Below are 131,816 nucleotides of genomic sequence, written 5' to 3' on the forward strand. Positions count from 1 at the left end.
AAAAATCCTTCATAATTTCAAACTATTGCTGCATAATAAGGCTACGTGTGGGCTAAATGGTGACAGACACTTACTCATCTGTGACTTATCAACAAATACCTTCTTGTGAACTTGGGGAAAAATATTACGTATGTATTGGTTTTGAAAAAGCTTCGAATAAAGACCTGTTAGGTTAAAAGTAAACCTATTACTAAAAAAAGACCACAGAATGCAAAAAAAACAACACAGAAGCCAAAACCAAAATAAAACATTGAAAGACTTCAGAGGATGTTCTGGAGAGAGGAAGGTCCAACAGCCTGCTAGATAAATACTAAACAGAAACAAAAACAAAGCTGAGGGTTGAAACGTGTTGATCAGACAAACCAGCTGGAGCCTGATTGGTCGCCGTTTTTGGCTCCCAGTCTTCTGGACGACGGGACCATCGGAACCGACCTGTTTTGTTTTGGTCAGCCTTGTTTTTGTGTATCACCTTACGCCTGTTTGGGGATAAACACAGGCTCCTCCCCTGCTTGTTGACGTTTGTTTATAGAAGACACAGTCTGGATCCACGGCTGTTTGGTTTGGTTAGACGAGCTTTAATCATCTGGCTATGAGCTGAAGAATCTCAGATTTAAAAAAATGTACTTTCTAAACAAATAGGGCTTGGGCGTCATGACGTAATTACTTTGCGTGGCCGCTTCCTTTACCGCTGCTCAGACTACTGCCTATGACTACCGCGTACTGTACTCCCTCTCAGCCGTGTTTTAATTAGATTAATTTCACCTTAACTTGATTTCAACCATGGTAAACCGTTGCTGTATTGTGGGCTGTAACAGCGCAACACATGATCGCCATGGGAACAACATAGAAAATGGGTTAACTTTCCACCGCTTTCCTAACTGGAGGCGCAACCACGGAGACCAAGTGTCAGAGATAAAGAGTCGTCGGCTAGCTTGGATCGCGGCTGTAAGACGACCGAACATAACTTTCCACAGTATCCCGATGTCAATGAGAGTGTGTTCCCTGCATTTTGATTCTGGTAAGTTAAAGATGCACGGTTTTATTTTATAGCCTACATTGTTTCTTTCCTTCAAGGTTGGGATCTTTTACGGGAAAATAATAAAAACGGCAGCGGGAAAAGGCTCAAATACGTGAGAAACCCAGAGCGTTTGGGGAGGGTTGGCAGTTAACGTTACTAACTACACCTTTGAAACACATAGCAGCTAGTTAAAAGTACATTACATGTGTGAGTGGTTGTTAGCACTAGCGGTTAGCAGTTGCTAAACTAGCAGGTTCCAGAGCCCGTCTGAGCACAGCTTACCTTTGTACGGATTACTGTGTTCCCACTGTTTGCTGGCTTTATGATCTGCAGCTCCTGAACCCATCCATTCATGAACTGCATATGAGACTCCAAGGACGTGTAGCTTCGGAACTGTTTTGAAGTATAGGCACTCACTCATCGGTGCTCCACTCATTGTTTGGAACTTCATATGGATCCAAATTATTAATAATGCTGATTTTGTCAACATACCGGTCCCTGGCTTCTCTATTTAATGTGTCCCGGTAAATTCCAGATCCCTTTCGGTGTTACTTCTACGTCTCTTCTTTCAACAACAACGTTGTATCAGAGCTATGTTTACGTTCAATATGGCCGCCACGTCCCACAATGCAACGCGGATCCCAAGCCCTATATTAAAATTGCACCAGAATAAAAATATTGGGTGACATTTTTTATTTTTAAGTCTGGAAAAAATATTCTTCCTCTTTAAATCTACACCAGAACTTTTTTAGGGTTTTCATAGCAAAGGGAGAATATAAATATGCACATTACCTGTGAAGTGTTCTATATTACCTTTGGGCACCATTAAAGCTTCTCTGCTTCAGTTAAACACCCACAATCCTTTGCTGCATAGTAACCGCAAAAAACCCACTTAATCAATCACCTTCCTTCCAAAAACAATGAATAAGGTTTAACAAATCAGAACGACGACCATGTGGTTCAAAATGACCAGCAATGACCCACACTGGTATTAATGCTGGTATATATCGTCCATCCTTGCAAAAAAGTATTTAAATTAAAGGTTATAAAGCAAGAAAAACTCCAGGGAGACAGGGGAAAGGTTTTTGCAGTTGTCCTGTTCCTTCCTCACCTCAGTTAAGCTCCAAGTTGCTTTGTTTGTAAAAGAAAAAAAAAAAACAATGTGTGAAAGTTTGAGGCTGTGCTGTGACTAAAAAGAGAAAAACCTTTTTGCATATATAGCCCTGGCTGGTTCATCCACCCACTCTCACATATTCCTAATGAAACCAGTTGAATGTTAAATCAGATAAGGTTTCCTGACTGCGACCATGGCAACGAAAACAAACAACCCATCACCTAAATCTGATTCAGATCATCAGAAATTCGCAAATTGTGGAGGGCCAATGTAAAACTGTAAAATCCAATCAGATCTGTGCGCATTTTAAATCAAAGAAAAAGTCTAAAAACCACAGCATCAAAGTTCAATCATAATAAGAAACAAGCATGAACCCAACTTCTCCTCCTCTACTAGCATTAAAATAAGACTTGAATTTAAATTTGACACCCGTATGTTTCACAAGAGGAGAAATTTCCCTCTGTGGCTGAAAAAGATGAGGTATGTGTGATGCGGTTAGTGCTGGTGAGGGAGATGAGGACATCCAGTGTCTGATGCAGAGCAGGGACTTCACCTGAATCTCCAGCTCTGAGATCTGTTGCTGAAGCTCAGCCATGGCAGCGATGTTGTCAGCTTCCCTCAACCTCACAGCCATCACCTCTTCCTTACTCTGCAAAAAACATCAACACTGCTTGTTTTTTTTGCCCAATTTCACAGGTTGAACTTCACAGTTTAAACCACAACTGAGCTCTGTTGGCTAGCCCTCTGCAGAGGCAATGCTAACAGCTACAGGTTGTTTGTACCTTGCACTCAATCTCAGCCTGCCTCCGCTTGATCTCCTGCAGCTGCGTGTGCAGATCCTTATTTTGGGTGGTCAGCGTCGTCACGCGCTCCTGCAGACAGCGGCTCTCCTGTTCAGCCCGCCGCAGCTGGTTGCTGTGGATCTGATTCTGGAGGAGCAGACAGAAAATAAAGGCATGTTAAATAACGTTACAGATAATCGCTGCCCTCTAATGGTGACTGTATAAAATCACAACAAAAGGAGAAAAGATAAGATGCTGTGGAGTGAATTTTGTTCAATTATTATTATTGAAAATAACATGTTTTCCCGGGTAAATTTGCGTTTTATCAGATTTTCTTTTTTTTTTTTTTTTTTTTTTTTTTTTTTACAGATCTAATAATTCAAATCTCTCTCTTTCAGATGCGTTTTCCATTTTTTTCACATTGTGTTTCACAGCTCTCAGTCGCTTCACTTTACAGGGTTCCTACAGCATAAGGCAAGTTAAATTCAAGACTTTTTAAGACTTTTTAATGCCACTTGAAATAAAAATTTAAGACCAAATTCACAAGAAACACAAGAAAAATCTGCTTGCAACAACTTAACCCAAAGATTTATTTTAACATAAACCACTGCACTAATGTTTCAAATTTTGAAAAGCTTCCCATACAGGAAGAAAGCTAAAAACACACAAATGACAGATATATTTGAACAATTATTTAACTGAATTCACAAACTTTGTTTTAGCAGGGAACAAAACAAATCAGTTTTAAAGTCCCAACATATCCAGTGCTAAGTCTTTTTTGCAGCTATTTTTCTTTGTATCGTTTTCTTAGTATGTTTGATTTGGTGATAAGTGGAGGCGTTGCAGAGACAAGGGTGGAACTAAACTGAGAAATACCGGCTGTTTCTCTGTAACTCCATTTTGACGCTTTGTGTTTCGTGCTTCGCATGTGCGACTCCACTGCCTTAATTCCCATCGTTCTGAGCTTGAATGACTTCTTGCACTAAATCCACTGAGCCTCATGTATGTTCCCTGGTTTTAGCCATGGAGAAAACTCTTGGCTGGAGACAATTTTGGTTACATTTACACTTGCTCATATTTTCCAGACAAAAAGTTAATGGCGCATCTCCCAAATGTCCCGGCCGCAACAACACTTTTATTGGTTCCGCTATCGGGACGGAACCAATGATGGAGAGCCATTTTATTTATTTATTTTTTTTTTATAAAAAGAAAAAAAAAAATGTCAATTTTAACGTTTTATTTAGATTACAAAAATAAATCGTGATAATCCTATTTATGATGTTTTAAAAATTAAGGCCTTAATTTTATTTTGAAGAATTTAATGCATTTTAAGACTTTTTAAGGACCCGCGGGAACCCTGCTTTAAGCCAAATGCAAACAATCCACCTTGACCAATAAAATGCTATCGCCAACGTCCAGCAGACCAATAGAAATGTGACTTCACTCCTCCGTCCAGAGGAGAGCCCGCCCCCAGAGGTGAACAGAATGTGATCTGGAGTCTGAAAAGAACGCAATTGGTAAAACTTGATCCGAAAAATTTTAATAAAATAAAAAAATGCAGCTATAAAATCTAGAAAACAAAAGAAAAAACAGAAAGTTGGAAAGTATTATACCTGTAAAAAAAAAAAAAAAAACATTTGACAAAACATTTAAAAAGTCTGCAATGTGGGAAAAATAAAAACTGAGAAAACAATAAAATAACAATAATGGAAGATAAATCGGCCTCTAGGTTATTATTAAGACTAAATAAGAGTGAAAAAAGTGAAAAGCAAAGTAGAAAAAGATGAGATGATGAAAGATGTGATCTCATACCTGAGTCTCCATCTCTAGGAGCCTCTGTCGCGTCTCTCTGAGCTCAGCCTGGGCCTCGGCCTCTCGCAGCCTGACGCTCATCAGCTCGTCCTGCAGCTCGCTCAGCGTGTTCTTTTTTGGGGTGTCCTTCCAGCGTCCAGCGGTGCGAGCTAGGTGGCGCTGTGGAGACGGGTCCCAATCAGTCTTTTTTCACCACATCACAGAAATAGCAATGCTTCTCTGGACCTAGAACACTTCCACAGCTTTCGCTAAAATCATTTATAGAAATTTCTGCAGTTTTTTTTTAAGCTTTAGACATGAAGTCGATAATAACCAGAGACTGGAGGAATACCTGGATGGACGGACCGGAAAATAAATGAAAGAATTCACAGAAAGATGGACAGATTTCAACATATTTTATAACTGTGTAAATTTTATTGTCCAGAACCTGGAAAAAAAGAACATTCCAGCGTTTTCCAGATGAGTCAGAAGCGTTTTTAGAGATAATCTAAAGCCCATTCAGTCGAATAATACATGCACCAAGTGGCGGCCTAGTGATTAGGGCATAGGGCTTTGAATCCTGAGGCTGTGAGTTCGATCCCCCACTCCCACAGACTGCCACTCCCCGAGTCCCTGAGCAAGACCCTTAACCCCACACTGCAAAAACCATCTAAAAATGAGAAAAAATGTCTTAAATTAAGTGTATTTACAATTCTTTTAAGTAGGTAAATAAGATAATTTGCCAATGAAGTGAGTATTTTAGTCTTAAAATAAGATAATTCGATAATATTTACTTAAAATAAGACAGTGCAATTGTGTTTTCTTATTTTAAATGTAAATTGCCTGTAAACCTCCTCAATTCAAGAAAAATGCACTAATTGCAAGAAAAAATGACTTATTTAGATTTCAATTTTTTGCAGTGACACTGCTCCCCGGGCGCCGCACAGTTGCAACCCATTGCTCCCCAAGGGGAGGGGTTAAATGCAGAGAAGTAATTTCCCTCTGGGATTATTAGAGTATAAAAAAAATACAGAAACAAAATACAAAAAAAAATATCTTGTTAATTTAATGCTTATAGACGTCTGGACTAATCTGATCACTGCTATACTTTATATTGGTAATGTTATCTTATTCCAACTGCAATCTCCTTACACTGTTGTAAGCTGTATGCAACAAAATGTCGTTTTGTTGCATACAGAGAGACAATAAAGTTTGTCTAAGTCTAAGACTGTTGAACGTGTGAGTCTGCATGCAGCTGCTCACCTGCCAGTGCTCCTCCAGATTTCTGACTTGTTGTCTCAGTTCTTTCAGCCCGGTCAGAGCCTCCGCTTCCCTCAGCTTCACCCCAATCAGCTCGTCTTGGAGTCGCGCCACATTAGTGTCATCTGGTAGTGAGGAGTTCCTCTAGAAAAATGAAAAAAGGTTGAGCAGGAGAAGCCTGTTCTGTTTGCACGTGTAAAAAAAACATCTTACCTTCTCCATGTCCAGGATTTTATCTTGCATTTCTTTGAGCGCACACTGGGACTCCGCCTCTTTCAGCCGGGCCTGGACCAGCTCCTTCTCCAGCTGCAGAACGGACTCCTCGGAGAAGCGAGGCGGTCCCTTCTGGAACCCAAACAGGACGACGGTCAGAGCGAAGGGCAAAGCCTCGCTGAGCTTAATAAACCCTCTCAGTTCCAGTTTTCATGTCTCATCACTAATTCATGTCTATTTACTGTTAAACAAGACAGCAGATTATGTAAAGCAGTGTAATGACAGCACATTATGGTGTGGAATCCAGACATGAATATTTAACAACTCCAGAAACGAACAGAGAGGATTCTGGGAGCATGGAGGTGGGGGCTGCTTACAGATTCATGAACACAGACAGTAAAACGGTGCCTAACATGTGTAGACCTGTGTACCCATCTGGATTCATGCATACCCCAAACAGATGGCTGCCTGACACCCATGAGTGAGGTGATAAGACCCCGCCTTCCACCCCCCCCCCACATAGGGGCTTCAGCCTGAAATGCAAAAAGCTGAAATCCCTTCACTGACGACTGATTGTATCATTATAGACGTGCAATTTATGCATTGAAACCCCCAAAAAAGATCAGTTAGAAATCTGTTTAAAACACACACATCTGCAACCTACACCTAAAGCTTCGCCGCGGCGTCCCTCCAGCGAGGTCATCCGCCTTCCCCCCCTCCTTACCGCTTGTGGCTGCTGCTGCTTGATGGTTTTCTTGGCCTGCTCCAGCTGAGCAGCGGCCTCCTCGTACTGCTGTTTGACTGTGGCCAGCTCCCGCTTGACCAGGTAGTTTTCCTCTGCCTCTTGGGCTCGAGTCACTTGTCCCTTTTGGACATAAGCAACCGAGGAGCAGTTGGAATGAGCACGGCAGGAAGTGAAACGGAAAAGGGTGGGATGGGTGGGCAAATCAAAACAGAGGTTGGGGTGAGGTTTTCATGCTTGTTTTAACACTAGCAACTGTCATTCCTGTTAAGGTTTCGATTTCCGATTGTTTTATTCGGTCCAACATGCCTTAATGTGGAGTTTCATGCACTGAATGAACAATGTTATCAGTTGCGATGTGATTTAGCTCTTTATTCATCAACGTTCATTAGATTTTGATCGTTACCTGACAATAATTTAGCTTAAGAGGTAAGCATGCAGTGCAAAAATGGAGAGAGGGAAAGAAAAAGGACTTAAACGGTTAGAGAAAATAAGGAAATATACCTGAATCAATCTATCTGCCAAGGAAGCACTTTCCTACAAAACAGAAATATCAACAGAGACAGCAGAGAGAGAGACAAACCAAAGGACAGTTAAAGCACAAAAAAGAACAACTGATTGTTTCAAAGAAGAAATGCAATGTTCGTTTTCCCTCCAGAGACAATAGTTTAGGTCCTGAAAACGATGACGCTCAAACGTAAAGGTAGAAAAAGGAACATTGCATGCAGGCGTGGTGAAAAAAGGGAAACTAAGCTGGTGACAAAGTAAGATGAGTGACTCTGCACACAGAAGAAAGCTACAAACACTACAGTGAATAGTTAGAGCGGGTTTAACTGAGCAGAAGCGTCTCATCCAGGTTTTTTAATGGCTCCAGATGGCGACAGGTTAAATGTGAAAAAGGTTCCAGTCTGCAGGTCAAAGAGCAGCAGTTTGTGTCGACATGTTCAGAGCTCCGAGGTTCCTTGGGGAAGCAGCAGCCCAGCAGACACCCCGGTTATCCTCATGCACGGTGCAGCGTGTGCGCCCCCTCAGGAAACATGAGGAACAGCTACACCCAGCATGCAGTGCTCCAAGCAGCATTTCATGTCAAAAAGCAGCCCTCAGATTCAACTCCCTGCTTCACAAAGTAATATCTGAGGAGATCTCAGCATTCTCAACCTGAGGTTTAAAGACGGTTATCAGGAAATACGTCCATCTGAATGGATTTAAAGAACAAGAAATCCATCGGGTATCCATCAGTACTGCTAACAAAGGCTGGTTAGTGCAAGAAAAGGCTCGGTGTGTGAACGAACAAAGCCGGATGGATTATTGGTGAGAGAGGAGAGGTTTGTGTTTTTGCTGTGAGGAACTCACCTTCTCCAGTGTGTCTATCCTCTGCTTCAGGAGCCTGTTCTCCGTCCGCAATCTCTGCAAAACAAAGACAGAAACACAACCGATACGCTCATCAGCCACAACAAGAGGCTCCTGACAGGGAAATAAAAAAGTATTTTATTATAACTGGTGGAATGACTACTGGGGAAATTAATCAAACTAGAACTAGATTGTTAGATCTTTACTTTTTAGGTGGAGTTTATTTCCTTCCACTTCTCAATAAACCACCCAAAATACCCCCAAAAAAACACAACAGTCGTATGAATAAGCGATTGATACGGAAGAGGATTAGAGCCACTGGAAAAAAAAAAAAGTTAGCTGATTTTTAAATTTTATTTTAGTTTATTATGGGAAAAAAGTCAGAATTCTGACTTTTTTCTTAGAATTCTTACTTTATTCTCAGAATTCTGACTTTAATCTAAAAATTCGGACTTTTTTTTATTGTCAGAATTCAGTCAGAATTCTGACTTTTTTCTCAGAATTCTGACTTTTTTCTCAGAATTCTGACTTTATTCTCAGAATTCTGACTTTGATCTAAAAATTCTGACTTTTTTTATTGTCAGAATTCAGTCAGAATTCTGACTTTAATCTCAGATTTCTTACTTTAATCTCAAAATTCTGACTTTAATCTCAAAGTTATTGTCAGAATTCAGTCAGAATTCTGACTTTAATCTCAGAATTCTGACTTTATTCTCAGAATTCTGACTTTAATCTAAAAATTCTGACTTTTTTTTATTGTCAGAATTCAGTCAGAATTCTGACTTTAATCTAAAAATTCTGACTTTTTTTTATTGTCAGAATTCAGTCAGAATTCTGACTTTAATCTCAGATTTCTTACTTTAATCTCAAAATTCTGACTTTAATCTCAAAGTTATTGTCAGAATTCAGTCAGAATTCTGACTTTAATCTAAAAATTCTGACTTTTTTTATTGTCAGAATTCAGTCAGAATTCTGACTTTAATCTCAAAATTCTGACTTTTTTTATTGTCAGAATTCAGTCAGAATTCTGACTTTAATCTCAGATTTCTTACTTTATTCTCAAAATTCTGACTTTAATCTCAAAGTTCTGACTTTTTTTTATTGTCAGAATTCAGTCAGATTTCTTACTTTAATCTCAAAATTCTGACTTTAATCTCAAAGTTCTGACTTTTTTTATTGTCAGAATTCAGTCAGAATTCTGACTTTAATCTCAGATTTCTTACTTTAATCTCAAAATTCTGACTTTAACCTAAAAATTCTGACTTTTTTTTATTGTCAGAATTCAGTCAGATTTCTTACTTTAATCTCAGAATTCTGACTTTAATCTCAGAATTCTGACTTTTTTTTATTATCAGAATTCAGTCAGAATTCTGACTTTTTTCTCAGAATTCTGACTTTTTTCTCAGAATTCTGACTTTATTCTCAGAATTCTGACTTTAATCTAAAAATTCTGACTTTTTTTATTGTCAGAATTCAGTCAGAATTCTGACTTTAATCTCAGATTTCTTACTTTAATCTCAAAATTCTGACTTTAATCTCAAAGTTCTGACTTTTTTTTATTGTCAGAATTCAGTCAGATTTCTTACTTTAATCTCAAAATTCTGACTTTAATCTCAACGTTCTGACTTTTTTTATTGTCAGAATTCAGTCAGAATTCAGAATTTAATCTCAGAATTCTGACTTTTTTCTCAGAATTCTGACTTTATTCTCAGAATTCTGACTTTAATCTAAAAATTCTGACTTTTTTTATTGTCAGAATTCAGTCAGAATTCTGACTTTAATCTCAGATTTCTTACTTTAATCTCAAAATTCTGACTTTAATCTCAAAGTTCTGACTTTTTTTATTGTCAGAATTCAGTCAGAATTCTGACTTTAATCTCAAAATTCTGACTTTAATCTCAAAATTCTGACTTTTTTTTATTGTCAGAATTCAGTCAGAATTCTGACTTTAATCTCAGATTTCTTACTTTAATCTCAAAATTCTGACTTTAATCTCAAAGTTCTGACTTTTTTTTATTGTCAGAATTCAGTCAGAATTCTGACTTTAATCTCAGATTTCTTACTTTAATCTCAAAATTCTGACTTTAATCTCAAAGTTCTGACTTTTTTTATTGTCAGAATTCAGTTAGATTTCTTACTTTAATCTCAAAATTCTGACTTTTTTTATTGTCAGAATTCAGTCAGATTTCTTACTTTAATCTCAGAATTCTTACTTTAATCTCAAAATTCTGACTTTAATCTAAAAATTCTGACTTTTTTTTATTGTCAGAATTCAGTCAGAATTCTGACTTTTTTCTCAGAATTCTGACTTTTTTCTCAGAATTCTGACTTTATTCTCAGAATTCTGACTTTAATCTAAAAATTCTGACTTTTTTTATTGTCAGAATTCAGTCAGAATTCTGACTTTAATCTCAGATTTCTTACTTTAATCTCAAAATTCTGACTTTAATCTCAAAGTTATTGTCAGAATTCAGTCAGAATTCTGACTTTAATCTCAGAATTCTGACTTTATTCTCAGAATTCTGACTTTAATCTAAAAATTCTGACTTTTTTTTATTGTCAGAATTCAGTCAGAATTCTGACTTTAATCTCAAAATTCTGACTTTAATCTCAAAATTCTGACTTTTTTTTATTGTCAGAATTCAGTCAGAATTCTGACTTTAATCTCAGATTTCTTACTTTAATCTCAAAATTCTGACTTTAATCTCAAAGTTCTGACTTTTTTTTATTGTCAGAATTCAGTCAGATTTCTTACTTTAATCTCAAAATTCTGACTTTAATCTCAAAGTTCTGACTTTTTTTATTGTCAGAATTCAGTCAGAATTCTGACTTTAATCTCAGATTTCTTACTTTAATCTCAAAATTCTGACTTTAACCTAAAAATTCTGACTTTTTTTTATTGTCAGAATTCAGTCAGATTTCTTACTTTAATCTCAGAATTCTGACTTTAATCTAAAAATTCTTACTTTTTTTTATTGTCAGAATTCAGTCAGAATTCTTACTTTTTTCTCAGAATTCTGACTTTTTTCTCAGAATTCTGACTTTATTCTCAGAATTCTGACTTTAATCTAAAAATTCTGACTTTTTTTATTGTCAGAATTCAGTCAGAATTCTGACTTTAATCTCAGATTTCTTACTTTAATCTCAAAATTCTGACTTTAATCTCAAAGTTCTGACTTTTTTTATTGTCAGAATTCAGTCAGATTTCTTACTTTAATCTCAAAATTCTGACTTTAATCTCAAAGTTCTGACTTTTTTTATTGTCAGAATTCAGTCAGAATTCAGAATTTAATCTCAGAATTCTGACTTTTTTATTGTCAGAATTCAGTCAGAATTCTGAGAAAAAAGTCAGATTTTCGATTGTTTTATTGGGTCCAACATACCGTAATGTGGAGTTTCTGCACCGACTAAACATTATCAGTTTGACTGAACTGACTGTAGACCCTTAAAATGTAATTTGTTTGAAATCGGATAAAATAAACTGAAAATAGTATTTAAAAAGAAGAGAAATGATCAACTGTATTGGCATATTTTGTATTTGGATGCGACATTGTTTAAAGGTTCCTACTCACCTTAATCTCCACCTGTTCTTCCATCTCTTTCGTTTTGATTGTAGTGTAATCCTTCTCTAACCTGGAAAATTTGAGATAAAATATTTCATTATTCAAAGTTTAAACTGTAACACAGAGACGATACGGGTCTGAGCAATCCTTCCGTCTTTATTAACAGCCTTTTCTGGGCAAATCCATAAAGTGTCGCTGCTCTTAGCCTCTTTAACGTATATGTGACAATAAACAGATCTGTAACCAGAAACGATTCCATCTAATAATGTAATCTATTCAGAGTTAAAAGATGACAGAAATGCTCACTTCTTCATTTTCTTGACGTTGTATTTAACTTGATAGGCAGCCTGGATGACCTTATCTGGTCCGCTGTCCAACTGATGTGGGATGACCTTTTGGAAGTACTGAAACCCATGAGAAGAAACATGAGGCAGGATGACTTTTCAGCCTGATGCTGGGTCCGCCAGAGTTGATGTTGGGGGGGAGGGGGGTAAACTTAATGAAATGTGACCATACACACCTGTAACATTCCCTCCATGTCCAGCTGGATGAGTTCAGCCTGATTCATCTGAAGGATGGCCAGCCCCACGCGGAAAACAATCTCCAAACCCTGAAGACCAAAACAATGAACTACTCTCATATTTAGGATAAGGCAAGCTAAGTAGTGATTTAATCAAAAAATAAATCTTCAAATCATTGTGTATTTGGATTATAAAAACCAACTGTCATTTTTCTAGATTCTTTGTGTTTTTTAAGCAACAATGGTGCAATCATGCTTGATTTTTTCAACTTGAAGAATCTGCAGCAATGGTAATGACAATAATATATTGTTTTTTTTTTTATCTTTTCATATTGTAATCAGGGGCTTCCTAAAAACTCCTAACTGCACTTTGGGCACCTTGCTTTATAGGCACCACAGAAAGTGTGATGTACAGAGTTCTCCAGCAGGTGGCAGTATTGCACTACCTATTTATTTTACATTACCATTATTTAACATGTTTTTTCTTTATGAAGTTCTCTTGAAACTCTTCCAAAATTCCAGTTTTATTGTAAGACAACAATCTGATGCAAAAGAAAAGTTAAAGTTCTGTGAGGATTATTTTTTAGTTAAATTACAAATAAAAACCGACTAGCAGAAGCCATTGATTAACCGGCACCACCGAGTCCAAAACACTTCTTTTGGAAAGAGTTGAGCCACTTGTTTCGACTGACCTCACACATGAAGATATCAAAAATCCTTGTGGCTACAGGCAAAGGGAAGGAGGTGAGGAAGATGGTGAGGAACCAGGAGGAGGCGTACATGGAGGTATGGAAGCTCTGAGCCTGGAAATGAATGTGAAGCTCTGGAAGCTGCTCCTGTTGATTCACAAACGAAACATTTCCATCGTCACATCAATCCAAACAGCAGTTCTCTCTCTTACAGGGGTTTCCAGATGCTGGGTCTACCTGGATCATGCTTTCAAACTGGTACATGCAAAGTCCCAGTTCAGCCATACTGGGCTTGAAGAGCTCTCGCAATCTGTAGTCCTGCATGAGCTTCACAAACACACTGAAGGCCTCCTCCTCTGGCATCTAGAACAAACCAGACACGTAGCATCAACACAAGAGGAATCGTTGCTGATTGATGAGCTGTTAAATCGTTTCAATGAGGTTAATACCTGCATGAGCAGCAAACCGACAATGAATGCACTTCCTTGGCAGTAGCCCACCTCACGATCCACCAGAGAATAGGCCTGAGGGATAAAAAGAGACATCCTGGAGTTATCAAATACTCTCTGATTAGCTTCTTTCACCTAATTGATGTTGTTGTTTCAGGTTGGAGGAGGAGGTCTACCTTCATGACGTTGAAGAGCACCTCCTGGCCCAGGCTGTCCTTCTCCTTGAAGAACTCGTGTTCGGGATAAGTGCGAGCGATGTCCCTGCGAATGAGCTTCTCGCAGGGCGAGGTCATCTTAAGGAGCTCAGAGTACTGATCTTTGATGGGCAGGTTCTGGGCGTTACACAACAACTGCCAAACAATTGCTCGAAAGTGGTGGGGAATCCCTTTCCTGACGAGATCCTGCAAAGAATATTAAGAGATGAAAGGATCCATGTTTATCGCAGAGAAATCAGCTGCAAACCAAAGCAAATAAAGAAATAAGTTTTAGACTCGATCGGCAACTGGCCAAAGTAAGGCGGCAACTGGTTAAGCAGACAGAGACACTCTTCAGTGCAAAATGCGTTACTGTAGAAAGAGGATAAAAAGGCCAGTTTTAGCATCAGTGCTGTCTGCTCAAAATGTTTGGAAAATCCATGGTGACAGCTGTGTTAGTGGTGTTAAGGGCGGGTTATCCTCCCGCAGCAGTGTGTCGCAGTGAGCTTGTCGCATATATTTTTGATTTAAACCCAATATTGAAGCGCAACTATGTTATTCCACGCCACAACGCCAGAGCGACAACCAGCAACTAGCTGTGGGTCTAGATACGGCCGAGGCGGTGAGGAAGTGGGGGCAAGTTTGTGCAACAATGGAGGGACATGAGGGCCAAAAAGAGCAGGAATCCAGGTGGAAAAAGGGTCCCAGCGTTCTCGCGCACCTCGCTCTGCTAGCTGGTCCATCTACACGAGTCGTTTTCCACAATGGCGGTCATACAAACAAAACAAGCAGGTAAGTTACCAAACAGAAAATGCGCATAATGTAGAGCAGACATAGATTTGACCAATCAGAGGCCTCCTGTCTACGGGCACCTACAATTTTGGAGACGTGCAGCAGAGTCGCTGCGGAAGGGGCGGGACATATCTGTGTTTACTGCGATGCAGACAACCTGGTTTCTGAGTATAAATCAGCCTTTAGTCTTGCTAACCTTGCTATCTGCTAACATAGGCTGCTTAAAGGGATGTCTACTCAAAATTTCTTTGGAAGTATTAATGAAATCCTGTTATAAAGGAGGGGCAATAAAAAAACAAAACAAAAAAAGAAATGGATGTGGTACTGTTCTTTTGCGCATCACAATATAGATAGAATATGTGTTATCAAATCAGATTAAATTTGTAAAAGAAGGTCAAAGTTAGAGATGAAAATATCTATACATCTCCACAGAATCACTATTTAATTTTCACCAGAAATGCAGTTTTAGTAAAAATACTAACATTCTCCATAGAAACCTTTCCCTGAATCAAACCATCTGTGCTGAATAATGCTTCTGAACAAAGAGAGATAAATCAACGTCTAAACAAACAAAAAGAAAACTCCCTGTGGGTGAATCTGTGACCCAAACACCTGCAGTGGACTCTTTGAACCCCCAAAAAGGTCTCGTTTTCCCGCAGCACTGTTTATTATTCCGACTGTAGTGAAGGAGGACCCAGCTCATTTTGGCTGAGGCGTGCATTTTTAAAAACCTTCCTGAGAGGAAACCCATGACTCATGTACGGAAGAGGATTGGGGCCACTGAAAAAAAAAAAAAAAGTTAACTGATTTTAAAATTTTATTTCAGTTTAACATGGGAAAAAAGTCAGAATTCTGACTTTTTCTCAGAATTCTGACTTTAATCTCAGAATTCTGACTTTAATCTCAGAATTCTGGCTTTAATCTCAGAATTCTGACTTTAAAGTCAGAATTCTGAGGAAAAACGTCAGAATTCTGAGGAAAAACGTCAGAATTCTGAGGAAAAACGTCAGAATTCTGAGGAAAAAAGTCAGAATTCTGAGATTAAAGTCAGAATTCTGACTTTTTTCTCCATACTAAACTGAAATAAAATTTAGAAAATCAGTTAACTTTTTTTTTTTCCCACTGGCCCTAATCCTCCTCCGTACTCATGCAAAACTACTGTTAGTTTAGCTTCATTTAAAATACGTTTAAAGTGCGATTAGATTTACATTTAGGAGCCAGATTTTGAGTGAAGTAACAAAGAAGGAATGGAGAGAAGGATACTGGCGTCACTAATTACACCGTTAAGCCAACAGTTTGATTATACCATCTCAGTTTGTGTCTGTATCCCATAATAACAGTCTCCACTGACAAATATAATTCAATGAAGCACTCTAGCCTCTTGTTTACATATATTACTGCTGATATAAGTTCATTTAGCAATTTCCTGTGCGAACAGGGAACACTGGACTTTCCTGCTGAGATGACAGCATATGATGGTGTGGGAGTGTGTGTGATTCTGGTGAGCCCAGGCTGCATCTGGAGCAGAGGTCTGTCCACCCATGCAGGCTTTCAGCAGGGGGGGGGGGATCCCTCTCCCCTCAGCAGAGGCTTGGAGAAGACAATCTGTGCTTTGTTCAGAGAAAGAACAGGGCTGCGTCTCATATCAGCTGTTTTAACAAAAGCTGCTTTCTTCCATTTCTTCACCCTCAGTGTAACGTGCAACACTCAAAGTGACTCGTAACGTGATCAATATCTTAACACTTGGCCAGTATGAGAGGATGATAAGAAATAAAAACTGCATGACATAAAGAGAAAAATAAAAACAAGGTAATCATCATATATCATCAATAAATATATTCCTTGTGTTTGATAAAGACTAAAAGAAAATAACCTCTAAATACTTTTTCTTGTACTATTGTAAAACAGAGTCTAACCAGGTGATTTTAACATGACTTTAAGAAATAAACTGGATTTTTTTTTTATGTCAAGTCAGAATTGAATCCTGCAGATTCTCTCCTTCTCTCTGTGAACCTGTTTCTGTTCATGACAATTTTTATCTCTTAGAGGAAGGAACCAACCTGAGGAAGTAAACCTCCGTTTATGTAAATCTGCCTTTTGACAGAATTAGACTCTATATTTGTTGCCTTTGTAGTGTTTTAAGGCACAAGCATCTTACTAGTCGAGAAATGACAATATCTTAACTTCTTTAATTAGAGCAAAATTAAGAATAAGGGGAAAAATATCAATTTAGGTAAAAACAGACGAGATAAAGCTTTATTAATATAGGTTATAAATCAATAAAGGTATGTACTTCCTATACGTAATTTGTAATCTTAAAACCTTTTTTTTATTAAGTCATTAATAATGGATTATGACATGCAGGAAAAAAAACATTTCAAAATAAAAATGGATCTGATCAAACACATTTTAATGAAGTAAAAGAAGTATCTGGTCCATGAAAATGTCTTATGATGAATCTGTGTAAAATATCTGCTTATCTGGTAAAAATGTGCGATGTTTTATTCTGTTATCGAGCTGCAGGGAAGGTCACTTCCTACTTTTCCACTGGTTTGTAATGTTCATCTGTCTTATTATCGGTCTAAAGTGCCTTTATAACTAAGGGAAGGAGCAATGGAAGGGGCTCATGGGTTTGTTTTGTTAGCTTGGTGAGCAGTCAGCTGATTAGCAGGTCCCTGCATTCGATGTGTGACACAGCAGAACAAAGTGGGAGCTAATCTCTACAGAACGCCGCCATTGGGATGTTTGTGTTCATTTAGTCCAGGCGTCCAGTCTGTCCTTGAGGGCTGCTGTCCTGCAGGTTTTAAAGGTTTCTCTGCTTTAAACACAGCTGATTCTGAGGACGGCAGTTCAGCAAAAGCCTGATAATCAACTATCAATGTAATTCAGCTGTGCTCGAGCAGGAAAACCTCTAAAACCATCAGGACAGCGGCCCTCGAGGACCAACTTTGGGGATGCCTGATTTAGCACATATTTAAGCTGGTGGCAACAACTTGTATTGTCCAGGAGGTTTTCTATTTTATTAATGCAGATACCGAAGCTTAAATGACATTTTAAGTGTTCCTTTCATGCGGTAGCATTAGCGTATAGCATTAGCACAGCCAACATGGGGCATTGTTTGCCATTTTTTCTTCCCCCGCCCATCAAGTCTATCTGTATCGTAGGGGAAGGTACTTCTAATAAAAAAAAAAGAATAATGAATTTATAACTCTTGTGTTTTTGCCTGGTGGCTTTCCTGGACATCCTCACCATGTTTGGGTTTATAACGTCCAGCAGCGGGTCGTTGTTTTGGTCAGGTGTTCAGCTGTAAGGAGAAGGAGGAGCTAATACAACAAATGTGTACAACTGCAGAAAATTCTAATGGGAAAGATTATATAAGTTAGGATAGGTAAGTATTTCCAGAACAACATTTTTAAGAATTTATTATATCAAACCTAGACCATTATGATGATCCTATATTATCTTAACTTTTAAAGATATAGAGGACAATGTTTTATTTCCGGGTGGAATCTTTATCAGTGATCCTCTAATTGTCAATCATTCTGGTGATATGTTTACGTCCTACATGCTCGTCACATTAGCTATCGTTTTCTACACATACGCACTTTCAGACGTATATCTGTGGTGAGCTACGGTTTCAGACAGTCATTGAAGCTCACATTTCTCACCGCGGTTCTCTGAAAATGGCCGAGGGTCGTAGGAGAAAAAGTGTCTACGAAGTGTAAGAAGAAAGCTCAGAAAGCTTTGCACAGAGAGCTCTCCTCGCAAAGCATTATGGGATTTTCTGTCACAGCAGCCCGCTGTTAGCGACAGTAGCAGCTAATACCAAAGATGGCGCAGGCAGCGTGCAGTGGAGGAGGAGTTTGGGCCTTTCAGATAGGAAGCGATTTGCGCTGCGCTGGCCGCGGGGTTCAGCGCATTTGCGCTGCGCTGCACCGGCTGGGTTGCCGGGTCTAGTCATTTGTTTGTTGTTCCAGCTTTTGGTCAGCAGCAAATATGTATCTGACCCATGCTAAGAAGCAAGCGCTAGCACTAGCCCTGCTAGTTCGAAGAAAAAGAGCAGCAAGAAAGAAGAGGCTGTGGGTGCACTAAACACTCAGGTCCAGAGAGCAGCTTGGGGAGTTCCCGCTTGTGAAAGAAATTGCAAACTTGTGTCATATAGTTCGGGGAATTCAGACACACACAGTATAAGCTTTTCCTCCATTTTGCATCCTGGTCTTTCCAGCCGATGGTTTCTATTGGCCACGCGTGCATTCGTCACAGCGCGCCGCTGTCAAAGTTCAACATAGTTCAACTTTGACCTGGCCTATGCGCAAGCTTGCGAAGCGGTGCGCTGCGCTGTGCTTGCGCTTTGCTCGACGCAGCGATAAACCGCCCTGGCGCGGCGCAAGCCATTGAAAAGAATGGGTTTCACAGCGCAGCAGTGCGGTCGTCGCAGCCTGTCTGAAAGGCCCATTAAGTGACCAACAGGAAGCAATGGTGAGCTTGTATGACCTATGAGAAAAACAACTTTGAAACAGAGCGTGCACGAGGAGAAATGGGTTGTGCATTCTCTCGCACGCGGAAAATCCTCCACAATATTAATATAATAATTATCCATTAGTGTTACTTGACTAGCCAGCCATCAGTTGGGGGATCTAAACACATACAGCTCTTTTTTTTTTTAGAGCTGTGTGTCTTTTAAAGTTTCTCTTCCCTAAAGCCAGCTGATCAGCAGTGTGCAGTAACAGTTGGGTAAACAGCACTAATGTGTTATTCTATGCTCTATAAACAGCAGTCCCCAAACATTTCAGCCTGGAGTCCAAAAATAATAATGCAAAAGCCTGGCGACCCTCTGGAAAATAATTACATTAATTATATAACTTAGCTTTTAAAGGATTTTTAAAAACACATTTTTCGAAATTTAATTATTTTAATGCATCATTTGAAATGTTTTTCATTTAAACCACTGAAAATAATGAATTATTTTCAGTGGAAAATAATGTTAATAATGAATTATTTTCAGTGGATTTGTGATTATTTAAATTAACATTTACTAATTTAATTATACACATTACAATTTAATAGTATATTGAATTATGTATTAGAAAAAAATGTTTCATCTACCGGTACTTACTTCATGGTACATTTATCAATTTCACAGGAAATTTGCATGAATGTATTTTATGATATCTTTTGGTCCCTCCATATAGGGGCCCCTCAGGGATCATATAACAATGATAGTGAAAACCTTCTTGTGATCTCCACTTTGGGAACCCCTGCTCTACGGGACAAGAAACATCTGCTAACCCGGGCACTTTCTCTGGCATCTTATTAAAACTAATATTTTTCTGTGACTACATAAAAACCTTGAACCAGCCTAATCGCCTCAACAGCAGCAGCTTTCATGTCAACTAGAAAAAGGTACTGAGAACAAAACCACATCTTGGATTTTGCTGACAAGTACAGAATAACCAACGTTTCTTCCGTCACAAAACAACCGCCAGATTTCTCTGTAAGCCAGGCGGGAAGAAAGCTGCCATTCTGTGAGGGAATCACAATGGAAAAACGATCTAGAAATAAGTAAAAATGTCTTAAATTATGTGCATTTACCGCTAATTTCAGTCGGTAAATGAGATAGTTTGAGAGTATTTTTACTCTTAGAATAAGATAATCAGATAATATGCACTTGAAATAAGACAATGTAATAGTGTTTTCTTATTTTAAGTGAAAATTGTCTTGTTCCATTGGCAAAATGTCTCTTTTACCTCCTCAAACCAACAACAAATGCACTTATTTTAAGAAAAAAATGACTATTATCTGACTAATTATCTAGTTTTCGTTTTTTCCAGTGCAGCGATTCTGAATAATATCCCTGCTTTGTTTTTACTAATTTGTTGACGGCCACTCCTACTGAATTGCATAATAACAAGGCTGATGCTAACAGAGTATTTATGTTACTTCCCTTTTAACACTTAGTAACAAAAAAACAACCAACGTGTACTCTTGCAGAGGAGTCTGACTCCATCTTTATCCTAGAGAAGTTCACACATGAACTTAACATCTCTTAAAATGTGTTTTATATGCAATAAAAACGAACAAAAGGAACAAAACAGACTTTAAATGAACCAAAACTATGCTACTGAGCTGCAACATTAAATATTGTAAAACCAGTGCTCCTGCTCTGTCAAGTCAATGCCGTGTTGTTCACCTTCAGACTGAAGAGAACTGAAGGGTTGAGCAGTAAAAATCAGAGCACTACAGACCGTCACAAGGAACAGGATTATCACAGGGCTGCAGAGGGTCACTTTAAAAAACAAGCACGCTAAATTTAGCAGCAAAATGTCAGAGGCTGAAATAACAAGCTCAGGGGCGACACGGCAGGGTCGTCCAGGACAAAGATAGCCTGACTAACTATCTCTGACTGTAGAGAACACGGCAACACTCCCAGCTTTTGTGGTGTTTGGCACAGAGAGTGACGTTACTGTCAGCAAAAATGAATGCGCAAAACCAGAGGGACCACACAGCTTAGGGGTGGTGGAGTTTACAGCAACAACGCATCAGGAGTTGATTTTCCTTCCGTCTTTGGCAAAGAAAATAAACTCTTCCCCCGATATGTTGCAAATAGAAAAATATTTTACAAACACTGTTTAAATCAGTATATGAGTTTGAGATTTAAGTAACAACAACACAAAAAAGTGCAGAACTATGAGGTAGAATGAAAAAAATTATTATTTCAAAAAATTGGAGAAAAAATTCAAAACATGTTCATGTTCAAAACATGATCCCTTTACTTGGATTTATCACTTAATTGGATTAATCACTTACTTGGATTTTCACTTTACTTGGATTTTTTATTTTACTTGGATTTATCACTTAATTGGATTAATCACTTAATTGGATTTATCACCTACTTGGATTTATCACCTACTTGGATTTATCACTTACTTGGATTTATCACTTACTTGGATTTATCACTTACTTGGATTTTCACTTTACTTGGATTTTTTATTTTACTTGGATTTATCACTTAATTGGATTAATCACTTAATTGGATTTATCACCTACTTGGATTTATCACTTACTTGGATTTATCACTTACTTGGATTTATCACTTACTTGGATTTTCACTTTACTTGGATTTAGTTTTACATATGCATATATATAGATACATATATATACAGAAGAGCTATATGTGTATATATTTTATCTCTTTTTTATTTTTATCTTTATTATCTTGTGTAGTTGGATGTGTATGTATATATATATATATATGTATATATATATATATATATATATATATATATATATATATATATATATATATATATATATATATATATATATAGAAGGCAGTAGTGATAGATGTGGCAATCCCAAGCGACAGCAACATCAAGAAGAAAGAACACGAGAAGCTTGAGAAATACCAAGGACTGAAGGAGGAGCTAGAAAGATGTGGAAAGTAAGAGCAGCAGTGGTGCCAGTGGTAATTGGAGCACTGGGGGCTGTGACCCCCAAACTGGGAGAGTGGCTACAGCAGATTCCAGGTAAAACATCAGAGGTCTCTGTCCAGAAGAGCGCAGTCCTAGGAACAGCTAAGATACTGCGCAGAACCCTCAAACTCCCAGGCCTCTGGTAGAGGACCCGAGCTTGAGGATGACACATACCACCCCACGAGGGGTGAGAAAACAGTTTTGTAACTGGAGTGTGTAACAAAAGTAATTTCCCTCTGGGATTATCAAAGTATTTCTGATTCTAAATGTTGCTGACACCCCTAAACAAAGACTACATTTCACTCTATATATAAATATGGAGTCTGGCAATTATTTTAATTCCCAAATACATTTCTTTTATTGGCTTGAATTAATTATTTTTAATTTTTAATTATTAATTATTATTAGTTTTTATCATTTGTTTAACAGGATGTTTCTTTTAAATGGGTATAGTATATTTTTAAAAGCATAATTAAAGTCATATTTGGATAAATAAAAATACATTGAACTATCTACAATACTATATTTACTTATTTCATGGGACATTCACATTTATGCATCTCATTCATGTTTGCCTTCCATATAATTCAGGGATCATATAATAAGGATTGTGACCTTTGGGAATCAATGCAGTTGGAATAGAAACATCTTTATTGTCGCAAAAGTGGGAAATCAGGTAAAAATATATAAACAGAAGAAACAAGATTTACACAGATTAATTAATCTAAAAAGTGAAGCCCTGAAGCAGAAGAGAAATAACTTATCAAAAAATTAAATAAAGTAAAATGCAGTTATCAATAGATAAGTATTCAGTAAATTCAGTAGTTTAACAGAAGAAAGATGGAAGCCTTTTTGTCTTGTGTTTCCCTTTGGTCATTTTGTCTCACCGTGAGTTTTCTCTCAGTCAAAAGTATTCATGTTTGTCCAAAAGTGGAACGTACAATAACTGATTATAAAATTAAAATAATTTTACTTAATCTTTTAATTTGAGCATTTAATTCTTAGGCATTTTATTATTTCCATCTCAAATAAAAAAACAACAAAAATGTGTTGCCGGAAGTTAGTAAGGACTCAAAATAAATACAAAATCAAATCATATTATAAACCTGTATTTATAAAACTGGCGCTCCTCTGAATAGCTCCCTTATAATCACATTTAAACTTGATGAATTGGGGAAAAATGCAGAAGAAAAATTATAGTCAGAAAGACTTAATTAGTTCCACTTTGTTTTCATCAAGACACCTGAGCTACTTTGATGAGCTTCAACAGATGTTCTCTACATCCAGTCTGTGTGTCACAGCTGAAGGTGAACTCAAACATAGAAGAAAAACTTACTTTTTGACTGATAAAAGCTTATTTAATTTTTCAATAGATGGCAGAACCGACCCCAGCCCCATTTTATTTTATTACCTGCAAAATAAAATATATTTCATTTACCCCTTGCAATGCAGTTGACGACTACAAGCAATACGAGTACCCCCCGTCTGGAATCACTGCAATAACTGAAGGCAAACAATACGTCTTATGATGAAAACACCCAATGTGTTTAATTTAAACTGTAATGGATATCTAAGCTAACACTCAATTAGGAGAGCATTGATCAGAGGAGCAGCCATGGTAACTCTGGAGGAGCTGCAGAGATCCGCGGCTCTATGTCTTAACTTTAATAGAAGAATGATGAGAAGAAAGCCTTTGTAGAAGAAGACAGATCTGCTCTGTGTTAACACTAAAATGCACAATGTCCCTGCTGTTAGTTTCACAGCAAAGCTTTTATTTAGCTGTAGTTTAACTAGCAACTGTTTCCAACTAGAACTAGTTTCTTGGCTAAAGCAATAGTAACCTAAATGCAGTTTTATACCTTTGTCAGAGTGTTTTTCTGTGTTCCTGTGCCACTAAGCAGCAGCTGCTAAGTCACTTCTCCACGAAAGAGCAGACTGACACGGAGCCAGACAGGAATTTACACGCACAATGACCTGAGCCGTTTAGTATGTCTGCTTTCTACTGACAGCACAACCTGCGGAGCAGCAGGGGAACTCGCTCTCAGCCTCTGAGACAGAGAAGTTATACGCAGCAGAATATAAGGCCTGTGTGCGATGGTCCTCACACACACTGACGGTTTATACCTGCTCCATCTGCTGCACTATAACAGATCCACTCCGATTAGAGATAGAGGGATGTCATTTCAGAAAAGGCTGCTGAAGCTGGAGCTGTTGCTGGCTGAGAATGTCATCAAAGCAGTTTGGAGATTGGATTAAAGTCCAGAAATGTTTTTTAAAAGATTTAAACAAAAAATAATAAATTCAGACATATCCACGTTAGTCTGGATACAGGTCGTCTCCTGTGTCATTCAGACTTTATCTCTTTATGAGAGGGGAAAGAAATTTGAGGAAAAAGTTAAATAATTATGAAAAGATAATTAAAGAAAGAAGCCCTTTATGATAAAAAATAATTATATAAACATCTATAAAAAAAAAAAAATATATCAGCTACAAAACTATGGAGCGAAATTTGTTCTATTATTGTTTCAAGCAAAGAAAATGCTTTGTGAATCGAAACTTAGAGAAACAAAATGCAATCGCGAAATGAAAACTTTGAAAAAAAATTCTTAATTAAAGGGTTTTGAGGGTAACTTTGCCATTTTCTCAGATGTTTCAAATATATTTTTTTATATTTAATTTTTTCAAAATTCTTGATTTTTTTTTTTTTGCAGTTTCCATATTTTGAAAATTTTGATGAAATTGAAATTACTGTTTTTCAAACTTAGTTTTAAATATTGTTACTTTTCTAATCACATTTTCCACATCCTATTCTCTTCTTTTCCAGCCAAATACAAACGTTAACTCTTGACAAATAATAATGTTGTTGCTAACGCCCTGCAGACCAATAGAAATGCTTCTTCACTCCTTACTCCAGAGAAAGTCCCGCCCCCAGAACAGAGGAGAAGAATGTGATCTGGAAACGCAGTTTAAAAAGAATCAAAATCTGTAAAACTATCTGAAAAAGAGAAAAGATTAAATTTGAAAAACATAATAGAAAAAAAAATAGATGTGAAGGCATAAAATCTTTAAAAGTAATTTGAAAAATAAAAAAATGAAATAGAAAAAAAATATATATGAGTAAAGAGCAAAGTTGGTCTCAACCTGATTTTTTTTTTTATTTTTTTTTAATACTTGTTTATGCCTGGATTGGATTTTTTTATTTTGATTTAGAAAATGTGTTTCTTTGCAACAATAATGGAACAAAATTAAATCTATAGGCTGAGTTTTATATCTTGTCAGAATCAGCAGAATAAAATCTGTATTGACTGCACTCTAGATCATCTTCAAAACTAAAGATCATTGATTCACCACCAAAGACAGCATTGCTTTGGGAAGAAAAAGGCTCCATAGTTTCAGCCTCCATGTGTACAACTATGATAGAGATATTAAGACTTGCAGATATATTGGTTCTACAAAGAATACAAATCTGCACCACACTTTTCATACTTTGTGTTTTGTAATAAATCCCTGATAAAAAGCAAATTAAGTGTTGTAGAAATGTAAAACAGGTTGTGAACACCTCAGTAAGCCGGTGTTCTGTCAGGCCAGCATACCCATAGTCAATACGCATGCGCAATACGTGAGATTTGTGTTTATCCCTTTAGTTTTGTATGAAAAATAGACTTTAAACTACCTCAACGGCCGTGTTTTCCTTTAATCATGTACAAAAAAAAAAAAAAACTACAAAAATTAAGCAATTAAATTGTTTTTTGTACATGACTAAAAAGATACACGCCCATTGAGTTAGTTTAAAGTGTATTTTTCGTACAAAACTGAAGGGATAAACGTCTGACCGGCTAGCTCATCTGACAGAACACCGGCAATGCTGTGGGCATTCAGGAAGCTGTTAAGCATCACCAGAACTCCCGGACACCTCATAGATCGTGACAGGAACCCGCCTCACCTTAAGCTGCTTCTCCTTCTTCTTCCGCACCTCCTCCCACTCATTGACGATTCGGCCCCACAGGATCCAGGTGTCCTCCTCCAGATGGGAGAGGTTGGAGGAGGCCGAGGAGCTGGACACCAGCGAGGAGCCGCTGTTTCTCCTCGATCCATTCATGGAGCGCAGAGACTTGCTGTCCGTCTCCAGAAGCCTAATATCAGTGCAGGAGGAGAACGATGTTAGTAATTCATAGGCTGTTGACACATGAACTTAAATAAGGCTATTTAAAAGGGGTAAAACGATTTTAGTTTTCTGACTGATCACCTTTCTTTATAAAGCCTGACCTTCCAATGCTGATTTCCTTTAACCAACACCGTCAGCCATTAAAGACTCTGAATACACCTTTAAAGGAATAGTACACCTAAAACATGATTAGCCTTCATTTTCTACTCACCCCCATGCTGAACAACACTCTGGAGTACTTTTTTGATATCTCAAATGCATCTGGAGATCTGGGAGGCTTCTTGCTGTCTGCTGACATTCAAATAATGGAGGTCTATGGGGCCCGAGGCAGAAAGGTCCATAAAAGTCCACAAAAAACGTGTCAATATTCCTCCATACTGCTCGTCCAATGTATTCCAAGTGTCCTGAGTGGGTAGCGTCCATAATTTACTCGAAACGAAGTCATTTCGAATGTTTTTAGAGCATAAACAGTAGTGTATAGTATTTCCTAAAAGCGCGTTCACGAGTCTACGGAAACCGCGGCAGACCAAACCAGATGAAAGTGTGCATGCAGCATCTGCTCTGCCGATAGTGCAAGCGTAGAAGAAGAAATGTGCTGTTTACCTGTGCAAAGAAAGAAACAGCGAAAGAAAAATGTCTGAGGACTTCAGTGTTGAGGAAGAGCATGAGTTCTTTGCCGAGCTGAATGCGCACTTTCATCTGGTTTGGTCTGCCGCGGTTTCCGTAGCGTCGTGAACTCGCAGGCGCGCACTTTCAGGAAATCCTATAAACTACTGTTTATGCTCTAAAAACATTCTAAATGACTTTGTTTCGAGTAAATTATGGACGCTACCCACTCAGGACACTTGGAATACATTGGACGAGCAGTATTGACACGTTTTTTGTGGACTTTTATGGACCTTTCTGCCTCGGGCCCCATATACCTCCATTATTTGAATGTCAGCAGACAGCAAGAAGCCTCCCAGCTCTCCAGATGCATTTGAGATATCAAAAAAGTACTCCAGAGTGTTGTTCAGCATGGGGGTGAGTAGAAAATGAAGGCTAATCATGTTTTGGGTGTACTATTCCTTTAAATTTTCCAATCTTATCCAACTGAAAAAAATGTATCATAAAAACATTTCCTCTTTTAACCCCTTAGCTGTCACCCCAAAAACACCAAAGAAAGCAAATTAAACTTTTTAAAGCTAACATTTTAAACTTTTAACCAGATTGCTTAACTTTTTTCTAGTATTTTAGGTTTTAGTTACCGAGGGTCAAACTATAATGCTACGTTCAGACCGGACGCAGCAAAAGCAGCAAAATCGGGTCTGCTGCTTCATTTTTGCTGCTTGTACCAGTTAGTTCTGACGCGCGGCTAAAGCAGCTTTGCTGCTCTGGCTGCGCAGTGAAAAAGTGAGTCTGACGCGCGTTGGGCGGAGCTACTCTATCCTTTCTCTGCCTTGCAGCTATATTTGCTGTGAACAGTGGGAATAAAGTAGTTTTAATGTTTTTAAGTGGGAAAATCCACCTGAAAACGTAATCAGTGCAGTCAGTTCATCCAGATTACCATCCTGCCTTCTAATATTATTTCTGTCGGAGCCGCTCAGACCTCCACATACCGGCGGTGCGCTGTCAGTAGGAATCCCATTCAACAGCAGCCTATGGCCGGTCGCCTCCTCGCGGTTCGCCGCGGCGGCTGGAAGGTGGTTTTCATGTACGTAATTCAAACTGCAGGCACCAGGATAATAAAGGCGAACACGCTCTGTCGGCAGATTTCAGCATTTTAAGTTAATTTAGGCGTTAATAAACTGTTTCAGAGGAGTGATCACAGCGCTCTGATCATCAGCGATGTGTCTGTCTCCCTGCCAGCTCCCAGATCAGCGTCTCTGATTGGTTGATGCAGCGCGTTGAGCAGCAAAAGTTCAATTTTCGATCTCGAGCAGCGGCGCGTTGTGCGCGTCAGATGCTTGAACGCTCCCGATGTGCTGCTTCAGCTGCTCACACACGCTGCGCCTGCTGCTCAAAACGCGCTGCAGGACCTTTTGCTGTGCCTTGACGCACGTCTACCATTGACTTTGCATGTAAACTCGCTGCTTCTGCTGCGTCCGGTGTGAATTCAGCATAATGCTTTGATGTTGAAATAAAAGGGTTAACATTGGATCTCCACTCCACTAAAACAGACATTGTAGGGATTAGAGATGCACCGATGCTTCAACTGCAAGATATTTGTTTGGTCAATATTAGCATTTTTCTCTAGTATGCTGAGCAAGCATGTGTCATCCAGTTCATTCATGCTTTCAGCAGCCACTCCTTGTGTAAATTAGACTATTTAAAGACAACTAAGAAAATACAAATAGCCTCATTTGTATCTTCAGAAAATTACTGGTTGACAGCCTTACTTTTTTTTTCTTTTTTAATAATTGTAGGAATTATTAAGTGACTGATGCAGGAAAAGCATGTGGAGAAGAGGAGACCCAACTAAAGGCTGATTTATACTTTGAAACCAGGTCTTCAGTGTGAGTGTCTCGCAATGAATGCAAGTTCCCGATTGTCCGTCTTGCGTTGTGGCGTGGAATAACATAGCTCAGAACACGCTTCAATATTGGGCATAAATCAAAAATATCTGCAACAAGCTCACTGTGACACCCGCCCTTAAGCCTGATCCTCTAATCCAGAGGTGACCGATTAGTGGACCAGGGGCCGCATCTGGACCCATGTAATGGCTAATCCAGACCCAACCTGATTTCCAACATTTATAAAATTACAGCATGTTGTCCGACGACAGTGTCTAATTTCACTTGCGCTGCTTCTCCTGTTAATATGGTAAAGCCATCCAGAGCATCCGCAGGGTTCCTACAGCATAAGGCAAGTTAAATTCAAGATTTTTAAGACTTTTTAATGCAACTTGAAATAAAAATTTCATACTAAATTCACAAGAATCACAAGAAAACCCTGCCTGCGACAACTTTACCCAAAGGTTTATTTTAACATAAACCACTGCACTAATGTTTCGAATTTTGAAAAGCTTCCCATACAGGAAGAAAGCTAAAAACACACAAATGACAGATATATTTTAACAATTATTTAACTGAATTCACAAACTTTGTTTTAGCAGGGAACAAAACAAATCAGTTTTAAAGCCCCATCATAACCAGTGCTAAGTCTTTTTTGCAGCTATTTTTCTTTGTATGGTTTTCTTAGTATGTTTGATTTGGTGATGAGTGGAGGCGTTGCAGAGACAAGGGTGGAACTAAACTGAGAAATACCGGCTGTTTCTCGGTAACTCGATTTTGACGCTTTGTGTTTCGTGCTTCGCATGTGCGACTCCACTGCCTTAATTCCCATCGTTCTGAGCTTGAATGACTTCTTGCACAAAATCCACTGAGCCTCATGTATGTTCCCTGGTTTTAGCCATGGAGAAAACTCTTGGCTGGAGACAATTTTGGTTACACTTAAACTTGCTCATATTTTCCAGACAAAAAGTTAATGGCGCATCTCCCAAATGTTCCGGCCGCAACAACGCTTTTATTGGTTCCGCTATCGGAACGGAACCAATAATAGCGAGCCGTTATTTTTTTTTAACTAAAATTAAAAATGGTCAATTTTAATGTGTTATTTAGATTTAAAAATAAATCATAATAAAAATAATCCTATTTATGATGTTTTAAAAATTAAGACCTATGAAAGAGTGATTTAAGAAATTTTAGTACCAATTAAGGCCTTAGTTTTATTTTGAAGAATTCAAGACTTTTTAAGGACCCGCGGGAACTCTGATCCGGCTCCAGGTTGCACGTGATCCAAATGAGCCAATGAGCTGTCAGTCTGGGTTGCTGCTGCTGCTACTTTTCGACACAGCAGGCAAACCTGTGGCAAGCCGGGCGATGGGAAAGAAGGAGAAGACCATGAGAAAAAGAGAGCAGAGAAAGTGTGGACTGCTGGAAGAACTGCGGTGAACTGGTTAAAGAAAAGTGAAATGGCGTGCTCAAAGATGACCCTGCACATTTAGAGGATGTTTGGCTCAACCTGCTGCTGTGAAGCAGGATTCTCCACCATGAACAGAATCAACAATAAATCTGGATCCAGGCTCAAAATGAGCACCTTGATATGTGCTTGAGAATGGCTTAGTCTCCATTCAAACCCAGGTTTAAAGCCTTGCAGGGCAGCCTAAAGCCCACTGCCAACATTAAGACAGGAAAAACAAAAAACAAAAAAAGTGAGTCAGAAAATTGTCTATGTACTAAACTGAAAGATTGTTGTTCTCTACTTCAAAAACAGTTTAGATTTTTTTAAATTTAATGTATAACAAGGATGCATAAACACATGCTTTTTATTTAAGTATTAAATTTTGTTTAAAGTAATTAATTTTAATCAAAAATGTCTCTTGGGCTTTAGTGGTTGATGATTTTCTTTATTCAGACCCTGCTGATTTTTAATTGTTTACCCCTGATCTAAACCATGACGACATCAGGTGCTCTGACAGAATGGCAGACATATTCCAGTCATGTTTGGAGAGAGTGAAATACGCAGGGAACAAATCTTTACCATTATTTAGCTCTGATAGAGAGAAAGAAAGGAAATCCAAGTCAGAGGGAACGACATTTTACCTTTTTTTAAACAACAATCACAAACAGACTTAGACTAGAAGCTGAAGATGCCCAGAGCTCTGCTAATAATTCACTACAAGCCAAACAGTCAGAAGACTTGAAAGCACAAAGCACAGCACAAGTAATGTGATGAAATCATGATTGGGCAGCATCTACAGTGAATAAACCCATATGTAAACTATGCTAAACCTAAATCCTTTGGCAAATGAAACACCCAATAAAATAGAATTTAACTTTTAAGTTTGCCCAAAATAGAATTTAACATCCTCAATACAACAGGACGAGGGATTCCCTTACCAGGATAAATTCATGATCTCCTCTGCATGGCTCTGATTTCTTGGATTTCTTTAACTATCGCACTTCGTCTTTAACAGAGCAGCAATCGGAGGACTTTGTTATCCGTGTGGCAGAACAGAACCAAGCTCATACCCTTTATCTGCTCCACAGGGTCCAAAGGCCTCACCGAACACACAAACCTTTGGTAAGCAGCTACAGTTTCACTGATTTAAACTAGAATATCAAAGTCCTCCCTCTAGTTGTGACAAAATGATAAGGTTTTACTGTCAGGATGGGGCTACAGCTCAGCAAGGACCGTTCAGTAACATTACTGCACACAAACGCTGCTCAGGGGATGAAAGACTAACTCAACGGGAAAATGATTCCCAGAGCTACCAACCCAAAGGCCATTGCGTCATCCTTTAACAGCATATTAATTCAACGAGAACAATGACCACATCAACTGTGCACAACAATGCTCTCAATCTGCAACACACCCTGAGTGATTCAGTGCGGCTACTGCTTGGCATGCCGGGATGAGGCTTTGTGAAAGTGACTCTGGAGCATAAAACAAGTTCTTGGTCTAAGCTGCAAAAAAAAACAAAAAACAAGGCCACCAAGAATCAGCTCAACAACAAAATTTTTGCAAAGGTGATGTTTGCTGTTTGATCTCATCTTCTCTCTCCCACTGAGTGGTATTCAGTGTAAAGCTAGTTAAACATGATATACCTGAATTATTTCCACATTGAGAGAAAATCAGCCTAACAAGCGAGCCTTAAAACGAGACTTGATGAAATCTTAGATCATGACAATCCTTATGAGGAAGGAATGTGTAGAGTTAACTCGTCAAAGCCTCCAGCTGGCGAGTTACAACCTGCTGGATTTAATTCAGGTGTGAGTCTACTGGGGGGGTGGGGGGGTGTATTCAGAATACAAACTTCTGAAAGTACTTTAAAGTCGGAAAAACACTGTGCGTTTTTTTTGGGCAACTTTTCAGTCATGGGGTAACGAGGGGCGATCAGCCTTTCACGACCACCTTCCGATCAGCAAACGCGTGGGAGAAAATCAAACACATATATCTATCTATCTATATCTATATATATATATCTATATATAGATATATATATATCTATATATATATATAGATATATATATATAAAAACATACATACGTATATACGTATACATGCATACTAGCATACATACAGGTGTTTGATTTTCTGCCGACCACGCGTTTGCTGATCGGAAGGTGGTTGTGAAAGGCTGATCGCCCCTCGTTACCCCATGTACACTACATGATGCACGACGCACGATATATACATATATATTAAATTAGATGAGATTAGATGAGCTTTATTGATCTCACAGATAAAATACAAACAATAGGTTTGTTTTAAAATGAGGCCCATTTCAACTGTGGGTCCTTCATGTCCCTAACAAAGAGTGAGCTACAGTATTGGAGACCCCCCCCCCCCCCAAAAAACATAAATTCACTTTCATTTATCATCTGAATGGCGCCAATTTAGCTATTCTGGCTAACAAAGCAGCAGAAGTTCTCTGCTGTGTTTAGAAAGTGAGGATGTGATGATTGAAAAGGGGAAGGCATTAATAAAAAAAACCATTTGTGACATTAATAAAAAAGACATTTTGGAAATTAGAACGATAGATGGAGAAGGCTTTTGCCAAATTTAGGCCGATTTTAACATTCCTGAGAGGAAAGAACCAGAAGCACCTGTTTAAAGGCGCAGCTGGCAGCACAGAGTCCCTTCACCCACTAATTGCTGGATTAAACACACAAAAACAGAACTAGATCACAGTCAGCGTCCGCAACGTACCGCATAAGGTAATGAAAGGTTTAGATCTCTGAACAATGGAAATCAGAAGTAATTTTAATTTTATAATATGAAAAAAAAACTTTTTTTTGTTTATTCGTACAGTATCTAATACAGATGGAATGGCAAATAATGATATACTTTTTTTAAATTCAGCACATTGTAAAAATAATTACCTCCTTGTGTTATCAAACTATGATCTTGACACAAGAGGAAACTCTGGTTTTGAAAGGAAATTGAGCGAATTTAATTGTTATGCTTAATTTGAATTAACTTATTAAAGGTATACTATGAAATAGGTGTTGATTTTCCAGCGAGGCTCCCCCCAGAGGGCGAAAGTAAAAGTGCACTGTCGTAAATATGCTCAGCTGTTCTCCTGGTTTCTCCGTCAAGCCAGGCGCGGTTGTTTTGAGCTTAGCAGACAGGCGAACGCAACGAATCACCATGTCTACTGCGGTAAGTGACTATTTTGTTCCAATTTTCGAGTTTGAAAATTCTCGCTGGTTCCTCCATGATAACTGCACAAATATTGCCACTGCGCTAGCAACAAGCATTCACTGGGGGCGTGTAGCAGTTCTCGCCGTAAAGCAAGACCGACTCTGGCGATGCACGAGAATTCTGAGCCTGTGGGTGGGGCCGAGGGCTCCTGCAATTGCAAGTACGGTATTTCCCCTACAGACCACCAGGGCAGCCGAGAAAACCTTCGTTCGACCTGAAATTACTCATTTAATCATCCAAAAAGTTATGGAACACATTAATTAACTGAAAAATGTTGCATAGTATGCTTTTAATGAAAAACTTGTATCCCTTGAATTAATTATGCATACTTTATTAATAATTCTGTAGTGTAGGATGAAAAAGATTGACCACATGGTCCATCTCAAACACAGGATAATAACAACAGGTATGAGAACAACTGCCCCAATAATTCTCACTAATTGGTTGTAGAAACAGAGGAGGGTAGAAGAGATTGTTTCTATCAGCGTGCTAAAATCTGAGATTTTAGATTCATGTCCATTGATTACAATATTTATTTTTAGGGCTGATACTGGAACACATTTTTAACATCATCGTCTGATGAGTAAATCCCAACAAGCTTCAGTTTGAATATGAAACTGAATCTGGATCAGATTGAAATAAGAGTGATGTAATAAGCCCCAGATTTTAAGATTAAAAGCTTGAGGGAATAATGATTAACTCTTCTCTCTGTGTCTCAGTGAAGGCAGCAGTGCATTTTTTGTTTTCCCACATTATATTTGTCTCCTAGGATTTCAAAGCAACTTTATAAACTAACAGTGAGCATGGTGTCAATGTTGTATTTGGAACCATAGGTAGAATTTATCTATAATGAGAAGTTCATGGAAGATATGAACAGCAGAGGATGAATGTGAAAAAGCTCAGTAATGTTTGGTCTTCCTCCAGAGCAAAACTCCACCTTTAGTTCAGGGTTCATCTCTTTTGCTGCGTTCACACCGGACGCAGCAGGAGCAGCAAAATGCTGCTTCCTTTTTGCTGCTTGTACCAGTTAGTTCTGACGCGTGGCTGAAGCAGCTTTGCTGCTCTGGCTGCGCGGTGAAAAAGTGGGTCTGACGCTTGTTGGGCGGAGCTACTCTATCCTTTCTTTGCCTTGCAGTTATATTTGCTGTGATCAGTGGGAATAAAGTAGTTTTAATATGTTTTTAAGAGAGAAAGTCCACCTGAAAACTTAATCAGTGCAGTCAGTTCATCCAGATTACCATCCTGCCTTCCAATATTATTTCTGTCGGTAGGAATCCCATTCAACAGCAGCCTATGGCCGGGTCGCCTCCTCGCGGTTTGCCGCAGCCTGGAAGGTGGTTTTCATCTACATAATGTACCATGTACCACCATCAGTGTGTGAGTGTGTGCGTGAATGGGTGAATGAATGTAGTGTAAAGCGCTTTGGTCAAGTCTCATGGCTTGAATAAGGGCGCTATATAAGTACATGCCATTTACCATTTACCATAATCCAAACTGCAGGCACCAGGATAATAAAAGCGAACATATTCTGTCGGCAGGTTTCAGCATTTTAAGTTAATTTAGGTGTTAATAAACTGTTTCAGAGGAACGATCATAGCGCTCTGTATCATCAGCGCTGTGTCTGTCTCCCTGCCAGCTCCCAGATCAGCGTCTCTGATTGGTTGATGCGGTGCATCGAGCAGCAAAAGTTCTATTTTGCCATCTCGAGCAGCACGCCTTTGCGGCGCGTTTCCGGCACGTCGCGTGCGTCAGATGCTTAAACGCTCCTGACGCGCTGCTTCAGCTGCTCAGACGCGCTGCACCTGCTGCTCAAAAAGAGCCTTTTGCTGCGCCTTGACCTGCGTCAACAATTGACTTTGCATGTTATTTCGCTGCTTATCCTGCTTCTGCTGCGTCCGGTGTGAACGCATCATTAAGCCCGAGGAACAAAAAAAGGAAGAGAAACAGTCACCAACAACGACCTAAGACTTTTTTTAAAGATGTGTTTTCCTCCAGGAGCTTCCTAGAAAATGCAGAGTTTATCAGCACTAAAGAACCTACAGTTAACTTGTCTTTTCTAAAATTATCTGAATTTAAAGTAGTTCTAATGTGACTTTAAAGTTGAAGCTGGTAAAGTTTTTTAAAGCCTTATTCTTTGGCTTATTAATGATGCAAATATCAAACAAAAATAAAAAATATCCGCTGGTACTCATCTCTCACAGACAGTCATCACCTGCTTTAAAAAATGAAAAGAAAAGCCCAACTCTCTTCAAAGATAGATCATTTCATCCTGGTGTTTGATGATGCAGCCAGGGTACCAACCTGTTTTGCTCCTCCAGCTTGGCGAGCAGCTCCACATCATCGGGGCTAAGCTGAGCCGGCGAGGACGGCGAGAGGGCAGGCGAGGACAGAGATGTGGAGGAGGAAGTGGCGGGGGTCTGTAGAGATGTGGGCGGGGCCACCTGGCTAGCCATCTGACTGACAGTGTGGGAGACCGAGTTCTTTACCCATGAGAGAGTAGAACTCAGCTTTCCAGCAACCTTGTCTGTCGCCACCTGCAGAGGATGGAGAAAGATCCCAAAAATCAGTCTTTTTATTCACACGTTAACAGGCATCGTTCCAACCTCAGAGAGCTCAGTTTCACATCCATGTCACACCTTTCTTGTTCTCATGTTTATTATGACAAACAAAGCATTTAGATTCAGTTAGAAGTGAAGATCAGACAGCATCCAGTCTGTCTGGAACAGATCGATGCTGCTGCTTAGCTTTCAGCAAATTAGTTCATCCCTCTCTGATTTCCCAATCAATGCTTCAAACCGCTTGCTTGTGTAGCAGTAAATACTTGCAGAGTCAGTCCAGAATCGTGACAACCAAGAATGGATGCGGACTAAAAACATCACCGTTTAGCCATCTCCTTTACAGATTAACAATAACAAAGCTCCGTTATAGATAAAACAAGAATACAGAGAACACCTTTACTTTAATATGTCACCTTCACCTTGAAAACTATGGAGTAAAGTTTTTCCATTAATGTTGAAAAAAATATAAAAGGCAATGCAGAAATAAAATTTTAAAATAACTGCTTTTTTCCTCAGATTTTATTCTTTCACTTTTTTATATTTTTTCTGAACTTTTTTATTGAAATTTCTATTTTTTTATATTTGCTATTACGAATTCTATTATTTTCAAATTGTGTTTTACAGATGACATTTTCTTCCCATCAAGCCAATAGAGACGTTCGCTCTTGACCAATAAAAATACTGTTGCTAAGATCCAACAGGCAGAGAATGTGAGCAAGAAAACTCGATCGAAAATAGAAAGCAATCAAAAAAAATTTTTTAAACTGAAAGAAATGGTTAAGAAATTAAAAAAAAATGTATTATGAAAAAAAAGAATCTGAGAAAACGGCAGTTTCTATCAAAACCTTTTTTTTTTTTATTTGTGATTTGCATTTTTTTTTATTTCCATTTACAAAAAAATTGCCAACAATAATGGAACAGAATTTCTCAGCAGAAAAGTGACACGTAATCTGAGCAGAGATCAAACCTTGGCTAACTATACACGCTAGCATACATGCCTATTATGGTAGAATAAAAAGTTTTAAAGCATTTCCTTTTCATAAACACTGTAAGAAATAATTAATAAAACCCTGTGTTATAGCATAAAAGTAACATTAACTTTCTTACCTGCTTTTCCCTCCAAAAAAATCCAACCCCGTCAGCTTCTCTCCATGACAAACAACTTTACCAAGAAAGGATTTGATTTTAAAACGGCTGAACTTTAAGTTTCACCAACAGCCTCTTCTGAACCTTCGACCGACTTCACACAGCCTTGCAGTCATATGCTGATCATACAGGCAGGAGGGGTCAAAGTGCTTTATTCAAGATAGTTCTTCTAGTCTGCTGTTTAAATCAGGCAGCTCTGCTTTCCTTAGAAAAGAACGAGTGGGAACACTTACAGCTCTACCAAAGAGAGTCACCGCCTTTATTTTTCCAATAAAATTAGTTATTCTATTGGGGAAACGGAGCCTGGCTGTAGTAACATAGTAAACAATCTAAAATGGAAGATAAAAAAAAAAATAAAAGAAAGAAAGTTTTATCTCTTTATCTATATTCCAAGAAGATTCTCCCTGGCTTGAGCTTTTATGATTCGCCTTTATGATTATATTAGGATTTGTTTTCTCTATTGAACAGTGTTGGATTTGGTTGGCTCTATCCTCTTATGAAACATTTTTTTAAACCCGCTGTGAAAATAAATAAATTAATCTGAATTACTTTAGAGGAAACAACAACAAAAGAAATATTTGTTTTAAAATGAGAGAACAATGACCTATGATACAAAAAAAGACCATTAGAGATCAGATATTTGTCTAAAATTAGTGCCTCTGATTGAATCTGAGGATGAAGATACGAACCACAACAAGGAAATAAAACCAAACAAATGCAGTTTTTAAACAGGATAAAGATGGCAATGTTGTGCTTTGCTCAAGGAAGTCAGAGAAACCCGTTTATAGTTTATTGATCTAAGAAAAAAAACAATGCTTTTCCACTGAATTGCTTCCTATGACAAAGGGCCATAAAAAAGTAAAAAATAAAGCAGTAAATATGCCTACATTTAAAGGGGAACATCAAAAGGATCATGAACGAGTTTCAACATAAAAACTAAAAGTGGTTCATGCTAGGGGAGGGCAACATGAAGAAAATTTAATATCATGATATCTTTGGGCTATATCACGATAAGATCAATTAACAATGAAAAATTAATGTTCTTAGCCACATAATGCCTAAAGTTGCATTTGTATAGGTCAATTGATTGCAAATTAAAAATTTATTCAAAATCGGCTACACATAGAAGTTTTTCACAAATTACAACATTGCAACATATTGCAGTGGTCAACATTGGACCTTAAAGTCGTAGGGAAGCAGCTGTTCTAACTGTTGCATTTCCGAATTCTCCCGAGTGGTGCCCAACTTTACACGAGTGAATAAAGTGAATGTGATTGGTCGTTTATCAAGGGGGCGGAATTGTTGTGGTGGAAGGTTTGCACGCTAGTTTGGTTGTGGTCGGTTTGTGGGAAGCATCTTGCTAACCAGTTAGCAACTTAGTGCTAGTAGGTTCCCAATGGGAAATTCCATTGGGACCAAGTAGCACTAAATTGGTGACTTAGAAACGACACTGTCAAGGAACGCTACGGACAGCGGAAACATGCAAGAGGAGGAGAGTTTAGTGTCTGAGGTCGTGGATGAGTCTCCTCCGTCATCCATTTTTTATTTAGAGGAGGAAAGCGGGGATGAAGATGTTGTGGAAGAGGACGCCAGGGCGGCAGAAGCTTGGTTTGGTGTAGAAGGCTTCCAGCCGTACATGTTTGAGCCCTTGCCTCGCAACGCTGCCAGTTCTGTTAGCTCTACACCTGCCGAAGACACAGACGTCCATCCCCGTGAACACTGGGACAGAACTCAATGGGAAAGGAAATAATGGTTCTCATTTCTTATTTCAACCGTTGCATATATTAGCTGCGACATATGAATCAGGATGCTATAACCAAAAATATGTGTTCGACAAATGACCGTTGATATATGATCGGTAGAATTTAGCTGTACAAGCTGATGTATAACTAACTGGCCTGCATAAAGTAACGGTAAAAAAAATACAGATTTTAAGAAAGAGATTTTATTCTAAATAGTCATTTTCTAACTTTTGGGACAAAATGGTCTGATAAAGTACATTTATATACGTGTTTAAGCCAGAATTATTTGAAATTTAAGTATGATTTCCATAAGACTTTAAAAACAGAACATCCCAGTGGTCAAAAGGAACACCACGGAAAAATGACACAAAATACACCATAAGCATCTTTTGTGCTCTTTTACAACAGTCTTCATTTTGCACTGGATGACTTTTTAGTTGGTGGAATAAATTTATGGTACTGCTATCTTTTGTGGCAATGGTCTTCCGAAATGTTTTTACCGCATTTTGTATTTATATTTTTTTTATTTTTCATTTTTTTATTTATTTTATGGTAGCTGATATGGAAGTCCCAAATCTCATTGGATCCGTTGCAGAATATGATGACAATAAAGGCTTTTTGACTTTGACTTTTCAACATTCTTCTTGTCAAATCCAAACCACTGCCATACTATTGAACCAGTGCTGTTTTCTCTTCGGAACCAGCTCGCCTGGGTCCTCTTCAGACTCATTTTCTTTTCCATCTGAACTCCCGATGTCGCTATGGTTCTTGCCGTCTCTCAACATAAGTAAGTGCACATGCTAATTGTTGTGTGTACACAGACAGTAACACGAGGGTCGGCTAGAGGAGACTTGACTAAAAGTGCTTTTAGTCAATGAGTCTTTGCAGTCACAGCAGCTCAGGAATGCATTAGTTGAATGTCTTCCATTAACAAACCATGCTGCCACTTGTGCCTCTGCTATATATATATATATATATATATTTTTTTTTTTTAGGGATGCACAATATAATCGGCCCCCTATCGGTATCGGCCTGTATCGGCCTTAAAACTGAATATCGGACATCGGCCACCCCACCGATATTTAACCCGATATCTCATCAGCTTCTGAGTTTCTAAAGTCTAAAAAAAAAAAATAAATACTACTTCTTCTTCTTCAAAAACTTCTTTTTTACAGACTTAAAAACTTCTAAAGACGAGGGAAAAAATATTGATACATTAAAATATCATAATATCTTCATATGCTGATATATTGCCATTTAAAAACACCATATCAATCTCTTTTACTAATGAAATATTGCTATATGTCATCGTTATGCTTCGAAATCCCCCCGAAAATTCAAAAAATTTTGCCATATTTTAACAAAATCTCACAAGAATTTGCAAAATATCACGAGAGTTTGTAACAGAACGATGAAATTTCACCAGATTTTGAAAGTAAAATAGATCGATACCACGTTTTTAAAAATCGATTTGATATCAGCATATGAAAATATATTTGAGTATATTATTTTTCAAAGTGTCAGAAATGGATAACAAAACTGCTATTTTCAATGACTATTTTTGTCCAGCTTTAACATCAGTATCGATATCGGTTATCGGCTACATGAGTTTTAAAATATCTGCATATCGGATATCGGCCAAAATCCCAATATCGTGCATCCCTAATATATATAGTTTAATTACTTTTATTCTGTTTTATTCTATTTTATTAATAGTGTTGCAGCATACCAATATCGGGCGGCACTAAAATTATGGTATCGGTATCAGCGAGTACCAACTAATAGGCACCGATACCATTTTGAGAGCCAAAGGCTAATTCAACTATTGTCACCCATTTCAGGTAGGAAATAAAAAGTTCTACTGGATTCATTTTGTCTTAGTCTTTTTCTTGCTTCATAAAGGTAGACAGCAGCTTGACAAAACCATGATGGTGATTATTTTACATCCTAGTAGTATGCAGTCTTTATATATACACACACAAACATCAAGTTCAAACAGATTGTGTCGGTATCGGCAAATACTGCACAACCAGGTACCGGGTATAACATAGCATCAGTGCAACACTATTTATTAACCTAAAATCTGTAGTCCAGCGAACGTTTATTCTATATTTCTAAACACGTTTTGAAGCGTTATCGCTGTTTTTATTCCTCATTTTTATATTTTTCATTGTAAAATTCCTACTGTTGTGTTTTTAGGTAGACAATTTTAAGAACTGTCCGGGGACAACAGATGAAAAATAACCTTATAATTCTGGTGCATTTGCAGAAATGCTTATAAATGTACACTGTCCCTGAAACTCAGAAAACAGACCGCTTTGTGGTTTGGAAGAGGAGCGAGTGATGCGTTCATAGCATATGGGAGAAACTAAACATACAGTGAATCTAATACAACGGCTGAGTCTTGCCATTGTATTTTAACAAAGTCATTTTAACCATCGCGTGGAGATAAATTGAGACACATAGAGTATAGCTGATATATCGCCCACCCCATTTGGACCCTCCTTTAAAGTATGGCTGAAACAATTATTTAGATTAATTCTGATTAATCTTATTAAAAATTGGCTGTGTGCTGAACAATAATGCACAAACAGCAGTAATTAAGACAACACTACAAACATGAGCTATAAATATTCATAAACATAAATTATATGACATTTCTCCATTAAAGATTAATTTACTAGTATGTTACATTAATATTTAACATATTTGTTTATTTATATACATTTGTTCAACAAAAGTACCTCTTTCTACATGAATTGATTACTGAAAAAAACGGTTGAATTGATTAGTAAAATACTAGATAGGTGCAGCCGTAGCTTAAAGACAGCTGTGGGTCAGGGGTGAGGTTGAGTTAGGTCAAAGGTCAACATATTTAACCCCATTGTGTAGCTTACTGCGAACCAGCGTCCTCCCAAAGCCCATCATTGATCATAGGACTGCAGAGGGAAATGGTAACTATGGAGAGGCTGCAGAGAAGTCCAGCTCAGGTATCAGGACAGCTATTGTCACGCCACTCCATTAATCCATCTGTGGTACAACAATGGCCTCTACTCGAATGAAACCAGAAGAAGTCGTGTTTTGGTTACCAAACAAACTCCTTCAGACTGAGGAAAACCAACACAACAAGCTAACCGTGACACGTGGCGGTGAACGCATCACACGTATAAGAGGACTGGACTCAGAGAAGCTGGGGAAAGTTCATGGAAGATGGCTTGACTAAATACCCGGAAATTCTGCAGGAAAACCTGCAGGAGATGATACCGTTTAACTCAATATCGATACCCAATAATCAGTACCATATTTTGTTTCCATGGAGATAAGCAATTACTAATAATTAAAGGAATAAAAATATTTCTTTAAACATAAAAACAGTTGTAGGTTCGATTCCTGGCCCTGCTGACCTTTCCTGAATGTCTCTCCCTTGTCTTGTAAGCCACTTTCACTCAATAATGCATAACTTTCATTCTTAATACTGATAGTTGCTGGAAAATTATATTCTTCTCCTTTTAAACAGTGTAAGAATAGGCTTAAGCCGGACATAAAATGTAAGATTTTCTGCCCTTTTCGGCTCGATTCTCCAGTTGTGCGAGAATTTTATCAACCCGAGTTCCAGCCTGATGGTGTTGTGTAGTATACAGGGGTGTAAATCACATCCATCATGGCGATTCGATTCGGTATCGATTTCCTGACCCAACGATTCGATTATTTTCGATACGCCACGATTTGATTTGATTAATTGGTTCATTTTTATTTTTTACACCTTACAGGCTAGACAATGTTTCAAATTTAAAAATAAATCAATGAAAGATGTAATATCGTTATGCATTTTTTTTTTTTGAGAAACTACAGGAAATAGAGAAGTTGCACTCCACTTATTCCTACTAAAACCTCTTTCACTGAAAAATAATAATACCCCTGCGTTATAGATTCTGCAAGGCCTTGCATCAAAAAATACTGCACAAAATCAGAGCAATGAGTGCAATGCAATACCTCGGCTCCAGACGTCCCCGCCCCCTCCACAGACGCTCCGCTGCTCCTCTCCCAAATTGTAGCTGACCGCAGACAGTGCCGCAGACAGGAGGCCGGCTTGTTTTGTTTTTATGACCGAAACTGCGGAAAACAACTCGTGAAATTTGACCCGCTAGAAGAGCGAGGTGCGTGAGAACGCTGTGACCCTTTTTCCACCTGGATCTCCGCTCTTTTTGGCCCTCATGTCCCTCCGTCGTCGGACTAAACTCGCCCCCACTTCCTCACCGCCTCGGCCGTATCTAGACCCACAGCGTGTAGCACAGACCACGCTTCAATATTGAGCATAATTTTAAAATGTCTGCATCAAGCTCACTGCAACACACTGCTGTACGAGTATAACCAGGAAGCGAGGTAGGAGGGCAAAATAGGTTTAGCGCCACCGCAGCACGGGAGGAGAATTACGCCCAGGAGAAAAATGGATAAAAATAGACCGGATGAAAAAAAAACATGAATCTATTCTCTTGCGGACGTATCGATGCATCGGATCGTCGGCTGTTGGATCGATGCATCGATACAAAACCATTATTATTTACACCCCTAGTAGTATACAGGGGGTAACGAAGGGTCGATCTGCATCTCACGACCACCTCCCGATCAGGAATAGTAAGGTTGGGAGAAAATCAAACATACTTGAAATTCTTCGGCCCTCCTGAGGTGTTTGTGGACGAATCCTGCTGTTGAAGCAGAGATACGAGCCAATTTACCAGAACCTCGTGCACACCGCATGTGCAAACAAGGCGGTTCTTCTTCTTCTCCATCCAGATTGACGAGTCCAACCAGCGCCATCTCTCGGCGCTCAGTCCGACGTGTGTTTTTTGGTTATGCGGTGTGAACAGGTAGATCCCATCAGAGCATTGGGCCGCACAGTTTGAGAACATACATCGTGAGCTTTGAACATTTAAACTCTGTGGTTTCTTCGTACAGTTTGAGCTGTAGCTGCGTGAAACAATTGAAAATATCCCACAGCGTATGCCCGGCTTTAGATTAAGTTAGATATTTTAGTTCAGAAAGCATAGAAAAATAGTTTGCTCCTATTTACAGTACATCGAAAAACATACAGCACATGGTAAGTAAAGAGCGATGTTAGTGGAGAAATACCACAGAGAAAGCTTCAATTCATTTTTATCATGATTATGGTGTTTTCTGCAACAGGTCAATAGAAAAGTTCAGCTTTTTTTTTGCTCAGCTGTAGGCTAACTATGTGATTTAGGTCTGATGTTTATTTGCATTAGCCAGCAGATAACTGAGATCCTGAGTGACTGGTGGTCCCTCAGGATCTCAGGCAGACCGGCATGTAAATATATGGTGCTGACGTGCAAACCCCAGCTGTTCGGCAGGGATCAGCTCTGCAAGCCGCACATTAGCCTCAAGGTTAAACAATCTTAACAGAAACCGAGCAATTCACACTAAGGAATATACAAGTGAAGAAAACCAAGAGGAGGAGCCACACAGTCATCAGGTCTATGAAAGCAAACTTTAGGCAGCGTCCGAGTTAAAGCATCTTTCATTGGAACCACTACCGCTGCTGTTATTGTCTGATACTTTTCTGATTAAATAAAGATTTTTGAGCCCTGCCTCATTTTATTTCCTAAATGTTGGTTTTATTGTGATTTTTGTTCACCTCAGAAAGTAGGATCTATTAAACAAAAAAGATTCACCGTATTTGACCTTGTTTTAGGTCATGATGTTTAATCTGTTTATCATTATAATGCACCGCCGTGCAAAGAATCAAATCAATGAAATAAATCAGCTGAATTCAGACTTTTATAAACCTTTTTACCTAGACCTATTTATAGCTATGACAAAAAAAAGTAAAAAAAAAAACAAAAAACAATCAAGTCATTGATCACGAGAGGCCAACGTGTATTTTCATAATAATAAGATGAAAAATAAAAAGCATGCAGGAACCTTTTTTTTATGCATGCTGATTGCTGGGCTGATTGACTGCTCTTTTCTGTAGTTTTGGTGTGTCTGATGAGTGAGTGAGAGTGAGATATGGTGTGAAGTTCTAATGAGATTGTTAAGTTCTGTTTTTGCAACCTATTTTTTGACACAATTGATAATTTCTTCATTGCTTGGACTTACTGTTTATTCTCCACCTGTGCAAATAAAAAACAAATACTGCCCATCTCTTGTGTTTGGCTTGGTAGATCTCGGCATGCCATCAATTTCAAATGTAGATCTTGGTTTAAAAAAGGTTGGGCACTCCTGCTTTAAGAGATGGATGGGGACTCAGTGGACAGAAGAGTTAATTAGCTGTACTCATAATAAAGCAATGATTAATAATAGAAGTGAATGCATGTTAAATCATATCAGGGCTGGAGATAGAGATTATTTTGTAAATAGATTAATTTTCGATTATTTTTTTGATTAAAAATCGGATAGCCAAAATTAAACCAGGTGAAACTAAACCTTTTCCGCTTAAGGAGTTCTGGATGGAGCATATTGACAGATGACAAAGGTTTTTCTTATCTTAAATGCAAAATGTTTACATGTTTTTATTTTTTGTTTTTTTTTTATTTTGGTATAATTCCTGCTGTAAGTGACTTTCTCCGTCAGCTAAAGGCATGTTTTAGTAAATTAGTTGACCATTATTTCAATAATTTATCAGATTAATTGTTTCAGCCATAAATCATATACATTATAAGAAGCGCATGACCCATATACCAACTGTCGTAGGTTCGAGTCCTGGCCCTGCTGACCTTTTCCAAATGTCTCTCCCGTCTTGTAACCCACTTTCCTGTCCGCATATTTTCAAAATAATAAAAATAAGGGCACTAGGGCTCTAATAATCTGAAAAAAATATAAATAAATAAATAAACTTTAAGTGTAAATAATTCTCATTAAAATAAAATGAAAAGTGGAAAAATATGCGATTCTGTTTTTTACCAAAAAATAAAAGTGACAGTAAAAAGCTGAACGCTTCAGACAGTGGCGGTTCTAGACCAAATGAATCAGGTGGGCAGGAGGGGGCCAGCGTGTTTTCATGGGGGCACAGAAAAGCATGAAATAAAAAACAGGGCCAGGCATTCAAATATATTAAGATAGCTGCATGAGGTGAATTTCTTTTTTTATTAGGTTTAATTAAAATACCTTATTAGGTCAATATGCATTCATAATTTAGGAATTTAACATATTTTTGTCATGATTTAAGATAAAATTGCAGTTTTCTATAAAATCTGAATTAGAACTCAAGAAAAACTGATAAATTGAGCTGTACAAATTTTAGCAATTTGTTTTGGAAAAAAAAAAACATTTAGCAGAAATGGTATCCTATCTCAATACCAGTGAAACTATCATCTTATTGCTTTTAAATAATTAGAAAAAACAGAATTTGTAAAGAAAAAAAATGAAATAGATCCAGAGGACCTATCAGTAACTATGTCTGTTCCATTCCCTTTGAGTATTATGTCTTCAGTACAGGGGCCATTATAGGGGCCAGGACATGATCTACAGGGGCACTGGCCCCTGTAGATCAAATAAAAGACGGAATTGTGTGTGATGATCAACAGCTGTCCGTCTCTTTCTGTTATCAATAAAGCTGTAAAGTTTCTGGCTGCAGACATATTTAATACGATAGAGCAACAACTTTTGAACAGGGGCGGATTTAGGAAATTTGGGGTCACAGGCAAAAACAGGCAGGGGGCCCTCTGAGTTAAGAAGGCAAAACATAAAACAGCCCCATTCTCCAGATAGAGAAATGTTAATAGAATAGACATCCATTATCTGTTCTAGGTTGTGTCCCTCTCTTCTTGTGCCTCTCTTCTTGTTGTTTTCCTCTCTATGTTTTGTACTCAGCTGACTTTTCATGCTGTCTCTAAAGGAATGAAAGATTTTTTCCAAGCACTAAGCTCACTTAGCTGATTGCTCCTTCCTGTTTTTGCCGAGACAAACTTATTATAAGCGTTCTGATGGCATTTTAGCAAAAGGATTTTTTATCAAAAACATTATTAATGTGTACAAATAAGGAAAAGTTGTATTAACCATACATGTAAACAGAGTTTTATGGGGCCCCCAGGAACTAGGCAACTGCCTAGTATTGCCTAATGATAAATACCCCCTTCTGAACAACATGAGCAAATTCAAATAGTTTTTTTCAGGCCAGGAGAAAGTCCCGCTCGCCCAGATACCGGCGTCCAGGTGGCTTTAGGAGATATTCTGTCTGGTGAGCCGATGCCAAAGAAAGCATGGCTTCCCCATAAATCCTGGACACTGGTTTTGTTGCTGCTTTTGTTCGCCGAGGAACTGAAAGGGGCCCTGAAATGCAGGGAGCATAGCTAATGAAGCTCACAGCCAGGCAGGAGGAAGGCCCTGGTAACAGAACTGTGAGGAGATTGAGGAAGTGAAAAAGAGCAGAAGGAGAAGTGAGGAGTGTTTCTCTTATCGCAAATAAAAATGCCTCTAAAAGCCACATCACGGCTGTCGGAAATTAAAGCAGGCGTCTTTATATTGCGTTTCTCGCTGTTGATAACCCTCTGAGGCTGAGCACTGGACACCGCCATGATGTGAGAGCGCTGAGCGTCAGGCTGGGCTCACAACAGCATGCTCAGGGAGAGGTGGAGAGGATCTTTCACTTCACACGCACAGGGAAGCTCATACTTTCCAAGCGTACATTCAACATTTCAACAGGCCTGGCTGAAGGCTACTCCTACACAAGCAAAAAGAAAAATGAAAAAAAAAAAATATGCAGGGAAAGGCTGCAAACCTTCTGGTGGGGTAGAAAATAAAGAACGTCTAGACACTGGCTTATGACTGAAAGAAATTCAAACCACATGTGAGGCTTTTCTACTGCGCCTAAAAAAGAACAACTTTAACTGTGACATTTACGTCCAGATCCTTATCGGTTTGTTTCCTCCATTACAGGAGCAACAAACCGGGCAGAAACAGCATCCCGAATGAGAGGATCATGATCAAATCTCTTCTCTGGACGACAGTTTCCTTAGAGGAAAACTTTTGTTTTTACTTTGCAGACAAAGAGCTTCAGTGAAATTATGGCTGGCTGCAATTATGTAGCTGAAAATGTGTGAAAGTTCACTTGTTACACCTTTTAAAAATAGACGAAAAGTAATAAGTCATGAAAATTATTTCCTTTTTGTCCTTCTTTTGCATACAGTTTTCAGAGGGGTTTGTTGGAGAACAATAGTTATCAAACAGCACAAACAAAGTAAAAAAAAAACAACAATCCGCTGGACTTTGTTTCAAAGTCTGAAGACGTTTCTCTTCCCATCCAGGAAGCTTTTTCAATTCAAAATGTCAGAAATAGAGTTGAGTTCAAGGCTTTATAGAGTGGACCAAAAATAAAGCCTTGTTTTGGCTTAGAAAACATGCAAACTGGACAAACAGATACACCCCTTCCCTTTAACAACCTCCTTTCAGTGACATAGACAGGTATGGGGTATTGCAGGCTAACAAAGAAGCCAAACTACTCTGATTCCAAAGGGGTGGACCCGTTCATCCATTTCAATTTGCAAAATTTTTAAACAAAAATAAGGCTTTGTTGGGCTACTGTATAAAGCCTTGAATTCAACGCTATTTCTGACTTTTTTAATGAAAAAGCTTCCTGGATGGGAAGCGAAATATCTTCAAACTTTTAAACAAAGTCCAGTGGATTGTTGTTTAACTTTTCTGGAATGACTCTGACCTGGATGACTGAGAAACTTCACCAGCACATGCAGAGAAAGGAGCACAGCAGACAGATCAGAGAGGAGTTTAAAGCAGCGTTTGGGTGGAAACTAATAGGAGTGTCTCAAATCAACTTATATTATATATACCATATTTTCACGACCGTAGGGTTCACCGTACTAAAAGGCGCAGTCTCAGTTATGTGTGCCATTACTGTATTTAATGGTGCACTGGACTATAGGGCGCAGGTTTTATATACCGGTACATGTCCTCTACTACGTTTAAATACCTCTACTGCATATTTAAAAATAGAGCGGGAGCAAAACTGAGTACGTTTGTGCTTTATTCATGTATTTATTACAAAGCATTAATCAAACCCATCGAAGTCATCATCCTCTGTTTCTGAATTAAACAGCTGCGCTAAATCAGACATGCCAATTTCCCCTTCTTCGCTCCGCTCGAGTCTTTCCTCTGCCTGTCGGAGTTCGTTTTCCATCTTCCTCCATTTGCGAACCATCGATTCATTAATCTTGAATTCTCTCGCGGCTGCTCAATTTCCATATTCCTCTGCGTAGCTGATAGCCTTCAGTTTAAACTGTGCTTCATAGGCGTGTCTCTTTGCCATTTTCAGGGTTGTTAAGACAACAATGTTCTGCATCAAGCACATACCTGTTCTTTTATACACAATCCACGCCCACACTTCCCCCTTTAACGCTCTCATGGTGGTCTCAACAACGTCCGCAGTAACAACACACATTGGGCGCATCGCACTATAGGGCGCGCCGCACATTTTAAGGGGGAAAAAAAAGACGTTTATATGCGCCTTATAGTCTCGAAAATACAGTAATTGCAGCTTTGAGTATTGGCCAATATCGATATTGACCCAATACGATATCAGCATTAATCGTACATTCCGGTTTTGCCTATTTTATAGAGTGGACTGATAGAAAAGGGGTTTGATTAAGTGATCAAATATTCAAACAGAGAACAATACGTAAGAATATAAATAGGGATGCACGATATAATCGGCCCCCTATCGGTATCTGCCTTAAAACTGAATATCGGACATCGGCCACCCCATCGATATTTAACCCGATATTTGATCAGCTTCTGAGTTTCTAAAGTCTAAAACAAAACAAAAAAATACTGCTTCTTCTTCTTCCTCAAAAACTTCTTTTTTACGGACTTAAAAACTTCTAAAGACGAGGGAAAAAATATTGATACAATATTTGATCTTGATCTTCATACGCTGATATATTGCCATTTAAAAACACCATATCAATCTCTTTTACTAATGAAATATTGCTATATGTCATCGTTATGCTACGAAATCCCCCGAAAATTCACGAAATGTTGCCATATTTTTATACGTTGATATATTGACGCGGTATCGATCTATTTTACTAACAAAATCTCACAAGAATTTGCAAAATATCACGAGAGTTTGTAACAGAACGATGAAATTTCACGAGATTTTGAAAGTAAAATAGATCGATATCGCGTTTTTAAAAATCAATTTGATATCAGCATATGAAAATATATTTGAGTATATTATTTTTCAAAGTGTCAGAAATGGATAACAAAACTGCTATTTTCAATGACTACTTATTTTTGTCCAGCTTTAACATCGGTATCGGTTATCGGCTGCATGAGTTTTAAAATATCGGCATATCGGATATCAGCCAAAATCCCAATATCGTGCATCCCTAAATATAAGGTATGCGAACAACTGACCTATCGCAAATACCATTGTTGTCATTGTCACTTTGCCACAAAAAGTTCATCAGAAAACTGTCTACTCTGGAGAGTCTTCAGAGTTGTAAAGCTAAACTTCATTAAGCTGATTTAAATAAATGTTTAGCCGCCTTTCAGACACACAAACTACACAGGATTTCTGGAAACATGGGTTAAAAAAACTAAACAAAAAAAACAATTCTTGGAACTTTCAGTGATTTGTGGGCTATTTAAATATTAACACGTCACTGAGCGAAAAACATGGCTAATTGGGCACAGTTAGGACATTTTCCGTTAGGGGTGTACTTACTTTTGTTGCCAGTGGTTAAGAAATCAATGGCTGTTTGTTGATTTATGCAAACGCCTAGTTTACATGGTAACAAAGTGGGAAGTCTACAGTGTTTTCTAGGGAAGCTCCAATCCAATACTCATATTGGAAACAAGCAAATATCTGAATATATATAGATAAGCGAGCTGATTGGTGGTACCCTCTGCATAAAATCTCCTGATCGAGCCTTTTCTAATATGCTACACAACAAAATTATAAAATGTGATTCCTGTTGAAATCCTATAAAATCAACACTCAGAGCAGAAACATCTGTATCATACCGGAAATTAAAACATATCTTGTGTTATTTACAAAATATTTTGCAGTGTAATCACTTGTGTGAGACACTAAACATATAAATCCCTTTTTTCTCCTTATAAATTAATACCAATGCTATATTAGCTGAATCAATGAAATAACCCTGACAGATGTTCTTCTCACTATGTGGGATTTTATCCTAACTTTATCTAATTTTCAAAATCATAACTAAAGAATTTTGCACCGTATCCGTTTCAGATCTCTTGTAGATTTTCTCAGGCTACAGCGAGAAAAAGAATAAAACAAAACGTTAAAGGAATAGTACACCCAAAACATGATTAGCCTTCATTTTCTACTCACCCCCATGCTGAACAACACTCTGGAGTACTTTTTTGATATCTCAAATGCATCTGGAGATCTGGGAGGCTTCTTGCTGTCTGCTGACATTCAAATAATGGAGGTCTATGGCGCCCGAGGCAGAAAGGTCCATAAAAGTCCACAAAAAACGTGTCAATATTCCTCCATACTGCTCGTCCAATGTATTCCAAGTGTCCTGAGTGGGTAGCATCCAGAATTTACTTGAAACGAAGTCATTTAGAATGTTTTTAGAGCATAAACAGTATTGTATACTAGGGCTGAACGATCTATCGTTTTCGACCGAAAACCGCGATCTCAAGCAACGCGATTTTGGGAATGTCAAAGCTGCGGTTTTTCTTGGTGCATATTAGCCCAATAATTCCTCAATAATTCCAATGCATGCTCATGTAGAAAGGCTCTGTGTCGGCTATTTCCAATCAGAAAAGGCTCTGTGTCGGCCAGAACCAATCAGAAAGCTGAAAGGCTGCGCGTGACCAGATGACGTTTTCAGTGTAGCTCGTAAGCTCGAGATTCAATTTCAAGATGGCTGAAGCGGGAGCAGACGTGGAGCCGACAAAATTAATACCAAAGAAAAACAGCACGTCGGTCATTTGGCAGTATTTTGGATTTGAGGCCACTGATGAGCACCAGAAACAGGTGATTTGTCAAACATGTCGTGGGAAAGTGGCTACATCGGCTGGCAATACCACCAATTTACATCGTCACTTGAGAGTCCACCACCTTAACTTGTATGAGGATTGTATGGCGAAAAAGAGCCTTGAAACATCAAGTAGCAGTGATACTTCAGCAAAACAGCCAACCATAACTTCATCCTTTGCCAGTTTGACGCCTTATGAAAGAACTAGCCGAAGACACAAGGAGATTACCACTGCCGTAACGAATTACTTATCGAAGGATATGGTGTCTGTAAACACAGTAACCAAAGACGCATTTAAAAGTTTGCTACGCACAATGGACAAGAGGTATGTTCTACCCTCCCGCACCTACTTTAACCGAGTCGCCATCCCACAGCTGTACGGAGAATGCAAGGCCAAAGTTGTAAATGAGCTGGAAAACATGGAGTTTTACGCGTCAACTACGGATCTGTGGTCAAGTAGAACGACCGAGCCATACATGAGTTTGACGGTGCATTTCGTGAATGCAAACTTTGAGTTGAGAAGCCGCTGCCTGCAGACAGCATACTTCCCCACTGACCATACGGGGGAGAACATTGCAATTGGGCTTAAAGAGTGCTTGGCAAACTGGGGCCTAAAAGAAGAGGCCCAGACCTGCATCACAACAGACAACGCCACGAACATGGTCAAAGCGATGGAGCTCAATCAGTGGACCAGACTGCAGTGCTTCGGGCACCGGCTGCATCTTGCAATTGGTAAGTGTGTGTGTGTGTGTGTGTGTGTCCACATTTACTGTGTAAGAATTAGTGGTATCATAGTCTCTCAAACACAGTTAGGGCGGGGGAGGGGGACAAAGCGACCCTATGTTTGTTTTCACGCTTTTGTTAGCTGACCAACTGTTAGCGCAATGCTACCCTTTCTCCTACCTATAAAAATGAACGCTTTCATGAGTAAACTTTGAAACCTCCCAATAAGCTACTGCTTGCTTCTGTTTAGCTACGGAATGCCAAGGAACAGAGAGATACAAATGCCGTTTCCCCTAAGCAGGAGGTCTTCAACAGGGTTGTGCGCGACCCCTAGGGGGTCTACGGAGGTACTGCATGGGGGTCGCGAAAGTTTTGGTTGATTAGACTTTTTTATATATTCCCCCCTGCAACTTTTTTCATTAATTGAGATGTCTTTAAATACACAAATAACATGAATTAACACAGATAAATGGAGGCAGAAGATGTCTTTCAGTCATCAATGCTCACATTCAGTGACACAGCTCTTTCAAGACACCATTTCATTCACAGCACCTGTCAAGCAGGAATCAGAATCAGAAATACTTTAATAATCCCAGGGAGTAATTATTTTGTTAAATCACTCCATCTGTAATAGAGTGACTATAGGAGCAGTTTTATATAACACAATTTCATACAATATATATAATTAGGGGGTCCCTGCTCCATCTCGCCATCAGTTTGGGGGTCCTTGGCCAGGAAAATGTTGAAGACCCCTGCCCTAAGCTTATTTTTGACACACTTTAGTAAACAAAAAAATAATACATAAATAAATAAAAAAAAAGCAAATGACGCCAATGGTATTTTGTAGCAGATATGAGGATGGCTGATGCCACTTTATTACAGATTGAAAGGTTTGTTGTGTTTTAGTGGATTGTCGAATAAACATATTGCTGCAAATTAATCACCAGTTACAAATTAATGTATGGCGAATTACTTAATGTGATAGCACCACCTGATGTCTGCTGTTAAAAAAAGTTATGAAGTAGGCTTATCTGACTGTATGTAATGTTTTTCCCAGAAAATGCAGTCAAAGATGACCAACGCATCAAACGGGCCACAGGACTGTGCAAGCAGCTGGTAGCAGTCTTCAGCCACAGCTGGAAGAAAAAGGCGGCGCTAAAACAGGCACAGGAAGACCTGAATCTTCCTCAGCAGTCAATGGTCACCGAATGTCCGACACGATGGGGCTCCCGGCAGAAAATGATTGAGAGGGTGTTGGGACAGAGCAAGGCACTGTGCCAAGTTCTGTCTGAAGACAGGAAGACGCGGCACCTGGTCCCGACTTGGCAAGACACTGATGTGCTTGAATCTGTAAACAATGCTCTCGGTCCTCTTCAGGAGTTCACAGACGCCCTCTCAGGTGAGGACTATGTGAGCGTATCCTACCTAAAGCCAGTGCTCCACCTGCTGAGAACAGCAACACTTGCTGTAACTGACCAAGACACAGATCTCACAAAGGAGAAAGTCAAAAGCTCTCCACTACATTGAAGAGAAATACAGTGACCCAGCGACCCAGGAACTCCTGGACATCGCATCTTTCCTCGACCCAAGATTTAAGACCAACTACATTAGTGAGGAGAATGTCCAATTCATGAAAGACAGAGTGAAGATGGAAATGGAGCAGTTGGCACTAAAGGTAAGCTGTCCTTTTTCTTCACTCTTTCAAAATAAAACAAAAAGCTGCGTTTTTTCTATATATGTTTTTGAATTATACTGTAAGACCAAGGCAACATTTCAACATCAATGTCAGTAATCACAACTAATTGCAAAACATTATGCCTCCACTGTGTGTTGCAGGAGCAGAGGGCTTGTGTCAAAACCCATCCCATGCCACTCAGTACAGAAGAAGAACCACCATCCACCTCTACAAAGCGAAAGCGGTCACTAGGCAGCTTTTTCAAGGCGGTCCCTGCTTCCTCTACTATGCAGTTGGAGGATACCATTAAAGCAGAACTGGACAACTACCTCATAACTCCTAGCATTGATGGAGAGCAAGATCCACTGGCCTGGTGGAGAGTGCACAATGTCAACTTCCCCTGGCTTAGCAGGTTGGCTCGTAAGTACCTTTGCATACCAGCAACGAGTGCACCATCAGAGAGACTGTTCAGTGCCAGTGGTAATATTGTCACATGTCAGCGTGCAAGTCTGAAGCCAGCAAGGGTTGACATGTTGGTTTTCCTGGCCAAAAATCTCTAAAGAGATGTAGCGATGAAGGGGAACATCGTTTTTTTCATCTTATCCTGAAATCCCTTACTTGCACTTACCCTGACATAACTTTGTTCATCTTTTTTACTTATCTTTTGTTTACTGACTATGTAAAATAATTTAACCATTCTGGCATCATTTGTTGTGAGGAAAATATAGGATAATTTAAACTTTAATACTATTATTGTACTGTTGTTATTTTTTACTACCTTTTATGTTTCAATTCCTCTTGCCACTTTATTTGAAGAAGCACAGGTTTCTAAGTACAGGGGTTGTATTTCTGTAACTGCTCTGTTGCTTATGTTCATAAGCTAGGTCCTTTGAGCCATTTTGCACTACTTTTAAGGTAAGACTTCATTTTTGCTCAACTTTGTTGTTATATGTTATATTTTTTATGTAGCTTATGTTATTTTACAAAAGTGCAATTGTTTTGATGCTGCTGAGCCATTAATGTTTTTTTTATGAAAAATGTAAAAGAAGCAAAAGTTTACTTAAGAGGGCTCCCGTCCCTTTGTAATTTTTATGTAGCCTACGTTATTTTACAAAAGTGCAATTATTTTGATGCTGATGAGCCATTGATGCTTGATATTTTTTGTTAATGAATGTAAAAGAAGCAAAAGTTTACAAAGGAGGGTTCTCATTTTATTTGACTTTTTTGGATAATATAATTTGTTTCTTAGGTGCTTGAATAAACAGTCTTGCATTTGAAATATGTTGCCACCAGTTTTCATTCTTGCATTATCTTAATTGAATTCATTGGTTATATAATTATTAAATATATATTAATTTGTACTGAAATTTGATTAAAAAAAAATAAATCGTGGTTGAAATCGAAACCGCAATCTCTGCCAGAAAAATCGCAATTTCAATTTTTTCTTAAAATCGTTCAGCCCTATAAATCCTATACACTGTATAGGATTTCCTGAAAGCGCGCGCCGGCGCGTTCATGACGCTACGGAAGCCAGCATACCAAACCAGATGAAAGTGCGCATTCAGCGTCTGCTCTGCTGATAATGCAAGCGTAGAAGAAGAAATGTGCTGTTTACCTGTGCAAAGAAAGAAACAACGAAAGAAAAATGTCTGAGGACTTCAGTGTTGAGGAAGAGCATGAGTTCTTTGCCGAGCTGAATGCGCACTTTCATCTGGTTTGGTCTGCCGCGGTTTCCGTAGCGTCATGAACGCGCTTTTAGGAAATCCTATACACTACTGTTTATGCTCTAAAAACATTCTAAATGACTTCGTTTCGAGTAAATTATGGATGCTACCCACTCAGGACACTTGGAATACATTGGACGAGCAGTATGGGGGAATATTGACACGTTTTTTGTGGACTTTTATGGACCTTTCTGTCTCGGTCACCATAGACCTCCATTATTTGAATGTCAGCAGACAGCAAGAAGCCTCCCAGATCTCCAGATGCATTTGAGATATCAAAAAAGTACTCCAGAGTGTTGTTCAGCATGGGGGTGAGTAGAAAATGATGGTTAATCATGTTTTGGGTGTACTATTCCTTTAAGATGCTTCACCGCATGGGGAAAAGTTGACTGTCTTGTCCACATGTATAAAACAAGACTAGAGAGTAACACTTCTGGTCTAGGAAACAGTGTACCATTACAGGGTGACCTCACCTTCCAGGTCACGTGTCCCGAGTCAACCAGCATGACCCGCGGCTCGTACCGTTATGACGATGCAGAATGCATCAGGAGGATTACAGAGGATCTGTGATCTACAATTATTTATAATTCACCCTCCATTCCAGAAAAAAGTCTTTTGTTATTAAATTTGATCGCAACAGGTTATTAACCTGAGTAAATGCTACAGCTCAGCTAGCAGGAGAACAACACAAAACAACTCCTCGTCATGATTTAAAGCTCCTCTTTATTTACCCTCAGCGTCTCTGATCCACTATGGAGACACAGACACCTTTAGTCTAGTAGCTTGAAACTCAATGATTCAACCAACACTTACAAAAACAAGCCAGGAGTATTTTAACACAGTAAAAATTATAACCTATAAAAAAAAATTATCCAGTTATCACATCTAAAATATTTGACTTCACAGAATTTTTATTTAATCACTTGTTATGACCTGATTATTTTATGTTGATGTACACAAATCTTCACTTGATGAACCAACCTAATGTACTTACTTTAAACTAAATGAGCATTAATTAATGTTTGTATTGATGCCGGTTGATTAATTTAAACAAATTATAATTTTCACATTTCATTTGACTTTACTTCTAAAATAATTTTCATTTCCCATTTTATAAACTCTATAATAAAAACACCTGGCCAACAGATTAATTTGAATGTATTTATTACTTGTTAACATGGCCTTAAAGCTACAGTGTGTAATTTTCAGCGACATCTAGCGGTCAGACTGCAGACTGCAGCAACATGAACGTCTCCCCCCCACCGCTTCTCCCCCCCAACAGTACGGCGAGCGTTACGGGACAAAATGTCTTCCACGACGTCCGCATCACCTACCTTCTCAAGTGATGAGGTTTGTTTACATAGATAATTTTACAGATAGTATTTCATTAGTCTGTGTAGGGTATAGATTTCATGTAGACTTAAGATAATAAATATACCCGTTATTTTTTCTACGTCGTTGTGACGTTTTGGTGAGCTGCTTTGCATGGTGATATAAACAGACGAAGTAATTGTAGTCATTAGTTTAACAGCGAGATTGTGTTCGCTGGAAGAATATATATTCCCCGTTTACAGAGTCCAAGTCTTGTTTGTGGCACGGGGGTTACAAGGCGAGGAAGAGGGAAAGGAAGAGGGCAGAGAGGCCGGGGTGAGCGTGCAGCTGGGGCCAGGCGAGAGAGGGGAGCCAGCGGGGTGAGAGCAGAGGAGGAAAGGCTTGAAGATCTCCAAAGGAGCCGGAGAGAAGTAACCGAGGTATATATCCAGAAAATTATTTTACAGAAAATTACTGAATCATTACCTGTGAAACGTCAGGGACGTTGCTGAATAAGTATACTGGAGAGTAACAGCATCATCACGCAGCATGTTATTGTTTTAGACAGGTCTGAGCATCCTGTACTCCAAAAACTGCAGTGATATTAGACAATTGTGTGTATAGGATTAATTACCTGTCCAAGAGAAAACTGGCAACTTGAGCGTCACTTTGAAAACCTTTTTCCTCCATCAGTGACTTCCATCGTGTAAATGCCGTGCCAATGTTGATCCGTGTTTTTTGTCGTTTCTTGTCACTCTTGCGTTTATTCTCGTCGTGTTTCCGCTTCTTAGATGACGGGGGTTCGGTGTCCGCCGCTTTTCGTTGTGATACAGAGTAGGCATGATCCTCCATTCGTCTGATGTTTGGCCACACAGTGCCAAACAGTTTGCAAAGTCACTCACGCCTGCCGCCTTGTTTACCTTTCTTGTTACCGAGGCGCAGTATACCTGCTTCTACTTCTTCTTTGGTTTCAGGCAGACTAAACGCTTCTCAGGCATAATACTGCCATCTACTGTTCAGTACCGTCTCAGTTCATCTCTCTCAACTTGCCGTAGTTATTTTCGAGCGTCATGGGAGATCTCGCAATCGCTAGTTTGTTGCCTCTACGCTGCCGTAGCGCAAAGATGTCAGCCTCCATGGCTGCGAGACCCGCTCCTATGTAATTATAAATAACGAATTCTAAGGCAACGCAAATGTTATGGTTAAAAGGCTGAGCTCATAGGTGATGATAAATAACATAGTTATGTATAATATATTAAATTTCTGAATTTATATGCCTGTAATTATTACACACTGTAGCTTTAAATGGTGTAAATTGACGTTAGCTAACCTCAGCAAGCGGTAGCAGTTAGCATCCGTTGCTCACCACAACAGCCCTCCTGCTCTTTATAACATAATGCTGCGTTCACACCAGACGCAGCAGGCGCAGCAGAAGCAGCGAGTTTACATGCAAAGTCAATGGTTGACGCGCTTCAAGGCGCAGCAAAAGGTCCCGCAGCTCGTTTTGAGCAGCAGGTGCAGCGTGTCAGGAGTGTTTAAGCATCTGACGCACGCCGCAAACGCGCTGCTGCTCGAGATGGAAAAATTTGACTTTTGCTGCTCGACGCGCCGCATCAACCAATCAGTGAAGCTGATCTGGGAGCCACATCGCCACATCGCTGATGATACAGAGTGCTGTGATCGCTCCTCTGAAACAGTTTATTAACGCCTTAATTAACTTAAAATGCTGAAACCTGCCGACAAAGCGTGTTCGCTTTTATTATCCTGGTGCCTGCAGTTTGGATTATGTACATGAAAACAACCTTCCAGCCGCTGTGGCAAACCGCGAGGAGGCGACAGTGCCATAGGCTGCTGATGAATGGGATTCCTACTGACAGCGCACCGCCGGTATGTGGGGGTCTGAGCGGCTCAGACAGAAATATTATTGGAAGGCAGGATGGTAATCTGGATGAACTGACTGCACTGATTAAGTTTTCAGGTGGATTTTCCCCCACTTAAAAACATATTAAAACTACTTTATTCCCACTGATCACAGCAAATATAGCTGCAAGGCAAAGAAAGGATAGAGTAGCTCCGCCCAATGCGCGTTAGACACACTTTTGCACCGCGCAGCTAGAGCAGCAAAAAGGAAGCAGCAGACGCGATTTTGCTGCTCCTGCTGCGTCCGGTGTGAACGTAGCCTAACACTGGAGGCTCCTGCTGCAGGTGACGGCCTGGTATTCAGCATTTAAAGGTGCTGTAGGAGTTGTTGGAAAAATGGTTCCAGCAAGCTATATTTCTGAACATACACAACCTTGCCTCTCCCTTCAGACCACCCCTCAAAACCACGCCTTCAAATCACAGGAAAGCGCATGCTGTCGGCAGCGAAGCAGGAGCAGCGCTGATGATGCAGAGCGCTGCGATCACTCCTCTGAAACAGTCTATTAACGCCTAAATTAACTTAAAATGCCAAAATCTGCTGGCAAAACATGTTCGCTTCCATCATCCTGGTGCCTGCAGTTTGGATTACGTACATAAAAAAACCCTTCCAGCCGCCGCTGTGAACTGTGAGGAGGCGACCGGGCCATAGGCTGCTGTTGAAAGGGATTCCTAGTGACAGCGCACCACAGGTGTCCAGGGGTCTGAGCGGCTCTGGCAGAAATAACATTTGAAGGCAGGATGAAATCTGGATGAACTGTCTGCACTGACCATGTTTTCAGGTGGACTTTCTCAATTCAAAATAGATTCAAACTGCTTTTTCCCCACTGATCCCAGCAAATATAGCTGCCATTGTTCAAGGCAAAGAAAGGATAGGGTAGCTCCGCCCAACGCGCATCAGACCCACTTTTCCACCGCGGAGCTAAAGCAGCGACTGGGATTTTGGTCAACTGCAGTGAAGCACGTAGTCGAAACAGGGAGCCAGCGGGGGGACGGAGCGACCAAACCAGACCGGTGATGGTAGCCTGGATACCTGCGTCGCCGTGCTTCCCCCACCTGCGTTTCAGGTCCCCAGCCCCCCTCCTTCGGTTGAGGACGGGTGGCTCATGGCTCTCTGCTGAGGTCCGGTCCAGTCAGCGGTCCAGCAGTCAACACTTCACACCCTAGCAAAGATGCTTCAGCCACGCAGCAGAACTAAACTTGTACAAGCATCAAAAATAAAGCAGCACGCACATTTCGGCTGCTCTTGCTGCTTTAGGTGTGAACGTAGCATAACAGTGGCTTCCAGCCATGGCGTCCTGCACGCGCATTGGGGGGTCGATTTGTTCATATATGAGGATACGCGCACAGGGGGGGAGGGACAAGCAGACGACAATGATTGACATGTCAGGAACCAATTGTGTACAACGGACTGTCTTTTGTGATTGTTGCCGTTATTCATTGTTTCTCACTGTAGCGAGGACCATTTATTTTAGTTTCACTTCCAGACCTCCTATTTCACTGCTTGCTAAGCGACTGAGGGGAGATCTTTAAGCCACATGGTAAAAAATGCGTCAGAAAAGATCTCCTACTGCACCTTTAACTCGAACAAAACTCCAAACTGTACCTTCAAGCAAAGTTTGTTTAGCTGTGGATGTAGCCCGGTTGAATGAGCAAGGGCTTTTGGCTAGCTAACATTAGCGATTCATTGTCCTAATGCTATCGGTAAATGCATAAACCCTCTCAGACATCAGCTAGCTTTTATTAACTAGGTAACTAGCCAGCTAGAAAATTGATTATAAGCAACTGCTTTGCTACTTGCATTTATTTATGGGCGAAATCCACCCAGGATGTAGAGACAAAGAACATGCTCTGACTGCAGCATGCAAAGCGCAATTCACATGTGACTCATACAAAAACAATCCCCTGCAGCTCATGAATTAAAAATATACATATTTCTTTGTTTTGGGTCCTTTATACATGTATTTAGTTTAGGTTAAATCAAACTTGATGTCTCAAAATCCAAAAATAATGAGTTATGCAATCAAGTCAATAATTTTATCCAGTTTACAGTCATTAGTTTGAATGAACAGCTACATGTTACACTTTTTTTTCCTGTGTAAAGGCAGAAGTGTTCGCCCATAAACAGCCAGAAAACAGAGAAGTAAACCAGTGGAGTGTTAAAAGAGCTGCTAGTTCAGGCGCTGTGACCCAACTCAGAACAGAAACTCCAGTTTCAGCAGATGGTTTTCCACCCGAGGAGGGACTGAAACCTAATATTTGAAACTGCAAACAGGCTAAATACAAACAAGCTTCATTCTCATGTCAGTATTTCCTTAGAACATTTAAAGGAATAGTACACCCAAAACATGATTAGCCTTCATTTTCTACTCACCCCCATGCTGAACAACACTCTGGAGTACTTTTTTGATATCTCAAATGCATCTGGAGATCTGGGAGGCTTCTTGCTGTCTGCTGACATTCAAATAATGGAGGTCTATGGTGACCGAGACAGAAAGGTCCATAAAAGTCCACAAAAAACGAGTCAATATTCCTCCATACTGCTCGTCCAATGTATTCCAAGTGTCCTGAGTGGGTAGCATCCAGAATTTACTCGAAACGAAGTCATTTAGAATGTTTTTAGAGCATAAACAGTAGTGTTTAGGATTTCCTGAAAGTGCGCACACGCGCGCTCACGACGCTACGGAAGCCGGCAGATCAAACCAGATGAAAGTGCGCATTCAGCGTCTACTCTTCCAATAATGCAAGCGTAGAAGAAGAAATGTGCCGTTTACCTGTGCAAAGAAAGAAACAACGAAAGAAAAATATCTGAGGACTTCAGTGTTGAGGAAGAGCATGAGTTCTTTGCCGAGCTGAATGCGCTGGTTTGGTCTGCCGGCTTCCGTAGCGTCGTGAGCGCGCATGTGCGCGCTTTCAGGAAATCCTATACACTACTGTTTATGCTCTAAAAACGTTCTAAATGACTTCGTTTCGAGTAAATTATGGACGCTACCCACTCAGGACACTTGGAATACATTGGACGAGCAGTATGGAGGAATATTGACACGTTTTTTGTGGACTTTTATGGACCTTTCTGCCTCGGGCGCCATAGACCTCCATTATTTGAATGTCAGCAGACAGCAAGAAGCCTCCCAGATCTCCAGATGCATTTGAGATATCAAAAAAGTACTCCAGCGTGTTGTTCAGCATGGGGGTGAGTAGAAAATGAAGGCTAATCATGTTTTGGGTTTACTATTCCTTTAATAGCTGAATATTTTAATATACATTAAAAAATCGATATGCACCAGCTTTAACACTCACAGGTACATGTATTGGCCAAACCCTTCTTTTTTTAAGCCTGATGTTTGCCAATTTTTAAACGCTAGTTAAATCGGGCCAAAGATATGAATCTGTGAGCAGCAGCAGGGTTGCTGTGGCTGCGTTGACAGTAAAAGTGTCAAACACAATAACTCAGCTAAACTGCTAAAGGCTGGATGTTCTGCAGGCTCCAAGGTTTCTGTGCTGCAGCCAGACGTTCAATTAGCTGTGAGCTGCAGACAGAAACAGACTCCACAGACAGCTGGGATATGATCAACACCAGGGACTCTGTCTCCTTATAAGTAACTATGTTTTATTCCTATGGCATCTTTCAAAATTATTATTCAATTAAAAAAAGAAAGTCATAAAAAACAACAGCATGAAGATTTAAAAACTATAAAGGCTGTGGCAGCATAAAAGGAGGAGAGGGTGAATAAACTTTCCTTAAAGAGCTAGAACCCCCTTCAAAATGCATCATGAAAGTATTTGTACACAAGTCTCAGATAATAATATGAACATGACGGCCGTAACAAAGAGCAGTAAAATGACAAGCTAAATTTTTAATGTCAGAAATACAAATGTTACTTCTCACGCAGGGTTTATGCAGAGCAGGCTAACATTAGCATGCTTATTCTCAGCCTGACCAACTCAGGTTGCTCTTTCTGAAAGAATACTGCATCCTATTGCCCTATTATTTTTTTGTTTTGTTTTATGCTTTTCTAGTTTTTAGTAAATAAAGTCCTTTTTATATATTTACAATAACAAAGGAGGTAACACACTGGAGTAAACAAGGAAACAGCCTACTTTTGATAAGCTAGTAGCCATCTCCCGAAAAAGTTTGGAATCTATAAATGATAGACCAAGATCCGGTGTATAAAAAATATGTAAAATAATATTTGATTGTAAAAGGAATAAGACTGGAATAGAGCTGGGAATGCTGCTGCTCGCTGAAGGAGAGGCTAAAGCTGCCGAGGCTCTCAACTTGACACCGTCCCAGTTTTCCTTGATGTTCTGATCAGAGGCTCTTAGGATCATTTATTAATTTAATATTAGCTGGTCTTTGACCACGCAGAGCTTTTTTTATTTTTCAACCACAAAGTCTTGTAAGACAGTTGGGATTTATTAAGTAGTCACCATTTAGTTTTCTGATACATCCAGAGTGCTGCCAGCAGATTGCACCATCCCTGTTTATGTTAACTCATCGCACCCGGTGCTGGAATTCTATTTAGGCTAGATTTACACCGGCCACGACCGGCAACCTCCTGGTTATTGTGATGACAATTGATTTCAAGAGTCGGTTGTTGCATTTTTTCCTGAGCATCTCTCTTCTGCCATCGGTCACTTTTTTTTTTTTTTTTTGGGGGTCAGAGTGCCCAAAACAGGGGGACAAATCACCTGGACAACAGAGGTAAGGGGAGACGGTGTTCCTAAGCTTAGGGAGGAGCAGCAGGGAATCAGTACAAGAACAATAGCCGATAAGGGGACGAGCTGTACAGCGGCAGAGGCGGCAAGTTTCCGCTGCTAGCTCGGGAAGAGAGCTGAGGGATACAGCAGAAGCTTGGAGAGGCCTGCCAGTAAACAGAGCACTGATGGCCTGGAAGAGGCTACAGATGCCTCAGGTTAGCTAGAGGCTAATTGCGGAGAACTGAAGCAGAACAGCGTTAGACTTAAGGGCAGATTATACTTCTGCACACAACTGCACACATCAAATAACGCTTGGATTTGGTTACAAACCAGTTTTGCTGGTATGCTTCTGAACCGTCGGTCTGGAATTTCTAGGGACGCACAGCAGCTTCCCTCCAAAGCACAAGGGGGAGCCTATTCGAGAACTTGCGAGAACTTCGGTGGATGGTCACGAGAACTTTGTTTTTGCAGAGACCTTGGCATCTTTATATAATTTGTCTGAGGCATCGTACAAGTGGTTGTACTTCCAAACCTCCTCGATTAACCTTTTCGTCGTAGTTGTCCATTGTAGTTGTTCCTCGGTTTTTTAAAAATGTCGCGCCCCGGCACTGAATCGAGAATAACGATCACACAGACATCCGGAAAGGCATACCAAGGACCAATCACAGCTGCTTTTTGTCTGCGCAGGATTGCGACTGTCCAATGCGTAGTCAGAATTTTTTTGAGGTGCGCGACGACGACACAGAGAAAGATTTGACGGTTACAGAGGCGATGCGTCAGAGACATAACTTGGCCTTTATTCAATTTGTCAGTGACATAGAAGGAGCCCGCCAGAGGGACAAAGTAGGAAGAGACGACAGCAGGCTGAGGCTAGAATCTAGAGCAGTGGTCTCCAACCCTGGTCCTCAAGATCTACTGTCCTACAGATTTTAGATGCATCCCTGCTTCAACACAGCTGAATCAAATGATTGATTACCTTTTCAAGCCATTCATTTGATTCAGCTGTGTTGAAGCAGGGATGCATCTAAAATCTGTAGGACAGTAGATCTTGAAGACCAGGGTTGGAGACCACTGATCTTGAGGCTACTGCAAGAGATGGCTAGAGGACTGCTAAACATCGTCTGCTGGCGAAGTGAGCGGCGGAGTGGGATGACAGAAGCAGAAGCTGGTCCGTGTCTGTGCTGGAGGTTGAACATGAAACAGTTCTTCTAGAACTAAATTAAAACAGCTTTTTTTAAAAGCCACTAACAAACCTCTTAAGAACATTCCCTGCTTCATTCTTTGCCAACGTTAGTTTCTGTCTTCCATTTTGATTTTAAAAAAGCTTGTCTATCCAGCCTCCTTCCAAAAAAAGCAGTGGTCAATTAAGGACACTTTCTCGTCTCCTAATTTTTGTACTCGTTAATAGGGATGGGGATCGAAACCCGGTTCCATCAAGGACCCGGTTCCACTTTTTTCAAAACCCGAAAATCAATAACGTTTGGGCTTATCGATACCACTATCGAGTCTGGTCGTTTTTTTTTTTTTCTCCCGGAGGTCCTGTAACATAATTGTGTGTCCCTCGAGTCGCGTCACAGCATTTAAATCTAATCAATCCAATCACTGCAGCATGTCCACCAATGTTTTGGAATGAAATTGTAAGCAAACAGATATTAAAAGTAAAACAAGTGAAGTCTGGCACTTAACTTTGCTCGCGACTCGAGGATGGCTGAACAGAAAAGACGCCTCCTCCTCCTGCCGCCGCACCACAATCGGGCCCATCTTCATCATCCACTCAGAGTACCACTGGTAAGCGCGCACACAGACTTTGTAGCTTGTCCGGTCAGTTAAAAATAGTAATAGTGAAATCCGTCTTGTAATCGGCAGCATACAAGCTAGTTAGCTTGAATAGTAAATAAAGTTTCAGACGTGCTGCGTGATGATGTGTTCAGATTGGCTCAGTAAAACGACAATTAGGTTATCATGATGCTTTCAAGTGTAACGTAAAGAAAACGGGAAATTGAGTTTTTGGCGAGAAACACGAGTAATCCAGTTGTATACTGCTCTAATTATTTTAGAATATATAATTAAACTACTGATGCCAACATTTATTAAAAATTACATTTAATTTAAAATAAAATTATTTATTTGTTAAATATTTTCCTAATCACTAAAAACATGATGAAAAGTGACAGTAGACAATAAATTAACCAACAATTGTGAAAATATATTCTAGTTAGTTTTATGTCATTTCAAAGTGGCCTATTACATTAGCCATGTTTATTGAAGGCTAGAAACGTTTTTGTTATGCTCACTTGTTGAGCAATAAAAGCAATACCAGTTCTGTTAAAAAATATTGTTGCATCGTCTTTCCACCAAATAACAGAAAAATATCGATAGTGGTATCGATAAAGACTCGGATCGATAAGGAGTATCGATAAAGGTATCGATATCAATAAATATTAACGATCCCCATCCCTACTCGTTAATGAACTTGACAAAAAAGCGTTGAAGAATTTATGGATTTGATGCTGCTCTAATGTAAATAAACCTCAGTATCAGTTGATAGGATAGGTCTGCAGTCTGGTCGGTAGAAAATGACACACTGGAGCTTTAAACTTTTAGATGTTTCATAATTGAAAATGTCAAGTACTGAATGACATTTCATACAATGACTGAGCATCAGTTCATGCCTGTTGATCATCGCCGCTTTAAAAGACAAGGGTTTATAATCAGCTCATGTCCTGTGCGGAAACGTTTGGCTGCTACACTAAATAATACATCTGTCATTTATTCCAATGATTGGATTATCTATAAATCAATTATTACCAGAACAACAACAAAAAATCCTCTAAAGTTATAGATGGGTGCAACAAAGAGAGCGTTAAAGAAGAAATAAATGGCAGTGAGTGTTTGTACAAATACCAGCATTGATCCCTGTTTTTTCTACATTTAGGTCAGAAAGGCCTAATAGAAATACTTAAATTATATTAAATTAGAATAAATAATTTGTTTTATTACTTTTCCTGATCAGCTTCAGGCTTCCTGATCTTATAATGACCAACACATGCTACTTCACACCACTGACCTACACTGCTTCTCATTAGCTCTCTGAAACCGTTCTCTTATTAGCCCAATTTTTATATGCTACTGCAAACTCCAGAAATGTGCTGCATTAAATATATAACTTAAAAGTAGACATCCCGTCTATTTTTAAGGCTAGGCTTAAAACCTTCCTTTTTGTTTAAGCTTATAGTTAGAGTGGCTCAGGTTATCCTGACCTATCTCTATAGTTATGCTGCTATAGGCTTAGACTGCTGGAGGACATAGGAACCCCCATTTCATCATTCTATCTCTATTCTCTCCAACGTTCTGCTCTCTCTGCTTTTCACATAGTAGCTTCATCTGTTCTGTTCATGTTTGGCTGTGACTCCATCCTGGAGAGAAACATCAGCTGTGCTGCTGCCATCAACACCTTTGTTTATAGATGTTGGAGATCGCCTGTTTTTCCAGTGTAGTCCTGTTTCTCTGACTGTGACTGGCTGGATGTGCTCTCTTTATCCTCGGACATGGGAGCTGGCTTGAAGCTCGTCTACCTGGCTGTATGTTTCCTGGATGATGCCGCCTTTTGTTTCTCTGCTCCTGCCTCCTTGAACCCCAGTCGGCCTCAGCAGATGGCCACTCACACTGAGTTCTGCTGGAGGTTTCTTCCTGTTAAAAGGGAGTTTTTCCTTTCCACTGTCGCTACAAGCATGCTAAGTGTGAGGGATTGCATTTGAGTCAATGAGTCGATGCAATCAGCTGGTTTTACTTAGAAAACTTTGAATCAATTTGACTGGATGATCTGGTGAACTTTAAAGTGCCTTGAGATGACATGTGTTGTGAATTGGCGCTATAGAAATAAACTGAATTGATTTGAAGATGCTAATCTGAGGTTGGTTTATCATCCACTGCATTACTGTTCAATATGTTTTTTGTTTTTTTCTGTCTGCAGTCTGAGAAACAGTCAACATGACAGCGTAGCACCTTCAGCCCCCTGCCTGTCCAACATCTCTGCAACATTTCCATCTCTAAACAATGACTTTAGCCTCAGAAGCCCAGGTTCCTTTTATGGTTCGATGGTGCTGAGCCCTATCATGGGGATCTAGCATCAAATTCAACAGTCTTCCAGAAAAATCCACAAGTTACACCCTTATTATAGAGAGGAGACACCACAAAGCTAAACAAAACACAATTTTAAAGGCTTAACAGCTTAAATAGTAACTTTATTATTATTTTTTTAACACAGTCAATACCCAGATACTTCAGTTAAAGAGCCCAGCTGCAAATGTTTAAGCTCCAGCGACACCAGTTCGAAGTAATACTGCGAAAAACCGGCTGGAAGAGTTCAGTAATAACAGTGTCTATGACTCCAGAGCAATGTCACCACAGCCACAATAAAGGAGATAACTTTGAGTCCACCGGTGAACAGGAGTCAACTCCAGTAATTAGACCGAGCCCAAGAAAAAAAGAGAACATCCTTTACCTTGAAGCGTTTTTAGCCAGCAGCAGCAGCAGCACGCGCCTCCTGTTTCCCATGCACGAGGATAAGGCTCCGCTAATCAGAGAAAAAATCCCTCTAACAAACGCTTTATCCGCGCGCGTAGAAGAATAAGACAAGCCGGAGCGGCTAGGTTTGTTCTTGAAGAGCTAGCCAGCGTTAAGTTAGCCTGCTCCCATTGACTCCTCGGTCCAGCCCATGTAACCGTAATACGTGTACACAAATGTCTGCTAAGGACCGACCCACAGAAACGGCCTTCACTGTTTACATCGTCACAGCGCATGCGCTAAACTGGAGTAATGCTGCCACCAAGTGGACAAAATAAACAACTGCAGTTGGAGGGAATTTTACTTGTTACATTGGCTCAGAATGGGCCAAAGGAAGAAAAATATGCATGGGATACATACAGTATATACAGTACGTCCACATATGACAGCTTTTTTTTTTTTATAGTAGGATCATTATACAGGATTATTGCACAGGGTATTTATATGGATGGATATTATATATATATATATATATATATATATATATATATATATATATATATATATATATATATATATATATATATATATATATATATATAGAGATAAAGCGCATAATTAGAGTGGCTCAGGTTACCTCTATAGTTATGCTACTATAGGCGTAGACTGCTGGAGGACATAGGGACCCCTATTTCATCATTCTGCTTCATTCTATCTCTATTTTCCCACTCTGCAGAATCTGTTCGTTCAATCTCTTATGTTCTGCTCTCTCTGCCTTTTACAGCTGCTTTTTGTATGTCTGCTTCTGTCTCCTTGAACCCCAGTCGGCCTCAGCAGATGGCCGCTCACACTGAGCCTGGTTCCGCTGGAGGTTTCTTCCTGTTAGAAGGGAGTTTTTCCTCTCCACTGTCGCTACAAGCATGCTTAGTGTGAGGGATTTCCTTTTAGTCAAAGAGTCGATGCAATCAACTGGTTTTCCTTTGATAGAAAACTTTGAATCAATTTGACTGGATGATCTGGTGAACTTAAAGTGCTTTGAGATGACATGTGTTGTGAATTGGCGCAATAGAAACAAACTGAATTGAATTGAAATTGCACTGGATGTCAGATATAGAGAAACAGGTTATTGCACAGGGTATCAAATAGTAAATTGCACATTAACATTGCACAAGTTATTGCCATTGTAGTGTCACACTGTAGAGTCTGGCTGCATGAGGGATGAATAACCTGCAGTAGCGCTCTTTTTTACAAACAGGGTGTAAAAGTCTTTAACTAAAGGAGCTGCTCAGCTCCTCTACAGTCTGGTGCAGAGGGTGGAAGGTGGTGTCCATGATGGATGGAAGCTTGGACAGCCCCCTCCTCTGTTCAGTCACAAACAGGAGTTAGAGGAGTTAAACAGGCATTATTAAAAAAAGCACAAAAAAAATCTAAATAAAATGAAATCTTGTTTAACTTATATATTTTTAATGATATTTTTCTTTATGGACTGGGGTGTTTGATATTTCACTAATGATCGAATGCCTGATAAAAGATTTAGAAGACTTAGACTTAGTTATCCTTTGGGATTACTCCTTCAGGGAAGTTCTGTTCCCAGTAGCTTATATAGAGTATGAAGAGTTAAAGCAAAATGCGATTAAAGATAAAAAGTACAACAGACAATATCATTGTCTTTCCCAACCTCTGTATTAGATATCATGGTACCAGAGGTGAGTAGAGTACCAACAAATGGCACTTCACAATTTGTAAACAGTAGTTATCCAAGGAAAAAATAAATGAAATATTTGTTTAAAAGGCCACTTAAGTACAGATTATTTGTTGGACCATCACATTGTATTTGTTGTTTAGAGATGATGCAGCCAAAAAGAGTTTATATTTATATATTCAATATATATTTTCTATATATTTATATATAACTAGGAGTAGCGACACTTAACAAGTATGCTACTAAAGAAAAAAAGTACTGTAAAATAGAAGTACTCTTTAAAGTACTTTTTTTCAGTACTGATAACATGCCGAATACATCGAACATCCTTTATTCCTAGATATCGTTTATTTCTCCAAATGTGGCCCAGATCTACTGAGTATATCCTATTGAAGTGATTTAAAGTGCATAAATATTTGACATGTCTCACAGGACCTTTTTTATACCCTCCATTTTAAGGATATGAACTGATGGAGTTGATTATATTTATTTCAAAGCAGAGTTTATTGGAATAAAATCTCAATATTTACTTACTTTTATGCATTTAATATCTGTATTTTAAGTAATTGTTTATTTGATGCTTTTAAGCCTTTGTTTTTTTGGTGTCTAACCTCCGATGTCTAGTAAAACCATTTGGATTTCCTTGCACATGATTGCTGCTCTATTGATAAACTTATCTTGCATTTAAAAGGAATATCTTCCAATAAACCAACTTGAAAAACAGTCGTTTGATTTGACTTCATTTATGATCAAATACCAGGAGTGTGAAGCAACAAGAATTTGGTTATAAGATATGTATCGTAATACACATGTCCCAATGCAATTTATACTGATATATCCCAATACATAAACATAGTCGATATATTGACATCTTATAATAATAAAGGTCTGGAAAACTCCATGAGGTTCTGTTGCTTTTCTGTGGGAGCAGAGCAGCTAAATAATAGGCTCCTCTCCTGAATGCTGCCAACTTGGGGCGGGAGGTTTAAGAGTTATATAAAAATAGGATGAGGAAATGAATGTTTTCCTATAAATACTTTCAAAACTTAAGATCTATTCAGCAGTGTTTTTGATCAATATTAATTAATATTAATTAAGATATTTGATTGAATAATTTTTTAAACCCCTTTCAAACAAATTCTAAGTTTGTTAGCCTACTTTCTGATTATTAAGAAATAATAGCAATGTATTATGTAATGTGTGCAATTTCTGTGTTATATTATTAGAATGTCTTACCTGAAGTTCATTGCTGAAGGAAGAAAATACCTCTGTTGGAGTTTCAGATCTTTTTATTATCCCCAGGAGAGTCCTTTATTGAAGACACCCTGTCCTCATTGTAAATGCAGTTAATGCTATATATCAGTGTAATAAATATGTATGGGTCCTTTTAAAGAAAGTATTTAAAGGTTATTCAATGTAAAAAGAAAAAAAAAGAAAGAAAGAATGACAATCGGATTGAACCTGCTCAGTAGACCGGCTTCACTCAGTGACCAACAGAAACTCAGACTGAAGGAAACTGTGAGAATGAAGTTGCGGCGGTGAAAATGTGTCTAGATCCACATACTGAACAATCCCACAAACCAACTTTTCAGGTTTAACATGAGAGCGAGGTGTGACGCATGCCTTTTGTTGGCTGCTTGGACACTCCTCTGCTCATAGAAGGAGCTGACGTCGTGGCGTCATCCAGGAGACACGACATGACCAAGCGCAGCCCCGTAAATCTGATACGTCAGCCTGCATGTCACGTCTCGGCTGGAAACGTTGCATAACTGTAAACATAGAAATTATCAAGGTAGAGATAGCTGGAAAAATGTTGAGTCAAACTACATAGAAGACGAGGAAGGAACATGTTAAATAAGATCAGACATGTTTATCCTGATTCTTCCTTTCCAAACCTCTGTTTTCACCTTAGTCTAATGCCTTTTAAGGCTTTAATTTCCACTGAGCTGCTGCATTAACTCAAAGCTCCTCACATCTCAAAGTAAAAAAAAAAAAATCATAAACACTTCTTAAGCAGAGAAGCAGGTTAAATTTGTAGTTCGGTACATTCTCTGCAGCCACCACCTGCTTATCTAACAGAACAACATGTTCCCCTTTCAGAACCTTTCCATATCTTTCCTTTTGCTTTAGATGAAATCAGTCTACATTGAAAACGGATTAATGCAGGAGGCACGAATTATTCAGATTTAACAATAAAATAAAACAAAAACAGCTACTCAGACGCTTATAAACTAAGAACAGTGATAGAGTTACCATTAGGCAAAACTAGGCGGTTGCCTGGGGCTCAAGTTTCTGAGGGACGAATAAAAGTCCTCATACATTCATGGTTAACACAGTTATACACAGTGGTGTCAAAAGTACACACGTTTGTTACTTAAAGGAGTAGTACACCCAAAACATGATTAGCCTTCATTTTCTACTCACCCCCATGCTGAACAACACTCTGGAGTACTTTTTTGATATCTCAAATGCATCTGGAGATCTGGGAGGCTTCTTGCTGTCTGCTGACATTCAAATAATGGAGGTCTATGGCGCCCGAGGCAGAAAGGTCCATAAAAGTCCACAAAAAACGTGTCAATATTCCTCCATACTGCTCGTCCAATGTATTACAAGTGTCCTGAGTGGGTAGCGTCCATAATTTACTCGAAACCAAGTCATTTAGAATGTTTTTAGAGCATAAACAGTAGTGTATAGGATTTCCTAAAAGCGCGTTCACGAGCCTACGGAAACTGCGGCAGACCAAGCCAGATGAAAGTGCGCAATTAGCGTCTGCTCTTGATAATGCAAGCGTAGAAGAAGAAATGTGCTGTTTACCTGTGCAAAGAAAGAAACAACGAAAGAAAAATGTCTGAGGACTTCAGTGTTGAGGAAGAGCATGAGTTCTTTGCCGAGCTGAATGCGCACTTTCATCTGGTTTGGTCTGCCGCGGGTTCCGTAGACTCGTGAACTCGCAGGCGCGCGCTTTTAGGAAATCCTATACACTACTGTTTAGGCTCTAAAAACATTCTAAATGACTTCGTTTCGAGTAAATTATGGACGCTACCCACTCAGGACACTTGGAATACATTGGACGAGCAGTATGGAGGAATATTGACACGTTTTTTGTGGACTTTTATGGACCTTTCTGCCTCGGGCACCATAGACCTCCATTATTTGAATGTCAGCAGACAGCAAGAAGCCTCCCAGATCTCCAGATGCATTTGAGATATCAAAAAAGTACTCCAGAGTGTTGTTCAGCATGGGGGTGAGTAGAAAATGAAGGCTAATCATGTTTTGGGTGTACTATTCCTTTAAGTAGAAGTATAGATACTGCAGTTTCAAGAATCAACTTGACCTCTTTACTCAAGTAAAAGTGGAGAAGTACATGCTCAAAAAACTACTTAAAGTATAAAAGTATAAAATAACCTTTAAAAAAAAAAACAGCCAGATGCCACTATATGAACTGAAAGCTCAATTTTTCGACTATTTTGAAAATTTCTTTGAGATAGGGCCAAGGATGAGGGAGGTCTTGTTGGTCTCCGTCTCCCGATACGCTCTCGCCTGTGTCCGACCTTTCAGACATTTCAACATTTTTTCCTGAATCCCACATTGTAGCATGGCATAGACAATTCACGTTTACAGTTTAAAGAACACCTGCTTGCTTCTGATGATTTCCTTTAGCTAACCAATGAGTGTTTGCGTTATATGACTCATCGAATCACACTAGTTTTCACTAGATGTGGAGGGAGCCAATGATCTGCATTGGATGGAGCACATGACGGGAAATAAATATTTAGAAACATTAAACTGAAGCCAAGAGTAACGAGTAACGTTTGTTTTAAAAATGTAAGGAATAGAAAATACAGATACTGGTGTGAAAATTTAATGAGTAGAAGTCAGAAGTAGGAGGAAAAATAAGTAATGGAGTAAAGTGTAACACCGATAAAGTGTACTTAAAGGGGAACTCCGCTTATTTTTCTACATTGGCCCCTTGATTTTACTTTATTACACCATGTTCTACCCATATTAGTTGTGTGTCATTTGGAGCCGTTCTGAAGATATTCCGTTAGGTTATATCCAAGTAACGTCTTCCTATTGGGAAACGACTTGAAGGCACAAACTAAACTGTTCATAATTAATCATTTATTGTACGCCAGCATTCATAACATGTAGGTGAATCACTGTCCCCCAGACATCCATGGTTATATTTTCTTTATCCCACTAGATTTATCTTATTTTTTTATTATTTTTTTAGATGTTAAGATTTTTCCTTTGGCACAGACATGCGAGCAGAGACCAAGGTAATGCTAGGTGTGGAACATAAAAGGTGGTTGAGGCAGGAATTCTGCTTCATTCTATCTCTATTCTCCCACTCTGCAGAATCTGTTAGTTCAATCTCTAACGTTCTGCTCTCTGCTTTTTCTCTTCATCTGGTCTGTTCCTGTTTGGCTGTGACTCCATCCTGGAGAGAAATATCAGCTATGCTGCTGCCATCAACACCTTTGTTTCTAGATGTTGGAGATCAGCCTGTTTTCCAGTGTAGTCCTGTTTCTCTGACCGTGACTAACTGGATGTGCTCTCTTCATCCTCTGACATGGGACCTGGCCGTCTTTTATGGTTGCTTTTTGTATCTCTGCTTCTGTCTCCTTGAACTCCAGTGGGCCTCAGCAGATGGCCGCTCACACTGAGCCTGGTTCTGCTGGAGGTTTCTTCCTGTTCAAAGGGAGTTTTTCCTCTCTACTGTCGCTACAAGCATGCTCAGTGTGAGGGATTGTATTTGAGTCAATGAGTCGAATGAATCAACTGGTTTTCCTTAGATAGAAAACTGAATCAATCTGACTGTATGATCTGGTTGAACAGTAAAGTGCCTTAAGATGACACGTGTTGTGAATTGGCGCCATATAAATAAACTGATTGAATTGAATTTGAAATGGAATTTAAATGAGTTGCACTTGATTAGAACAGAATCTGTTGGTCTTTTAGAGCAAAGTGTTTTAAAATGAAAAGTTGTAAATTTGTTCTTTATAAATAAACCACCTAAAGTCAATTGGAACAAGATTCAACACTGTCTCTGGTTATTATTGTGTGCGTGTGTGAGGGGTGAGGGTTATAATTCAAAGTGAGACCTTCCTCCTGCAACTCTCCTGATTTTATTCGCCTTCTGGACAATCTGGGATCTAAGCAAAGCAGACAGAACGACTGGAACCACGCCATACAAAGAACAACAAAGAAATAGGATGATAATTAAAGATGAAAGTTGATATAAAACAATACAGAAATGTAAACAACTAAAGGAAGATAGCAGGAACTAAATGTTTAGTGAACCTAAAGCAAACAGCTTTGCTTAATTTGAACAAAAATTTGAACCAAAATGGATTTTCTCTTATCTAAACTCTACATTTATATCTCTGCCATATTTGGTCCGTCGGGTTGCATTGCACACTCCTATTGCAGCCTTCAACCAACTAATATTTCCGGCTCAATATTCTATCTGAAGAAAATGATTTATATTGGCTGAAGATCCTAAACACGTTAAAACAGGTTTTGGATTAGAAAGAGCAGCTTAAAATTATTGTTTGGAACCATTTTGGAGTAACTTTTAGCATATTTGAGAGATGGACACCAACCAGATTAAAAGAGCTCCATCAGTGCTGCAAAGACCGGGGCTTAAACATCCAACAAAAGCTTTGCATCAACATTTTTTATGAAAATAAGAAAAAAAACAAAAAAAAACAGAATCTTCAGAATCAGAATCAGACATACTTTAATAATCCCAGAGGGAAATAACTCTCCCACACACAAACCACACAGAATAATATAAATATATATACATATACAGTATAACTCTCTCTCTCTCTCCCTATATATCTCTTTCCCTATATATATATATATATATATATATATATATATATTTATATATTTATATATATATAGATATAGAGAGATTTATATCTCTCTATATCTATATATAGATATATATATATAGATATATATATATATGTATATATATATATATATATATATATATATATATATATATATATATATATATATATATATATATATATATATATATATATATATATATATATATATATGGATATGTATATCTATCTATCTATATATATATAGATATATATGCATATGTATAACTATAAATCCAAATGAAGTGATCATTTTAAAGGTAAAAAAAACCACTAAAGAGAGATAAGAAAAAATTCTCAGAACTAAAAAATATAATGTATGGTGCTAAGTAAAGACCCAAAAAAATAAGTTGAAAGAAATGCGGCAGCTGGTTTAAAGAGAATTGAAAATCTGCAAAAAGCACGATTTTATAAGAAAACCTTTCCAGAGCAGGTAAAAACAAAGTGCAAATCATCATTTGAATTTGTTCAGATAAAGGCAGCTATAAAACCATATACATGCAAATCATAAATATTCTGCATTTATACAGCAAATGTGAAATTAAATTTGGGTGGAGCACAAATCTCTGTGGTGCTTCATAAATGCTAGAGAAAGATTGATTAAAAACCTGAACAAACTATCTGTTGCAGAAATAAAATCAAACCCACTCTAACTCTGCTACCTTTATCCCTTTAACACAATGGAGCCGTTGATGTTTGACAGCATCAAATTCAGCACTGGGATCTAATAGAACGGGTGAAAACAGGTCAATTTTATGGAGCTATGAGAACCTCATTACTGAGCCTAACCGGTGCTGTTTTTATGATATAATGAGCTTTGAAAAAAATGTTAGAACTGTAAATTTACAGTTGTTTTTACTATTTTTCAAGGCAGTACTTTTAAAAGATGAAATTGTCCAGTGAGCTGTTTCTAAATAGAACTTCTTTTTGTTTTAAACGTGTGTAAATATAATGACAAATAAAAAAATCTGTCTCTCTCTGTCTCTGAAACCTACTGAACGTCATTACTGTTCGCCTAGTTGCTTTGTTGTGGCCATTTATGTTACATGTAATTTGCAATTTCTACCAACTTATTTTTCTTCTTTTGGTAGGTAAAATATATTTAAGTTAATTTAGAACCAACATTTTTCATTTATTGTTCATATTTGGAATTGTTTAGATTACGTTGTTCCAGTGATTGTTAGACCGTCTCATTAATTTAAGTAATTAAGAACACCGCTGGTGGTGGTGGATTGGGTGGTACAGTAAATGTCTGGTGTGGAAGGGAGGTTTTGTAAAATTAGTTTTCGACTACTTTTTTGGAGTTTCAAACACAAAATTAGCAATATTTTTCGTTTTGACTAAGTTACAAGCCATTTTTAGGTAATTACTTTGTCGAGTTGGAAATGCGTAAAAAGCCAAAACCCACCTGGTACCATCCACAGCCGGTGTTGGAAATGTTGGTATTTTTTGGGAACAGAAGGCAGCAACATGCTTTATCAATAAGTTTCAATGCGAACGGTGGATTAGAGAAAGGTTTATACTTTATTGAGGTGTTTCCATCAAACTCATCTGTAGAACTAGAGGTAGTATGATCTTTTTAACAATGCTCTGAGGAAAGCGTTCTGTACTAAAATAAACAGTCATGCTAGAATTTGGCATTGAATCCACTTTGTTGGTACTCAATGTTTTAAAAACTTCAATGATTTCAACAGAACAAAAAAGCCCTTTATCTATGCCAAGTTCAACTTCGTGAAAATGTAATAAGGGACAGTTTTTGGCCGGATATTGGCCTCCACTCTACTGACATCATGAGTTAATTGTTGCGTTTTCTGCCCCTGCGATGGACTGGCATCCTGTCCAGGGTGGACCAATAGATAGCTGGAGATAGGCACCAGTGGCCCCTGCCACCCCAGCAGGGATAAAGCGTGACATAAAATGAATGGATGGATGATGAAATTTCTTGTGTATGTGAATTGATTTTGTAAGCATCTAAAACAAACCTTTAATTGAACTAGACACCTAATTTTGTTTCTTAACATGAAAATAGTATAATAATAGTATCATAACAGAATAATAGTATAATAGCATTATAATACCCCTGAAATTTTTTTAACAGATACATTCTTATTCTGAAGTTATACCTCCAAGTCACTAGGGGGCAGGCTTTATTGTACTACAACATGGCGTCTCTATATCCTCAACACGTGACGCTTATTTAGTGCGCATGCGCACGCCAATCTTTCTTTTTCAAGTGCAGTGGAGTCTAGCCCCAGTCTTTGGCTCCGGGCTCCTTCATAAGGAGACTAAAAGACTGCAAAATGGTTGGTAGTTTGGCCTCATATGAGTCCACATGCATTCCCTTTATATCCAAGCGTTGTTTTTTGCTGTCAGATGGTTGAAAACGTAGATGTGTTGTTAAGATGAAGATGGATTTATTCCGGCTAAAGCCTAGCCCGGTGCTGCTTAAACGTGGCCTACCCGTTCCTGTCCGCACTTTCTGCTTCCTGTTGGTTTTAGACGTCTCCTCTATGATGGCTCCACTTAAACGATCTTTAGGTTAATCTTTCAGACCTACGCCCCAACTAACTTTCAGAGTTAATCTATTTTATTGGTGCTCATAGTCGACGTGTTAGCTTAGCTCATCGGCTACTGTCCCATGTCTACGCATGCTAACTGATGTTAGCATGGTGTAACGCTGCTTTCTGACACTGACAGTTATGTGTGCGTTAATTTACTAATACCGGGTAAAGTGTCCCATCTTGGCGCTGCTTTCTGCTAATTTACTCTTGTTTCTTCAGGGTTTTGTTAAAGTGGTGAAGAACAAGGCCTACTTCAAGAGGTACCAGGTTAAATTCAGGAGGAGGAGAGGTAAAACGACCCCCATACACACAGCCCCTCACATGCATGGTGATGGTTGTCATTCTGAGGGTAATCTGTCTCGTTTCTAGAGGGAAAGACTGACTTCTTTGCTCGCAAACGCCTGGTCGTCCAAGATAAGAACAAGTACAACACACCGAAGTATCGCATGATCGTCCGTTTCACCAACAGGGACATCATCTGCCAGGTGGGGACCAGGGATCTGCTCATTTTAAGGGCTTTGGGTTTGTCTGTGTTCCTGCACAGCCTTGTTGATGTTGCTGTGATTGCAGATCGCCTATGCCAAGATCGAGGGAGACATGATCGTGTGTGCTGCCTACTCACATGAGCTGCCAAAGTATGGCATCACCGTGGGTCTGACAAACTACGCAGCAGCCTACTGTACTGGTCTGCTGCTCGCCCGCAGAGTACGTATACATATATGTGTATATATATATTTTAAATTGGCTCCTGCTTGGTTGAATTGTTTGTCTCGATCAGAATAGTGTCATGTAAAAACTTTTGTTTCTCAGCTCCTGAACAAGTTTGGCCTGGATAAGGTGTACGAGGGCCAGGTGGAGGTGACCGGGGATGAGTTCAACGTGGAGAGCATTGATGGTCAGCCGGGAGCTTTCACCTGCTACCTGGATGCTGGGCTCGCCAGAACCACCACAGGCAACAAGGTGTTCGGTGCTCTGAAGGGAGCCGTGGATGGAGGCCTGTCCATCCCACACAGGTGAGCTGACCCACAGACCTGCTGACAGGCGGTTCCAGGGAACATCAGGCCTAAAGCAGCGACCTGACTCTGTTTTCGCATTTAGCTTCTTGTACAGTTGAATCGGACAGCTGTTCAGTTGGAGTTAAAAAAAAAAAAATGGTTCAAAGGACCAAGAAGGGAATGTTTTACTCAACAATGTAAACCGCGTCTTTGGTCCCGGTGATACATGGTTCGCTGTTGTGGTTCTTACAGCAGCCTTAAGAATTTGGAGAATATTGAAGCATCTGTTTGGCTATAGGGTTTAAAAAATTTAATTTCAGGCTTGGTTTCTTGTTTCATGAACATAAAATGATGATTCCTCGTAGAATTGCAGGCTTTATTATCAGGAAAATAGACGCTTCTCCACTGCAGGAACTTTTTAAGGAATCCCGAGATTTGGTTGAACAGACGAGGGCTCTAGGAATTATTTTACTAAAAACAGATTAATGTCAATTTTATTTTTGATTGTACAGATGGGAAAAGGTGCCTTAAACAAAAATAATACAGAATTCAAACCAGGTGAAAATAAAACTCTTACTGGAGTTTTGGATGGGGCATATTAATAGAGGGTTTTTCCTCTTAAATACACAAAGTGTTTATATTATTACGTTTTTGGCATAACTGTTGTTTCAGCTAATGAGTTAGTCTTTATATTCCAGTGAATTATTATTTCAGTAACGTAGAAAACGGCCCCGTTAGGAAGCTTAGATTTCCTTCTAAGAGCTGCAGGTGGAGCTTCTTGGTTGGGGAATTCAGAATATTTACTCTTTGAATATTTCTGTGGTTTTGTTTGGAAATATAATACATTCACAATAGTTGAATATTGATTATGTATCACAGTATAATTTTATTTAATAACGACATGACTTTTAAAATGACTTTCAGTATGTTTTTCAGTCAAACGCTGCAGAGCCGACAGGCAGCTGTCCTGTGACATTATGTGGTCTGAATTGTTCAAATTAGTTCGGACTAAGCTGATCTTAGTTGTGATAAATGCCCAGTTTGCTAGGAAGTGTTACTCATTCTGTCAACGTGTCCGGGTACAAAAATACGGCTGGAATCTGTTGTGATTTATTAACGATGGAAAGAGAATAAACCAATGTTTTTAAGAAACTGGAACCGAATTAAAGAGTAAAACAGATGGAATCTGTGATGAGAGAGAAAAGTAAAGAAATCTAAACGGGATTATTTAAAGAAACAAACTTATGTATCAGCCGCAATAGAAGTGAATCCAAAGTTTGGTGATTCAGAACTGAAGTGGAGCTTTAATTCACGCGTTGAGTTGATCTTTGGAAACGCAGGTTTTCAGGTGGAAGAGTTTGTCTCAAACATGCAAGTCATAAAAAAAAAAAAAAAAAAAAAAAAAGGGAGGCAGGAAGAGAATATGTGAAAGAGGCGAGAACCCTCGGACTGAAGAAGGGGACAATCATCTAATTGGTTGCAAATAGTGATGCTTGTATAACATTTTCTATATCATCCAGCTCTTTTATAGATCTGGCTTCCTCAATTCTCACCCATGCGGTCCGGTGTCTCTGCTTCCACGTGTCAAATAACTGACCTCCTCATCCGGCAGCTGGGTTCTGCTGATGACCCGATTATTAGACTTGTGCCGCGCTCCTCGCTCCATGCAGGCAGGACCCGTTATTTTAAAACTGACTGGATCTGCTCGACTCTCCCCATGTCTGACTGATCTGTGGTTGAACTCCTCAGTGCTTCCTTAACCCTGTAGTTGCCATTATCGTACCTTTAATGGAGCAGATGCAGGAGTCTGACAGCTTGAAGGTTTAAGGAGTTTTTTTTTTTTCTCCCATTCTTGGCTAAACAGCTACTTGATGCAGAGATGCATCTAAAGTGTGCAGGACATGTCTCTGCTCCAGCGAATGCATTTTACATGGTTGCATAACGTCTTTAAATTGTAAATCGCTGAAGCTTGTTTATGAAACAGATATCTGGAGCGGTAGAACCAACTTCGTTAGCTTTCTAGAACCTTTCAGGCACCTGAGTTCTAGAGAGAAATTCAGGAACCTGACATGGAAACGATTTCAGAGCGGAAACCTCTACTTTCTGGGTGTAACGGCTGCTCTGCATGCCTTAGGTTCAACTCATCCCATTTCACTAATTCACCAGGCATTTTACCTCTAAAGTCTGGGAAGTCTGAAGTCGCTTTTCTATAAAAGCTCTAAACTAAGAGCAAAGGAACTGAAGTTAAATTTGTTTGATTCTTAGGAGGTTTTATGATCTTCGTGATGCAGAAAACTCTCATTGAAACAAACAATTTAGCAAATATAATGGAACCTACACAGACCCAGAATGTCTACCTGTATGAGCAGGACGTAGCAGTCTGGGATATTTTGTCCTCTGCAAACTCTGCCGTTTCCTGGTTACCAGGTCAGCCATGGAGAAAAGGCCAGCAGAAACTGAAGTTCTCCCAAAAAATCTCAAACTTGTTCTAAAGTTCAGGGCAGAACAAAACTCCAGTTATTTATATTAATTTGAAGAATAAATTCAGTGTCAGAAATGGGGAAAAGAAGCTGCTGCTACTGGAAACACGCCTGCAAACTCGATGTTAAACTACAGCAGCACAGGCAGTCAGTTTATCTATGACATATAGTTTGGAGCTTTTAGAAAACGAATAAATGTTGCTTTGAATGTCTGACGGTTTGAAGATGTAAAAAATGACCTAGATCCTGTTTAATAGGGAGGATGGAGAAAGGGAGTTTATAGGTTTGTTTCTCTGAGAAATTTTTTGTTAATCTTTAAAGATGGATACCCATTTAATGTGAGATTATGACTTGGACACAAATGTTTTCCTTTTTTTCCATTCTATAAAGTGACTGGTCGGGGCTTTTGCCCTGGATGCAAAAAAAATCATAGAGTTCCTCTTTTCCTCCTAGTCATTTCCATGAATATGAGATGTAGCTGATTATTAAATTTTTTTTTTTTAGGTGTCTGGTCTGAATGTTTAACTTTAATTTTATCTGCATTTGATTTTTCATTTTTTTAATACACGAAAAACTGTTTCACTGAAGGCTAAGCTTTTTTTTTTCTCCATCTTCATCTCTGTTGCCCTGCAGTTAAACTCTATTTATTTATGCTGGTGCACCTGATCTCTGCACATTTAGAGAGAAATTAGGTTATCATATTTAATACAGCAAAGAAGTGCTTGGATTGCTGGAAACATGGAAGCTTTCTGAAGTTTGAGGTGTTTTTAAATTTTTATTGCCACATTTGTGGATGATTTATTGACATGCAGCCCTGGATGTGAAAAGGGGGTCTGGTTGGATCCGATTCAGGACTCTAAAGCTAACCCTAAAGGAATGATCTGTAACTTTATTTCAATTGTTGCTTCTTTTGATAAACATGTTAAAAAGTGCAAATAGTTGCAGATTTGAAGCCCTGGTTGTTTGAACTCATCTACAAGGCTCCATCTTTCAGACACGATGTCACACTGAGCTGACGGTTGGATTTAGCGCCGCCTCCTCTGCTCCTTTTTGCTTTATGTTTGAAACTTTAACAAACGTTGATTGTTAAGATGGAGAATGATGGAGCCTGTTTGCTTCCTCTGCATTGTTTATTTTTGAAGTATACTAATTTTTGCTTCCCTCCCTCTTCCAGCACCAAGCGCTTCCCTGGGTATGACACAGAGAGCAAGGAGTTCAACGCAGAGGTCCACCGTAAACACATCATGGGCGTCAACGTGTCCGAGTACATGAGCTTACTGATGGAGGAGGATGAGGAGGCTTACAAGAGGCAGTTCTCCCGCTTCATCAAGAACGGCGTCACCCCAGATATGGTGAGTCGACACAATGAACGTCTCACTCTTTAGATTCTATAGAGGGGTGAAAAAAAACTGTTTTTAGAATTAAAAACTGATCTTATCAAAACTTATTTTTTTTAATAAGTGGGGAAGAAACTACAGGACATCATTGGTTAACTGACTATTCTGAAGATTTTATATTTAGTAGACTGACTTCAGAATATACTTTTTTTTTTTTTTTGGCTTTTATTTTGAAAATAAAGTTGAGATTATTTTTGTTTTGATACATTTTTAATTAAAGTGCAAATTATTCCTTTTTAGCAGTTTTGTCTAAACCAACCAATGAAAGGGTGAATAAATGAGGTGAACGAATAGAAGTCTAGTGGCCTCTCCACAGACTTAATGCCAAATGATTTTGGACTAGAAAGTTGAGTCAAATTCCATTTTTGTTTCAATTCTGATGGATTTTCTGTTCGTTTCAAATGTTTTTATTTTCCAATAGCTTTAAGATTGTGTGACTGACACCAAACTGTGAAATTTTGATACTAGACCGGCCAGATGACTCAGACTTATTACTTACTCATCCAGTTTTAATACATTTATTTTGCAATAGCCGTTTAAAATGGAGAAAACATTTATTTTAGGGCTGTAACGATTCCTCCAGTGATTTGAGGATTTACCAGAATCCATTGAAGCAAACTATCTGCCTTAAGGGTTCGTTTAATGTAAAACACAGCTTGTTCCAGGCGGGTGGGTCTGCCGATGGCAGTTTTTCTTTCAACAATGGAGAAGGCAGCCGTCAAAAGAAGGGCATAGATAGTTTTAAAGTTGTAGGGAAACTTTAAAAACCTGCAGTAAGACAGCTGGCATCATCTGATCAAAGCTCACTGCTCGGCCTCCTGCCGCCAGTGGAGCTTTGTTTTGATCGGTCAACATGGGATCATACCGTTTATCTAAAAACGGATAGTGATGCAAGTCCGTGAAGCTGAGTTTTTATTATACTGAAATATTCATAAATCAGTTATGTACCTTTTTGACTTAAGTAATCTAGAAGACTTTGCTTTTTTTAACAAATAAATGAATCAAGTGAAACATAATTTACTGCCATTTTCTCTACACGGCTAGCTTTTTCCTTTTAAAAAAAAGGGCTGGGCTACTTGTTTGTTCCTCATATTTCTATTCATAAAAGCTTTAGCCATAAGTGAATGTGCAGACTGACCCTTTTGATTTTTATTTCTTGATTAAGGATTGCTAAAATAATTTCTTACAGTCCTTATTTGTAATTTTCCATTATGACATATTTTAATCTAGGTTTAGTCCCTAAGAGCTGCTTAGGTCAGTTGTCCTAAATAGAAACACAACCCATTTAGACCTGAGGAGGGCGCCAAACTGCAGTATTTCAACAAACGTGCAGTAAATGGTCAGAATAATGCCTGGGACTTGTAGACGTCACTATAAAACAATTGAGGTAAAGGGTGATTTAGGAGTCTGCGATTTAAATCCCAGTGGAATAAGGAATTTATTTTCTAGGATGTTCAGAGCAGTTTTCTTGCTGTTTGCTGATCTTAAAGCTTCACCGTTTCCTATTTTGGTAAAAACGGATTTTAATTTCTTTTTGTTTTCATTGCTTATTTGGTTACAATAAATCTTCAATGTATGTACCTTACAAACTTGTACTTTTGCATGAGGTGGTGCTCCAAATATATTTACAGCGCATGGATGGCAGTTAATTTTTAGACCTGGATCAGTTCGCATGTTTTGGCGAATCATACATCAAACAAAATGACAGAAATAAGGACAGATTCATTTGACCATTGATATTTCAAAACCAGTCATTCAGTCTAAAACCAGGCTGTAAGTTAATGTGTTTATGGACCAGAAGAGTTGAACATTTAGAGGCTAGAAAAATAGCAACCCAAACTGTTCAAAGAGCAACATTGGACCAAAAAACACAAATCTGTCTAGAGCCACAAAAATGTATCTTCTATAAGCCTTGTATTGCAACACGGGCTCTCAGTGTATTAGACTGCTATTTAAAAAAAGGACTGTGGGCTTAAATATATAATAAGCATTCAAGATTAAATGTTAATCCTGCAGCAAACGTCACATGAGGTGAAGGACGCGCAGGGAACGCTCTCACAGTGTGGAATTCACCTCCCTTCTGCTCTGTGGTTTACATTTTGTTGCGTTGATGAAATTATAGAAACAAAGGAATCTTCCATGGGAGGTTAAAGCGGTGAGGTCACTTAAATGGCAGCACAGAGCGCTGTAATGCAGAATATGGGTAGAAAGTTGACGTGGCTGGAAAAAGGGGAACGAGGAGCAGGAAGGGTGCAGATTGCAAGATAGTTATGAGGAAAAGCCAACTTGGGATGTGGGGATGGATTCAGATATAGCAGTATCCGTGGCAACTGCTGAGTCAAACCTGAACCAGAGAACTAATAAAAATAAAGGAGAAAAATTATTGGAACCCTTTTTCTTTTCTTTTTTTTTCTATCAAAATTAACCTTTTATTTCACTTAGTATTGGAGTTCTGCAATCACACTTTTTTCTCTCGGCTGCATATTTAGCCTTCCCTGGAAATGCCTTTCCAAATGACTATTTTTATTTGACAAATTCTCACTCCAAAGCAAAAATGCAGGCAATCCTTCACATTGATGATGAAAGCAAATGATTCGCTCCATTCTACTTTCAATCCTCTGTTCTCATCGGGTATCCTTTTTCGCCCCGAGACACGCCCGCCGCTCTCTTTGCCCGTCTCGCTGTGCTGAGACCTGTATTGCAAGTTTTTACCACTGATCTTTATGGCTCGTTGAAATAAATGTTTACATATATTGTTACAGTTTATTTATTATACAAATGTTTACAGTATTGGGAAACCTAATGGTCTATTTGATCTCCTGTCCAACATATTAAAATAAACAAACCAAAAGCATAAATTTTTGGAAAAGCTGGGGGGGCTGACCCCTGAGCCAGATGAACATTTGATGCTGAACATGTCTAAAACATGGGTAGGTAGGAACCCTTTGGTGGAAAGTTATCTGACGTTCCGCTGATGTTTGTTTCAGATTGAGGAAATGTACAAAAAGGCTCATGCTGCTATCCGTGAGAACCCCGTTCATGAAAAGAAACCTCCCAAGGAGGTCAAGAAGAAGAGGTAAGAGGAGCTTTGTGTTTGTCGTCTTATCCTTTGGTATAAAATGGGTCTATAAACTGCTGGATGTCTAGTTTCAGTCTGACTGTAGTTTCACATTTCCCTGTAAAAATCTGTCACCAGTGGAGCAAGTGTTGATGGTTATTTTTGTCTGGGTCAAAGGTGGAACCGTGCCAAGCTCTCTCTGGCTCAGAGGAAGGACCGCGTCGCCCAGAAGAAGGCCAGCTTCCTCCGGGCTCAGGAACAGGAGGAGGCGGACTGAGGCATCAGTCTGCTCCGGTCCGAATGCAGAAAATTGTTCTAATAAATGTGGAAAAGACCTCGAGTGTTCGGTGTGGTTCTTTTTCCGTTTCTGTTCAGTCAGGCTGACTGATGTGCTTTGAAATGAAGAAGCAGGCCTTTGGTTCAGTTTTATTCATCCTGCTTTGGGAAACATGGACTCATCATTAATACTAAGACCTTCAGTTTGAGTTTCTAAGCATTTAAAAATTAAATCTGTTTTTAATGGACTAGAAAAACCAGCAAACTAGAATCTATGCAGCAGTTTGATACTGAAGTGGTAAAGTGTCGGTAATGGCTTCCATGGGAGGTTGAAGTGGTGATGTCACTTTATGGCAGAACAGACTTCTGTTTTGCAGCATTCTGATATGATGAGGTGGCTAGAAAAAGGTGACCAAGGAGCAGGAAGGGTGGCGGTTGCAAAACGATTCAGGGGAAAAGTCAACTAGGGATCTGGGGGTGGATTCAGATGGAGCGGTATCCATGACAACGGTGTCACCTGCTGAGTCAGTCCCGAACCAGAGAACTATAATGTGGAATAAGGAGAAAAATGATTGGAACCCTGAGCGATCCAACTGATCCAAAGCCCCATTTTTTTTTATATAGATCAAAATTAACCTTTTATTTCACTTGGTTTTGTAGAGCAGCAGAAACTGAGCTTAGTCTAATGTGAAGTTTCCTTCCCAATAGTCCATATTTGATCATGAAGCACATGACTCCATGATTGGATGTTTCTCTGAACTGTTTCAGGTGATTGCAGGTCAGTTGGAGCTTGTTTATCACCACTAAACCAGGGGGTGTATAATCGGTGTATCTTTGGGACTTGGGTTGGAGATCTGGCACCCTAATGCACCTGGTTAAACCACCAAGCTATTCTGGAAAACTGGACTGAACCAAACTAGGGATGCACGATATTGGGATTTTGGCCGATATGCCGATATTTTAAAACTCATGTAGCCGATAACCGATATCGATACCGATGTTAAAGCTGGACAAAAATAAGTAGTCATTGAAAATAGCAGTTTTGTTATCCATTTCTGACACTGGAAAATAATATACTCAAATATATTTTCATATGCTGATATCAAATTGATTTTTAAAAACGCGGTATCGATCAATTTTACTTTCAAAATCTCGTGAAATTTCATCGTTCTGTCACAAACTCGTGATATTTTGCAAGTTCTTGTTAGATTTTGTTAGTAAAATAGATCGATACCGCGTCAATATATCAACATATAAAAATATGGCCAAAGTTCGTGAATTTTCGGGGGATTTCGTAGCATAACGATGACATAGCAATATTTCATTAGTAAAAGATTGATATGGTGTTTTTAAATGGCAATATATCAGCATATGAAGATATTGTGATATTTTAATGTATCAATATTTTTCCCCTCGTCTTAAGAAGTTTTTAAGTCTGTAAAAAAGTTTTTGAGGAAGAAGTAGTATTTTTTTTTTTTTTGACTTTAGAAACTCAGAAGTTGATCAAATATCGGGTTAAATATCGGCGGGGTGGCCGATGTCCGATATTCAGTTTTAAGGCCGATACAGGCCGATACCGATAGGGGGCCGATTATATCGTGCATCCCTAAACCAAACCACAAAGAAAATCTAGAGTGAACCTTGTTCTGAATGCCTAAAAATTGGTTTGGAAACTTCAGCGATGGTGGAAGCCAGTTGTCTCCATTAGAGCTCTCTGTATCCTTTTGGGGAAAGCCTGGTCTGATTCGGAGAGACGGCATCCATCCCACTTTGGATGGTGCAGCTCTTCTTTCTAGGAATCTGGCCACATTTATTAGTCCTCCAAAACCCTGACCACCCAGGGTGCAGACCAGGAAGCAGAGTTGTAGTTTAACACACATCTCTGCAGCTTCTCTACTGTTACCCACTCTTTACTCCATCCAGACAGTGTCTTGCCCACGACCAAAATCTAATAAATTAGCAAAGATTCCCAAAGGAGTAAATCATGATAATCTAATTAAAATCAAAATAACTCCAATTGGGGAAAAAGTTAAAACAATTAAATGCGGTCTGTTTAACATAAGATCGCTTTCCTCTAAAAGTCTACTAGTTAATGACTTGATTTGTGATAATCACATTGACTTGTTTTGCCTTACAGAAACCTGGCTGCAGCAAGAGGATTATGTGAGCATAAATGAGGCAACTCCTTCAAGCTATTTAAATTTTCACATCCCCAGAAGTTCTGGGCGAGGAGGAGGAGTAGCAACAATCTTCCAGTCTGACTTACTGATTACTCCCAAAACAATTAATACCTACAACTCTTTTGAACATTTAACCCTTAATTTCCCTGATCCAAATTTCAAGGCAAGAAAACCTCTTCTTTTTGTAACTTTGTATCGTCCACCAGGTCCTTACTCTGAATTTTTAGATGAGTTTTCAGAGTTCCTTTCTGATTTGGTATTAAATACTGACAGGGTCATCATAGTGGGAGATTTTAACATCCATGCTGACATTGAAGGCGATAGCTTAAGAGCAGCCTTTAATGCTATCTTAGACACTATTGGCTTTGTTCAAAATGTGAATAGTCCCACGCATTCTCATCTTCATACTTTGGATCTTGTGCTGACATATGGCATAGAATGTGAAGAAATAACAGTATTTCCTCACAACCCTGTCCTCTCTGACCACTTTCTAATAACCTTCAGGATTACTTTAACAGAGTTCTCCTCCCCCAAAAGAAGGTTCAATTTTAGTAGATCTTTATCAGATAGTGCAGTTATAAATTTTAAAGAATCTGCTTCACTTTCTCTCTGCTCTGTGTCACTGAGCAGTGCTGCAGAGTGCAAAAGCTTAGCTTATTCCCCTTCACAGGTTGATGATTTTGTTGATGGGGTTGCTAGTTCTCTGCGTATTGCCTTAGACAACGCAGCTCCTTTGAAAATGAAAACCGTTAAAAATAGAAAGCTTGCTCCTTGGTTTAATGCAGAGCTGCGTACTTTGAAGCAAAATGCTAGGAAACTGGAGAGAAAATATCGCTCCACAGGCCTGCGAGAGTCCTTCCTAGTCTGGAAAAATGGTTTACTGCTGTATAAGAGGACCCTTTGTAAAGCAAGAGCAGCATACTTCTCCTCATTAATAGAGGAGAATAAGAATAATCCAAGATTTCTTTTTAATACAGTTGCCAAACTCACCCAGAGCCATAGCTCTGTTGAACCGTCCATTCCACCTGCTCTTAGCAGCAATGATTTTATGGCATTCTTTATAAATAAGATTGATCTTATTAAAAATAAGATCATAAGCACTCCTCTATCCGCGATTGTACCTGAGGTAGTCATGGAATCTGAACCGGGTTTAGACTGCTTTGATCCAGTTGAACTCTCTGAATTAGCAAAATTATTGTCTTCATCTAAGCCTTCAACTTGTATGTTAGATCCAGTTCCAACCAGGTTATTTAAGGAGGTATTCCCTTTGATCTCCTCCTCCATTTTAGATGTGATTAATCTATCTCTGTTACAGGGATATGTACCTAAAGCTTTTAAGATTGCTGTAATTAAACCTCTGCTTAAGAAACCGTCTCTTGACCCAGATGACTTGGTCAATTATAGACCTATATCCAATCTTCCTTTCTTATCCAAAATTCTTGAGAAAGTAGTTGCCAAACAAGTTTGCGATCACTTCCACCATAATGAACTTTTTGAAGAGTTTCAGTCTGGCTTTAGAGCTCATCATAGCACTGAAACAGCTCTGGTGAAAGTCACTAATGATATTCTCATGGCCTCAGATAATGGACTTGTATCTGTGCTCGTCCTGTTGGATCTTAGTGCTGCATTTGATACAGTTGACCATAATATTCTTTTAGAAAGACTTGAATATTTTGTTGGAATTAAAGGAACAGCACTAGACTGGTTTAAATCTTATCTATCTGATCGAATTCAGTTTGTTCATGTTAATGATAGATCTTCAACACGCTCAAAGGTTACCTGTGGAGTACCACAGGGATCAGTGCTAGGACCAATTCTCTTTACTTTATACATGCTCCCAATTGGTAGAATTATTAGACAGCATGGGATTAATTTCCACTGTTATGCTGATGATACCCAGCTATATCTGTCTATAAATCCAGATGAAGCTAACCCATTACATAGATTACAGGCATGTCTTGAAGACATAAAAACCTGGATGACTCTTAACTTTCTGCTTCTGAATGCAGACAAAACAGAAGTTATAGTCTTTGGACCAGAGTCTCTGAAAAAGAAACTGATTAGCCAGTCACTTCATTTGGATGGGATTAAACTGATTTCAGATAATAAAGTAAAAAATCTTGGTGTTATTTTTGATCAGGACCTGTCATTTAAATCCCATATCAAAGAGGTTTCTAGAATTTCCTTCTTTCATCTGAGGAACATTGCAAAAATTAGAAATATCCTGTCCAGGGGTGATGCTGAGAAACTAGTCCATGCATTTGTTACTTCAAGGCTGGACTATTGTAATTCTTTACTATCAGGAAGTCCACAAACTGTAGTTAAAAGCCTTCAGCTGATCCAAAATGCTGCAGCCAGAGTTCTAATGAAAATGAAAAAGAGAGATCATATCTCTCCTATCCTGGCTTCTCTTCATTGGCTTCCTGTTAAATCAAGAATAGAATTTAAAATCCTCCTTCTCACATATAAAGCCTTAAATGGCCAAGCTCCATCTTATATCAGAGATCTGATTGTTCCTTATGTTCCTAACAGAGCACTTCGCTCTCAATCTGCAGGTTTACTAATCGTTCCTAGAATTTCTAAAAGTAGAATGGGAGGCAGATCTTTTAGTTATCAGGCTCCTCTCCTGTGGAACCAACTACCAGTTTTAGTCCGTGAGGCAGACACCCTGTCTACTTTTAAGGCTAGGCTTAAAACTTTCATTTTTGATAAAGCTTATAGTTAGGGTGGCTCAGGTTATCCTGAGCTATCTCTATAGTTATGCTGCTATAGGCTTAGACTTTTGGAGGACATAGGGACCCCCATTTCATCATTCTGCTTCATTCTCTCTCTGTTCTCCTATTCTGCAGAATCTGTTAGTTCAATCTCTAACCTTCTGCTCTCTCTGCTTTTCCTCAGAGTAGCTTTGCCTCGTCTGTTCCTGTTTGGCTGTGACGTCATCCTGGAAAAAAACATCAGCTGTGCTGCTTCTATCAACACCCTTGTTAATAGATGTTGGAGATCGGCCTGTTTTCCAGTGTGGTCCTGTTTCTCTGACCGTGACTGAGTGGATGTGCTCTCTTCGTCCTCTGGCATGGGAGCTGCCTTGGAGCTCGTCTGCCTGGCTGTGTGTTTCCTGGACGGGGCCGCCTTTTACAGCTGCTTTTTGTATCTCTGCTTCTGTCTCCTTGAACCCCAGTCGGCCTCGGCAGATGGCCGCTCACACTGAGCCTGGTTCTGCTGGAGGTTTCTTCCTGTTAAAAGGGAGTTTTTCCTCTCCACTGTCGCTACAAGCATGCTTAGTGTGGGGGATTGTATTTGAGTCAATGAGTCAATGCAATCAACTGGTTTTCCTTAGATAGAAAACTTTGTATCAATTTGACTGTATGATCTGGTTGAACTGTAAAGTGCCTTGAGATGACATGTGTTGTGAATTTGGCGCTATATAAATAAACTGAATTGAATTGAATTGAATTGTATGGTGATGGCAGTGAGGAAGGAGCTAGGATAAGGGAGCATGATGCTTCCTTCTGCCAGCTCATTTAGCATAGAAACTTCCTGACCTACCGAGCTGCAGCTGGCCTTTATGTGGTTAAACACACTCCGACTCTGACACAAGCTAATGTACTCGCTATATTTTGGAGGTTTATAATTGAGTTCTTCAGCCATTGGCTACATTTGTTCGCTTTTTTGTGTTTTTCTGAAGGTTTTAGTCCCAATTTCATCCTAGTCATCCATAATGGCAAACTATATATCAGGGTGCCTTACAATCAGTGGCGGTTCTAGACAAAGTTTACCAGGGGGGCCAAGGTGGGGCTGTTGTTTTAAAAGGGGACACAGAACAAATTTTTTTTGCTGATATTTTTTTTTACTGATTAACATTAACTTCATTAAATCACAGCGAACGCATTAGTTTTAGGTATAAATAATGATCCATTGATTATTCCTTGCTGACCAGACTTTTGCTTTAAGGGCAGAAAGGCTTTGGACACTGCGTCCTCCCAATGTATGAGGGGATGAACGGGCTAAACCAAATTTCCCTTCAGGGATTAATAAAGTATAATTGAATCGAAAGACGAAAAACTAAAGAATCTGTTTCTTTAGATGGTAAGGTCAGAATTTGATGTAAGGGTCATTCCATGGAAAGTGTTAAGATTGGACCTATGAATTTGAATTTAGAGGTTTTTTGATCATAACTATAGAGCATGTAACACGTATAAAATCTATTTTTTTAAGTTCAGACACCATTTTTCAAAAGTATTTTAGGACACTGGAAAAAATAAGTAATTTTTTCTTAAAATAACTGCTTTTGTTCTTGGAATGAGGAGGTAAAAGACGTTTTGCTAATGGAACAACACAATTTACACTTAAAAGGTGACCACAATTACATTGTCTCATTTCAAGTGCATATTCTCTAATGATCTTAATTTAAGAGTAAAAATACTCATTCCATTGGCAAAATATCTAATTTATCCCCACAAATTAAGGGTAAATACACTTAACTTAAGACTTTTTTACTTATTTCTAGATCGTTTTTCCAGTGCACATTATAATCAGAGATCATAGTTTCTTTTTCCACCCTGTCACAGGACAAAGGTTAACAACTTCAACAGTAATTTATATAAAAGTAAGACAGACAAAATGTTATTCACTTCACAAAGTGTATTTTTGTTCAAAAATACCAATAGTTAAGTGTTTTTTTTTATGTACAGCATTAATAAATAAGTCTAATATGCAAGGGATCATACTTTCTTTGCTAAAATTTACAGCCTGACTGAGAAAAATGGTCAAAGCGGACATGAGAAAATGATTGCAGTTTAACACAAAAAGTTTTAAATGTGCAAAATGTATATTTATTATTTCATTTTATTTTATCTCATGCCTGCAACTTGAGTCAATGGCTTCAGACACTTAAAGTATTACAGTTTTATTATGCCTCCTATTCCTCTTTGAATGTTATTGACCCAAACTGAACAGTTTTCATGGAAAGACCCAGAAACAACATAAAGCATTGCTCCACTTTTTAATAAAATCAGGCCGGTGGAAGCGGTATAGTATTGTGGGAAATCATTTCTTTGGTCCTCTCAGAACAAAAGAAGCTCATTCAAACACCACAGCCTGCCTGACTGTTGTTGCTGACCAGGTTTAAATTCACCCAACACACCATAAAGACCCAAACATCTGCAGCCCAACATTTCGAAACAATCAATCTGTCCAATGCCTCCATATTCACCAGATCTTAACCCAATAATCAGTTATAGTACGATTCAGTTAAGTGGCTGGTGAGGGTGTGTCACTTTGTAAGGAGTTCAACTTTTTCAGCTAACTTACCAAAACAAGTGTTAATGTAATTCCGTAAAAGTTCAAAAAATCCACTGGACTTGGTTTCCAAGATTTGAAGACGTTTCGCCACCTCTCCAGGAAGCTTTCTCAATTCAAAAATAAATAAATAAATACATTTTTTTGAATAGAGAAAGCTTCCTGGAGAGGTGGCGAAATGTCTTCTAATCTTGGAAACCAAGTACAGTGAATTTTTTGAACTTTTACGGAATGACTACGACCTGGATGACTGAGAATCTTCATCAGCATGTTAATATAATGAGATATACCTTGATACCAGTCACCATCTGGTGTTAAAGGTGCTGTAGGAGATCTCCAGCAAGCTATATTTTTGAACATATACAACCATGCCTCTCCCTTTAGACCACCCCTCGAAACCACGCCTTCAAAACACGTGAACGTGTACGCTGCATGCAGCATGTCGCCGATCTGGGAGCTGGCAGGGAGACAGACACAGCACTGATGATGCAGAGCGCTATGATCACTCCTCTGAAATAGTTTATTAAGGCCTAAATTAACTTAAAATGTCAAAATCTGCCAGCAAGATATGTTTGCTTTAATTATCCTGGTGCCTGCAGTTTGGATTAGGTACATGAAAAACACCTTCCAGAGGCAACTGGGCCATAGGCTGCTGTTGACTGGGATTCCTAGTGACAGCGCACCACCGGTGTACGGGGGTCTGAGCGGCTCCGACAGAAATAATATTTGAAGGCAGGATGGTAATCTGGATTAACTGACTGTTTTCAGGTGGACTTTCTCACTTCAAAGTAGATTCAAACTACTTTTTACCCACTGATCACAGCAAATATAGCTGCCATTGTTCCAGGCAAAGAAAGGATAGGGTAGCTCCACCCGAATCAGACCCACTTTTTCCACCGTGAAGCTAAAGCAGCAAAGATGCTTTAGCCACACGTCAGAACTAAACTGGTACAAGCATCAGAAATGAAGCAGCACGCACGTTTTTGCTGCTCTTGCTGCTTTAGGTGTGAACGTAGCATAAAAGTGGCTAGCTTCCAGCCATGGCGTCCTGCACGAGCATTGAGGAGTTGATTCATTCATTTGTCAGGGTACTCGCACAGGGGGGAGGGACAAGCAGACAACCATGATTGATGTGTCAGGAACCAATCGTGTACAACGGACCGTCTTTTGTGATTGGTTGGCGTTATTCATTATTCATCTCAATGTTGCGGGGACCATTTATTTTAGTTTCACTCCCAGACCTTCTATTTCATTGCTTCCTAAGCGGCTGTAGGGAAATCTTTAAGCCACGTGGTAAAAAATGTGTCAGAAAAGATCTCCTACTGCACCTTTAAGTCCGTGGAATATCTGGTATTAAAATGCCCAAACAAACCGCTTTAGATTTAAAATCCTGCATACAGATAATATAAATAGTGTTCTTCCCCTATGAAAGTGATTGTCCATTTTCAGGAAGCAGTAAGATCAGACGCCATGTTCAGGAATCCTTCGTGTGGGAGATCTTCTTCCACAGCAGAGTCTTTAGATTGTTCAGAATCAGGGAATGCTCGATCTCCATCTGTTCTGCGGAACCTTTCAGCGCCATGCAGGCATAGAGCTGTTTCTCCAGCTCATCGCTTAGGTCAGAGGGAGCTCCTCTCAGGACGTAGTTCTTCAGGACGTCGCAGGCCTTTGCCAAGTTTGGCCTGGTGACCTCGGGTGTGCAGCGATGCTTGGTGAGGTCACAGCTGGTGAGGCAGTCAGTCCCGTGGAGACAGTCCTCGTCTACGTCGCAGCGCTGCTGTCTGATCCTCTCCTGGAAGGTGGCTTCAGGGATGATGTAGCGGGCGTCCGTGACCTTGAAGTCGTGCCGCTCGTTGTAGCCGAAGGTGGTAGTCCTAACGTCGCACATGAGGAAGCTGCCATAGGTGCCGTGGAAAATGTCCTCGACCAGTTCCAGCAGTCCGATGGAGATCTTGGCTTTGTGCGGCCAGGAGGGGGTGAACCACTGCTCCATGCTGCGCCGTAGACCGGCGGGAATCCACAGCTCGATGATCCAAGGCAGGCTTATCCCATACAGCGGCGAGTACGGCACCTTCTCCATCATGTACAGATCTCCACAGAAGCCAAGGAGCTTCGGTGTGTGATCTTGGTCCTGCAAGACCAGCGCCAGTAGGAACTCATTGAGCTGAAGCAGGGCCCATGTAGAGCGGGCCTCCGGCAGTGAGATGTGGCCATCTTTATTGGAGTCTGTAAAGGACAATACCTGGGTCGCCAGGTCTGCAAGGTTGGCTTGATCCCCCACTTTAGCCTGAAAAAACAATTAGATTAAGCTTTATAAAGCAACTATAGAGTGACAATTGTTCCATTATTGTTGCAAAAAAATTAAGATGATGATAGCTGACAAACAACTCAATCAAAAACAGGTTTAGAAAGTAACTTCTGTATTTCAGATAATTTTCAGTTTTGTCATATTTTATGTTTCATATTAAATTTTTTTCTTTATATTTAATTTTCCAGAATTATTTTTTGTTCAGATTCTCTTTTCAGATATAGTTTCATTAATTGCATTGGCTCCACTTCCACGCAACCATGTTCTGCAGATCTTTTACAGAGTCCATACTTACCTTCTCTGCCATCTGCTGGTACTCTCTTCTTAATGTAAAGAACAAAAATGCCATATCTAAGATATTAAGGTGTGCAGTAAGATCATGAGTGTTCAACAGAAAAACATGACTGAAATGTATGACGATCAGGTAATCAGAAAGGCTGAGTCCATTTTGGATAATTATACCCATCCCCTACATAAGGAATTTCAGTTTCTATCCTCTGGTTCCCGTTTTAAATACACACCAGTTCGGACCAACAGATACAAACACTCCTTTATACTCTCTGCTCTTCAGCTGCTAAACTCTACTAGGAAAAGCAGCCATATGTTGCATGCATTCAGGCCTATGCTCTCATTTGCACATATTTACTTTTTATTATTTTTTTACATTTCTGTCTCTTTTATCCACCTTACTTTTATCTTTTTAAATATTTTATGTGTTTCTTCTTTTATTTTTTTTATCTGTGATTTGTGAAATGTGAACATGTGTTTGAAAGGTGCACTACTACTGCACAAAAAATGCCGATACTGGGACAAATAAAAGCTACTGAACTGAACGTCTGGGGCTGGGCTTTCCTCTGAAGTAAAAACACATTTCTATTGGTCCGTTGGCGACATTATCAATGGTCAAGAGCAAAAATATTTATTAGTGGTGCGCCGATGCCAATTTTTTGCCCCCGATACCTGGCTGTGTGGTATTGGCCGATACCGATACCATCTGTTTGAAATTAAAGTGTGTGTATATATGAAGAACTGCATCCTACTTGGATGTAAAATAATTGCCATCATGGCTTTGTCAAGCTGCTGCCTACCTTTGTTAAGCAGGAAATAGACTAATACAAAGTGAATCCAGTAGAACTTTTTATTGCCTACCTGGAATGGGTGACAATAGTTGAATAAACCTTTGACTCTCAAAATGGTATCAGCCCTATTTGTTGGTCCTCGCCGATACCGATACCACCATTTTTGTGCTGGATCGGGGCCCTGTCCGATACTGGTATCAGTATCGGTGCAACTCTAGTTTTTATTGGGCTTAAAAGTGAAGAGAGTGTGATCTGTGAAACGCAGTATTTAAAAATGCAATCATAGAATTCAGTCTCAAACAGAGAAATTAAAAAATAAATAAAAATAAAATTTGAAAAATAAAATATGAAAAACAGTTTATTTAAAAGTTAGCTTTCTTTCTTTTTCTCTCCAAACTTCCATTTAAAAGAACAACTTGCTTTCGTTTTTGCTTGCAACAATAATGGAACAAAATTCCCTCCATAGATAAACATAAACAAGGCTTGAAATACAGAATTTCACAAAGCATTCCTGACCTTCAGGTGGCTGATTATCATCTCTCTGAACTTTTCCACCGAGGTCCCCTTGGTGGGCTTATTGAAAGCAGCAGGAGCAGCCTCCTTTCTTGGCTCCATCTCATCTCCAAGATCATAATGGGGGGCCTCCTCCATCTGGCACTTAATAACTCCCTGTAAATCTCCCCAGTTTCCCGAATAAACCTGAAAAGAATCACATGGCTCTCAGAAGCGGTTTGACTTAGAACATGCAGACGGGAGAAAGAAAGACTTTCATTTTCAAAGCTTGCCTGGCTGTGAGGTCTGGCCGTGAAGCACTTCCCCAGATAAAGCGTTTCCTTCTCACACAGACTGCTGCAGGCTGAGCCGTCGATTACTCCTTTCCTGTATTTGTCGCACTGACAAACAAAAGAAATCTCAATCGTTGTGATGAAACGGATTGGTAAGTATGGGGGATGGAAGTACTCACGATGGATTTTCTGCAGTCGTGACCCCGACACAGCTCTGTGTAGGATGAGTACTCCACGTAGACTATCCAGCTTCCCACGAACACTGCCAGCCAGGAGAAGAACAGGTACTTCATGTGGAGGTAGGAGAATCTGGCCTGTTGGGTAAATATTGGTTTATTAATTATCAGCCTTAAAATCCACTGATGGGCCAGATTTATATAACCTCATTCTATTAACTGATGAAACTGATTTCCCCCGTTCTACATATTAATTGAAGCGCGGGCCCGTCAACCGGGATTAAATCCATAATTCCTGCTTTGTGAGATTGAAGAGACCTCAAAGACTATAAAAGCATCTTTAGATTTGTAATTTGTTGATTTTTGATGTTTTAATCAAATGTCCCCGCCCCCCAAAGGAAATAATACAATAAATTAGGGGTTAAACAATCAGATTAATCAATTATTGAAATAATCGTCAACTAATTTAGTAAAGGAATAATCGTTTAATGGAGTGTAGATACTATAAAACATGCCTTTAGCTGACAGAACGACCACTTAGAGCAGTTATTATACAAAAATTGTAAAAACAAAAACAAAAAACAAACATACACATACAATAACATATATACGTGTGTGTATGTGTGTATATATATATATATATATATATATATATATATATATATATATATATATATATATATATATCCAGAACTCTTCAAATGGACAAATTTTAGTTTCCCTTTGTTTAATATGTAAAAAGTCTTCTTAAAGGAACTTTTAGCTATCAGATTTATTAATCCATTAATCAAAAAAGAATCATAATAAATGAAAAATAATCTTTATTTGCAGTTCTAAAATAACTGCAGAAACTGTCCCATACAAGGAAGTCCTATCATGTGTAACTCTCAGCTACTAGGGGGCACTAGACCTGTAACCTACAGGTTTAGCCCTTCCCTCAAAGTAACTGGGAGCAAATTCACTCTTTGTGTTTTGTATTACAGATTTTAGGTCATATTGAGAGATTTTTTTTAAATTACTAAGATAAATTAATAATATTAAGCCTATGAGAGCATAAATGTGACCTTATAAAGTAGTAACATTATGAGATTAAGTCCTAACAATACAGGATTAAAGATGCATCATTACGTAATCAAACTTTTAATATAAGGAAAATGATTTCATATTACAAAATTAAGAGGTATCCTTTTTTAAATGTAAATTCTAGCTGGAAGTGCTGCCCTCCCCCTGAATTGAAATGTTTTGCTCAGGATGCAGTAACACCGTAAATAATACACTATATTGCCAAAAGAATTTGCTCACCTGCCTTGACTCACATATGAGCTTAAGTGACATCCCGTTCCTAATCCATAGGGTTCAATATGACGTCGGTCCACCCTTTGCAGCTAGAACAGCTTCAACTCTTCTGGGAAGGCTGTCCACAAGGTTTAGGAGTGTGTTTATGGGAATTTTTGACCATTCTTCCAGAAGCGCATTTGTGAGGTCGCACACTGATGTTGGACGAGAAGGCCTGGCTCTCAGTCTCCGCTCTAATTCATCCCAAAGGTGTTCTATCGGGTTGAGGTCAGGACTCTGTGCAGGCCAGTCAAGTTCATCCACACCAGACTCTGTCATCCATGTCTTTATGGACCTTGCTTTGTGCACTGGTGCACAGTCATGTTGGAAGAGGAAGGGGCCAGCTCCAAACTGTTCCCACAAAGTTGGGAGCATGGAATTGTCCAAAATGTCTTGGTATGCTGAAGCATTCAGAGTTCCTTTCACTGGAACTAAGGGGCCAAGCCCAGCTCCTGAAAAACAACCCCACACCATAATCCCCCCTCCACCAAACTTTACACTTGGCACAATGCAGTCAGACAAGTACCGTTCTCCTGGCAACCGCCAAACCCAGACCCGTCCATCAGATTGCCAGATGGAGAAGCGCGATTCGTCACTCCAGAGAACGCGTCTCCACTGCTCTAGAGTCCAGTGGCGGCGTGCTTTACACCACCGCATCCGACGCTTTGCATTGCACTTGGTGATGTATGGCTTGGATGCAGCTGCTCGACCATGGAAACCCATTCCATGAAGCTCTCTGCGCACTGTTCTTGAGCTAATCTGAAGGCCACATGAAGTTTGGAGGTCTGTAGTGATTGACTCTGCAGAAAGTTGGCGACCTCTTCGCACTATGCGCGTCAGCATCCGCTGACCCCGCTCCGTCAGTTTACGTGGCCTACCACTTCGTGGCTGAGTTGCTGTCGTTCCCAAACACTTCCATTTTCTTATAATACAGCTGACAGTTGACTGTGGAATATTTAGGAGCGAGGAAATTTCACGACTGGATTTGTTGCACAGGTGGCATCCTATCACAGTTCCACGCTGGAATTCACTGAGCTCCTGAGAGCGACCCATTCTTTCACAAATGTTTGTAAAAACAGTCTGCATGCCTAGGTGCTTGAATTTATACACCTGTGGCCATGGAAGTGATTGGAACACCTGATTCCAATAATTTGGATGGGTGAGCAAATACTTTTGGCAATATAGTGTAATTGAACTTTATTAATCTCACACTGGAGAAATTTACCTCTGCATTTCACCAATCCCCTTTGAAAGCAGTGGGCTGCCATTGTGCGGTGCCCGGGGAGCAGTGTGGGGTGTCTTGCTCAGAGAGCCAGAGTGCAGGCTGTGGGGATCGAACCGGGTACTTTCTCAGAGCACAAGCGCACTGCTCTAACCACTAGGCCAACACTTCCCTGCCTGATGCCTTTGTCTAATTAAAACCACTCTTTTGTTTAATAATGCTATAACTTTAATAGTAAAATGACTTTATTCTCATAGTTAAACAAAAACAAAGTGTTAGTACAGCTCTAATACTTTATCGTTGTTTTGGGCTCTGCTAGCAGAACACTGGACCACAGAGATCCTGGTAAAACCAATGAAACTTTCACCTCAATAGTTTAAATCTTTGATCAATGAACCAATTCAATTAAATTTAGTTTATTTATATAACGGCAATTCACAACACGTCATCTCAAGGCACTTTACAGTTCAACCAGATATGTCTGATTAGGTAATAGGTGTGTCAAAGCAGTGTCACAATAAAAGGTAATCAGAAATTACCTTAGAGGCAGCTGTTAGCATCTACCAGGAAAGAGTACTTTTATGTTCTCCTGAGTGGGGCACGACTTTACACTAATGAATAAAGTGAATGTGATTGGTCGATTTTCAAGGGGGCGGGATTGTTGTGGCGGAAGGTTCACAAGCTTTTTGGTTGTGGCCGGTTTCTTGGAAGCATCTTACTAACCAGTTAGCAACTCAGTGCTAGTAGGTTCCCAATGGGAAATTCCATTGGGACCAAGTAGCACTAAATTGGTGACTTAGAAACGACGCTGTCAAGGAACGCTATGGACAGAGGAAACATGCAAGAGGAGTAGAGTTTAGTGTCGGAGGTTGTGGATGAGTCTCCTCCGTCATCCATTTTTTATTTAGAGGAGGAAAGCGGGGATGAAGATGTTGTGGAAGAGGACGCCAGGGCGGCAGAAGCTTGGTTTGGTGTAGAAGGCTTCCAGCCGTACATGTTTGAGCCCTTGCCTCTACGCCTGCCGAAGACACAGACGTCCATCCCCGTGAACACTGGGACGCAACTCAATGGGAAAGGAAAGGATTCTGATTTCAACCGTTGTGTATATTAGCTGCGACACATGAATCAAGATGCTATGACCGAAAAATTAGATTGACAGATGACCGCTGATATATGATTGGCCGAAGTTAGGTGTACAAGCTGACATATAACTGACTGGCCTGCAGAAGATAACAGGAAAAAACACAGATTTTAAGACAGGATTTTTAAAAAATATATAATTTTCCTAACTTTTGGGACAATTTATTCTGATAAAGAAACATTTAAATATGACTTCCCTATGACTTTAATCAGAAATTTTAAGACAGAAACATTTTAAGACAGTTATGTCAATTCAATTCACTTGTACTATTAATCCCTAAAGGGAAAAGAAGATTTGGTGCAGCCCATCCAAGAAGAAGACAAGACACAGAGAAAAGTGAAAAACAAAAGGTTGAACTGTTAATGGATGACACCGGAGGTTTTTGATCACAGGGTTTGAGTCGCTTTCAGTCAGTGAAAAATCCTGAACTGATCTCTGTTTACCAGAGGATTCTCCAGTAAAATATGAGACCATCTGTCTGACAGCTAAAGCTTGGAGTAAACTAGGTCATCAACAGCTGGTGATCCCAAACACATCAGCAAATCTATGACAGATGTTCCTCAAGGTGGTTCTGCAAACTCTGGAACCTTTAACTAATCTTTCTTAGCTTGACTCTTGTCTAATAGTTGATACAATAAACACTGTTGTTTCTGAGGAATGCAGCTTGTTTTATGCCCTAAAAATACATGCAGGAAATTTAGTTTCCTTTTTGTTGCAAGCAAAGAACCTGTATTGTTTTAAAAAAAAAACACAGGTGAAGATAATGTTTCTAATCGGTACGGGCTTAAAGGAATAGTACACCCAAAACATGATTAGCCTTCATTTTCTACTCACCCCCATGCTGAACAACACTCTGGAGTATTTTTTTGATATCTCAAATGCATCTGGAGATCTGGGAGGCTTCTTGCTGTCTGCTGACATTCAAATAATGGAGGTCTATGGCGCCCGAGACAGAAAGGTCCATAAAAGTCCACAAAAAACGTGTCAATATTCCTCCATACTGCTCGTCCAATGTATTCCAAGTGTCCTGAGTGGGTAGCGTCCATAATTTACTCGAAACAAAGTCATTTAGAATGTTTTTAGAGCATAAACAGTAGTGTATAGGATTTCCTAAAAGCGCGCACCTGCGAGTTCATGACGCTACGGAAACCGCGGCAGACCAAACCAGATGAAAGTGCGCATTCAGCTCGGCAAAGAACTGATGCTCTTCCTCAACACTGAAGTCCTCAGACATTTTTCTTTCGTTGTTTCTTTCTTTGCACAGGTAAACAGCACATTTCTTCTTCTACGCTTGCATTATTGGCAGAGCAGACGCCGAATGCGCAAAAACTACTAAAGTAGTTTTTGTTTGGTTCTCAGTATTTTTGTATTTTTGCCTCTGTTCCCCTTGGACTTTCATTTATTATTATATGAAACTGTAACTGGAGCGTGTAACAAAAGTAATTTCCCTCTGGGATTATTAAAGTATTTCAGCCTCCACACAACCTGATATTTTTATGATTAAATTTTTAAATATATCTTTTTTTTATTTCATTATTCTTACATTTTTATCACAGATTTATTGTTTTTATTTTTTTAAATATGAATTTTTGTTATGTTTATATTTATATATATTTTTTTCAATTTCCTCTTTTAGATTCATTTTTATGAACTGTATTCTTTTCCAACAGCATTACACAGATCCCATTCTCTGCACTTAAAGCCCAGTAGAAATCCTCGCTCTCTGCTCACATTTATTCCAACCAATAGAAATGTGTTTTTTCTCCTCGCTCCAGAGGAAAACCAGAAGTAAGGAAAATGTGATCTGAGAAACGCAATATTAAAAGGATGGAATTCATAAAACTCAATCTGAGAAAAAAAATTTTGAGAAAAAAAATATATAACATCAAAAAATGCAATTATTGTTTTGAAAAAAAAAATTATGAAAACATAAAAAAAATATAAAACGATCTTTCTTATTCAAATGTTTTTCAAAGTTTTATTTGTGGATTCAGTTCTTTTTTTTATTTTTTATTTACATTTGCAAAACCTGTTCTTTGCTTCTAACAGTGGTGGAACAACATTGACTCCATAAGAGTGTTTTATTTCCTGACTAGAACAGGAATGTTTTTAGGATCTATTTACATTTGAGCATCTCAGTAAGGCTGTAGCTTTAAGTGGGTTTATAAGGATTAAATAACAACAACTTCCTGCTGCATAAAAGTGTTTTTTCAGTGACTTGAAGATTGATGGAGATAATGTGCAGAAATCTGCAGCAGCTTGGCCAGCTGAAGACTCAGGCCTGTTAATAGATGACTGAGGCGTCTCGTATGGAACTTACTCTGGGCTGGAGTTTACAGTCGCTTTGGAAAACAAACTACAGCAGACGGCTAAGAAAACCTGTTCTAATAATACTAAACCTATTAGTCTAAGCTTAGTGTAGGTTGCTCTGTGTGACATGTGTGGAGCTAACATGTGGTATAATCTCTATCAAAAAATAAACCATTTTCAACCACTAGGTGGCACTAGAAACACACCTTACAAATGATGCTGGAGATTAGTAAATGAGTTATTCTAAACACTTATTATTGGATTGAATGCTGATAATATTGAGGGTTTCAACCATCAAGTTTAGGCACAAATACAAGATTTGGACTTTGTTTCCTTTTTACTGTTAACTAAGAAACAACAAATATACAGATGTAAGATGGTAAATAAAAAGGTTATATTAGGCATTCATATTTATCACGGTTGTCAAACCGTGTCACACAAGCCATCTGTAGCTGTAGCCCATTTACTCACTGGAAGCAATATTTGTGATGCAGAGTTGGCTGTGATAAAGAAGTAATATCCAAGCAGGAAGGCAGATGTTTGTGGCCCTATGACAGGGGGCCACCGATCTTTTTTAGGCTGAGGGCTACTTGATGGATACTGGGTCATAGGAGGGGCTACCAATAACGACCTATGAACTGGAGGGATCAGTGTTCACTTTAACTTCATACTAATAAATAGATTTTTATTGGGAGGAAGGGAAGGAAGGAAGGAAGGAAGGAGGGAATTAGGAGAGAAAAGGAAGGAAGGAAGGAAGGAAGGAAGGAAGGAAGGAAGGAAGGAAGGAAGGAAGGAAGGAAGGAAGGAAGGAAGGAAGGAAGGAAGGAAGGAAGGAAGGAAGGAAGGAAGGAAGGAAGGGGAACTCTAAATTATAAAAAAAAAAAATCTTATTTCAATCTTTCCCACTGGTGAGTTGTTCTCTTTCAGTAGATGCTGTGGGCCCCCGATGAGGCCCCACACTGCCCCTTGGTGCCTGCGGGCACCATGTTGGTGACCCGCGCTCTATCGTAACAAAATGGAAAAAGTTAAAGGGATGTGAATACTTTTTAGTAAAATTCATAAAAAGTCCAGTTTGATAAAAGTGTGAGAACATGATTGAGGTCATTTGACTGTCAATTACGTTCACACCGGACGCTGCAAAAGCAGCAAAATCGCGTCTGCTGCTTCATTTTTGCTGCTTGTACCAGTTAGTTCTGACGCGCGGCTGAAGCAGCTTTGCCGCTCTGGCTGCGCGGTGCAAAAGTGTGTCTGACGCGCGTTGGGCGGAGCTTCACTATCCTTTCTCTGCCTTGCAGCTATATTTGCTGTGATCAGTGGGAATAAAGTAGTTTTAATATGTTTTTAAGTGAGAAAATACACCTGAAAACTTCATCAGTGCAGTCAGTTCATCCAGATTACAATCCTGCCTCCCAATGTTATTTCTGTCGGAGCCGCTCAGACCCCCACATACCGGCGGTGCGCCGACAGAAGGAATCCCTTCATCAGCAGCCTCAGGCCGGGTCGCCTCCTCGCGGTTCACCGCGGCGGCTGGTAGGTGTTTTTCATCTAAATAATCCGATCTGCAGGCACCAGGATAATAAAAGCGAACATATTCTGCCGGCAGATGTATATATTTTAAGTTAATTATGCGTTAATAAACTGTTTAAGAGGAGTAATCAGAGCGCTCTGTGTCATCAGCGCTGTGTCTCTCTCCCAGCCAGCTCCCAGATCAGCTTCTCTGATTGGTTGACGCGGCGCGTCGAGCAGCAAAAATTCTATTTTTCCATCTCGAGCAGCAGCGCGTTTAAGGCGCGTCACGCGCGTCAGATGCTTAAACGCGGCCCGACGCGCTGCTTCAGCTGCTCAGACGCGCTGCGCCTGCTGCTCAAAACGCGCCGCGGGACCTTTTGCTGCGCCTTGACGCGCGTCAACCATTGACTTTGCATGTAAACTCGCTGCTTCTGTCGCGCCAGCTGCGTCCAGTCTGAATGTAGCATCAGAGAGCATTAGAGAGCGCTGCTCAGTGGTGCGGTGGGTAGCACTGTTGCCTTGCAGCAAGAAGGTTCTGGGTTCGATTCCTTGCCCGGGGTCTTTCTGCATGGAGTTTGGCTGTTCTCCCTGAGCAGGTGTGGGTTCTCTCTGGGTACTTCGGCTTCCTTCCACAGTCTGAAAACATGACTGTTAGGTTAATTGGCTTCTCTAAATTCTCCTTAGGTTTGAATGGTTAGGATGGTTTGAATGTTTTTCTCCATGTTGCCCTGCGATGAACTGGCGACCTGTCCAGGGTGGACCCCGCCTCTCGGCCATTGACAGCTGGTACCATTGATAGGTACCAGCACCCCTTACGACCCCACTTGGGATAAGTGTGTCAGATAATGAAAGACTGTTAGAGAGGCCTATTAGCGCTTCTGTTTAATAATTCACTGTTTACATGTGAAAGTGACTCCAATCATTTTCTGGTTGGTTCCCTTTCTAACTCAATCTGCCTGATTCACAGTGCCGTTTCTCCAAATGGACAAGATGAGAGGAAAACAAGCCTTTTTCACAGCGCTGCCTTCCTGCCCATCCAGAGCGCGACAGTGATGCATCTCTGCTGTCTGCCCTCCACAGCTTTCCCTTCCACTTCATCTTCTGACACATCTTGCATCTTTTTAGTCTACTTTATTCTTAACACAATACAATTTAACAAAAAGAAAATGGTCATTTTCAACACAGGAACAGAGATTAGATTATTCTGTTATATGAGTCTCTTTCCAAATGGAACCTGCATCCATTTTCTGCTTTTAACACAACAGATAATCTGATTCCTCTGTGAAGTGGCTTCTAGTCATGAACGGTCCTCTGTACTCTTTCATTTTTAAGGGACGGGCTGGATATGGCTGCATATTTAGTTTGGTTTACTGTAGGTCTGTACTTTGAATAGAGCATTTTAAAACTTGAATCAATCTGGCTTTGGGGTTTGGGAGGTGAACCTCCATGTGATGGTTCTCCCCTTTGCACTCCTTATTGAGTGTTCAGTTATTTATGTCATGATGTTTTCTTGGTCATTGGTTTCTTTTCCATTTTGTGTTACATTTAAGCATTGTTGCATTTTTTGAGTTACTGTCTGTCGCCTTCTTGTGCCAGTCTTCCTTCCCCTAGCTCCCTTCTAGTTACTCCTATCCCCACCTGCTCACCATCAGCTGATAAGCCCAGTCTTTGTTCTGTCCCCTACATATACACCTCTTCTAGACCGCTGGTTTGTCGTCGTCACTTTGCTCCTTATGTGTTTTTCCCCCTAACCTCTCCTGGTTTTTGGTTGTTCTGTATTTTGTTTTGGATTTTGCTTCTGTTGCCTTTGGATCTTCATTAAATCAGCAAAAACTGATCTCTGCCTACTTCTACTCTGCGTTTGGGTCCACAACCAACTGTTGACACTCCAGTTCAGTCTCACACTTTTGAAGCTTTAAACAGCTTTTTATGCTGAGATTTTCCTTTATAGATCAATTTTCTTCCCATTAACTCTGACCTGCTTCCCCGTCCATGCTGCAGAAAAATGGATGTTCAGTTTCACTTATGATGCATCTCTTTCCTGTTCCCTCTACAAATCTTCCATCAACTTCATATATGAAATACATTTTTTTCTGCTACTCTCCCATGCAAATCAAATTTGTTAAACACTGGAATCAACACTGGAAAAAATCTAAATCTAGATGAGTCATTATTTCGTAAAATAAGTGCATTTGCTCTTGAATTTAGAAAGTAAAAGACATATTTTGCCAATGAAACAAGACAATTTACATTTAAAATAAGAAAACACAATTACATTGTCTTATTTCAAGTGCATTTTATCTAAATATCTTATTTTAAGAGTAAAAATACTCATTCAATTGGCAAATCATGTCATTTACCTACTCAAATTAAGGGTAAATTCACTCAATTTGAAAAATGTTCACTTATTTCTAAATAGTTTTTTCAGTGAACAAAATGTGTAATGTTAAAGAATTATAAATAACGAGATGTTGTTTTTCAACAAGGACTGTCACCATCTGGGACGATAAAGTTCAATTGCTTTACAACAGTCTGCGCTGCTGTAACATCAGTCCAAACAAGTGCACTGAACAACATCCTGCTGAAGCTGGAGATAACAAAGCTAGAGAGACTTCTAGCCAAGAGCAAAAACAATGCGAGCTAAAACAGTTGCAGTAAAGCTAAATCAAGGACACCACAAACCAGCTCTGAAGTTCTATTTTAGGTTTCTACTTAAGTTCATCATTGAAATCCGGAACCTTTCTCTTTCCTTCTTTCAGCTGCAGCTCTGATACTAGGACTATAAAAAGATGCCGTCATTTTCTGAACCCTAAGGCTCCCTGGACAGGTCACCCGTCCATCACATGAAGAAACAAACAGGCATTATATGAACCTATAACTAAGGGTGGATAAAAGAGAACAAACAACATATTTTGGATGTTTCTTGGACTGTAGGAAGTAAACAGTTTACATACAGACAAAAGGCCTAAACATAGAATGAAAGTAAGAACACCTAACTGTGGTGATGATGCAAATCAAATCTATCATAAAGATCAGTTCACCTCTTTGAAACAGATTGTAATGACTACAAAGTTTCGCTGTCCAATCTGCTTCAGCTCACGGTAATCCTTTGTCCAGGAATTAGCCACACCCCTCAGTCGGTTTCTGCACTTCAATCCAGAGCAATGGTTCAAACTAGGGTTGCTAACTACAGTAGTTGCCATTCAAAATTTCCCCACTTTCCTTGATGAGCCCTCGGCTGGTCCCCTACAATTCCTTTTTTAAACATCAATCTTTGTACTAAAATGTCCTGTCATGATTTTTGGACATGAAGATCTATAGCCGGCATGCCCAAAGTCGGTCCTCGAGGTTTTAGAGGTTTCCCTGCTCCAGCACAGCTGATTTTCATTGATTTTTTTGTTTAGCAGGCTTCTAACCTCTAAAAGTTGCAGGACAGCAGCTCTCGAGGACCGCCTTTGGTCAGACCCTGTAGTTCAGTGAGAGGGTGGAGTCAAAGTAATAAAATATGCACGCCCAGGAGAAGACCAGTGGCTGGAAGTTGAAGGGGATTTTGCTGGAAGTCGCAGAGGAGTAGGCTGCCATTCGGCTGACTTTTGACTGGGAAAGGCCTTTTTGAAGGGTATCTACTGTACTTGTAGAATAAATAATAGACTCCTCTTGGCTGTCCTTAAAAGGACTGTTAAATCATTCGTCCTCTTGTAGCTCCGGAGTGCCACAGCCTCCCGCCTCTGCCTATAGGGTCTTGCTCCAGTCTCCTACTTCTCTCAGCATGAGCGTGAGGCATGCTGCCGCCTCTGGTCTCTGCCCGGGTTGTTGTACTGGTCAGCTGCTGTCCTCCTTTGATCCGCTGTTCCTGCTGGTAGCTTCCAGTGCTTGCCCCCAGCCACCAGCTGCAGCTAATCGACTCTCTGCCCAGCATCCTCCTCTGCTCTACCGCTGCCCCTCCCTAAGCTCCAGAGTGGGACATGGCTGGGCTCATCTGCCCAGCTCTGGTGCACTCTCTGCCGGGGTTTTGTTCTCAACTCCTGCTGCTCCTTTCAGAGCTCTAGAGCGCCTTATCTTACCTCTGTTACCTCGAAGCAGGGGAACAATTTTAGGTCCTTGTGAGACAGACGTAGCCTCGTGAGACCATCCTGATCTCGCGAGCTTTCAAGGTTTCACTCGCTAATCAGTCTGGAGACTCTCCGTTGAAGAAAATTTGGAGCCGTTCACCAAACGAACGTCCAATCAGCGTTGGCTTTGAGGCGGGTTGAGGTGTGACGCAACGAGAAGCGCGACAGTTCAGTCTAAAGAACATGGCGGCTTCAGCCGATGAAACTAGCGTTAGCGTGGCTATCGAGCAAGTTTTATCTGAATTACAGAGTATTTCTTCACTGAAAGAAGAGCAAAACACTGCTCTGGAGGCTTTTCTCAGAGGAAAAGATGTTTTTGCTCTTCTCCCGACTGGTTTCGGCAAGAGTTTGATCTATCAATTGGCTCCTCTTCGTTGTCGCTCTGTTAGTACGTCATATGCTTCGTTGATCTGATTGGTTTATTTGGCCCGTCTATCACCAACATAGGCCAATCAGCTAACCAGTATTTTCGCCCCTTCGCAAAATTACTTCAACGGAAGGTTTCCAGATGGATATGCGGAGCAATTCCATCTGGCGGAGTCTGGTTAAGACAGACGTGCCGCGGGGAGAAACTGTGATTTAGCCGTAGCTACTGGAAACCCTGATTTCCACAATAAAAAAATTGCAATTCAGTTGATTAAATTAAAGGTTAAATAGCAAACCTTTAATTTTTAAATCAAAGGTTTGCTACGACAAGCCGAATAGAGAAGTTCCTTCTATCTGGTGAAGCTGTAAAGCAACAGGAGTGGAGCTTGGCGCCCGGCATGCCAAATTCTGGCAATTCATCAGGTGAGCGATAACACACTTTGGTGCTGAAAACACATGAGGTGTGAACACAGTAAACCATTAGCGTCCTTGGCGGAGACATCGGCGAAGGCAACTTAGGTAGGAAGAGATTTCCATATGGTCACAAAAACATACTAATTTTATTTTTATGACATCCGGTGGCATAATTTGTCTGGTGAGCTGTGAAGCTGGGAGTAAACTAACATTTATTTTTCTTTTCAGAATAACCTGGATTTTTACTTTTGGTCTAAAGGTGGAGATATTTAACTAAAAAAATAAATAAATAAAACAAAGATATAACTAATTTAGTTGCTACCTTTGATTTATACTGTATCAATATATATTTATTTGTATACTTTCTATTAATATAGATCTATTTTTTAGTAAATACCTGGTAAACATTGATTTTCTCCCAAACTTTAGCCAGTGTGGGATTCCCTTTGAGTTAATAATTAAAGCGCATAAAAATAATTCAAACTTCCAACTTATCTCTTTTTAAATGCAATGATATAAAACATTTCCTTGCAGAGCAAAAGATTCCACGTCAGATTCATAAATGAGATGATAGATTGAGCGGTGCGCCGATAAGACTGTGGTGATTTTACAAAGTGCTGCACAAAAAACCCGCAAATGAATTCATTTATTGAGTCCAGGGAGTAAAAGAAACATTTTTAATTTCTGATTTAAATAAAAATAAAATCTGACAGCTCTTTTTGGGGGCAGTAATTAACCATCAGAGGGTTCCTGCTGCTTTTCGTATTGATTGGCTTATTTAAAAATCTGACCATGACACATTTCCCTACACCGGCTGCAGGAGTAAGTGCTGCTCGTACCTTGAAAGAGTTTTTTTTTCTGGTGGGTGGAACGCATCCACTGCCTGATGGAAATATCCCTCTGTGGGGAAAACAAACACACACACACCATGGCCTTTTTCTAATTGATACTTTGTGGCTTTCATTTGGGCTCTCTGATGCCTTCCCATCCATCAGGGTTCTGCATTGACCCGAAGTGAGAGCAGATACATACACAAACATGGCTAATGAGGCTGTATTGATTGTGGCTTCTGTGGCAGCTATTAATTAGAGGCTGACTGCGGCCATACACTGAGATAGGTGGAAAATAAAAGACCTGTCTTTATCTGGATCGTCTCCCTCCTCCACACCGACACGCAGCTTCCTGTTGAAGAGCTTTTTAATTCAGCCCTGAAGCTTTAGATAAACTGCATGCAAAGAATGGAGGACATGCTGTACCGCTCTAAAGCCCCACCTGATGTCTAACTGTGAGGAGATTAAAGCTGATCACGAGCAGCACATAACGCTTCTAACGCAGGCTTTTTTTTTCTTCTTTGCAGCAAACCCACCATTCATCCATTATGTATGATTATAGAGCTTCCCCTCAGAGGTTTCTGTTTAATGGGCAGCTGTGCAGATGAGAAGAGAAACAAAAGATGGAGAGGGCTGGAGGAAAAAATTTCGTCAGATATTACTGACAGATCAGACAGACGTTTAAATTATGCAGGTGGAGCATGTTCCAGGTGAACGTCGACTTTATTCCACTCCTTCCTTCAGACTCTGATGGGAAATCTTGTCTTTATAACAATATTGCCAAAAACCCTGCTGACCCTGACTGTTTCTCTGCTGTGAGCCTGATATATAGCGTCGAATCAATACGAACACACATTTTCCACTGTGTGCGGCCTCTGGCTGCAAGCTCACAGGACAGTCCTGGTGCTGCTTAGCTGTAAATATAAGATCTAATGGGCAAAACCATAAAACAAAGGCTTATTCTACTAGTTCTAAATGACCCGACATCATAAACGTATAATTCAGAGATACAACGAAAGAATCTGAGGAAACCAGCATAAATTTACTGGATGGGAAAATCATTCTTTCAAAGTTTGACAGTAGGAGGATCACAATCCTCCAGACACTTCACCCACACACTGTTCGCGTGAATTATTGCCGTTTTGTGTGACAGACTGAAAAGAAAAAGAAAAAGGATACATGTTTTCCTCCTTTTGAGTCAATACTTTGTGGAAGCGCCTTTCATTACAGCTGCAGGTCTTTAGGGGAATGTTTCTACCAACTTACTAACAGACTGAATTTTATGCCTAAGCATCTCCTCATCGTGGGAAAAGATTAAAATAAAGTGTTTGAATCAGAATTATATCTGAAAATGGAACAGGAAGAACATTTCCTTTCTATGTAGAAGTCAGTTTTTGTATTTTTAGTGGAAAATGTTTCCCTCAGAGGATTTCTGAATGACACCTCTTAAGCTGTCACTGGAAGGGCTGCGGTGGCCTAGAAAATGGAGCGATGCTTGGAGCCATCCCCCGGGAGCGCCTCTCTTCCTCCTTCTCTTACTACTTTTGACAGTTTTTGTTTCAGACGTGCATGTACGCGCAGGAAGGAGGTGCTCGCCAGCTGAGATGAAACTGGCTAAATTAGGAAAAACAAGTGGCTCCAGCTGGATGTCTTTAACCATTAAAAAAAGAAGCAAATCATTTACTGTAGTTTGAATATAAGTACTATTCCTTTAAGATTTTAATTTGGATTTAAATCTACATGTAAATGGATAAGATCCCCAAACATCCTATGGATGCTTTCCAAGCAGTTTATCATATAAGATGCAAACAACAGTTGGTTTCATCCTAATTTTTCCAATCAGCAGCGCAGCTTTTTTGTGGATTTGCATGAAAGCATTCAGCCAGTCTCAGTCCCTCTGGATCCCATCTATAGACGATTGTCGATTACATCCTGTAAATTTATGCAAAAAAAAACCTAAAACAAATGACCTAGTATCAAAGTAGCATATTCCCACAAAAAATGATAAAAAAAGAAACTTGATTCAATATGACCAAAGAAAGTAATCATCCAATTTTGTTAGCCCTAAAGCTTTTCCTTCTGTTGAATAAAACCTATAGTTCTGCTGCTATAGGCTTAGACTTCTGGAGGACATAGGGGACCCCTTTTTCATCATTCTGCTTCATTTTATCTCTATTCTACTATTCTGCAGAATCTGTTAGTTCAATCTCTAACATTATGCTCTCTCTGCTTTTTCTGGACATTGTGGAGCTGGTTGACAGTTGCTTTTTGTATCTATGCTTCTTTTTCTATGTCTGCTTCTGTCTCCTTGAACCCCAGTCCGCCTCAGCAGATGGCCGCTCACACTGAGCCTGGTTCTGCTGGAGGTTTCTTCCTGTTAAAAGGGGTTTTTTCCTCTCCACTGTCGCTACAAGCATGCTTAGTGTGAGGGATTGTATTTGAGTCAATGAGTCGATGCAATCAACTGGTTTTCCTTAGATAGAAAACTGTATGATCTGGTTGAACTGTAAAGTGCCTTGAGATGACTTGTGTTGTGAATTGGCGCATGTGACAAAGTAACCTTTAAACCAATGATCCAGGTAGTGCATTTCGATCATTGGGCTACATTAGCACAAAGGTTCCCAAACATTTCAGCCTAAAACCCCAAAAATAACAAATAATTACAGACTGGACACCCCAGAATTACTCCAGTCTATGTGTATTAAATAAATAATGAGTAAAATATGGCATTTAGTTATGTAAATAATCATTTTAAATGTCTTTTTGATAGTTTAATGGCATGTTTAGATATTTAACTTTACATTTTATGATTTAATATTCTAATTATTTTTTAATCATGTATATATGAGTAAATAAATGTAAGATCTACATATTTCATAGTATATTCATTTAGCTCATGTAGAGATCACCTCATGGTGAAAACCAATTATCACCTCATAAACCCCCCTGCTGGTCCCGACCCTCACTTTGCAAACCCCTGCATGAGCACCTGGTTTTTATCACAATATATTTGGGTTCGTTTGTACGGATGAAGACGGGTCTAAAAATGATGCAGCGTGTTTTTAACTATTTAGAAACAAAAATTATTTTCCATTATTATTGCGATCGAAGAACACATTTTGTAAAGGAATATAAAAATTTTAAAAATGCAATCCAGTTTTAAAAAACGTCTTAATTTCAAAAGATTTTATCTTTTCAAATTTTATTCTTCAAACTTCTCATTTTCAGACTTAGTTTTCTGACGTCCATCCTTTTAAAATGTTGCTTCCCAGATCACATTATTCTCTTCACTTCTGGGGGACGGCTTTCCTTAAAGGAAAAGTTAAATTCAAATTTATAAAAGTACTTCAAATGTGAAATTATTCCATACTGTTTGCTAAATGATCAGTGTTTTTAATTAAGAGTAATTTTCATGTGAATGTGCTTTACTGGAGGCATCCATGTTTGTCAAAGAACACTACTGCCACCTACTGGTTAGTGACGTCACGGTGCGGTATCGGCTGTTGATCAAGTCCCAGTGCTGTATCTGGTGTTTGTCACAACGCGCTATTATCCAAGTCATCTTGAAAACATTCTTCTTCCAAATGTTGGCTACATATTACGGGTTTTTTCTCTGGCCAGAAGTTCGATGGCAAATCCTCCCTCTTCAAGTTGGCGATCCAACGACCAACCCATCCGTGGAGGATCAGGAATCAGAAAGGTGGAATAACTCTTATTTTTTTCACTTTTACCCGATGTATTCCAGCATCCAGCTGCCATGCACGTGTTCATTGTCAGTTTCACTATAGCTCTGGTGAATTTCAATGGTAAAGTCCTCTGGAAATCTTCAATAATTGTTGTTGATTGCAGATGTGTCTAGTAGTTCCCATTGATTTAGCTTGTAAAGCGGGGAGAATGGCGCTAGGCTTACCGCACCGTGACGTCACTGCTGGAAGATGGCAGGAGGGAGGGGTTACTATATTTGGGCAAAAATGGCCGCTCCCAGACTCTGATCGCGACGATAAATATAATTAATTTTTTTTTTTTTACTGATTAACGCTAAATTCATTAAATCATCGCGAACGTATTAGTTTTAGGTATAAATAATGATCCATTGATTATTCCTTGCTGACCGGACTTTTCCTTTAAGATTGAGGAGCAAAGCTGCATTTCCATTGGTCTGAAAAGAATAAAACTGACAAAACTCAGTTTGAAAAAACAGAAATTTTACAAATAAATAAATTATTAAATAAATACATAAAATCTAAGAAAACAACAAAGTTACTCTCAAATCCTGTTTTGGATTAAGAAGGATTTTTTGAAGTTTCATTTCTGAATTGCAATATTTTCATTTTTCTTTGCTTGTAACAATAATGGACCAAACATCCCTCCATACAGAGAGTGCCAGCCCATGGATTATATGAGATTATTTCCAGGTAAAGCCTGGACACAACTAAAATATTCTAGGTGTTTACCAGGGGTGACAACATCTGGCGGTCTGATGTACTCCACTGAGATGTAAAAAGTTTCAGAGCTGGTTTGAATGCGTGATGTTCCAGCTGTACCATGGAAGTGGTTGCTACAGCAACCGGGCTCAGGATGATGGCTGATCCCCGCCGAGCATCAAGTGACTTTATGAGTCATTCGGAAAAACCTTCAGATGAATCTGCAGATTTGCAGCCATCGGCGGTTAAACATGCCATGAATGTGACAGAGATCAGCCGCTTCATCTGATGCCTCCATGCAGCCGCTGAATGAGCGCGCAATCAACCCCCCCACCCAGAGCTTACCTGGACGATCAGAGGCTTTCTGAGGACCCCCCACGGAAACGGACCTTTGGCCATGGCGAAAGCAGATCATCTCACATCTGCAGCGGGCTGAATCGTTTCATGGCACATCAGAAAGCGTCATGTGGAAAAAAAAAAGCACCAGCAGATAAAACATGATGGATTCCGGCGGCAGCGCCGTGGATGTGAGCGGAGACGCAGCGAGGAAGCAGACTGAGCCGCCGCCTGCGACCAGGCGCCCTCATGAGGGGCCATGCTCTCTGCTGGGGGCGGTCTGGACCAATTACAGAGCGAGGAGCCACCTGTCAGAAAGCTGCAGGGTTAGGGCTGATTGCAAAATACTCTCAAGCAATTAACTATTCTAAAAAAAAAAAAAAAAAAAACTTATGTGGCAACCCTGGGGTGGATTTTTCTTTTCTTTTTGTTTATTATGGGAAACCAACACCTGGAATAACTCCAGGAACATTTAGTGGAAATAAGGACGCAGGTAAGTTCTGCTAGAAATGAGACAAGATTAATTAATTCATTTAATCAGTAATTCATTTTATTAACATCAGTAGGTTTATATGAACAATAACCTGAAAATAAATGGTTAAAATAGTGAATGCATTTTTAATCAACATTGAAAATAGTAAAATTTCAAAGGAAACTGGGGCTTACTAATGGGGGTGGGGTGGGGGGCAACATCAAGTGAAGAAAACGGATCACCCTGGACACCACAAAAACAGAGCAAACACAAAAAAATGGGTGTGCTCCAACACAGCTCACAATACAAGACACCCCCACCAGGGGTCGCCACTGCCACCACAGAAACCTCAGCCTCTACAAGAAAAACCATGACACATGACACTACAATATTGCACTGTGTCCTATTAGTAGTGCCATCAATGTTCCTGACAGCAGGGTAAGCTCGGGTAAGTCTCTTAAAACATCTCCTGATAAGCAGAACAGCAGCGAGAGTCAATCCAGTCGTAATGCCAATCAAAGACTTCAGCAGGAAACTGTGACCTGGTAAGTTACCACACTGCCAGATAAACGGATCCACAGCGCTGCCCACGCAGTGCAGCTTCCCGCCAGCAAACAAACAGGAGAGATCAGTCCAAGTGTTGGAGGAGCAGCAAAGCACAGTTTAACAGAGGAAGCAGATGGATTTGATGTCAGGTGGGTACCTGCTTATATGCACAGCTGAAATTGGCCTTAAAGAGACAGCGTACTATTAATGCTGCTAGACTTATTTTGAGCAACATTGTGTTTTATGTGAAGGTTGTTCCAAATCTTGATGATACAGTATCAGTGTTCAGGTCAACCTAAACAGGGCCAGCACGAATCATAAGCAAACTGAGCAACTGATTCCGGCCCCAGGGCAACTAGGGGTCAAACAATGGCGTAACGACACAACAATAGGCCCAACATTATATGGGTGAGCCCCATACGAAGTACAACATGTGAGAAAGGTTCAGGTTACGGCGACAGTTCCATAAATCGGCCAAGAAGACACAATTATGCAATTCTCAGTAGTATGTGATCACACATCACACATGGAAAAAATTGTGACTAGAATAGAACCATTTTCTTTCCAATCATCAGTTCTTTGGAAGAACGTGTTTATTTTGGGAAGTTATTTTCTGTTCTTCCAGCAGCTCTTCTTTCCTTTTTCTTTTCTGGAGTCCACTTAAGTATCCCTTTTTGGTATCCATTGTCTCTAACACATTGTACGTAACTGTTATGGTTTTAATCCAAGCTCTGGATTACCTATAATTCCAAGCCATAGTGAAAACAATAAAATACTCAAATACATCGTTCTTTTAAGATTTTTATTGCGGATTGAAACATATTATACGAGTGTATTTTTACCAACTGTCTAATGAACTATAAACAGTTATTAACATAGTAATTAAAAGTACCACTGTCTACTTTGCTATTGATGTCGTGTTTAAACGGCTCACCATTATGGTGAAATCTGCCATGTGTTGTGGTATAAATACTTTCCGGTGCGGTCAGCTTTGTTCAGTCATGTCAGTATCAGGTAGGTTTAAGAGGAATTTTTTGCACCATTACATCTGCAAAGAGACGTCCTAGTCTACAATTGCGTAGTTGGCCTACTAGGTGTCAGTGATGGGGCCTCTAAGACGTTGTGGGCCCGAAAGCAAACGCTGTGTCTGCTTATCGATATTTATGCCGTTTGGGACAAACAAAAAACAATTGCTTGAATTGTCTTAGCATGTGTAATGATTTCTATATAACTAAAGTATCAAAACACACAAATGTACGATCAAACAATATAGTCTCACTTCCAACTCGTCAAATATTGCTTGGTCAAGTACCCCTGAGTTCTCTGGTAGAATGAGAAGTTTATTTAGTGGTTGACATATAAATCACCAGTAAAATTACATCTCAATACACTAAACCACTAAAGTGCATCAAACCGTCCTTTATCTGGTCTTATCAAGTATCTCCATTGACACCAGATGTAGCTCTCCACCTACATGTCATAAAAAGTTGTCCATGTTGGAATAGAACAGAGCAGTGGGGTTTTAGCTAATTGTAGACCCCAGTTAAAGGTATAGAGGATGATCTTTTATTTCCGGACGGATCATCAAAATAAGTGGTCCTCCTCATTGTCAATCATTCTGGGGACGTGTTTACGTAAGGCCGTCCTACGTGCTCGCCCCCAGCTAGCCATATTTTCTGCTCATGCGCACTGTCCGGCGTATATCTGTGGTGAGCTACGGTTTCAGACAGTCAATGAAGCTCACCCTTCTCACCGCCGTTCTTTGAAAAGGGCCGAGGGTCGTAAGAGAAAGAGAAAAAGTGTCTATAAAGTGTATGAGAAGAAAAGAAAAGCCTCAGAAGACGCAGATATATCCCAGAATGCTTTGTGCAGAGAGCTCTTCTCGCAAAGCATTATGGGATTTGCTGTCACAGCGGCCCGCTGTCGTCATAGGCTGTCGCTTCCCTACAGCTGCGACTAATACCAACAGGGAGTAGTGATCATCTGTCCGAACGGTCAGTTAACTGAGTTCACTGTAAAGTCCACTATATAGTCCCCGCTCTATATAGTGATGGAGGGATTTAGGGGTTAGAGCGGCCGTACGGACACGGTGAGCTTGTATGAGCTATGAGAACAGCAACTTTTAAACAGAGTGTGCACAAGGAGAAATGGGCCCCTGCACGCTCTCGCATGCGTTTAATAGGCGTTTCCTCTTCGCAGCGGGTACAGGGTTGTGTATGTGCATTTTTTTAAGTGAAAAAAAAGTGAAAACCCTCCACTGTCAGAGGGCTCAGAACATAAAAACCCTGTATTCAGACAAGACAGACAATTATACTTAAAAGGTGTTTTATTGAAAAGACTGCGTGCGGCTGCATACGCTGCGGGGATGGAGACTTAGGAGACTGAAACTCAAACTGGGAAAGACAACGAGCTTGAAAGTCACCAACGTAGCAAAGTTCAGTCTGAGCTCAGAAGAAGGAGTGAAGTCCAGAGGAGCGGAACTCCGCGGATTATAAACTGAGCCGGTACCAGAGATCCAGGAGAGAAGAGGAGCAGCAACTATCAGCAGCCAGAACAGACAGAGGAACAGAGGGATCCAGAAGGATAATCCAAGGTTGACAACAGGAGAAATCCAGGTAACAGTCCAGAAACAAAGCACAGGCAAAAACAGCAGAACAGGGGCGGGTGAAACTCAGAAATCCGCTGGCAGAAACAGGTCAGAATCAGGGAGAAATATACACATAAAGAAAAGCTAGAATTAGACCCGTTGAAAGCTTTAATAATCTGGCACCATGGACCCGGTGGCATAAATAGCAGGAGGGACAGGTGGATATGATAAGAGATGATAGGCGTAGGGTGGAGCAAAGCAGATCAGAGGTGAAGGAGTAAAACCCAGCCTATGGTAGGGTGACCAAACGTCCGTATTTCCCGGGACATATCCGTATTTCACGTCCTGTCCCGGGCGTCCTGGGCTGCATCCTCCAAGGACGCGGTCTACCTAGACTGGATCCTTCGAAGTCCTTGAAAATAAGGAGGCCGGAAGAGTTTTGGCTGTAAATTCGAACAGGTCCTCCCTTCGGCGGGTTTTACCGCCGTATCCTCTGTTGCTTAGCAACCGTGAAAGTTGACACACAAAGCAGGAAAAGAATGAATACCGAGGTTTTCAAAACTGTTTATTTATTTGAACAAAGACTACACTCACAAGAATCCAGAGTGGAATAAAGGTTCCAACCACCGGGAGCAGGAACAAATCAAATCAAATGTAATGATAGAAACCTTAGTCAGTTAAATAACCTGCTGCTGTCATTCTGCACATCTCTGATGTTGCTGCTATTTTCAAATATCCATTACTGTAAAAATGTCCATAGCTGCATATTGTTTATTTATTCTCCAGTTTTATATTGTTAAAACACATTACAGAATTTTATTATTTATATTTTAACTCTTCCCTATTATGTTATTCTTATACATTTCTCTAAGGTCCTCATTTGTGTGACCATTTTCAATAATCTTTCTGCTGCTGTAAATTTGCCCATTGTGGGACAATAAAGAGATTTTCTATTCTATTCTATAAAAGGGGTAGAGAGATATAAGTAAATCTAAACAATGTATCTACAAAATGTATCTGCAAAATCTCTAATATTCAACAACAAAAAATACTTAGTTAAGCATATTTTGCAAAACAAGAATAAAAAAATTAAAATCCTATCAGCTTTATAGTCCCCACTCTGCAGATCTATTAGAATCTGTCCTTAAATTACAGCCAAACCCATTTACACAGTAACAGATAAAAACCTTTAGATAAATCAAACATTACCGCCACATATCTGACTCTATAACCATTAAAACAACTAGTAACAAGTAACATTTCCTCTCATCACGGAGCAAATCTTGATGATGAGACATTTGTTCTTTCAATCAAACCCCTCCCCGCTCCAAGGTGTCCTGGTTTTCCCAAATGAAAATATGGTCACCCTAGCCTATGGTGCCAAGATCATGACATCCACAATTCCTTTAACTGCATAAAGAGAATGATTTATACAGTCGAACAGGGCTGGGGTTGGATTGCTGCCTTGCTTCATTCCTAGAAACAGCAATAATGAGGATTTAAACAAAGCTGGTGTCATTATCAGGAAACCCAGATTTAGCAATGGAGCAATTTACAGTCTGAGAACGTTTAAGGGATGATACGAGTAAATGCTGAGTACCCTGCAGCTATGAGTGGGTAGATTAAAAAATGCTTCAGTAAAAGAGCAAAGGTGCAGAGGAAACACGGAGAACAACTTCTTTAGATTTAAAACTGAGCTGTGATTTGCTTCAATCTGATACCATAAAAAACCTCAAGACCTGAAGTGCAATTCTCTGTCTTTAAATTATCTTTATTCTTTTTGATTTGATTAATTATTAAAATGTTATCTTTATTTACATCCTAATGCTCACTGCCTCATGTAATTCAATATACATTTAGATATTTATTGGGGAGACCAAAGGTCTTTACTTTACTGAGATATCGCCTAACCCAGGCCTACATCTCAGGTGCAGATTTTCCATCTTGTCCTAATGAGCATGTTTGGTTTAAAATAGAAATTATCCTTTTATTAGACTGGTGGTGATTCAGAGCCATGACTTAAACCTAAGCATATGTGAAGAAAGGAATGTACGTATATGCTAGTGATTCCTTACCACAATAATCGCAACCCCCACCCCCATAGAGGGGACCAAAATCAGCTTGCCTGTTTAGACCAGGCCAACAATTCCCTCTAACGACCCTCTTTCAGAGAGGGTGGTGTGGAGGCTGCAACGCCACAGACTGGAAGAAGGTGAGAAGAGTGGTAAGAACAGCAGCTCCTCTTCCCTCCATGAAAGACATTTCATTCCAGCGCTGCGTGTTCCAAGCCTGTGACATCATAATGACCCCTCAGACCCTGAACCATGGACTGTTCTCCCTGCTGCCCTCTGGGAAGTGACCTCGAAGCATCTGATTTAGGTCAAAGCAGTTCCATAAAAGTTTCTTTCCCACTGCCATTAGACTGCTGAATGTTATGGAAAATGGGTTATTAAAAAAACAAAAAAATAAAATAAAACCCACTGAATGTTAGAACTGTAACTATAGAGTCATATCTGTATAGTTACATTTCTAACATTCAGAGTATTCTAACATAGTCATATTTACATCACTGTTCTCATCACAATGTTTTTATCACTGCTGCTTACCTTAACAAGGCTGCACTTTGAAAAAACGAAATAATGTAGAGAGCTGTACTTAACAGAACTTATTTTTGTTTACACTTGTGTGTGCAAAATGACAAAATAAAATCTGTCTAAGTCTAAGTCTAAATTTCCAAGTGGCGGACCCGTTCGTCTACTTAAATTTGCATGTTTTATATGCCAAAACAGCGAAACATCTTCGAACTTGGAAGCAAAGTCCAGTGGATTGGAAAGAAGGCATAGACTAGGGCAGGGGTCTTCAACTTTTTCAAAGCCAAGGACCCCCAAACTGATTGCGAGATGGAGCGGGGACCCCCTAATTACCGTATTTTCACGACTATAAGGCGCACTTAAACGTCTTTTTTTCCCTCAAAATGTGCGGTGCGCCCTTTGGTGCGGTGCGCCCTATGTGTGTTGTAACTGCGACTTTTGAGACCACCTCATTGAGGAGATGATGAAAGAGTGGCTGAATGTAAGGAGACCAGGTGTTTTTTTCCACTCATCACCATCGCTGTTAATATGTGACTCCATGCGTGCCCATCTCACAGCTGATGTGAAAAACATGGGGAAACAAATTAACGCTGTGCTCGCTGTTCAACCGCTCGACATCGGTGTGAACCGGACCCAGCAGGTGCAGCAGAAGCAGCGAGTTTACATGCAAAGTCAATGGTTGACGCGCGTATAGGTGCAGCAAAAAGCGCGTTTTGAGCAGCAGCCGCAGCGCCTCGGGAGCGTTTAAGTATCTGACGCACCGCCAACGCGCTGCTGCTGCTCGAGATGGAAAAATTGAAGTTTTGCTGCTGGACGCGCCGCATCAACCAATCAGAGAAGCTGATCTGGGAGCTGACAGCGAGACAAACACAGCGCTCTGATGACATATGATATTAACGCAAATGAAAAAGGCTGGAGATGATGAAAGGCAGGTGTATGTGAGGAGACCAGGTGCTTTTTTCCACGCATCACCATCGCTGCGTGCCCATCTCACAGCCGATGTGAAAAAAAAAGGTGAATCAAATGAACGCTGTGCTCGCCGTTATCCCGGGGGGTCTGACAAAGGAACTTCAACCGCTCGACACTCAGTGTGAAAAGGCCGTTCAAAGTAAGGCTGCGAGCGGCGTGGGAGCGATGGATGACAGACGGAGAGCACAGTTTCAGGATAAGTGGAAGGCAGCGCCGGGCAAGTTACGCCACCGTTTGCAGATGGATTGTTGATGCTTGGACTAACGTGTCTGCTGGCTCTGTTGTTCAAGCTTTCGCAAAAGCCGGCATTATTTCTGAGCCGCTCTGCACGGAAAGTGACTCTGACAGCGAAGAATGGGAAACTGGCATGTCTGATTTAGCACAGCTGTTTAATTCAGAAACAGAGGAGGATGACTTTGATGGGTTTGATTAATACTTTGTAATAAATACTTGAATAAAGCACAATCATACTCAGTTTTGCTCCCGCTCTATTTTTCTACCTGAAAACTTAATTCAACAGCAGCCTCTGGGCGGGTCTCCTCCTCTTCACCGCGGCGGCTGGCAGGTGTTTTTTCATCTAAATAATCTAAATCTTGCAGCTATATTTGCTGTGATCAGTGGGAATAAAGTAGTTTTAATATGTTTTTAAGTGAGAAAGGCCACCTGAAAACTTAATTGCAGTCAGTTCATCCAGATTATCTATTTCTGTCGGAGGCGCTCAGACCCCCACATACCAGCGGTGCGCCGACAGTAAATCCCTTCAACAGCAGCCTCACCGCGGTGGCTGGCAGGTGTTTTTCATCTAAATAATTTAAACTGCAGGCACCAGGATACCGGCAATAAAAGCGAACATATTCCGTCGGCAGGTTTCAGGATTTTAAGTTAATTTAGGAGTAATCACAGCGCTGTGTCATCTGCGATGTGTCTGACTCACGGCCAGCTCGCAGGTTTGATTAATACTTTGTAATAAATACATGAATAAAGCACAGTCATACTCAGTTTTGGGCCCGCTGTATTTTTAAAATACGCAGTAGAGGTATTTAAAGGTAGTAGAGGACATGTAGCTGTATATTAAAAATGGGCCCTATAGTCCGGTGCGCCTTATGTGTGTGTTAAATACAGAAATGGCACACATAACTGAGACTGCGCCTTTTAGTACGGTGCGCCTTATGGTCGTGAAAATACGGTATATATATTGTATGAAAGTGTTCCATCAAACTGGTCCTACAGTCACTCTATTACATATGGAGTCATGTAACGAAAGTAATTTCTCCCTGGGATTATTAAAGTATTTCTGAATCTGATTCCTGGTTGATGGGACAGATGTTGTGAATTAAACGGTGCCCAGGTTTGAAAGAGCTCCTGTGTGTCGCTGAATGTGTGCATTGATGACTGAAAGACATCTGCCTCCATTTATCTGTTTACTACAGTGTGTTGAATTCATGTTAATGTGTATTTAAAGATATTTTAATTAGTGCAAAAAATTGCAGGATGGAATATAAAAAAAAGTAATCAACCAAGACTTTCGTGACCCCCATGCAGTACCTCCGCGGACCCCCTGTTGAAGACCTCTGGACTAGGGTGATTAGGAGGAGGCCGGTCAAAGATTCTGAAGTCATCACAACATGAAATTTTCTCAAATTACAAATGGAAACATGTATGAAGTTATGAAGAGTTTGATTATCCATTGATTTTCCATTACTAAAAAAATGTCCACAGCTGCTTATTGGTTATTTATACTAGATTGGTTATTTATACTGTAAAACATTTTACAGTACAGTATTTTACTTGTTTATTTTTTAATTTGTCACTATTATGGTTTTATACATTTTTCCAAGGTCCACATATGTGTGACCATTTTTTGTATAATAATTTTGCTGCTTTAAACACCAGCATTTTCCCATTGTGGGATAATGAAAGGGTTTTCTATTCTATTATTTTCTTTTCTATTCTATAATATTGTGATACGTGTTAAGATTTTCTTTTTACCAAATATGGAGCATATTTTTGATTATTCTAAAAAAAAAAATTATGTCAACTTTTTTTTATTAAACATTTACATTGCTTTATCTTTCTTTCAGAGTTCTGCATCCTAGAAGTCTTTAAAGGAATAGTACACCCAAAACATGATTAGCCTTCATTTTCTACTCACCCCCATGCTGAACAACACTCTGGAGTACTTTTTTGATATCTCAAATGCATCTGGAGATCTGGGAGGCTTCTTGCTGTCTGCTGACATTCAAATAATGGAGGTCCATGGTGCCCGAGACAGAAAGGTCCATAAAAGTCCACAAAAACGTGTCAATATTCCTCCATACTGCTCGTCCAATGTAATCCAAGTGTCCTGAGTGGGTAGCATCCAGAATTTACTCGAAACGAAGTCATTTAGAACGTTTTAGATTCTAAACAGTAGTGTATAGGATTTCCTAATAGCGCCCCCATGCGCGCTCACGATTCTACGGAAGCCGGCAGACCAAACCGGAAGAAAGTGCGCATTCAGCGTCTGCTCTGCCGATAATGCAAGCGTAGAAGAAGAAATGTGCTGTTTACCTGTGCAAAGAAAGAAACAACGAAAGAAAAATGTCTGAGGACTTCAGTGATGAGGAAGAGCATGAGTTATTTGCCGAGCTGAATGCGCTGGTTTGGTCTGCCGGCTTCCGTAGAATCGTGAGCGCGCATGGGGGCGCTATTAGGAAATCCTATACACTACTGTTTAGGCTCTAAAACGTTCTAAATGACTTCGTTTCGAGTAAATTCTGGATGCTACCCACTCAGGACACTTGGATTACATTGGACGAGCAGTATGGAGAAATATTGACACGTTTTTTGTGGACTTTTATGGACCTTTCTGCCTCGGGCACCATAGACCTCCATTATTTGAATGTCAGCAGACAGCAAGAAGCCTCCCAGATCTCCAGATGCATTTGAGATATCAAAAAAGTACTCCAGAGTGTTGTTCAGCATGGGGGTGAGTAGAAAATGAAGGCTAATCATGTTTTGGGTGTACTATTCCTTTAAGTTTGGAGTCAGCCCCTGGTGGATAGCAGAGGTACTGCAGATAGGCCTGAATTCTGCTTTAAATACTTTATTTTCTCACACATAAGCAAAGCAAAATAGCTAAAAGCATGAAAAAATTACTTTTGTTTTTATTGGTTTCTTTATTTCGAACATGCAAGAGAAAAAACAAACAAACAATAAAACAATGTTTAAAAACATTGGAGAGAGAAACAACAAACACGGTACCTTTCTTTTTTGAGTTGATATACCTCTATTACATGTGTGAAAAGGAAGAAGTAATACTTATGTACTCCTACCCCTTTAATTCTTGTATTTCTTCAATTTACAATATTTATAATTATATTGCTTTATATATCCATATATATACACACCTACCTACACATATACATACATAAATATTTATATACCCTCATACATATATACAAATAAACAAAACTTTCTACAATGCTTCTGAAAATAATTTCTTTGTACATTTTTTGAAAAGGAATATTTTTGGGCATTGCTTTAGGTTCTCGTTTAGTTTGTTCCACAATTTAACTCCACAAATTGATAAACATAATCTTTTCTTTGTTGTTCTACATCTATTAGTCTTAAAATGTCCCCTTCCCCTAAAATCGTACCCTCCCTCCCTTTCAAAGAACATCTTTTGTATATCCCCAGGCAATAGGTTATGTCTTACCTTAAACATGAATACTGCAATTTGGTATTCAATTAAATCATGGTATTTTAACAATTTAGATTTTAGAAATAATGAGCTTGTATGTTTCCGCGTTGTGAATGATTGCTCTTTTTTGCATTATGACTAGTGGCTGTAGTTAGTGTTGATAAGTGTTCCCCCAAACACAGTAATTCAAATAAGGTAACAGTAGTGAGCAGTATCATTTATTGACTGTAAACAGACATCAGATTTTGGCATTAACACTTGATAACTATGGAGGGATTCATTATTTATTGTGTTGTTTATTTTCAGGTGTAAACATGTTTTATGGCTAAAACCCTCAGACCTCAGCAGAGATGGGAAGTAAGAAGTACAAATACTTCGTTACTGTACTCAAGTAGATTTTTCTGATATTTTTACTTTACTTTACTACTTATTTTTATGGCGACTTTTTACTTCTACTCCTTACGTTTTTACACAAATATCTGTACTTTCTACTCCTTACATTTTAAAAAATTGGCTCGTTACTTTAGTTTTGAATCATTTCAATGGAGTTACCGTTATTATTTTTCACGTCATCAATACCAAATTCAATCTAATTGGATGGGAATCTACGTTGCATTTGACGCACCACTACAAGATGAATCGACAGATTCGGCGGTATTCATTGGCGGCAAATCATTGCAGCTTGGTGGCGGTGGCGTTAGCATAGTAGCATGGACGACGAGATGATTGAAAATGAACACAACGGAGATCTAGTCCTATTGGCAGACATCCATTTAAAATGTAGGCAACGGCATGAAAAAAGTGGTTTCTACTTTTACTTTTATACTTTAAGTAAATTTACAAGCCTGTACTTTGTTACTTTTACTTGAGTAAAGAAGTTTAATCAGTACTTCCACTTTTACCAGAGTATTTTTTAACACAAGTATCTGTACTTTTACTCAAGTACGGAAAGTTAGTACTTTTGCCATCTCTGGACCTCAGTCAGCACCTCTCAACTGGTTGTTGTTTGTCTGCTTTTCCATTCATTTGGGGGTGAAAAACATCGACTCCTGTCCTAGAAGAAAAACATTTCTTGCAAGGCTAAATATATTTTTTTATTGTTTTTCTTTACTGCGGATAACTGTCAGCAGACTGATGTAAGACCCATCATATATTGTGACTGAAGCACGTGCTGTTTCTGATTCTGCCATCCACTAACCCTAATGTTGTTAAAGAGGATTCATGCCTACGCCTAAAGAAGTCTGCGGTGAAATACATGCAGTGCCCCCTTGGGTGGGTCAGAATATGCTGTAACACCCACAGCCCTACACTGAGTTAACTGCTTTGGCTGAATTAGCTAATGATTAAACCACTCTCCTCTTATGATTTTTTATGAAAAAGCCACATTACTCTTGCCTGCTGTCATGTAGATAAGCAGCAAATGTGATGCCCTTACAGAATAAACCAGAACAGTCTGGTACTAACGGCTTACTCAGCAAGCAAACTCACTTTGAACGACTTAATTTGGGAGCTGGTGTCACTTCTTCCAGATGGTGAAGTCCCGTGATGTGTCTCCCTCTGAGAGCCGGCTCATATCTGTACAGTGAAGCACATTTATTTTGCAGAAACTCTGGAAATATGCAGCCAAGATTTAAAACTGCATCCCAGATGGTGTGATAGCATGGCTCCCAGCGTGTTTTATGTAAATGTGATGACTAATGTTTTCTCATTGCATCTGTAGAATTAAATACCATCAAGGATGGCCCAGTCTGTATTTCTGGTTTCTTTCTGAGGAGGATTTTGAAAATAAAGGAATAAATCTATAGAGCACGATGTGATGAACAAACACAGCATTAGAAGCTAAACTGTTCTCTGTGGCAAAGTTTGTGACTGGGTTTATATTTAGAAATGAAAAACTTGTCCGCTGGTGAGCATTTGGATTTGGTGCACCACGTGTTGTGTGTTTGTAGGACATCCATGTAGCTCCAGAGAAGGAGGCCTGCAGCTGTCGGCCACATAAACCGGATGCGGACATTTAGTAACAGTAAGATTGTGAAATGTGCTTAGTCACTCTTCTTTCCTCCTGATGCATTGAGACCTTGGGAAAAATAGTAAAACATTGGACTAGTAAAAACCTCCTCTTTCATATTAAACCTGTTATGTTTAGAGTTCTATTCAGATAATAGTGCCTGTTGTTCAATTTAGGGCAACCTCAGGTCTCAGGAAATAAGTTATTAGGTCTTTGATCCAGTTGAACTCTCTGAATTAGCAAAATTATTGTCTTCATCTAAGCCTTCAACTTGTATGTTAGATCCAGTTCCAACCAGGTTATTTAAGGAGGTATTCCCTTTGATCTCCTCCTCCATTTTAGATGTGATTAATCTATCTCTGTTACAGGGATATGTACCTAAAGCTTTTAAGGTTGCTGTAATTAAACCTCTGCTTAAGAAACCGTCTCTTGACCCAGATGACTTGGTCAATTATAGACCTATATCCAATCTTCCTTTCTTATCCAAAATTCTTGAGAAAGTAGTTGCCAAACAAGTTTGCGATCACTTCCACCATAATGAACTTTTTGAAGAGTTTCAGTCTGGCTTTAGAGCTCATCATAGCACTGAAACAGCTCTGGTGAAAGTCACTAATGATATTCTCATGGCCTCAGATAATGGACTTGTATCTGTGCTCGTCCTGTTGGATCTTAGTGCTGCATTTGATACAGTTGACCATAATATTCTTTTAGAAAGACTTGAATATTTTGTTGGAATTAAAGGAACAGCACTAGACTGGTTTAAATCTTATCTATCTGATCGAATTCAGTTTGTTCATGTTAATGATAGATCTTCAACACGCTCAAAGGTTACCTGTGGAGTACCACAGGGATCAGTGCTAGGACCAATTCTCTTTACTTTATACATGCTCCCAATTGGTAGAATTATTAGACAGCATGGGATTAATTTCCACTGTTATGCTGATGATACCCAGCTATATCTGTCTATAAATCCAGATGAAGCTAACCCATTACATAGATTACAGGCATGTCTTGAAGACATAAAAACCTGGATGACTCTTAACTTTCTGCTTCTGAATGCAGACAAAACAGAAGTTATAGTCTTTGGACCAGAGTCTCTGAAAAAGAAACTGATTAGCCAGTCACTTCATTTGGATGGGATTAAACTGATTTCAGATAATAAAGTAAAAAATCTTGGTGTTGTTTTTGATCAGGACCTGTCATTTAAATCCCACATCAAAGAGGTTTCTAGAATTTCCTTCTTTCATCTGAGGAACATTGCAAAAATTAGAAATATCCTGTCCAGGGGTGATGCTGAGAAACTAGTCCATGCATTTGTTACTTCAAGGCTGGACTATTGTAATTCTTTACTATCAGGAAGTCCACAAACTGTAGCTAAAAGCCTTCAGCTGATCCAAAATGCTGCAGCCAGAGTTCTAATGAAAATTAAAAAGAGAGATCATATCTCGCCTGTCCTGGCTTCTCTTCATTGGCTTCCTGTTAAATCAAGAATAGAATTTAAAATCCTCCTTCTCACATATAAAGCCTTAAATGGCCAAGCTCCATCTTATATCAGAGATCTGATTGTTCCTTATGTTCCTAACAGAGCACTTCGCTCTCAATCTGCAGGTTTACTAGTGGTTCCTAGAATTTCTAAAAGTAGAATGGGAGGCAGATCTTTTAGTTATCAGGCTCCTCTCCTGTGGAACCAACTACCAGTTTTAGTCCGTGAGGCAGACACCCTGTCTACTTTTAAGGCTAGGCTTAAAACTTTCCTTTTTGATAAAGCTTATAGTTAGAGTGGCTCAGGTTATCCTGAGCTATCTCTATAGTTATGCTGCTATAGGCTTAGACTTTTGGAGGACATAGGGACCCCCATTTCATCATTCTGCTTCATTCTCTCTCTGTTCTCCTATTCTGCAGAATCTGTTAGTTCAATCTCTAACCTTCTGCTCTCTCTGCTTTTCCTCAGAGTAGCTTTGCCTCGTCTGTTCCTGTTTGGCTGTGACGTCATCCTGGAAAGAAACATCAGCTGTGCTGCTTCTATCAACACCCTTGTTTATAGATGTTGGAGATCGGCCTGTTTTCCAGTGTGGTCCTGTTTCTCTGACCGTGACTGAGTGGATGTGCTTTCTTCGTCCTCTGGCATGGGAGCTGCCTTGGAGCTCGTCTGCCTGGCTGTGTGTTTCCTGGACGGGGCCGCCTTTTACAGCTGCTTTTTGTATCTCTGCTTCTGTCTCCTTGAACCCCAGTCGGCCTCGGCAGATGGCCGCTCACACTGAGCCTGGTTCTGCTGGAGGTTTCTTCCTGTTAAAAGGGAGTTTTTCCTCTCCACTGTCGCTACAAGCATGCTTAGTGTGGGGGATTGTATTTGAGTCAATGAGTCAATGCAATCAACTGGTTTTCCTTAGATAGAAAACTTTGTATCAATTTGATCTGGTTGAACTGTAAAGTGCCTTGAGATGACATGTGTTGTGAATTTGGCGCTATA

General features: G+C 39.5%; 4 protein-coding genes across 8 annotated transcripts; 2 read left to right on the top strand and 2 right to left on the bottom strand.

Moving 5' to 3' along the window:
- Positions 1-2,463: 2,463 nt before the first annotated feature.
- On the bottom strand, positions 2,464-71,488 carry evi5b (ecotropic viral integration site 5b). 5 transcript variants are annotated; one of them, XM_038306164.1, is made up of 18 exons: positions 71,233-71,488; positions 35,604-35,836; positions 25,893-26,082; positions 13,668-13,892; positions 13,492-13,566; positions 13,280-13,405; positions 13,046-13,189; positions 12,354-12,443; positions 12,140-12,237; positions 11,843-11,903; positions 8,274-8,327; positions 7,425-7,457; positions 6,903-7,043; positions 6,179-6,310; positions 5,969-6,109; positions 4,727-4,885; positions 2,915-3,061; positions 2,464-2,781 (listed from the first exon to the last, which is right to left on the bottom strand). In XM_038306164.1, the coding sequence occupies exons 2-18, from the start codon at positions 35,753-35,755 to the stop codon at positions 2,479-2,481; spliced, it is 2,271 nt and encodes a 756-aa protein (XP_038162092.1). In that variant the 5' UTR covers positions 35,756-35,836; positions 71,233-71,488; the 3' UTR covers positions 2,464-2,478. The 5 variants fall into 5 exon arrangements, with proteins under 5 accessions (XP_038162092.1, XP_038162090.1, XP_038162091.1 ...); XM_038306162.1 differs by lacking the exon at positions 71,233-71,488 and adding an exon at positions 68,293-68,549; XM_038306163.1 differs by lacking the exon at positions 71,233-71,488 and adding an exon at positions 36,968-37,118.
- On the top strand, positions 51,356-53,987 carry LOC119797200 (E3 SUMO-protein ligase ZBED1-like). The gene is made up of 2 exons (XM_038306161.1): positions 51,356-52,469; positions 53,518-53,987. Exons 1-2 carry the CDS (start codon positions 51,623-51,625, stop codon positions 53,985-53,987), a joined length of 1,317 nt encoding a protein of 438 aa, XP_038162089.1. The 5' UTR covers positions 51,356-51,622.
- A 6,587-nt stretch (positions 71,489-78,075) lies between the features above and the next one.
- LOC119797206 (60S ribosomal protein L5) lies at positions 78,076-86,725 on the top strand. Its single transcript, XM_038306173.1, has 8 exons — positions 78,076-78,202; positions 78,680-78,749; positions 78,830-78,945; positions 79,031-79,165; positions 79,271-79,473; positions 83,110-83,287; positions 86,320-86,408; positions 86,568-86,725. The coding sequence occupies exons 1-8, from the start codon at positions 78,200-78,202 to the stop codon at positions 86,665-86,667; spliced, it is 894 nt and encodes a 297-aa protein (XP_038162101.1). The 5' UTR covers positions 78,076-78,199; the 3' UTR covers positions 86,668-86,725.
- Positions 86,726-95,353: 8,628 nt separating this feature from the next.
- On the bottom strand, positions 95,354-116,755 carry LOC119797193 (divergent protein kinase domain 1A-like). Its single transcript, XM_038306153.1, has 5 exons — positions 116,501-116,755; positions 98,496-98,630; positions 98,317-98,424; positions 98,048-98,230; positions 95,354-96,431 (listed from the first exon to the last, which is right to left on the bottom strand). The coding sequence occupies exons 1-5, from the start codon at positions 116,552-116,554 to the stop codon at positions 95,619-95,621; spliced, it is 1,293 nt and encodes a 430-aa protein (XP_038162081.1). The 5' UTR covers positions 116,555-116,755; the 3' UTR covers positions 95,354-95,618.
- Positions 116,756-131,816: the final 15,061 nt, after the last annotated feature.

The sequence above is a fragment of the Cyprinodon tularosa genome, unplaced genomic scaffold (genome assembly GCF_016077235.1).
Source record: "Cyprinodon tularosa strain WSP-4 unplaced genomic scaffold, ASM1607723v1 ctg574, whole genome shotgun sequence".
In the NCBI taxonomy this organism is placed as follows: Eukaryota; Metazoa; Chordata; class Actinopteri; order Cyprinodontiformes; family Cyprinodontidae; genus Cyprinodon; species Cyprinodon tularosa.

Excerpts from the sequence above, each read along its gene's own strand:
- LOC119797200 (XM_038306161.1), top strand. The coding sequence starts at position 51,623 with ATGGCTGAAGCGGGAGCAGACGTGGAGCCGACAAAATTAATACCAAAG. Across the intron at positions 52,470-53,517 it reads CCGGCTGCATCTTGCAATTG|AAAATGCAGTCAAAGATGAC; the intron begins GTAAGTGTGTGT and ends TGTTTTTCCCAG.
- LOC119797206 (XM_038306173.1), top strand. Across the intron at positions 83,288-86,319 it reads ACGGCGTCACCCCAGATATG|ATTGAGGAAATGTACAAAAA; the intron begins GTGAGTCGACAC and ends TGTTTGTTTCAG. Across the intron at positions 86,409-86,567 it reads AAGGAGGTCAAGAAGAAGAG|GTGGAACCGTGCCAAGCTCT; the intron begins GTAAGAGGAGCT and ends TCTGGGTCAAAG.
- LOC119797193 (XM_038306153.1), bottom strand. The coding sequence starts at position 116,554 with ATGGCCAAAGGTCCGTTTCCGTGGGGGGTCCTCAGAAAGCCTCTGATC. Across the intron at positions 98,231-98,316 it reads CGGCCAGACCTCACAGCCAG|GTTTATTCGGGAAACTGGGG; the intron begins GCAAGCTTTGAA and ends GATTCTTTTCAG. Across the intron at positions 96,432-98,047 it reads TGATAATCAGCCACCTGAAG|GCTAAAGTGGGGGATCAAGC; the intron begins GTCAGGAATGCT and ends TTGTTTTTTCAG.
- evi5b (XM_038306164.1), bottom strand. The coding sequence starts at position 35,755 with ATGGCTAGCCAGGTGGCCCCGCCCACATCTCTACAGACCCCCGCCACT. Across the intron at positions 26,083-35,603 it reads AAGCTGGAGGAGCAAAACAG|GCTTCTGGAGACGGACAGCA; the intron begins GTTGGTACCCTG and ends CACTGATATTAG. Across the intron at positions 6,110-6,178 it reads AAATCCTGGACATGGAGAAG|AGGAACTCCTCACTACCAGA; the intron begins GTAAGATGTTTT and ends TCATTTTTCTAG.